Source organism: Epinephelus fuscoguttatus, linkage group LG12 (genome assembly GCF_011397635.1).
Source record: "Epinephelus fuscoguttatus linkage group LG12, E.fuscoguttatus.final_Chr_v1".
In the NCBI taxonomy this organism is placed as follows: Eukaryota; Metazoa; Chordata; class Actinopteri; order Perciformes; family Serranidae; genus Epinephelus; species Epinephelus fuscoguttatus.
In genome coordinates, this window is record NC_064763.1 from 17803342 (window position 1) to 17945882 (window position 142541).

Here is a 142541-nt window from a genome sequence, read left to right on the forward strand (position 1 = left end):
CATATTCAGTGAGGAATTACATCTCACAGGTGTTAGTCGTTGTGTTTTTTCTTTCTTTCTTTTTTAAGAGCAGGGGTTCCATTTTCCTCTCAAGGATCATCAATTTTCATATTGTACAGTGAAGGCAGGTGTGATATTAAAGGCTGGAGGTGACAGGGATGTAACATGAGCACAGCACAGGCTGCAGCAGGTTTGGACTTCTGCACTAGCATGAACCCCCCCCCCATCACTCCTTAACCATTTCTCTCTGATGTTAGAGGCATGGACAGGTTAGGAGACAATGGGCCCCTGCATGCAGATATGCAAAATGTTATTTGGAGCAAGACATGCAGACTGTGGTGGTTTTGCGTCCGTTTATAGAGATTATGCATCTATTTATGTCTCTTTGTGGTAATTTTGTGTCTCGTTGTGGTTGTTCTGTGTTTGTTTGTGGTCATTTGGGTCTCTTTGAGATAAATTTGTGTCTTTTTCGGTCATTTTGTGTCGCTCTATAGTCATTTTGTGTCTCCTTGTGGTTCTTTTGTGTCTCTTTGTAGTCATTTTGGCCTCTTAAAGGTATATTTGTGTCTAACTGAGGTAAATTTGTGTCTCTTTGAGGTAATTTCTTGTCTTTTTCGGTTGTTTTGTGTCAATCTCTTGTCATTTGTGTCTCCTTATGATTGGTTTGTGTCTGTTTGTAGTAGTTTAGGTCTCTTTGAGATAATTTTGTGTCATACTGAGGTAAGTTTGTGTCCCTTTGATGTAATTTCATGCCTTATTTGTCATTTTGTGTCTTCTTGTGGTTGTTTTGTGTCTTTTTGTGGTTGTTTTGTGTCTGTTCCTAATAGTTTAGGTCTCTCTGACGTGATTTTATGTCTTACTGAGGTAAATTTGTGTCCCTTTGATGTAATGTTGTGCCTTTTTGTCGTTTTGTATTTCTTTGTTGTCATTTTGTGTTTCCTTGTGGTTGTTTTGTGTCTTTTTGTAGATGTCTGGGTCTCTTTGAGGTAATTTAGTCTCTTACTGAGGCAATGTTGTGTCTCTTTGAAGTATCTTTGTGTCTTTTTTAGTCATTTCATGTTGCTATGTTGAAATTGTGTGTCTCCTTGTGTTTGTTTTGTGTCTGTTTGTATTAGTTTAGGCCTCTGTGAGGTAATTTTGTGCCTTATTCAGGCAAATGTGTGTCTTATTTAGGTAAATTTGTGTCTCTGATGTAATTTTATGCCTGTTTTGTCATTTTGTGTCTCTACTTGTGATTATTTTGTGTCACTTTGTTGTCGTTTTGGCATCTTGCAGGTGATTTAATGTCTTCTTGAGGTAAATTTGTGTCTCTTTGAGATACTTTAGTGTCTTTCTTGTTTGTTTTGTGTCTTTTTGTAGTTGCTCAGGTCTCCTTGAGGTAACTTTGTGTCTTATATAGGTCATTTTGTGCTTTATTGAGGTTAATTTGTGTCTCTTTGAGGTAGTTCTGTGTCTCCTTCTTGTTTTGTGTCTCCTTAGGATTGTTTTGTATTTTTCTGTGGTAGTTTTGCATCTATTTGCAGTTCCTTTGCATCTCTTTTTGTCTGTCTGTGGTCATTTTGAGTCTCTTCCTGGTCAGTAGCCTACTTGTTAGTTTAAGTGACATTTTGCAAGTGAAGGCTAGGGGAGCCCACTTACACTTTAGGCCCCTGAGCTTGTGCTTGGTAGGCCAGTTCAGTAATCCATCCATGGTTGGAGGATCTCCTCATAAATAAAAACTGACACTGATGCCTCCTATAGTTTGTCTGAGCAATGTGTTACTATGTTAAACCAACCATATCAGTGTCTACCTCTGACACTCCGTTTGAGTGTTTACCTTTGATATTTGCTGAACCCGAAACTGTGAGTGTAAGTCTGTGCCCTCTGCTGAGTTCATGGAACATGATAGGTGCTAACATTCATCATCTGAAGCTTGGCTGCTCTTGTCAAAGACAAGTACAGAACAGACAAACAGGACATATTTACATACCCCAGTGTGACAGCCACTTGTCACTCAATTTCTAAACTCTCCATGGTGCTGCTGCAGAGGCGTCTGACGTCCCTGAACAGCTGCATGTCATTGAGTTTCCCCATTGTTTTGTACTGGAGTAAACCATGCAGGCAGGTCACAGGGTCATTGCCCTTCTCTCCCTCAGGCACAAGGTCATTCAGTAATTGGGCTGCATTGTCATGATGTTAGTGGTTACTTTCAAGAGTACAAAGGGACACCTTGGCTGAGACGTGTAAGAGAATTTATTTGCTGATTTATGACCCTTCTGGCCACATATCAAATATTTCCTGTTAAAGCGTCAAAACCGAACTTGACATTTACAGATGGATGAAAGCTGTGGTTCAAGGCCGCTGAGCCATTGTTCAAGGTTTCATTGCTTTATTGTGGAATTCGCTGGAATTTCCTTTTGTTTTCCCACATTTCAGCCGTGATTTTCCAGAAGTTATGTGATTACTCAGTATGCTGAGGGAATAGATGGCACAGCAGGACATGTATGTGGAATTACAAGCGAAAACACACACGCACACCGAAAGGTATGTGGCAAACATTTTGGAGGTAACAGTTCAACCTGCAATTAAAACACAATAGGTATTGTGCACTGTGTTTCTGAGCACTTTATCTGCATACCTCTCCGTTTCCCCTGTCGACCCTGGCTGTACAGGAAACTGTCACAATGGCTAATAAATTGTCCAGGCCGATCAATGAGGGAGCCAGGAGCCAGGGGGAGAGCGGATACGCTCAGTGTTTACTCAGAGATGGGGAGCACTTTAGTCACGAAAAACAGCCGTGCTTCAGACGCAGTCACACGAAACAAACATGCTGACACATACAACTTGGGAGCAATCAAAATGCTGTCATGATATCAATAATAACAAGAAAAATGTCTTGTGTGCGTCATACATATTTACAGTAACAGAAGAGACAGCCTATCTTCTCCATGTTTGTGTTATTCTCACCCTTCCACATATCAGTCGCAGCACAATGATAAGACACGTCAAACCACATTTGTGGATGTGAAGTTGCACTCTTTCCCTTATCACCAGCAAACTGCTGCAGTGACATGACATCATATAGAGGAAGAGCCCTCTCCACCCTGTGTACTGCCCCTTATTTGGACACTTACATCATATGGGCTTTCCTGTCTTTACACCACAGCTTGCCGGCACAAATGTGTATATCCTATTTTATTTTACCGTAAAGTGTTTGGACAAAAACAAGAGCAGTGTTAGTCACACAAACAAGACAATGAAATTGTAGGATTATTCTTTGAATGCTGATACTGGGGTGTTAGTGTTACTTCTATAAAAATGTACAGCTGTGTGTGTGTGTGCGTGATGGGTGATAAAAGAACAAATGAAATGTGTTGATTGGACTGTTGGGGCTGATAATTTACACAGGCGTACACACATGCAAGATTTTTAATTCATACAATTTGGTGATTGGTCTTTTCAGTTTGATGAGAAAAATGTGTGTGATATTTTTATGTAATATTCAAAGAGCAGCTTCATTATTTTATTCTATTTCATTTTATTATTGATTTTTTTTTTTTAATTTTAATTTAATTTTTTTGTTAGGTTTTTGTATCATGTAGCTTCCCAGTCGTGTTCCTCCATATAACCATATAACCCATATAACGTGACAAAGGTTTCTGCTCGATATTACATAAAAACCCACATTCTCCCATGGACACCATGTTAATTTGGTTTTAAAAGGCACACAACAATCCCTATGTGCTGCCAGATAAAACTACTGTTTCTGTCACTGGAGTCTGGTGGCTTTGAAGAGATCAGTTCCAGTAAAGTGGTAAAATAATCTTAATATAGTGTACACCCATCTGATGTTGATTTTATGAGGTGGTCCTTTTATTAGGAAGCTAAAATACATTTTGCTACTGCTCCTGTCCACTGCCACCAGAGTCCTTTTGACTGAAACAGTCATTTTACGTAGCAGAACACAAGTTTCTAGTTACCACCACCTCTGGATGATTAGTTTGTGTTAGTGTGTGACTTTTGGAACTGAGCTAATGTGGCGTCCTTCTGCGCTTCTCCAGACTGGGAGCATGCCAACTTGCATCTAATTGACTGCGGATCTATTCATTTTTTAGGTGCAAATGCAGCATCATGTTGAATCTCAATAGGCCTCATTCATTAACACTGTGTATGCACATATCTGTGCTTCTAAACTGTGCATACAAACGTTTCACTAGAAATCTCAGATGCATCAACATTTTCTTACCTGAATTTGTTCAAGCTGCCTCAGACCTTACCTATGCACAAATAATGAAGATCCAGCTGTCTTAGAAAATAGAAACACACACCTTTAACTAAATGCATAATGTATTAAAACAGTATTCATTTAAAGAGGCAATATTCAAAATCATTAATATACTAATGCACTGGTCAAATGTATTAATAACTATAAAACTGACACCCTTTAATCCTCACCAATCATAAATGAAAACAATAATCTATGAAAACAGAGTGTTCCACTTTTTATTTTATAGAAATTGTGCATATGTTCATTTGATTTAATTGGTAGCCTACTAATAAGTATGAATAATCTCTGGTTTAACTTGGATGGGGTTTAAATGATTTAATTATGCAGCTCTTCTAGACTGTCTGAATGTGCTACATTCTGGATTTTGTTATGATATTTCCTGTTTTATTTTTAAGTACTAACCTCTTCTGCCATTGCAGTTTCCTGCGTTTTCCCATCTTTCATCAACCACACCTGCTGCCACTTACTCACCTGCCCCTGATTCTCCTCTTAGCCATCCCTGTGTGTATATATGTACTGACCAGCTCCTCATGCCTCTGCCAGATTGTCTTTGTTCCTTTGCGTCATAGCTTTCTAGCAATCACTGTGGTTTTTTTTGTTTTTTTTTTTAACTTTATCTGTTTTGGATTTAAGGATTTTTTGCCTACTTCCTGTCTGCCTGTTTGTTTTGTTGGCATTTTTTTGGACTCTTAACTTTTTGAACTGAACTAAAGACTGTGCTTTTTCTTTTAAACCCTACTCTACCTCCTGTGTGTTCTGCATTTGATTCTGAGTTTTCACCAGAGTTATTACAGAATCGATCAGATCCTGATACGAGTCATTTCATGGGGGTTGTGACACTCAAAAAAATGTATCCACTGATTTACAGATGTTTCTTTCCCAATGTAAGTCTATGGGAAAAAGTCTTTTTGAGCTCAGTGGCATCATATAACAGACCCTGGAAAGTGTAGTACCACTATTTGGCCACTACAAAAATAGCTTCAAAGCTTGGGGCACTTCCTGATAGCCTGGAGAGAGCATATCAGAAACCGATGTTTAAACATTTCTGAAAAGAAATCAGCTGTATGGGGACGCGGCAGTATGCTGATTGCAAATAGCGGGCAAATGCCTGTCAGTTTAGAATAATTCTAATTCACCAGCATGCACACAGTGGTAAGAACAATATCAGCAGGTGCACGTGTCATGAATCTAATGGTGATTTTGCCTTTGCACTTATTTTATATGCCGAGTAAGAACATTTCTACACACATATTAGTAAATGAGTCCCAATGTGTCTCCACCTGGTTAAATGACGGTTTAATAGCACCATCTTTAATACCACCTCCAAGCTCAAATCTTCAAACACTTCTCGCATGCCGTGCACTGTCAGAACAGCATGTGGAGACGGTTGTAAGTAGGGGGATCAGCGCTGTAACCCATGATTTTGATAACAGTTGAGTGGGAGTTTCCATTTGAAAAACATGGAAAAGAATGCAGATGGACACGCCCTTTAAACAATGCTAATTATTATTCCTTTTTGTAGCAGGGTTTTCTTTTTCTGCATAGCAGATCAATCAAGCCTTTTTATCATTGTTATGCAAATGACTTAGTCTGGAGCAGGGAGTACAAATGTGGACTACAACGAAAATGCAGCCAGATCTGAGGTTTGCCCTATAATGGCATATGCACATTCTGGTCCTATGTATTTAGCATTCCTGTTTCAGAGGCTTACCGGCCGCTGGGCTGAAGAAAGCTGATTCACAGACACAGCCATGGCAATGGGGTAATTACAAAGACCCGTGCAGTCTATAAATATGAACTGCATTACCACACAGATCTGGTCTCGCTGCAAGTCAGCCACATTGCAGCTCAAATTTCTCCAATTAGGCAGAGCTTGATGAAAGTGTTTCAGTTGCATTAAGAATGCAGTCAGAGGAAAATGTTTCAAAGGAGATCAACATGATGAAATCGAGGTAGACAGTGGAGTCGGGGCTGATTTTTACCTCCCAGACAGATCGACTGATGACCCACGACGAGGAGTCCAGCTTGGATGGAGCTGTCGAATAAATAATTAAATGAGCAGATAAAAGACGCCGTCTCGGCCCCTGAATACTATATTTAGTCACTGCTGTCTCTCTGCCTCCTGCTGCTGCGCTGTACAGTATAGCCCCCAGATCAGACTTCCAAGGAGCGGAGACATCATCCCAGATCTATTCAAATCCTCAGCTGCTCTGCCTCCAGACACTCTATTGAGTGTGTGGCAGGAAGGGGGGGGGGGGGGGGATGCAGGAGAAGCCACTGTCAGGCACAGACAGCCAGGAGGTCGGGAGGTCAGAGCGGATAAGAAAAGGTCAGAGTGGCAGAGCCCACACCTCAAGACCGACCAAAGCCTCGACGGCTCCGGCTCCAACAACAATGTGAGGAGGGCAGCAGTGGGGTGGTCCAGACATCATGTGTAGATGATAACATCTCCCTTTTAACATGGACTGTCTTGTTGAATGTCCCTTTAGTTCTCTCTTGGGCATATTAAAATATTCTGGCATTGGTGTAGATTTCTAGGAGGACACAGAGGGGACATCCCACTTAATATTCAGAACATGTTCATTTGTCGCCCCCAATTCTGACATTTACACCATCAGTTTATGAAGAAAAGCTAAACGTTGGTGCATAAAATTTCACCAGAATCCAGGAAATTAAGTGTTTGATGCTCAAAACTTTCGGGAAGAGGACCCCCGACAACCCCCAGTGTTGAAACCTGTGCCCTTGTATTCTGCCATCATTAAGGCATCAGTCTATTAAAGTTGGCCTGTGTGAAGGCCATGAGTTTGACCTCTTATGAATGACTGGAGTAAGATCTGCCCCAGTCCCTTCTGCTCACTGGCCTGTGTGAAATAAGTCCAGTTAGATGCTTCATTGACTGATCACTGAGTCATCCATTTCTAATTATTGTATGAAGTGACGACATGCTTCACATATAAATGGAGCAAGTTAATTTCTCTTCCAAGAACAGACCAGTTATTCAATTGAATAGAGAAATAGTGATTTAATAGATAACTTGGTATACTGTATGATTTAACATAATGAATTACAAACTACACCAAAGGATATGATCCTTTATTTAATTTTTATACCTCTGTGCTGACGACAGCTGTAGTCAGAGGCTTTATTTATTTCAGGTTGTCCGTCCAATCCATCCCATTCTCGTGAACGCATTATCTCAAAAATGTCTGGAGGGAATTTACTCTAAACTGGCATCCACCTGTACTTAATGGTGAACTAATAAGAGTTTGGTGGTCAAGGTCATTGTGACCTAATCATGACAAAATGTTACAAATAGGATAAAATAACAAAGTAGTGACATTTTATATCCAAAAGGTCAAAGGTTAACGTCCCTGTGACATCATAACGTTCTGCAAAAACTCTTTTTCTCATTATTCAACGCCATATCGCAGTTGATGACACTAATCATGAAACTGTGCTGATTGCATTGATCTTCTGTTCTGCCAGGTTGAAGATGTGTGTGAGAATCTACGTTTTAAGATTTGTAGCCTCTTTGCAGCAACATCCATAGTTGAAGCATTGTCAACTGTCATGGCTACATATGAAGCTGGACAGACATGTATGTCAACCGTAGCCCTTTTCAGAAATTGTGCTATAGGGCTGCTATGAAGTCCCTTTTACATGCCGCCTTTGCATTTTTACACAGAACCAAATGATGGCTGCATTATGCCGCCCCAATGTATGATTTAGAACAGCATCGCACAGCATGGACCTTGAGTATAAAATGTAACATATGTGTCAACAGCACTTAATATAAACTATAACAATGGCATAACAAAGCAATAACAATGGTTTGCAGTTCCAGTGATATGGCGGCTGATCTCGTCCTCTGCCCACTGGGTAAGAAGATCCCGCACCTCATGGCTTTCCCAATTTCCGGATATTTTTGGCCACTGTTTTTCTTCTTTGAGATAGCTGCTAACTGCTATCAGCTACTTTTTAAACATCCCACAGTTATAAAGTCACACCCATGCCACCCATGATCTCGTCCTGCCGGCTGTCTTGTCCACACAGACATCGCTTTGATGCGGTTACTACCTCCAATACTGGCTTAAAGACAACTCTGTCCCCTAATTCTGCAATGGAACCTTTTATACAGAACAGCGAGGTCGCATAACAGCGTGAATTCCCCACCTTGAAGAGGCAGTGTAAAAGGGGGATGTAACTCCAAGTTGAGGCTGTAATTTCAGTCTGTTTATTAATGTAAACTATTCAATCTATTCAATCAGGAGAATATTGAGAACCTAAAGTATTGTCCAACACTTTTCTGCATTATAAAGACACACAGGTAGTATAGGAGCAGTCAGGAATTGCCTTTTATATTATAGTGTATCATTGACAGAGCCTACGGGAGGCCAGAGCAGGCCGTTCTACCTGAGATTATAACTCTCAGTGAGCCAGAGCTTTACAGTCAGCAATGAACCTCAGGGAATCGTGGTGTGATTAAAAAGATACTTCAAAGTTAAAGCTGTACATTTCCTTGCAAAGGATGTGTGATGTCGAAATGTTTTCCATTAAAACTTCTCATCTCCTCTAAAAACAACGTTTGCACAACACAGATGTACAACTGGTTGTTTTGTCCTTAGCTGAGCCAAACACTGAAGCCTGCTCATTCTCTCCATCCGGATCTTTGACGTACATAGTGTACTCGGGGAAACTGAGACACTTGCTTCTTGGTCCAGGAAGAGGAAATGTGCATACTTAAGTGGACATAAACCGCTCTGATCGAGAAAACAATGGGAGAGTCACAAACTGTTGTGCGCGTAAAAAAATCCTTGATTGCTTTAATTGCTTAGAATTTTGTTTATTTACTTCAATCTGCATTTATTTTCAGAGTCACAGTTCACAGAAGGAAAAGCTAAAAGATAGAGAATAAAACAGATATTTACATACATAAAGACAACAGCAATCAGATGAAAACTTCGTCACTATCAATTATGCATTCCTAAATTGTACACAGACAGACTCAGGGTGCAGCTTTCAGGGGGGATTATTTATAACAACAAATAAAAGCTGAGCACGGAGAATAATGTTGGACATAATTTGTGTAAAAAGCAAAGATCTCTGTGTGCTCAGCTGAGATCTGGTATTTTACCCTTGCTATTGAAAGAGGACAGTGTGTTAACCCAGAAGAAGAACTGCCCAGTGCGCTGTATATTTATGTAATATTTTATTATTACTACCAGTTCTAGTATTATAGTATACTGCATTTGTGCATGTTTATTTATTGCATATTGTATAATGTACTGTAGGGATGAGTTAGTGCACCACTGTTAAACTGCATCTGTGAAACCAATTCAATTATCTGTGTGTGTATATGTACTTGAAGTGGGTGTGGCTTAAATAGGAAGTGGGTGGGACATAAACCAGATATGGGTGGGGCCTAACCAGAAGTTACAAGTTATTTCAAGCCTGGGTTGATCAGAAGTTTCTGTATTTTTATTTGCTGGATAAACTATTTACAGAACAGCCTCAAGATTGTGCTTCAGATCATTTGTGACCACAAGAGTATGAGCTTAAATATAGCTACTCAGATGAGTATGTTCCTTCATCACAAGTACAAATACTGAAACATTTTACTTGGATAATACTCGTACTTCTATACATGTAGTAATGCAGTGGTCCCAACTGTTGGATCAAGTACATAAGTACAGTGAAGTGCCGTTTCCTGCTGTAGAGTGAGCGAATGCCAAACAACTTCTTAACAGAGACAGCAAACTAGCTTGAGACATGGCCCAACATAGGTCTCCCACAAGGCTATGCCTTATAATCACATGTGGGACGGGCCAAAGAAGGCATGACACTTAAATAAGAATGAATAAATGAATGGATGAAAGAATAGTCAAGTCATCTGTGATAAGACAACAAAAAACACAACCAGTTTTTCTGACATTAAACTGACTGGAAATGTCATCCATATACAAGTTAAACAAGTTAAAATCTTTCCTAATCCCCTTACTGCTCTGAGAAGAGTCAGCTACAGCACTATATCAAACCTTATTAGTTTAAAATAACTACTTGATTACTTTATTAGCTTGGTTGCAGTAAGAACATGAGAAATATCCTTGCTGAAGACACTGCATGTTCTTGTGAACTTCATGAGTTTAAAGAGGAGGAGACATGCTTACAAGAAGCCCAGCTGATAGACACACAGCTGATAGACACGTGTCACTGGGACATTTAAACTTTCTTAGCAGCCACATGTTAGAATGCAGAAAGAGTCGGCCCTTATCGTACTGCAGGCGCTTCGACCAGCGATTAGCAGGTTATCTCCCATCCTGCACTGGAGGCTCTGCCCTAGCTGAGACAGGAAGGAAGGCCGGTGCAGTGACTCAGTGGCTCCGAGCCACATTGCAGAACAACGCGAGAGATAGGTCCAGGTCCACCGAGCCATTCTGCACGATGGAAAAACACACAGGATCCCACAGACATGACCAGCATATCAAACACATCCCAAAGAATGAGGAGGGGAGGTGGGGGCTGCAGAGAGGGATACAGGAACAACTGTTTACTGGGGCTCCCTCCGAAGCCCTCCGCGTGAGGCCACTGGTTGGTTTGGCCCCTCTTCTCTTTTCCTGCATCCTCTTATTCTGGATGTCAGTGTGCAGCGCTACAAAAGCAACTCTTGTCAGTATCACTTGATCATTTTCTGCCGAGCCTGCCAGGCTGCACTGTTTGCATCATACTTTCCAGATTCAAACAGAGGGGATTTTCAGACATCAAACGTTATTGGGAAGCAAGTGGATGATTGCTTTGAAACTAGCTCTGCAAAGCAAACGCCATCAGGGGCTTTAGGTTTTGCTGGCGTAACTCTAGCATATCAATCTAAATAAAACAATACAGGTCAACTCAGTGCATGCAGATTCCTTCAGACCTCAACTCTGATACCCTTGCAGTGCCAAATGCCTGAGCAGAGCCAGGCAAGCACCCAGCCTTCTTCCAAACAGATGCCAGGACTCAGCCTTACATATTTTCCTCCCTTCCAGATTTTTTTAGCCTTTCACTGGTTAAAGGTCCTGTGTGTAGGATTTAGAGGAATATATTTGCAAAAATGGACAACCTGGTCGCTCCCAACTCCTCAAATACAAACACACACCACACAGAGGCAACCTTTAGCGGTGAGACAACCCGGGTAGCAGCATTTTTTGATACTCCATGCAACTGCTGCCGTATAAAGAGAAAGAGTCTGCACTGTGCAGCTGGGAGTTGAGGTGAAAGGGTCAAATAAACTCCTGACTTTCAAACTGGAGCCCACTGTCCAGCGTGAAACCAATAGTCAGTAGAGTTGTTTTAATGACGATGAAGTGTGCTAGTATGTTTAGCATGCTATGCTAGTGACTTATGTCACATGTCACGTATTTATTTGGTTTTTTTTCTAAACCTAACCACATGCAATGTTGCCTATAACCAAGGAAGTAAGCCTAAAAACAATAGTTTTTACTTGTCTTTTATTTTTAATTTAAAGATTATTTTGGGGGGCTTTTTATATATTCATTAAATAGGACAGACCAAGTGTGAGAGGGGGAGAGAGAGAGGGGAAGACATGCAGCAGGGGGCTGAAGGCTGGAATAGAGCCTGTGGCCGCTGTGGCAAGGACAGTGCCTTTGTACACGGGTGCCTCCTGTACCCACTGAGCTACTGGGTGCCCTAGTTTTTACCTATGTCCTAGGTATATTTTTTAAAAAAGACTATATGCATTTAACGAGCAGAAACTGTGAATTTCCTGTGAAAACAGAAGCTGTTTTTTGAAAAGAGATGATGCACATGAGGAGTGTAAATTGACACGTTGTCCCTGAGCATCTTAAATTGATGCAGAGGGGTACCCAGCGCATCATAGTTTGACATGACAGGCCATGATAGTATATAATCACCTGGAAAAAAAGGAATGTGTTTTTGTTACCTCAGAATGAACCGTTTATATCTACATAGGAAGCAGCGGGTCCTCTTCCAAGGAGATGGCTATGTTGCACTGCTATGTTTTTACAGTAGCTCAGAAGAGACAAACCAAACAATGGCTCCAGATAAGGCCATACGTGCTCTCACGTCCACCCCTACAGTTAAAAGCCACCCTGCGACAAGTAGCATCAGAAAAACACTGATTTTTTTTAACATGAAACTGCTATATGCACTGTTTTTACCAGTTTCAAGCAATGATCCCATTTGTTTTAGAGAAGAAGAGACCTCTGTGGATAATTCGGTACCTGGTAAAAACCTCCCAAAAAATGAACACTGAGGAAGATTTTACTGGGGAAAGTTTCAGCTGGTTGCAATCTGCAATCCTCACTGCTAGATTTCACTAACTCCCCATAAATTTTACACACTGCTCCTTAAAAAGCTTGCTCTTATTAACTTTGAAGTTATTAGCATTTGGCTGTATGCTTTAGTGTCTGCAGTGGAGTATATGACAGAATAAAACTCACACAGTCATTCGCAGGCTGCAGTTCATCAGGAATAAGAGCCAGTGTCCCCTCTGGCTTTCAGCAAAATCAAACTGCACTTGTCAGCAATGCCCCCTCAGCACGCCCACCCTCTACTTATTCACTGAACTCTGTACTCGTGCTAAACCAACAACATCTCAGCTTTTCTTGCTCTGCCTCACACCTTTCTGTTCAAATTTCTTCAGTGCATCTTGGTTCAGAATTACAACATAAACTCAGCTTTCTGTGATATATATACTAGCTGATCATGCCGGGGATAATTTAAGATTCCTGTCTTGGCAAAGTCAGTATAGCTCTGTGCACACAATGGGATAGTCGAACAATTAGCTGGAGATGTTTTGGCTCCTTTCAGGCAGAACACAGATGGCCCAGGAACCCTCATCTGCATGCAGGATTGGACCTGTCCCAGCCATTCAGAGCAAGCTCGTCTTACTCTGGTGCCACTATCAACACAGATGTCTGTAGTTCAGGAAAAGTCATCCCACTTAAAAGTCACTGAGGTGTGAATGCTTAGCAATATTTGACATCAGACGACAACATAATGTGTAACGCTACAGGGGATTGTCACCCTCTTCAGTGGGATTTAAACCGTATTATTGTAATTAGTTAAAAACTCGGCTGGTTTATATCCAAACTTTGTAAAGAAGAACAAAGTCTCTGGAGTCATTTAAGGCTTTCTATATCTTAGCTTGCTGCAACCCAATCACCAGAATAAATGTTGACATCATAAGTTTCTGCAAACCACAGATATGTAACATTTGTTTGTTGGTATGTAGTGGATATGCTGAAACCTTATGTCTTTTACATTTCAACGACGCTGTGGTTAACATGTGGTTAGGTTTAAGCTGAAAATCTGCTTGATTGTGGTTAGGAAAAGATCACGTTTGGGCTTGAAATAGCCAATTTTGGTGGCAAAATAATAACTGGAAATGCTTCCGATGTCTTACCAAAAAACACCTATTTTGTTTTTTACTGGTCTCAAGCAGTGGTCTGCAGCTTGGCAGCTGTAGATGTCACGCCATCCGTTATCTCCTCAAACTTCCGATGGCAAAGTCAGCTCATGTGCATGTAATCAGAACTACATCACTTTAGGAACATTGATATGATAGGAAATGTATAAATGTATCTGTGGTTTGCAGAAGCGTACAATGCCAACATTTTCATTTGGCTGCTGAGCTATTCTCTGCCATTGGTTGTTATGAAGTTGAGGGCAGTGGTGGTTCAGATGAGTACAGAAACCACTGACATTGTCAGAACTGAGTCAGTTCCATTGCGTTCCTCTTTTCTTAACCGAACCAGATGAGTTTCTGCCTAGATTTATTCTGTAACCACCAGGAATGCCACAGACAAACATGTCCAATCTTAGGATCCATCCAGCGTCACTGCTTCATTCTCCCTTGACCGCTGTGCCCAGAACAGCTTGTTGTGATGAAGATGTTTTTGTGAAAAATGATTTACAAGTAAATATGACCAACTTCATTGTTTGCAGACAAGACCAGACAAGGTGACATTTGGGTCAGAATGAAAAATTAGCGCTCTAATGGGTCTGCTATGCTGGTGAAAAATAATTCATGTAAATTTTAGTGCTGCAATTACAATAATCAGCTCTTTTCAGCCTCCTCCAGGGAGTGTTTAAACCACTGCTGTTGTCTTTTGTGTAAACATCTCCTAAATGTGTGCAGTGCACAATGCAGCAGACAACCAGGAGATTGAGATTGATTAGCACCTCGGGCTCAGACCGATGTCGCGACAGCAAATCATTTGCCCCGACTTGTACTGATAGGTAGGATCCTCTTAAATAACATTCTCCCCAATGTGGAGTCAGTGTTTGCTGTGGGCTCCGAATCTTAGTAGTTATTCTCCAGCAGCTTTTGGCCTATTGCTCAGCACATTAACAAGGATGATGCGAACCCTTTTTTTATCATTAAAAAATGTCAACATAGTGTCATACAGGATGGCATTATTCAATTGTCAATAGATAATTATAAAGGGTTTGTGCATCTGTGAATTATTTTGGAATCAGTGTGTCACAGTATAATATTTTTTCAACATGTTATGTCACTGCATACTAAAAATCACTGGCCTGGGTCAATACTGGGTTAAATTTACAAAGTACAAATGGATTGTTTTCATCCTGTGATAGTGGATTTTTTGGGGCATTTATCTATTCAAACCAAAATTCACTTATTTTGACTGATGTTAGATACAACAAGCTCAAGTCTGACCTTAAACGTGTCACAAATGTCTTGTTATCTGTACAAAATGATGGGCATGCAAAGGATACACATTTCCATGGAGAACAAGGAAATAGTGTGCTGGAGGACTGTCTTTATCATATGAGACTCAAGAAAATACGCAGGCACTCTTGAAGAAAAGAGTCAGCACATGGGAAGAAAAAATGAACTTCAGGCACTCGTGTGAGGAGCCTTTATTAAAAAAAAGAAACATGGCCATTTTGAGGTTGACACACCTTCACAAGTGTTCAGCAAAGGAGATAAAAACAAAAAGGCCCCCAATTGTAATCCACTGTTATCACCCACCTGTATTCACTTAGTAATCAGGATGGGTGACATCCCTTACCAAGCTTTTAAAATGTGTTGCTTGACTCCTGTCAACCCTTTTGCACCTTGACGAAGACCTTGGGGTTGAAACCGGTCTGTGTTTTAATGGAAGCAGCCATGTTTTTTGGATGAAAACTTAATTCAAATGCATTTGTTCCTGCTCCACGCATGAGTGTCTGAAGTTCATTTTTTCTTCCCAGATCCACATTTCCATATTAGTAAACAATCTGTAAAAAATAAATAAATAAATAAATAAATACTGACCATAGATTGCAAAAATAATGGATGTTGCTCAAGTGATGTCACCCATTGGTTTGTGGTCTCCTGTTTTGAAATCTCAAGCTTGGCATTTTGGCCATCAACATCTTGGATTTTGGAGGCAGAAGTGACCATATTTGGGTGAGAGGTGGAGGCTTTAAATGTGCGGGAGGTGGATCTGTCTGAGAAGCTGAGGGCACTATCAGCAGACGGCCTGTCCCTCAAAGTAGTCCTCCATTAATTATGCAAAAACTTTAAGTCTTTATAAAAATGTACATAGGTGAGTCGAAATTAGGTATAGAGACCAAAACCAGACTGTAAACATGTTTATTTCTGTTGTAAAGTTGGACATTTTAACATGGCTGTCTATGAGGACTGACCGGCTTCTGGAGCCAGCCTTAAGTGCCCGTTAAGTTTTTGGCACCACCATGTTGGCTTCATTTTTCAGCCCTGGAGGTTGCTGCCTGACACTGACATGTGAGTTTTAAAAGAGAGTTGATTATAAAAGTTTGCAACCATAACAGTCATGTGAAGAAAAAATAACAATCAAATTGGGTCAAAACAACCCACTGTCTTAGGTACTGGGTAAATGAATCCAGTATTGTGTTGGTGTTTTACTGGCCCAGTGGTTTTTAGTGTGTGAGATTATTTTGGTTAGAATTATGGAGTTCGCAAATGGTTATTCAGAATGCTTCTAACTTTTGAGATGATATGTCAACGATATTTGATTATACCTGCCCTCATGTGACAGCTTCATGGGAGTTTAAGGTGCAGAGTTACTCTCCACTGAAACTCTCATTTCTCCTTTCTGTTTTATTGAACAATGGAGTGACATGTGTTCGGACAAATTATAATTTCCACGTATACAGTGTGTGATTACGACATCTTTAAGAGGTTGTGTCATGGCCACTGTTATGTTTATTGGAATTCCAACTGGCGCTACTCTTCCTGTGGCCGTTATTCAGAGAAAATGCAATCACCATGTAGTGCACTTACACCACTGTACACACAGTAAATGTATTATTTTTCCCTCATCAGCACAACGGACCAATTAGAGCACTGACTTCTCACTCTGACCCAAATGTCACCTTGTCTAGGAAGAAGCTTACAACATGACTGTTCATCCGACAATACGCGAAAGCTCCAGTGGTCGGTTACTGTTGAAGGTCAGTTGCACTTCTGTCGGAGCTCATTGTGTGTAGTGGGAAAGCCCAGTAACCATGTGGGCTTTTTAAAAATTTCAGTGCTGCACATCTTGACAGACGTTCCTGTACACCTGACCACACCAGGTTATTCATTAAAGCAATCTGACTGTTTCCTAAAACTGTATATGCAAGGACGTTTGTAGCCTAATACTTATCAAATCAAATCAAGTTTATCTATATAGCACATTTAAAAACAAGTGCAGCTGACCAAAGTCATGTACAAATTCAAAGAATGACACACAAATATATAGCAATATAACATGTACACAAATATAAAACAGAATAAGAATGATTACATACGTGAAAAAATTATAAAATACTCAAATATTAAAACCACTAACAGCAACCAAAGGGCATTGAAAACATGTCTTATAAGTGTCAATGGAGGGGAAGCATTTGATTGACAGCTGAAGGCTATTCTAAAGTTTTGGAGCAGCTACTGCAAAGGCACGATCTCCCTTACCCTCTAGCCTCGATTGTGGTACAGTTAAAAGACACTGTGAACACATTATGAACACGCAAAATAATTCGCTCCACAATATAAGTAAATCAGTTGGACTTCAGAGACACCAAAAATATTGTGTCAGTGGTGAAACATTTGCCCTTAAAAACTGCCACAAAAACTGGAATCAATCAGAAATGAAGGACAAGAGCGGAGCTTTAATGATCATAATGTGCCAATAAACATGACACACTTCTTCTTCAATTTCACCTAAAGTAGGCCATATAACAAAGTGTCTCCTCTTCAGGGAGGCCAGTAAACCTGCCTGTTTCTGTGGTGATGGAGCTGAACATATCTGTGAACAGAAAAACATTTCACTTTCAGTCAAAAGGAATACCTCAACCACAGAACTACCATTTATATATCAGTTACTCACCACGTGTCATGATTTCATGGAGAAAACTTTTTCTCACATGCCTCCACGGTGAAGAAGGAATCCAAAAAAGGTGAACATTCTTCACAAGTCAAGGTAATGGGGTCCAAAACTCCAGCAGAGTTTGCATCCATTTACAAACTCTTACACAACTCGTGCAGTGTAATCCAAGTCTCATTTATCCAGTCATATGCTCAGTACTTCCCAAACACATATGCTAAAGGCTCTGCACTGTAGTTCATGAATATGTTGTAAGCTACACCCAGTATTAAATCAATCTCTACACAAACACCACAATCAACACTCTCAGGCCTCTGTCATTGAATGTAAACTCCCGTGCAAGAAGTCTTGTTGTTATCTTGATTCTGGTTTAGAATTTTGTAAACAAATCAACTCTGCCGTCAGCACGAGATTAGATCACTTGCCGAATTGAAATCATTCCTGCTCTGCTGAGAATTTGGAGAACATAGTTCTTCTTATCTCATCTACTTGCAAATCAGACAGTCTTATCTCACCTGCAGCTGGTTCAGAATGCAAGAGAGAGAAGAGTGACCATATCTCTGCTGTACTGACCTGTGAAGTAGGGAAGAAGAGGAGTTTGAGATTATTTTATTTGTCTTTAAAGCCCTGCATGGACTTCCACCAGGTTAAATCTCTGAACTCCTCATTGTCTACTCCACCTCCAGACCTCTAGTTTGCAACTCACTATTAGAGCTCCCCCTCCTGATATCTTTAAAACCCATCTGAGGACCCATTTCTTTTCTTTAGTCTTTTTAAATTGGTCATGACGAAGACATAACTGGTCTCACACTTTCTATGTGTTTGTTTTTATGTGCAATGCTGTGTGTTTTCATGATTGTATCCAGAATCATGTATTCTACATCTTTATTGATGTTTTTTTAATCCTTATAATTCTGCCAATGTGTTTTTATTTGAATGTAATCATCATATCAAAATCTCATCTCTCTGTAACACACTTGGGTCAACATTTGTTGCTATTTTCACTTCAACAAATGACTGTCAGTGTGACAAGGTGAGGACCTAAACTAAATCAGTTCAGTTTTGACATTTCAGATTTGTGGAGAGAAAAAAAAGCAGCAAATATAAATAAACAAACGAGGGCGCCACAGTGAGGGGAAAACTGGGACTGATAACCCAGTGTACCAATGGGAGGGGGGCCCTCGAAAAGCCTGGGATGAAAAGTTCGGTTTTGTTTGCATTTTGTTATTGTTTGTTAATGGGGTCTCATTTATAATTATATATATCTAGGATCCATACTGTATGTATGTAGGTATACGGATAAAAGCAAAAAATGTGAGAAAAAATATTTGACAATTTCTACACTCAGGCTTCCACCTCACCGTCTGCGTCCTCATCCCGTCTCTAAAATGTTCGTAAGGACGGGTCAAAGTTTCTCCCATCAAGTCTGTTTTTATAGATTGCAACTTTGGCGTGGGAAGTGGTGTACGCGTCTTTCAGGCCTCATTTTGTGCGTACACAGTGTTTATAAATGAGACCCCGGTCCACTTGTGTTGGAGAGGAAGAGACCTTTGTGGATAATTCAGCTTATGGTAAAAAAAAAAAAAACCCTCCTGAATAATTAACACTGAAGGAATGCTAACTGAGGGAAGTTTCAGCTGGTTGCAATGTACAGTCCTCACCACTAGATGCCACTAAATCTGCCAAATCTTACACACCAGACCTTTAAACTGCTCTTTTCACGTGCTTTAAAATGGATTTTGAGTATCTGTTTCACTCTTGTAATGCAGTGTGCTCAAATCAAGATTTGAGAAAGGGAAATGAGGGTTCCAAAAAAGAAAAAAAGAGACAGCAAACTGAGTTCATTTCAAAACTTGTGTGAGAGAGATATGGATCAAGACAGGAGGGGCAGGGGGCCCAGGCAGAATTTGGTGCTACGCCCCTGCAAATAAATCCAGAGATGTATTTGGGACCCTTTACTAAAAATATGAGCAGCCCAGGGGCGGTGCAGCAGCTTCATTTCATCTCTAAATGTGTCTGTGCAACATACTTCAGTGACCTATTTCTATTCACCAGTAATGTTTTCTCAGTCAGCAGTCGTTGCTCCCTGATAAATGCGATGAAGATTAATAAATATATAGATAAATGAAGTCACACCCACCCACCCATTTCCCACCACTCTCAGCTTCCTCAAATAACTGAGAGGTTTTTCCAGCCGCACTACACTACGATTGCAATTCCCCGGCATCTGCACCACAGTATCAGGTGCGGCTCATTCGCTGCGGGGCTTCATGGGAGGAGTTTTTTACAGCCAGGTCACACCCCCTGCACTATAGCTCTCTGTACTTAGAAAAAAAATACTAAGGAGCGCAAAGCCCGGCCGTCACACTGCTAGAAAAACATGATCCAGAGAAGAGCGACTCCTGCGCTTCAACACTTGAGACAACAACAATTTCACTGCGAATAATTTCAAACCCCACAGACCATCGCTGAGTCTGCTCCGTGCTCAACTATTCTCCTCTCCATTCTCTCTTTCAATTTTTTTTTTTTTTTTTTTTTTTTATCTTTCCTGCGCTGGATCTTTCGTGCCAGAAAATGTGCGTGGAGAGCGATGGATGCGAGATTGAAGGCTGCAGCAGTTCGGATGAGGTGCGCACGCTCTCGGGCAGCATGAGCCCAGCGCTGAAATCCAATCCGGACCTTCACCCGTGCAAACCGGGGCAGAAATTCCGCGCGGCGCTGCTCAGATGCCGCTCACCGGCTGCTGCCGCCGGGATCCTCAGTTTTGGGAACGTCCTCAATTACATGGATAGATACACTGTAGCCGGTAAGAGACCTGACTTCTCCCTTTCTATTAGAGCTGTGTTAGAATAATGTTATTTTGTCTGAGGGGCTCCAGCAAACACAGCAGAACAGATTTCTCTCTTTGCTGGAGTGATTGCGCTAATTGCCTGTGAGCTGGTGTAGAGCAGCCTGCACACCTCAGCTGAGACGGGCGGAACAATGGGGCTTGCCGGAGCGCAGTGGACAATCTGCTGAAACCACAAGGCTGGTGTGTGTTTGCATGGGTTCAGACTGAGTGTGTTGTGGTCAAATCAGATAGATGTCTTCGCTGTCACTCGAGGAAAATGCTTGACAGTAATGATTTTAACCCGGAGCTGGCAGATAATTGCAGATCGATCAATTAAGGCGATCAACTCTCCATCCGCGAACCTGGCTGCATGCTTTCGCAGTGTGTGTGTGTGTGTGTGTGTGTGTGTGCGTGTGCTACTGCAAAATGAGGGAGAGGAAGAGGGAGTGTATCAGTGTGAAGAATCAGTCATTAGTTCTTCGCCTCTTTCTGGGAGCCATGTAGTCCAACAGCATCTCACAGGCTGTATTTTGTGCGGGCAGGCAGCTCACTGTGTGATGCTGTGTGTGATGAAGCCATGTGGTGTTCATCCCCCTCAAGTTTCCGCATTTTTCTCACTATAGCTCCAGATCCAGGGCATCATTATTAAAGCTGAACACTGTGTGCACCTGGGAATTAAGCTTGTGTCTTAGAGTGTGTTCTGCATTTGTTGTGCAATTATGGAACTGATGATGATGATAATGATGATGATGATGATGATGCAAAGTTTAGTAGGATAAATTGCAGATTTTGAAGAGAAAAATGTAGGCAGAATCAAATTATTAAAATTGTCCAGTGTCTCCTCTCACACCTTGTTTCTATCCAGGTATCAAGAAGCTGCTTTTTTCACAATCATTTTGTAAATTATTAAGGATTCCTTATTAATGATTCTGTGCACATTAAAGTGTTAAACCAGACCAAGTTGACATTTTATCCTCAGCTTGGTTTTTTCAATACTTACTGGATTTACTTATCAAGCCTTTGACTGTGGCACTGAATGAGTTAAAATTATTGCTGCAGCATGGAGAATGGAGGGAAGCGTGTTCATGGGGAGACTGTACAAAGAGATGCTTCCTGGTTAAAGTGCAAGTTTCTATTGATACTCTGACATACTTAAAGTCACACAACATGGGCTGCCACTGACAATTATTTCTCAATTAATCAATTACTTGGGTTTATAAGATGCTGATCGGTGTTTCCAAAAGCCTACACATGTCTTGGTTTTGTCCACAGCCACAAATATATTCAGTTTATCATCATAGAGGAGCAAAGAAACAGGAAGATATTTACATTTAAGACACTGAAATCAGAGAATTTTGACTTTTTTTTTTTTCCTTAAAAAATTGCTCACACCAATCAATCAAAATCATATTAGTTGCCGATTAATTCAACACACAACAAAAGTCCACTGGCAAATATTGTATTTTGTTTTTTTCTGTCTTCACACATAATTTGCAACATAATTATCTGCTATTAAGATTCTGTAATTGATAAATCAGGGGGAAAATGGTGGGCTTCACTCCCTGGTAGATAGAAGGAGTGGCATATTCAAGCAGAACAATGTGTACACTTAATAGCCACATGCCTACGGCTCATCACCCTGAGGGCTTCAGGTCCGGTCTGTTAAGAGTCAAGCTACAAACCCTCAGGCACCTGAATGATCATCACGGCGGGATGGCTTTAGCCGCTCGACCTGCAACCAAGAATGTGTTGATGTGACATATCTAATCTCAGCATCTTTAAGCACCACTCAGTCACAGCAGATAGCTTTAAAAGCCTCATCCCCAGTCGAGGATGCTTCGGTCTCCCTCTACGATGGCAATTTGTACTCCTGTGTCCTCACACCTCCTTGTGCTTTGATCAGAGGAAACCCCTCATTAAGGGGCTCAAAAACAACTCAATCATCTCCATCATGATCCCGCCACTATTGTCTCTATCTCGTCTCTATCTCGTATTGCAAAGCAGAAAATCCTCTGCAAAGCCGTTAACTTCACCGGACCTACGAGGGCTTGCTGTGCTGTGACAGGAGGAAGAGAGATGGGGAGAAAGTGGGGGAAAAGGGAGGAGGAAGGGAGTGCAGGATGATGGGGTTGGGGAGGGGAGGGTGGTTGCAGCAGCCTGGGTGAACCCTCGTGGGGAGAGGCTGTGCTCGGTGCATGTGGCGCAGAGAGAGGGGTCCCTTCCCTTCTCCTCCGTGGCACCTAAACGCTGCTTTTGCATTATGCATGGGCAGCATGTGCGTCGGACCCTCGCGCAGACTGAGGACTGGCGACCATGTGCATCAGACACAACTAATACATACAGCATGAGCTGATCTGCTGTTCTCCCTCCTGCTTCCCTCAAGCCATTCTGTCCTATTCTGCTGTGTGAGCTGTGTTGCAGTAATAGATGGTGGAAGCAGTGCATCTGTGTTGAAAGCACAGAGGGTGTTGTGTGTGTAGAGCTGTATTATGTGCTGTTTAATTAGATATAATGGGGGATTTTGGTTATTGTAAAACTGTAAACAACACATTTAGCTTAAATGTTGTGTTTTCCTGATGCAATTTCTGATCTTATTACATTGTTCTAAGAAAAATTAAGTATTGATTTCCATTTCCACCTCCTTCTTCCGTCTGCACCATCAGGACTCAATCTCCCATTAGCTCTCTGTCTCTTCTTCTTCTTCACTCTAATCACTCTTTGCTTTCAGCCTCTCCGGCTTTCTTGTTCTCTTTCTTCAGCAGCAGGTACCCAAAGCGCATCTCAACTCATAGCTCTTAATGTCAATTAAACAAGCATGAGCGCACACACACACATTCGAAAAGACTCTCCCCACCATTTCAAGAGGGGGCTGAATGAGAGAGGGGAGTTGCGAGGTGAGGGGAGGGGCCGGCTGCTGCAGTGGAAGGCAGTGGAAGGGAAGTGGACGCAGAATGCAGGCTGAGCCCAAGCGATGCCATTCCCCCTCCGACGTCAAAAGGTCTTTGTACCAACAGCCGTGACTGTAGTGTGTGTGGATCACTAAAGCATTGTCACAGAGACAGAGGGTGACCATTCCAGACACCAGGGCTATTCTGCTCCACAACAATGATGGGAAAATTGCACCCACCAATGCAAAGACTCAGATCTTTCTGTTAATCCCCAGTGTCAGAGGTGAAGCCACACACACGCACATAAAAAAAACATCCCACATACAAACTGCTTTTTATGATTTCCAACACTTGACTTTTCCAAGATGATGGTGAGAACCACAGAAGAAGGAAGAAGCCACAATGTCTTTTCGTTTTTACGAGAGGTTGTTTTGTTCTGGATTTGATAGATGCACCGCCAATATGTGTTTTACAAGACTTGAATTTTTAATGCCAGCAGTATGCGAAGAGGGACAGCTTCAAAACAAAGTAATTACATGAGACTTAAGCTGCTGTATATTGGAGAGAATGTTTGGGCTCTAGAATGAGTGGAAAACAAACTCAGTATTGATTGTGTCGTCCTTTAGATTTCAATAGTGTGTGTGGGAATGAAATTTAGTGTAATGTAAGCAAATGAGTACATTTCTATTTTTCCATCCCTTAAAGGTTCAGTGTGTGGGATTTTGGGGGATATATTGGCAGGAATGGATAATAATAGAATGTTTTATTTAGTGTATAATCAAATGAAATCAAGAACTGTTCTGTTTTAGTTACCTTGGAATGAGCCGCTCATATCCACATGGGGTGCAGGCTCTCATTCAGGAAGTCCACCAAGTTGCACCACCATGTTTATACATTTGCATTTTCACGTTTTCATGTTTTCACGCCAGCCACCGCAGTTAGCAGCCCCTCATTCAGTGTTTTTAAGGGTCTAAATCACCTGATCCATTTATGTTGGAGAGGAGGAGACCTCTGGGGATAATGTGGTCGACGGTAAAAATCTCCCGGGCATTTCACACTGAAGGATTTCTAACCAGGAGAAATTTCAGCTGGTTGCAATATGCATTTCTCACCACTAGATGCCACTAAATCCCCCTAAACCTTACACACTGGACCTTTAAACTGCTCTTTACACCCCCTTTAAAACACATTTTGAGTATCTGTTTCACTCTTGTAATGTGGTGTGTTCAACTCGGGATCATCACAGGACGACAGACAGATTAAATTTCTGCAATTTCCATGTTTCTATGATGTGGAACTGGCAAAAGAGACAGCGATCTGTTTTTTGTCAAGCACACTTATGGGCCAAAACCAAGTGTGAACAGGCCACTATTAAGTTTCAAGGGTGCTGAAGAGAAGGAGGGTGTGAGAGACAGCACAGCAGTCAGCTACAAACCGTGTGCAGTAAATTGGACTTCAGACTCAGCTGTTCAGTCGGTAGGTCATCCCTGACCTGGAGTGCTCCTTTAGAAGCCTGTGCTTGTTTTACGACTGTCTGTGATGCAGACAAATGGGGAGCGTCTGGGACATTTCAGGGTGTCCCTGTGACTGCTTGTTGCATTTCAGGAAAGCAGCTTGCAGGGAATTGAGATGAAGACCTTCCAAGATTGGAGTGGAGGCCTGATGACTTACAATGCACCGGTTGGGTCACTTGTGTCTGGCCTTTTGGAAGTAGCCATTTAAACCACAGACACTTATATTCCATTTGCTTTTTAGAGTGCATAAGAGCTCTGAGATTTAGAGGGCCACCATGTTTAATTTAATTTAAGGTGGCTTTGGAACCTTAAATCCCGGTGTCGGTCTCCCTGTAGTCCCACAGCAGACAGTCCAAGCTCCTCGACAGCTTATCATAAAGAGGGGATTAAGCGTTTTTTCAGAGAATATGAGGATATGTGAGGCAGACACTCAGCACTTTAAGTTATTTGCTTGGTTAAGTAAGTAAACCCTGGTGTGTGTGTTAAATCTAGCCAACCCCCCTGTGTGCACCCAGGGTCACCCCCTTCTCAGCCAGCAATGGGGAGATTTGGGGAGTGGTAACTAACTGACTGCAGCCTAATCTGTGGTGTACGGAAATGTTGGGGAGCTGCAGATTAGCGCTTCTTCCAGGCACTTTAAACTGAGTTGTCTCAGTCAAGCTGCCATTCCAGGAATACTAGAAAAACATGGTCACATCCAACCCAATCGCCACAGTAAATGTTGGCATTGTGCATTCTGCAAACCGTGGATATGTCATATTTGTACATTATTATATGGCATTTTAACAGTGCTGGAGATAAGGTGTAATTAGATTTAAGCACAACAACAACTTGGTTATGGCTAGAAAAAGATCAAGTATTGGCCTTAAATACCCAGTTTGGGTGGCACCATCCCAGCTGGAAAGGCAGGGTTGTCTCAGTAAAAAACAACTGCTTTTTATGCCAATATCCCATCAGGAAACCAAGCGATGTCTCAGTAAAACCTTGTATTTTTTTTTAGCACTATCCTGGCAAGTAATGCAGAGATGTCTTGTTAAGAAACACTGATTTTCTCTCCCAGCTGGAAATGCAGCAACGTCTTCGTATAAAACAACCGCTTTTTAAGCACTATCTAGGCAGGAAATGCAGTGATGCAGTGACTTGGCAAAAAACAGCCGCTTTTTGTGGCACTATCCCTGTTGGAAAACAACGATGGGTTGCTAAAAAAAAACAACCACGTTTGGTGGCTAAAATGCGGTTGAAAAGGCGGTGTTAAAAAACAACAGATTTTGTTATTTGTTGGTATCGAACAGTGGTCTGCAGATTGGCACCACCACCATCCCCTCCACCTCCCAATAATAAAGTCAGCTCATATATAAGATCACCTTAAAAACATTGATATGATACATATGTACAAATGAAGTGCTTTGAAGAAATAAACAATGCCAGTATTTTATTCTGTTGTCTGGGCTGTCATATCCCAGTGGACGAGTTCAGAACCCTTGCATGTGAACTTTTGGCATCTTGCATATAGACACAGATGACCGTGTGGGAATAATCCTCTTAAAGACAAGCTCTTTGTCGCACTAGCAATCTATCCAGTCTGACAGGCTATGCAGATTAATTCCTGACAGCATTGTGTCCAGTTACTTTGTGGCTACTCATTATCACCGTCCACATAAGCCTGGGGCATCCCTTTCCTCATGAAGCAATCAAAGGGTAAATGCTGAGCTTATCTTCCGTCTTCTACATGTGTTCCTGTCTGCTGTCAAGACCCAAAGCGCTCTTTCTGGAGTGTAAGTGCTCAAAATTGAAGAAAGGGCACCACTTTCAGTTCCACAGAGGCTGGAAAAGAAGAGAAGTGAAGACTGTGTAGGTGTCTGTTGGGACATTGGGGAATAAATCAAATTCACGCAAATCCAAAAGTAGAAAACGGAATAAAACAACCCGGAGTGTAGAATGACATTTTTTTTAGCTGCTGGTAGAAACATGTCATCACAGATCTTCCTCAGTAACATGAAGTGTTGCAGCAGAATATGTCAGGATTAGACACACAAGAAGTGTCTCTTCACTAATAAACTGTGTGTGAGAGGCTGTACGCTCGAGCTGCTTTGGGGTTTAGCTGTGGGTTGTTTCACCCTTCACACTTCTCCCTATTTCACCCTCTCTCGTTTTATAGCATTGACATTAAAGGTCCCCAAACAACAGCAGAGGCATTAAAAAGATGGAAGGGCCTCTTGTAATTTATTTTATAGGGTTGCTGCGTCTTTCTTACCAAGCTTTTTCCATCTGATGTTGAGCTGTTTCGAATTAGGCTGTACAGCATGAAACGTCTCTTTGAATTTGAACGTCGCTTCTGCGCTTCTTTAAGACAATCTATTTCAGCGTCTTTCAGAATCTTTTATTTCACTGTTGACAGCAAAATATTGACACTATTCAACAGATGTTACACAGAGGCATTAACAATTACATGATATCCTACCAAGTGGACTTTTCCAGACTGGTTTCCCACAGATATCCCACTAATCTCTTTATGTCTATATCCTGGCGTGCCGTTCCCACTGCTGTGAGAAAACAGTCTGTGTGTTCTTTAGGCTCCGATTTAGCCGACGTCTGTAATAGTAACCAGTGGAATTAGACGCAGCCTTTTCCTCTGCCAGCGCAGACTCTTTCATGTGGCTACTCCAGATTTCACCATCGTGCAGACGCACTTCCCTCGCAGCAGCTTTCACCTCCGTGGCCCCCCGGCTATGAACGCGCCACTTCACGGCTCTGCTGATGGTCACTTTGTTGTGACTCTTTGACTCTTTTTCTCCATACAGCTGTTATTTTGGCATCGCCCCAACCTTGCATCTGACATCACTCATCACAGCTATGAGGCCATTACATATGTTGCATTCTAGAGAGGATATTTTTACATACTGTGCTGCCCATTCAGGAGAGCAGAGGTTAAACTGTGGACTAAAGAGAGATGTGACTTAAGGATACTGTGTGAGGTGAGAGGGACAGGTGGATGCCAGAGGAAACAACAGGAGATTAGTTATTGTAGTTTGGTCTGTTGATTTGGGCTGTTCACCAGCGTGGTTAGCAGCTGGAGCTGCAGCAGTGACTAGTGCTGCAAGGTGTACTAATACTATAAAGGTATTGCAATACCCTGACGACTATAGTGCTATATCCCATTTTATTAGTACTTAAAGAATGACAGTGTTTTAATAAGAGCCGCATTTCCTATGAGTTGTGTTGATGTGCAACAGCAGCCCACTGCAACAGTGTGTGTCTCTACAGACATTGTGGGAGAGGCATGGCTGTAAGTACAAGTGTTCATGCCTACCGTCACTCCGGCCAGACTCACAACGCGCCAAACACGCATCATGGCACCCTGTAGTGGGAGTATGGGACGCACTGGGTGATGTAATTTTTTGGCTTGCTGGGCAACTACCTTAAAGAGCAAGTATGTGTGTGTGTAGGGTAGGTGGGAGCGGAGGTGGGCCAATAACCTTCAGACTTCGGTGGTTCGATCCCCAGCTTTTCCAGTCTACATGTCAAAGTATCCCTGGCCAAGATACCAATCCCCAAATTGCTTCCTGTGGCTGTTCCATTGGTGTTTGAGAGCTTGTGAATGGTAACTGAGTAGCAGGTGGCACCATGCATGTGTGAATGGGTGAAAGTGACGTAGTGTAAAAGCATCTTGAGTGGTCGGAAGACTAGAAAATTGCTATACAGTTTACCATTTACCATTTACTTTCACCCAGGAGCTTGCTGTTAGTGTCCCTTGTAAACCAAAAGTCAGTGGAGATATTGTAATAACAATGTAGTGTTCTATTATTGTGTAACGTGCTGTGTTGTTGACAGATGTCAGATGATGTATGTCACACGATGTAACATGACGTTAGTAACAAACATACTTATTTTAAGCCAAACATGATGTGTTTTTTGTAAACCTAACCACATACTTTTGTTGCTTAAACCTCAGGAAGTAAACCTTGGAGCAGGAACTCCACATTTTCTTTTGAAAACGAAAGTTCATTTTGACAAGACACAAAGACTATAACTAGCATAAATTGACACACCGTCCCTGAGCATCCAAAACTGATACACAAGGCGTACCAGGGTGTCATAGTTTAACTAGAGCGCCACTTATACACAGACCAAGGGAGTCAACACATCCAGCCTGACAAAGAATTCAAAGAGCGACAGGTTGCTAATGTGATAGATAACACAATTACATCATGCCCATGCCCTCAGGTCAAATGAGTGTGATATATTTTGTGATAAGTCAACTTTTTTCAAGTTTGATAAGGCGGTAAAGGACAATGAAAACTGTTTGGCTTTATCTTTTTAGCTTACTTACCATTGCAGCAAACATCTCTAACGTTCGCACTGGTAATATTAACTTTACCATGACTTGCAAGCTGCCAAAACTAAAAGTATGCAAATTGCATCCAGTCAAATTACTTCCTCTGTAGGTTTTTGCCGTGGTATCATTTCAGTATCCGCATTGTGATATTTAGGCAGGTATCGTATTGATTGGTCACAGCTCATGGCAATTTGGTTACTTTAACCCGAGTGCCTGATTACCGCAATTTGCATCTAACATCTCACATTCTTCCTCTCTGAGTCATAACTCAGCTTTTGGCAGTTGTCTCTATTCTGTGTGTGTCAAACTCTGCCACATCAAAGCCACACATCCTGTTTTTAACAAAATCCAACATTAGGATAGAATCTGAGTGGTTCTCTCAACACACAGTGCCTTTGCTTATCATTCAATGTCTTAAATGGTTCTTATCTTTAAACTTCCAGTAGCTTGACGAGTCCACTTGTAAACAGCAGCAGTGCTTGCTCAAGCTGCCTGTTGATCTTTGACACGTGAAGGTGAGTGGTAGTCTGATAATCGCTGACCTCCCCTCTGTCATCAGAGGAGTGTGTGTGGACATAAGGACGGGGCGGTGGTGTTTTCTTTGGTGTTGTGTCCTCCGCCTACAAGTTTGCTCAAGGATTAAAGCCCTGAGATAAACACAGTGTCCGTTAACTTCAGTCCAGATTTTAAGACATGATAGAGTGACAGCGAGATGAGTCATGAGCAGAGGGATTCTCCCGGTCGCCATCCGGCCCTTTCATACACCCATTCGCAATTTGCCCCCATGTTAAAAAGACGCCCCTCCCTTCCTGTCTCATTATCCGAGAAGACTGGGGTGTTTATGTGAAGAAAGAGCTGAAATCCATCTCTTCAGGCAGACAGCAAGATGGCAGGAAGGAAGGAGGAGAGATTTGGGATGTGTCGAGCACTTTGCTGTGTTTGACATGCTGTCAAATTGCAGCTCATCCCCGCTTATAAAAGGTGATAGGACAAAAATTTGCTTTTCTCACTCCCTGCATTCCCTGTGATTATCTCTGCAAACTTTAACAAGGAAATGTTGGAGCTGCGATGTTGTTGAAATGAAAATATGTAGGACTGTATCACTAATGTGTTGTATGGGAACACACTAAGGAAATAGCACAAGCAGTGGTTGTTAATTTGAGTTGTCAGAATCACATAAACCTGTTGTTTTTTTTGTGTTCTTTCTTGTAAGACGACTTTTTCATTCACATCCATTTCAAGGAGCGATGTCAACAGTTAATCATTAATCAATTCACCAACGGCAATATTTTTGACTGGTTACATATGTCGGCCTCGAGGTTATTTTGTTACATTCCAGTTGAATGCACCATGCACCAGCCAGGTCTAGTGGGAGCTAATGGTATCGCTCATTCGGCAGTGAGGCCCCAATCACACAGAGAGCGTTTCACAGGTTGCAAAACATGAGGTGCACCACACTGCCTTTTTTTATTTTGATATGAATGCCACCAGTAAAAAACATTTGCTGTGCCTTTTTAGTGTTGCCAGACAACCACCCCATCACCTACTTACCCTAATGTCCCCGTGTAATCAATCTACCGTTTATTCCGGCCAGCTGAAATTACCTACTTAGACCCTGAGACCCTAAAAAAGGAGGGTGGATCACAGGAAGTACCACCAGTTTCTCCTCCATTTTTTACCAAGTGTTAACTTGTTGTCGTGGCCACCACAGAAGGCCCACCTCTCAAATCCTCCAATTAGACAACACAATAATAGTGGAGATGACGTTGGGCACTTTTCCGCTTGAGTTATGGGGTCCGCAGAGCAAGCGCACTAGAGACTTACAGCAGCCAAACATGCCTGAGTGTGGGCGAGCATCTTACCTCTGCCGGCTGAATGGCTAACTCAGTTTAGCGCTTTGCTAACTTGAATGGTAATAAAGTATTTTAATCTCGTGGCTCTAGATTCTCTAAAATCTATGGAAAAAGTCTTTCTGGGCCCCATGACATCATGTGATGGATCAGGACGGTGCAGTTCCACTTTTGCCTACTATGTAAAATTAGCTTTAAAGCTTGTCGCTCTTCCTGAGAGCCTGGTTTCTGCATGTCAACGCAGCTAGCTAGTCTGTCAGCAAAGTCACCAGGAAATAAAATGAAAGGAAAGAGATTTACATTGCAAAACATTAAAATTTCAAAACCTCTGAATGAATAGTTCTCTGTAATGTGGTGCTAAAGCTCACTGAGTCAATGTGGCTCCGGACTAAAAGCAAAGGCCTCTTGTATTTCACCTCGTTTTGAATTTCAGCACACACAACAAAGCAACACAAACAAGTGAAATTTCTGTGTTGTCATATTCTAATGTTCCCGTGAGTCCAGCGCTCTGGGTGAGACTGCTGATACATGTGATGGAAAAAATGCAAATAGACGACAATGCAATCCATTTATTTTTGCGAAACACACAGACACTGAATATTGATCAACAGAGCAGCAGCTTGAAATTTGTTACAAGTGATGAAACTGTAATATCCTGAGACACACTGAAATTGGATTTTTCTCTGACACATTAACAAGTTGTTCCTGAGAGGATTGGAATCTAATATTGACCTGCACAAGCTGCAACCAGCGGTTGTGAGAGCAGACCTGCAGCTAGCACTGATATTAGCTCTCGGCTCCTGGAAGCTCTCACAGCTGCTAGAAAAATATTTGGAGTGCTTATTTACAGCAGCCCTATATTTGAAAAGGCCCTCCCAGTTGAGGAAAAATGTAATCTTTTTCCCCCCATTTACATGTGATGGAGTAAATACTGGAGCCTGGCACAGGGATTACGTAATCTTTTATATCCACTGATCAGGCCCAGGATAAGGTCCTGTGTGTGTTTCCTCACATGTTTCATCCGCTCTTGTTTTGATTTCATTTGCGGATATCTGTCATGTTGTCAGAGCGAGATGAGATTGCAGGATTTTCATTACTGTGTTTGGTGTATGCATTACTGAGTTAGTGGGAAGAGGTGGGGTTGAATGAGGGCGCTGACCTCTGTCAAAGACTTAGATCTTTCTGTTAATGCCCCGGGTCAGAGGTGGACACACACATGCACACACGCACACACAGCCCTTAGTGTGTTTTTCTGCTGTTAAAGGTTCACACTTAGGATTGAATTCCTATGAGAATGTATCGTTGGTTTTGTGTTTCCAAGACGTCATTGCCATGGGTGGATAATGAGACAATGAGCCCCTGGGCAGAGACATGCAGAAGCCCCCCCCCCACCTCTCCTCCACAGACGCAACACACACATTTTATATTTGTTTAGCCTATTTTTGTTGTTGTTTTGCACCTTTTTAATAGTTGTTACACATCTCTCTGTGGGTTTGTGTGTACTTTTTAGCCCCTTTTAGTAGCCATTTTGTGTCTCTTTGTAGTTGCTTTCCATCTCTCTGGAGTCATTTTGCATCTCTGTGTTCATTTTGGGTCTCTTAGTAGTTCCTTTTTCTCCAGCTGTAGTTGCTCTGCATCTCTTTGTAGTCGTTTTGTGTCTCTTTGTGGTTGTTCTTTTTTATAGTCTTTGTGAGTCTCTTTGCAGCTGTTTTGCATCTCTCTGTAGTCGTTTAATGTCTCTTTACTCTTAATTGTTTGCATCTCTTTGGGCAATTTTGAGTCTCCTAGTAGTTGCTTTGTCTCTCTTTGTCATCATTTTGTACATTTTTTGGTTTCTCTGCCCCTTTTTTGTAGTCTTTGTGCATCGTTTGTGTCTCTTTGTAGCAGTTTTGTGTCTCTTTGTAGTTTTTGTGCCACTTTTTGTAGTCTTTGTGGGTCTGTTTGTAGTCTTTTTGTATCTCTGAGGTCGTTTTGAGTCTCTTTGTAGTTGCTTTTCATGTCTTTGTGCTCTTTTTTGTCTCTCTGTGGTTGCTTTGTGTCTCTTTGTAGTTGTTCTTCCTCTATTTTTAGTCTTTGTGAGTCTCTTTGTGTCTCTTTGTGAGTCTCTTTGTGGTCTTTTTTGTCTCTTTTTGGATGTTTTACATCTCTATGTAGTCATTTTAAGTCTCTTCTTGGTAAATACGTGTTAATTTGAGTGACATTTTGCAGGTGAAAGCCAGGAGGGCCCCTGACAGTTTGGAGCCCTGGGTTTGTGCCTGGGAGGCCCGTTCAGTAATCCATCCACGGTCATTGCTGTCACAGGGGCGACATATATTAAACTAAATGTTGGGCTGGCAGCAACACATTATCTTATCCAATCAGTCGAGCCCCTCATTTAAATTCTGGCTAATTCTGCACTGCACAGCTTGATTAGCAGGCAGGCAGACTTTTGTATCTGTGTTTATTCTCGGCTGCACTGTGAGAGAATAGCTTATGAGACAATGACAGGCTGAGTTTAGGTGTTTGTTTCTGCAGTGCAGTCATACACCAGAATGGTTGGTTACGCCTCACTGCCCAGGGAGGGTTATTACAGCGTTCTTTTGATTCTTTAGCACCATAAATGTTTACTGGTCCATGTTTAACTACATAAATCTGCTCAATCCTGTCAACACACCACTACAAAACATTTTGATTGCATGTATTTATAACACTGAATATATAACACTATACTTTATGCTGAAGCTGCGGCTGAATGACTTACATGTTCAGTGATGTTTAGGACAAACCCACAGCCTGCTGCGGCGGATCATGTCGTCATTCAGGTTGTTGATGTAAGTATCTGGGCAGCGCACCAGTCTAAATCCTCATGTGCATTTTTCTTATTATAGTTAAATGAATGACTGATAAGTGCATGAGGCCTGAGGCCATGTACTGTGCTGTAGGTATGTGGGCCATTCTTTAATGAAACATGCCTGGTATGTGGAGGAAGTCATAGGAACAAAAAAGGATGCCTTGGTGTGTTTTCCCACGCTAAGAAGAGTTCACATCACACCTCACTGTTGAGAAGTCTGATTGAAAAATTGTAGAGTTCAGTTTTGGAAATGGGTTCACAGCTTTTTTTTATCACGTAAAATGACTTCAGAAATCAAACATTCAATAATAATTTCCCTTTGAGGAGATTCAAACAGGCCTCTGAGGTCATTTTTTTACAAGTTTGTGCAAAAAGACATATTTGGGTTTCTCAGAGTGTTTGATGAAATAGCCGAGGAAGTAATGAGATGCATATCTAATTCATGAGACAGTGAAAGATGAACCCAACGGCCTTAACTAAACTGTCCGCCCCATAACCGGCATGAAATTGACTTGGAAATTAGTGTTTTTTCTCCTAAAACGAAGACACAGTGTGAGAGAGGCATCGGTAGGATTGCTTTTGAGTAACGTTGAGAGGTCACCTTGACAGCATCTAAGAATGAAAATGCTTTTGTATGTGTGATTGGCCTTCCCTCTGGTTGGAGTAGTGATGGGAATACAGGAGGAAGCCTAAAGATAGAAAAAACAGACTTTCATATTTACGCACCTCTAAACTCCCAGGAGCCGTTATTAAAGTAGCTGTTACAAACACTGCAGTACACACACAGTATGTTGCCAATTGTATTGGAGAGCAGCGACAGATATCCCATTAGCTATGGTCCAAATGGAGTAGTTGTGGCTGCTGTGGAGAATCGTGATCGATGCGTGGGAGGAGAGACAAACTCATTTGTGACAGATGTTATCACTGCGCACATAAAAACTAAATATGGCAGAGGGACCTTCCCTGTTTCATCAGTCATACTTCGGTATGATGCAGTCAAGCAGCAGCCTTGTAACAAAATGGACGCTTAATTGCAGCAAGATGTGGTGACATCCCAAGGTCACATTTAGTTCTGAATGGCTGACTGGTTATGGGAGCCTGGTGGTCCATGCCATGGAAGCACTGGAATACAGTATATGCAAGACTTGTAGTTTATTGTTTTTATGTAACCAGTAAGTCTCTTGAGATGGAAATTTCTTTTCTGAGGAAGACCTGGCCAAGACAACATACCAGTTAGTTACAGTTTAAAATAGAGATAAGACACAACAACTGGGTTGGGAGAGATTTACTGCCTCAAGTGTAGGAGTTCAAGTATCTTGGGGCTTGTTTATGAGTGAGGATAAAATGGAGCCTTAGATGGACAGGTGATTTGGTGCAGCATCTGCAGTGATGCAGGCGTTGAGCAGGAAGAAGCTCTTGATTTACCAGTCCATCTACATTCTGAAGCTCACCAATAATCATGAGCTTTGGGATGTGACCGAAAGAATGAGTTTGCAGATACAAGCAGCCAAAATGAGTTTTGCCTGTAGGGTGGCTTGGCTCTGCCACAAGAGATAGGGTGTGGAAGAAAGACATCCAGAGGGAGCTTGGAGTAGAGGGGTCAGTTAAGGTGGTTTGGGCATCTGATCAGGATGCCTCCCGGCCAAAGAGGTTTTTCGGGCACGTCCAACTGGTAAGAGGCCCTGGAGCAGACCCAGAACACAGTGGAGGGATTATATATCTCATCTGGCCCAGGGATGCCTCAGGATTCCCCAGGAGGAGCTGGAAAACGTTGCTGGATAGAGGGATGCCTGGAGCACCTTGCTCATCCTGCTGCCCCCACAACCTGGCCCCGGAAATGGGTGGTAATGGATTTTTAAAAAGAAAGTGAGAGAGAGGGCAGGAAATGCAATCATCAAACACACAAGGAAGAGACTAAAAAACAGTTGCATTTATTAGTTATATGGTCTTTTAACATGGCTTTAAATTTCCCAAAGGGACTAGATTATTAAGATGTAGTATGCTCTGCAGATTATTCCAAGCCTGAGGACGAAAGTAGGAGAAGTGTTTTTTCCCCAGCTCAGTGCAAAGCCTTGGTGAGAAAGCCACATGGTGGAACGAAGCTGAAAACTGCTGGTCTGTGTCATGAGTGGATTTTACCCAGAACAGCCTTGTCAACAAAAATGTACAAATGAAGTTGTCTATGTAGACTTAGCAACGGCCAGTCTAGTAGTGTACAATGATGAGTATGGGAGCTGGTCTCATAAAGCACTGAATTTAAGAGGTCGCATGCATGTAGACATCAACATAGTCCAAAAACAATTCGAAAGGTAGCTTGCATTAGATTTTGTCCTGGCTAACATGTTTAAAAAAAGACTTATTTTTATGATTAAAACATCTTACAACGGATCGGTTTAAACCCAATTCTGCCTATTTTCTATGTCCTTACACACTGGTGGTGGTTTTAATGGGGTATTTAATGGTATGTGACAGATTTATTCATTATTGATTTTCCCAGTTTTACGCAATTTCAACCCTTTTTGAGAAATAGAAACTCAAAATAAACAAACTCCTGGATGTTCTCTCTTGAAAAACAGAAATAAAATATAATGTGCCATATAGATTACCCATATAGAACCAGCTCAGCCCCTATTTGCCCCTTAATTCTCCATTTTGTGGCGCCTGAGCACGGTGATTATCCAGAGAAGATAGCTGGGCTGTAGCCATTTGATGCTAAATTGAGCTGAAAATACAAATCTTCACCAATTTTCTTGTGTTTTCATCATGGCTCAGGGTCACTTTCCACCCTCTATTTTTGTGAAACAGCGCTGCGGTCTAGACAGTCAGTTTGACAGCCTGTGGACATCTTATGCTTTCCAGCTCGCACTGCGAGCGCATCAAGGGGGAGTCAGATGAAGTGGATGAGTCAGGTGTCAAGGCAAGAGCACATAAATATATTCTTTTTAAAGTACATCAAGTATCAGGTATTTAAAGTGAATATACCAGCAGCATTTTAGAGCTACTTTATCTTTGAATAATTAAAGATACTGCGTCTAAATGAGTGTCATTAAGCAAGACAAGAAAAAGGATTGTCTCGATTGTACGTACACTTTATGGTAATTATGCAGCAAGATGTTTAGTGTTCCCCACAGTGGATTCTCCTCATAAAACCGAAAAAAAAGAGGGAGAGAGGAGAAATGAAATCTCATTAAAAAACACTACATAATGACTTTAATCCTCCACACTGTTATGTAAAAATAGTGCTGGGATTACTGACAGGATTTTTTCAAATTCACATGTGCTGACACTGGCACATACACACACACACACACACACAGAGTAATGTACTGTGAGTGAACTCGTAGGCTGTTTTAACGAACAAATTGTCCCTACCCTGACATAACCCTGCGTGTCCATGTATCACCACTTTGGTCCTCACTGAAAAATATCAACAACTTTTGGAGGGATTGCAATGAAATTTTGCACCGACATTCATGATCCAGAGAGGAAAGATCCTATTAAGTTTGGGGATCTTTGGACTTTTAATTTAGTGCTACCAGCAGATCAAATTCTATACGTATCCAGTGAAATGTCTATAGATTGGCACATATTTTGGTTCAGACATTCATGTTCCCCAGGGGATGAATTGTAGTACCGTATTCTGTAATTTTTCCTCTTGCAGCATCATCAAGTCAACATTTCACTTTGTTCAATACTTTGGATTATGATCAAAAAAATCTGATGACATTTCCATCAAGTTTATGTATACTTTGAGGGTGCCATGCTGTTGTTCTGATAGCTCATTATTCATAAGCCTTAATGGTCCAAAGAATGTCCCATTGCACAGAATTCCATATGTCCAGCATCCCGTTATCCCAAAAACAAATTCTCATTGCTCTATAGAGTTGTTTCTAAGAAAATACTCTACATGCTGTCTCAAACATATGCACATGGCTAATTATGATGCAGATTGACACTGCTACTGCAAAGGCATGACTCGCTCTACTCCACGTCTGATTGACTTATCACGATATTCTTACCTTAACCCTAACCAATCTCTCTCCTCATGCCCAGACCTAACCAACCCAACCAAGGTGTACTAGACAATCAGAGGCAGATTACAGTGGGTGATGTCTTCGTCATAGTAGGAGGCTCTTATGACAGCTTTTGGTACTTTCTTTGAACTATTGGGGCTTCAGAAAAATGAGTTGTCGGAACAAAGGGCTGAAATGAATGTGCTGATTATTTTTTGGACTAATCAACGAATCGTTTGGTCTCTAAATGTCAGAAAATCTCTATCCCAGTTTCCAAAAGTCTAAGGTGGTGTTGTTAATGATTTTTTCAGCTTTTGCCTTTTTTGGACAGGACAGATAGATATGAAAGGGAGAAGACAGATGACAAATGAGTCGAAATGAAGCAAAGGGCCACACATTTGACTCAAACCCGGTCACTGTGATGTCCTTAAAGTCTTGTTTTGTCAGATCAAAACCCCAAAATATTCAGTTCAATATGATATAAATCAGAGAAAAGCAGGGCATCAACACATCTGAGAGGCTGTAAGCTGCATTTTCTGCCATGAAAATGATCAAAGTAGTTGATGATTATTTTTCTGTTGATTGACTAACATCCCTACTTTGTTTAGTGTTAATTAGCAAAAGCTAGCATGCTAACATCCTCAACTAAGATAGTGACCACTGTCAATGTTATCTGCTCAACATCAGCACATTTGCATTGTCATTGTGAGAATTCTGACGTTAGCATTTAGTTCAGAGCATGAGATCAAATGCCATTGTGGTTAGTTCTTTTTGGATTGATATGTTTAAATGATCCAGGAGGACTCAGCCAAATTGAATCTAAACCTTAAGGCATTTTGTGAAAGGGACAATGTCCATATCACTTCTGCAGTAAATTAAACCAGACACCGTTTCTCTTAGTGATTCTCTGCCAGTTAACATGGCTCCTTTTCAAAATTCCACATAAATAACACTCCTCCGAGTCCACATTCAAGGTTGAGTTCAACTGCTGTTCAGTATTCCTGAGAGACGCTGGTGTGAACGGGTGCAGCTCACGGAGATCCCCTGGCAGTCAGACAGTCTCATCTCATCTCAAATACCTTTGCTCCGCTTCGCTGCATCTCTTTCCAATACATCTAATGCATTATCTCATACGAACAAGTGGGCTAGCCCTGGATGTATTATGGATGAGCTATAGGTTTAGTCTGCTCTCCCGATGCTTTACTATGCGTCCTCTCCACTACCATCAAATATTTAGCACGTACTGGCTGGGACTAATGCACCGCAGCCCTTGAGCTGAATTCAAGCTTTTGATTAGTGAAAGAAAATTAGGTTGGAAAAAAAGCCCTATTAATCAAAGTGGTAAGGCTGGCAAACCTACAGGCCTTTAATTTGATTTCGCCCCAGTTTGGCTGTCACAAATTTAGAAGATTAGAGTGAAAGCTGTCTCAAATGTCATAGTGGTTATACTGCTGAAATAACAGCATATTCATTCTCACACACTGGCAGGAGTTCTGATTTCTTATATTATAGTGATGTAAACTGTCATCTTATGCAAGCATTTCACTGCTGAAAAGATGGTCTTTAACAAAGTGGGCTGCCTTTATTGTAGAAACATACCATTACTTTTGAAGTTGGTGCTACATGACCAGAGTAAACAGAAGGAAAAGGCTATAACATTCACTTTTACTCAAGAGGAAAACCTACAACTACCAGAATGCACTGCGCCGCACCAGACCAGTGAACACTCCCACTGGTGGGTGATGTAATGCAGCTTGGCCGTTTGGTCTTGAATTACAGTTAAACAATAAGCTAGTATATGTTTCTAAAACATTTGAGGCAAGAAATAGGCAATATAGAACAGAATATTTGTTTATATTTGATCAGCGCTGCTTAGTTTTACCATCTCATCTCAGTTTTTTCAGCCTCCATTGTTCACAATACAGGAAAGAATGTTGGAATGCCCACTTCCTGTTCTCGTATTACAGCCAAACAGTGCACTGAAATATGTTTCTGAAGACATTTTAGGTGAGAAATAGGCAACACAGGGACAGAATCTTGGTTTATATTTGAAATATATTTGTTTCTATTGTCCATTCATTGTCTTAACAATTTATTGTTTATAATCTGTGAAATAAAAGTAAATAAAAGCTTAGTTTCTAATGAGGGAAATGGTTTCAGCTAACAAAAATACACAGAAGGTCTACATAGCTGTGATGTGTACTTACATTTCTGGGGAGGTCAGGCTACAGCAGAGGGTACGGCGTTGATTCAATGCAGAAGTATAAGTCCTGCTGTACAGCCCAATCTACGTCGTAGCCTGACGTGCACCTCCCCATAACCTCCTGGCTTTTTGTTGTCAGCTGAAAACCATTTCCCTCAGTGGAAACAAAGCTTTAATTTACTTTAATTTCACAGATAAAAAACATTAAATTGTGAAGACAATAAAGCCTCCATAAAATAGCATTCATAGCATAGTCTTGTGTGTCATTTATCCTGGCTTCATATGGGTTGAGGAGATCAAGTCGCAATGCTAAGGGGCAGGTTTCTCTCTCGATCTGCTTCTATACTCTTTGCGTCCATGGTGTAAGGCATACGAAAATGCCTTAGTAGCTCAAGAAATAGCCCTACAGCAAGTGAAAGTTTGAGCTGAGAGATGAGCAGGGAGATCTGGGTACTGGGAAGATGGAGGGAAGTTTACCACAGTTCATTTACACACATAACGTACTTTGTCACGAGACAAGGCTGATTGAAAATCTGCACAGTGTGCCTTTTTAGTACTTTCACTTGCATGATATGAAACCCACACATCAAAGTCAGAAAAATCAAAAAAGGAACATGAACTGAAACCAGTAGTCTAATTTATTCACTTTTACTTTTACTTGCAGTAGACCCACTGTATTGTGCATACCTGTGTTTGAATATTCGTGATTTGTGGGTTTCACAAACAGTTTTTATCTTGGCATGATGGGAAATTGTCTGAAATAGGATTTGCGCTGTTGTGGGTGTGTTGCTACAGATAAGAAGATGAAAACGATCCAGGAAGTGCAGTCTGAGTTACACATCCGTGAGTTAGGATTGCAAACTGAAAATATTATTAGGTGTAATAACCTGACTGGGACAACCTTACTTTAATTTATACAATCCACATCATGCAGGTATTTAGATGGGTTTCTCTCTTCTACATCAGTAGTGTCAAAAGTAAAAGTGAATTTAAATCTCACCAAAATGAATTGTGTGCATATTTGAGATCTAACAGATATGCTGGTCATATTGACTTCCTCATAAAACATCTGCAAAGTGTGCCAGCACGTGTCTGTGCATCCCCCTTCATGTGCATAAACAAACCAAGAACTCATAAAAACATTGCGCCACAGTGGTCAAAACATTCCACAGGGTACTTTTACTTAACATGACTCAGCTCTCAGATTGATAATATGTTATTTCTGGCTTCAAAACAGTAGCCTCTAAGCTTGTCAATAGAAAGTCTTGCTGTATTTTTCATGCAGTGTAAAGTACAAGTGGTTTTTGGTGAAGCAGGACTTGAACTTTTTAGCGCTCACTCACACACTCCACATCTCTTGCTGATTTTATCCTCTTGTACAAGTTATCCCGTGCAGGCAGCTCGACACTGTTTCCCAGACATTTGAAGCACGTTTTCCTTTCTGTGTGGCAGGGAAAGGAAGTGGAATGGAAAAAGCACTCCCCCGCCCACTGCGGCCACATGGCAAGGGAGGAGAGCAGTCGGTCAGGAGCCCGCCGGCCACAGTCGGGCATATTTGTGGTCGGCTTTCTCCTCGCTGCAGTCTGAGACGCTCTGCAGCGCGGCCTGCCTCTGCACTCTGTTGCTCTCTCCCCGCACTGTTTCTTACCATCTCCCACACGCTTAAATCCAAAAATTGGTCACGAGAACAACCAGAAAAGATGCACTTTCTCCTCACTCATTATGCCCCCCCCCCCCTTCTTCCTTTCCCAGACTATTTATACTGATGGGGGTTGACACATGAAAAGGGATCACCCCTTTGCAGGAATGAAGGGGAAGGATCTGGCCACATCAGCAGAGTGGTTCACCGCTGCCCGTCACACTCTGGCCAGAATGAATGACTTCCATCCATTGGCTCCTTCTCACTCAGACACACACACACAGTAAAACCAGGGGAAAGGGGAACACACACACACACACACACACACACACACACACACACACACAGATATATATATATATATATATATAAACAATGGAAAAATATCACTTTACAAAACGGATCCAGCCCAAACTGACCCGCTTGTAGCCACCACCTATTTCTTTGCTCCTCATGACTCCTCTCCTCTCTCTGCATGTGTCTCTCCAACACTCGTTACCATTAAATTGGACCGCTATTCTCTCCTTCCTCTTAGCCTAGTTTCTATGAGCAGAAATAGAACCAAGGGGGGCCGGAGATCCACGCGCCTCTGTTGGGGATTTGATATGAAATCTGTCCTCTCTAAGCTGATGGAGTTCTGCGTGTGCATATCTGTGTATGGCTGTATGGGGTGTGTGGGCGTGTGTGTGTTCACTTATGGTGTATTTGTGAGTGTATGGCAGTCCCAGAGGAGTAATGCTGGCAGCGTGCGTCACTGCACGAAAGCTGGCCTTGCAAAAACAGCATGCTGTATCCTCATTTAAATGTTTCCTCTGGATCACGCCATCATGTTGACTGACTTCGGACGCTGGGTAATTTAACCTCCAAAAACGTGTTGTGTTCTTTTTGCAAACATGATGCCAAAGAAAAAAGTATGTTATTCTGAGCTGCATTAATTTATCCACAAACCCTTGCCTGTACAGTTAGTGAGCAGCCTACTAGTCGTCCTATAATGGAAAAAGCAAAGACTGAAAGAAAGTACTATTCATATCGAAGATCATTCACCATTCACTGCTCTAAATGCAGCATTTGTGGCGTGTTCACCAATTTGAGTCATTTCTTCTTAAGCTGAACTGTGGTCATAAAGGCGGACTTTATGAGAGGGTGGAATAAGTGTCAGCTCCACACTGGCCCCCCGACTCTGTGTCAACTCTGTGTTTTGACTGCGTGGAACAACTGTCTGCAGCCGCATACTGTGTACAGTTTAGCATCACAATAAATTCATGAAACGGTCCTTAAGTGCCAAAGAAAACATAAACGCAGCTCTGGAGTGTGTTGTTACACATCGCAGGACAAGTTGGTTATAATCTGCACAAACCGGAAACAAACAGACCAAAGTGCAGCTGTGTGTTCAACGTCAGAACATTCTGAACATCATGTTCATCATGTTTCCAGTGGTATAAAGGTAAACTAAGGCTTTGTTCGGTGCGCTGTGTGTGTCAGAGGGAGTGGCCTGCAAAGTAGCTGTGACTGTGCTTTCCTGTGTGAATGCTGTCACCTTAAATGAAGATGGAAGTAGCTGGTGTTACTGTTGTGAGCTGTCAGGAAGATCCACATTCCTGCCATGTTTCTTGCTTGGCATCATGTTCAGATGCGCGTATAACCCTCGGAGGCCCGAGACTTGAGAAGCTCATTAACGTTGTACAGTTAAACAGCCCAGTCAACAGAGGAAAATATTGACATTGTTCATTCATTCATTCAAAAAAAAAATGGATACCTTACATTTTGTAAGTTTCACATCAATGTTTCTATGGAGACAAAGTATATGAACTGACTTTGTCACTGGGAGGTGGAGGAGACAGTAAGGGTGAGACACCTGCCAAGCTTCACATCACTGTTTGAGCACAACAAACAACAAAACCGGTTATATTTTAGCGAGTCATCGCAGTTTTTCCAGCAGCTTTTTAGCCACCACCCATGGGTGTTTGTGGTGACCTGTTGCTGTTTTTCCACCACTGTTTTTTACAGAGAGACCGCTGCATTTAATGCCAGGAAAGTGCAATGTAAAGCAATTATTTTTTAATGAGACATCACTGCGTTTCCAGGTGGGCTAATGCCACAAAAAGCATGTTTTTTAATGAGAAATCACTGATCCTGCCAGGATTACACCATGGTTGTTTTTTACTGGGACATTGCTGTTTCCTGCCGGGATAGTGCCATGAAAAGCAGTTGTTCTTCAAAATATGATCTTTTCCTAACTATAACCAAGCGCTTTTTGTGCCTAAACATACCCATAATATTGGTGAAACATTAACTTGTAAGATATTCCCTACATTATTACACACAAATATGTATCCATAGTTTTCAGAAACATGCAATGCCAACATTTTTATTTTTGTAACTGCATTGAATTAAATGCATCTGTGAGGTTGTCTTTGCAATGTTGTCCCAGCCGCAGTGGTGTCCCGATATGTAGCTATAATATAAAATACCCCTTTTTCCAGTGTAAGTTGGTGGTATTTCTGTGTATCTTAGGAACATGTGAGCAGATGCTGCATTGTGAGATGCAGCTGTAGTGAGGATCTTGGTATTACAAAAAAGGCAGCTTGGAGATTTGGAAAGCTGAGCTCCTTTGTGGTCTCTTGACCTTTATCTCGCACAGTATTGCCATGGCAACCAAACTGGGTGCCGCCAGCTTGGGTTGTGGTACCTCATCATCGAATACATTGCTAAATCTCTCTATCGTAGAGAGACATGGTGGTTACATCTCCTTAAAAACATGAATCTCAGGCTGACTAAAGGAATTTAAAAAAAAAAAAAAAAAGGAAAGAGGAGACACAGCTTAAAGGCTGAGGAAGGAGAAATGTAGGAGAGAAGGAGAAAAGACAGAGTTTAATTGCCAAGCATTAAAAGCCCTCATTGAGAGTAGAGATGATAGTTGTGATAGACTGCGACACAAACACAGTGCTGCTGACTCTCTGTAATCCCTTAAAGATTAACACAGTTCATTACACAGCTCATTGCACTTGAATCTAGCGCAATATACAGTGTTGCTTTGATCTGACATCCACCTCTTATTTAAATGCACGATTAGCTGCTGGAATAACAAATAAATATCATAATAACTTCTCACACAATATTTTTTATATGTTTCTAATAGATCTAATCTTATGGGAGGACTTTATTGCACTAGTTTATCTGACATCCGCAGCTGTTCATCTAACATCGTGCCAACTCTACCTTTATTAATTCCCTGTTAATTGTGCGGTAGGTGTAGACGGGTGTGGCTCAGACAAATGCAGACTCTGTCCAGGAGGGACGCTCCACCATCTGGTGTAGGAATCCCCCTCCCAGCAGGCTGTATGGGTGTGTGTGTGTGTGTATATGTGTGTGTGTGTGTGTGTATGAACTTCTTCCAGGCTAATTAGAGTACAGCCGCAGTTGTACACTACACTGTTAAACACTGTTGTCGCTGTTTGACAGGCTTGACAGGGAGGGGGGCCGAGTCGCTGTCTGCCAAGGCCATGTAGGGATGACAACGTGATGTGTTTCAAGATTACATGTGGTTTCAAGTCTGTGTGTGAGTAGAGGGTGGCAGATCAGATCAGCAATCCCCTACCTGCTTTCTTATCTTGAGTCTGTCAAGATATCTGTGGCAGGCAAGTTTGTTTTGTCGACTTATAACATTCAGATCCTTTAGACATCATTGATCGTGAAAGAATGCTGCCATTCAGTGTTCGATATATTTGCACAAAAATATGCACAGTAAATTCACAGTTTTGAATAACACTGTGGCTTTCAGGGAGCCTTATTTTTCGGGGTTGCGTGAATGCGCCCATATACGTTGGTAAGCAAGACACGGGAACTTTACCTGGGTCTTGAGGAGCTGTAGTGTTTATTCATGGACAAGCTGTTTAATTTCTTTTCTCTTTCCATTGCCAAGACGCTTGCTATGATCCACCGTCTCTCAAGCAAACAGTCGCTACGTGCTGGGCTATTCCTCTACACGAAACTGATGCATGAGGTAGCTGCTGAAGTTGAAACATTAATCTATGCGTGGATGTATTGGTTAGAATTTGGTAAACTTCAACTGTAAATCAGATTGAATAATGTTTTATTGAGCAGTTCCAAGCGACCTTCAGACGTGTAGCTCTGTCAAATCATACGCTAACTTTGCTAAACATGTCTTTTCCTTGTCCCTACAATTTTAGCTGCCTCTGACAACAGTTTAATTTGGCAGCTGGCGGTTGCTATTTTCAGACTCTACCTGAGATGCATAAAGATATGATCTGAATTCTTCTGTTATTCACCCTATCTTGGACTGGATGTGATCTGAGATTGCTAGAAATATAAATTGAGCCTTACCTGCCTTGAGGCTGTTGCTGCATAATTGCCACATTGTGCACTCCGACTGCTGTGAGAGCTGCTAACGAGAAACACCACATAGTGATGCAGAGGTGATAAAGCAAATCCAAGTGTGTGATTTTGGGGAATGCCAATTTAAGAAATTAAGGTTCTCCTCTTTTTTGACAGTGTAGGTGAGTGACCTGTTGGTTTTGCTGAAACGGGCTGATAAAACACACCTTTAAGTCTGAAACCAGGCAAAGACTTGTAGCGTTTAAACTGGAATGCCGCCTGCAGTGTGAGAATGTGAGCAGGTGGTTTGACTCACATGACAGGAATCTGACATATGTCTCAAAGTTCAATCTGCACCTGCCTCTGCATCGCACCGCCTTTAAAGCATTCTGCGTCTCCCCTGTTGACAAATAGACAAGTGATGCCAATGCCAAGGACAGAAGAATCAACATCTATTACAGTATGTTGAGTACAGTTATTTGCCTGCCTGACTGTCATGTTTCTCATCATCCTCCAAGGCAAACTGACAAGGGCGTGATGCATGAGTTATTTCTGAAAGTTTCTCAGGTGCACTAGTCTAGAGGTCAGGTTAAGTGAGGTCATACTGGTCTACTGGGCTCAGAGGAGACGAGCAGACAGCCAGCTTTTTAAAATGTTAGTCATGCTGCTGTTCCATTTTCATGAGCTGTGTTGCAATCCCCAGGACCAGCCTGCCAGTTTTGCAGAGATTCGGCTAGCACTACCAAGCACACCACGTTGCATCTGGACTGCAGCTTATTCCCTTTCTCTTTTCTTTTCACTTAGAAAATAAGACTTTGAACCTTTCCAAGCTGGTGGTGTCAAGAGGAGCAGAATTCATTTGATGAGACTTGTTGCTTCTTGTTTAAAATTGTATGGTAGTCATAAAGGGATTTCTTTAACCCTAATTAATCACCGTCTGATCTTCTTCATCTTGATCGTCTGATGTTTATGATGTTTTAAAAAGTTTATGAGATTTCATCTGCATGCTTCACAAGCTGGCATCATCAAACACACAACATTCAGCCGCTCCCTCTGCTACCTTTGGCCACGCACCAGGTGCCATTCACTTCATTAAGGCATTTGAGACATGAACAGCAAGTGAATTTCCTCCATTCCTGCATAACTGCTCTTGAGTTGCAGTAACAGGATTAACTTCAAAGACCTTGCAGTTTCTCACAGTGAAGCGATGTTACGGTGCTGCTGTGTGTCTGTGTGACTGATGACAGTCACCAGAAATATTGACCTCACACAGTTGGTTGCGGTGTCATCTGGTAAAGCCAAAATCAACTCCAGTATCTGAACTGGAGCTGCACCCCAGAGCTGTTTACATGAGCCAGTGGGGAGCTAATGGTGGAGAAAGTGTGTGTGTGTGTGTGTGTGTGTGTGTGTGTGTGTGTGTGTGTGTGTGTGTGTTAGGGAAGTGTTTTTGTACATTTTATGGAAGGTTTGTTTAGCGACTTAACATTGTTGATATATAACACCCTGCAGTGAAATCTTTGCAATCATTTACTTAAAGTTATCCACTGTGTAGCAGCCAAGAGAGCACTTATCAGGGATATTGTATTGCTCTTCAGGGATGTAAAGTGAATGATAGGCTTTGAGTACTGTCTATCCATCATATCCAACAATATCACGAGCCACAAAAGACGACCATAAAGCCAAAATCAATTTAGCTATAAATCAAACAGAGCTCAGTGCTTCACCTGTGATTATGATTATTATTATGTCTTGAAACCACGTTTATGTTTCCCTCTCCTCCTGTTTACAGGTGTTGTGCAAGACATCCAGCGGCATTACGGAGTGACAGACAGTGGAATCGGCTTGTTGCAAACAGGTAAGTCTCTTTTAATCCTGTAATTGCAGTTGTGAAAAAATGTAGCTCAAACCCGGAACACATTTTCCATGTGTTGAAGGCAGGCTCGGACTGGCCATTAGGCAATTCTGGCAAATGCCAGAAGGGCCAGACCATCTTGCGGGCTGCAAGGCTACTACCAGTAATGCTGAAAAACCTACCTATACTGCAAGGCAGGTGCAGTGGTACTGGTCGTCATCACCTCTCCCGACACCTTCAGTTGGATCGGTCTGTCATGTAATGTCAGAGGTCAAGTGGGAAAAAGATTAAATCAAGACAGAACGAGTGAAGTATGTGAATGAAGACATAAATGAAATAGATAAAGGAGCTAAATAACAAAAAGGAGGAGCAGAAAAGGTCAGAGACAAAAAGAAAAAGTCCTCAGAGCTGATGATGCAGAGTAGCTGGTAGAGGGGGCCGGTCCAGAGGAAAATACCCAGGGCTGAATTTTGTTCCCAGTCCGACTCTGGATGAGAATAATTATTGTGTAACTCTGATATTTTGGTGTTAGCTAAACTGGGTGGAGCAATGGAAGGCAGAGGCTCTGACCCCGAGTCCCAGTTAACAGCAATAATCCTCTTGTCACACATAAACAATAAAAGGGGTTTTACTTTGGTAGATATATTGGCAGCCCAATTTACAGGAAGTAATGGTAAACATTGTGAAGTTGATTTACACAATCAACCCACTAATGATTCACTTATACCTCTAATCTTTCTCCAGAAGGTGCTCTTATCATAGGATTTAAATATAAACCAATAAAAACTGGCTCAACTTTGCACCTTGCCTCATGTCCAGATTGTATCTTGATATGTTTTGACCTGATTATATTTACACTTGGTATTAATATGTGTCTCCAGTGTGCACATTGAGATCCATCCAGCTCAAACAATCAAATGGTTGTAGTCGTTTGCCACTATTTGCGTAGCCATTGACTCATAAATATCTTGGCTGCAAAATGAACTGCCAAGATTCACTGGTATATTTTTGTTGGACCAAATTAAAAGCAGACACTTGGTCTTGACTCTGGCTCATAACCCCTGCAGCCCTCGCAGTCCAAACAGGCCCTCTGCCTGTCAGCAACTATTACTTTAAGAAAAAGAAAAAAGGTTTTATTAATCTTATATATAATAATATAATTGCTCTTGGTGCACATCGTGATATTGTCTGCATTTTCAGAGACAATATGCACATAAAATATCTTTGCAATACGCATCAGAGTACAGTGTTACCATGCTCCCTGACAACTTTAGCATCGGATGAGGGTGAGCACGATTACACATTTCCCATATTGTCGTTGTATGTGGGATAAAAGCACAATTCCATTTACACTTGTGTTTAATGTGGTCACAATGTGTCCCGGGCAACTTACAGGGGTTTGTCCAATCCAATCACAACCCAACCGCTGTGCATTTTGGGTGCATTTACAGCTGTAGTTTCATGTGGTCAACCACTTTCTGACTGCAAACCCAAAATGTATAATAATGCAAGGTGTAAAGGGGGTCTAATATTCATTGATCTTTTTTACATTTTACATTTACTATAATATCTGTATGATGTGTTTGCAAAGCCAAAACAGACACAGATTCTTGTTGGTCACACTCTTTTAAATTACAAGATATAACACTACCTCATTTTAAACAGAAAAGGTGTAGAATTTATTTGCATGTGCATTGATTGAAGAGTATCTGAATGTTAATTACCCCAATTTTTCAAGTGTCCGCACATTTTTTCATTCTAAATGTTTATAAATTAAAGCTGGTTATCTTTACTCAGCAGCGCTGTATCACAGGCTTAATTGAGGGAGTGATATTTCCTCACAGCAGCAGCAGCAGAAAGGAAAACATCGTCAGGAGCCAGGCAGGCTGTTCTCCTGAGAGCCTGCGTGTATGCACCCAGTGCGTCTGAGGACTCTGGCCTAGGGCAGGGTTTCCTGTTCCACTCTAGACCCCAATGAATTCACCTTTTAGGGAGATACCTTGTGCGGCCCTCTCATTGGAGGACAGGACCCAGTCTTGTCTCCGTGTGCCCTCAAACTCATTCAAACACCAACAAACTAGCACACAAAGTGCCATTGAGGGCAAGCAGGCAGGTTTTGAGTTTGAGAGGGGGGAATAATACAGCCCAGTGTTTTCCTCCCGTGCTTGATGTTCTTAGACTAACTTTAGGTGAGCTGAATGGCGTGGTGAGGACAGAAATATCCAGCGGGAAAAAAGAAATCAGTGTTCTGTTGGCGTTTTTAGTGAATAAGCCATTTCATCAATTCCAGATCTCATTTCCACCCAGTTTGACTGTAGCATGAGGAATCCATATTTCACTTTTCCTATTAGAAACTCCTTCTTCTTTACACTTTTCTCTCTCCTTCATCTCCTTCTTCATGTTTTTGTCGATTTTTTTTTTTTTAAGCAAAGATGAAATAGTCTGGTGTTTCAAAGCAACTTTTTCATATGATGCCTGTGCAGACTGCTAATGGTGCTGATGTGCAGAATCAAACACGCTTCATTAGTTTTTCACCATGAGATTTGTATGAAATCTTAAAACAGGAAACTGTGAAGGGTGTTTGACTCGTAATTTTGTTTGCATTGGCTCATTATTTGGGTTATGCACACTACCGCACCGGCACAGACTCACACACACTTAAACACACACACAGTATGTTAGTAAAGGAGCACGTGTAGCACGCAGCTGGCCAGGCTAAAAGCAGGGCTGCTGTGTGTTTGGTTTGCCTGGCCTGTCCCAGCCTGTTATGGTTCAGACTCCACTTGGCCCCTGATCCCCAGGCGACCTCTTTCTCACACTGGCCTGAGGAATGCTGGGTGTCCGGGCCTCGAGCTGTGAGAGCGGGTAGGCCCAGACAGCGAGCCTAGGTGTGAAGAAGAGGTTAAGAGGTTGACGTAATCAGGGAGCTGAAAGGCAGAGTCACAGTGTGTGCGTGTATTTGTTTACAGTATGCACATACCTTCCGGTTTCACCCACCCCCCACTTCCGTGTCCAGAGGGAACAATCCCTGCCTCTGTGAGCACCTGCAGGCCAGGCCGACTCTGCCTTCCCCGCTCCCTCTGTCCTGGCAGCTCATGTCCACCTGGGAAAGCAAACTGCCAACGTAGGTGTTTTACAGGCGGTGGGTGTTGCGTGTGCTGAGGCTTTCTCTCTTTCTCTGCTGCCAGGTCACCCTCACACTGTTAAAAAACACTAACCACACACTGCAGGATCCAAGTCGTAGAACAAACACACGGCTGAGTCAGAACCACTTTATGAACTCTGTTCTGGTTCAGACTGAGCAAAGGATAGCTTTGACCCTTTTCTTTGGCTCCTGATCAGAACTACTGGAATGAAAAATTTCCCATATCTAGAAGTTACTGACAAGCTGTTTGCTTCTGGGAAACACTAGCCTGGCCGTGCACTAGAGAAGCAACTTAGACCTGCAGCAGTGTTTCCATTTTGATTGTTGCACTCCCAAAAATGTCTGTATTTTGTCTCTTTTTCGACACTTATTGTTATTTTCCAAGAGCAAGCCCACAATCTGTGAGTGGCATTAGATAATTGTAGTGGTTTCCAGTGAAGTGAAGTAATGAAGTGTTATTTTTCACTTTGCTATTATCCACAAAAGAAATATGCCTCTCCCTAGCTTGTTTGAAGATACTGATATTCATTTAAAGGTCCAGCGGTTTAGGGGGAGGTGAAACGACATCTGGTTAGAATTCCTTCTGTGTTCATTGTTCAGGAAGTTTTTACTGGTAGCCGAATTACCCGCAGAGGTGTCTTCCTCCAAAACAAACAAACCAGGTGATTAAAACCAGTAAAAACACCGACTAAAGAAGTTTCACATTAGAAATCAGCGTTTCTCAAATGCATGTCGGAGGTGCTAGCCCAACACCTGCTAATGTGTGCTCAGCTTTTTTCTCTGGTGACTTCCAGACGTTCAGAAGGTTTCTGCTTTTTAATTCAGGAGCTGAATTATCTGCAGAGATCTCTTCCCTTCCAAGAAAATAAAAAGTAGAAAGATCACACCTCCATTCTCAGGAAAGAAACATAGGTCTTGAGACTGAATGTCCTGGTAAGATGAATACTTTCTACAGTGTGGTGGGTGTGAACTGGTGTTTTCATGCTAAAGGACAACGCACGGAAAATACCCTGTGGTGAGCTCAGGCTCTGCAACACCAGCTATTTCTGTTATTTGGCAACTCCAACCCTTTCAAAAGCAGCTTACACAACACAAATTGACATAAGGTATGTGCTCACTTCTATTGTGCATGTGTGTGTGTGCACGTGTGTCATCATTGCCTGAGGAGGCGAGGTCTCAGCTCTCTGTGTAAGAGGATGAGGTGTTATAGCTGTCAGTCAGGTTGGGGGTTAAAGGCGTTGAGCCTGGAGCTCTCCGGCCCGTCCGTCAGCATGCTGACATGGTTCTCACCTGAGCTCAGTAGACCTGTCAGAGCACCAGAGTTCTGCTCTCCCGCTGGAAATGACAGGCCTTCGTGCTAATGGCCCCCGAGCAGCAGCTAAGTGAGTGACGCTCACACACAGCTGTGAACAAGACCAGTCCCAAGGGTACAGAGGGCACCAAGGTTAATGGAAGAGAGTAAGAGGAGAGGGGGTTCACCTGGATGGTATTACCTTTGGTTGGGGGGAGTTTTGAGCACTTTTGTTAACCAGAAGGAGAAATCTGAGAGATGGCTTTCTCCTCCTGTTAACGTGCTATCATTATTGGTCTGAAGTGCTCTGAGGCAAGTCAGAAAAAAAACTCTTAATGGGTTGAATTATCCCTTACAATGGGAGCTTGCGTAGTAATTATCTGCTGCTGGTTCAGCATGGAAGCAGAGTTATTGGGGTCAGTCCAGCTGGATGTACAGTGGGGCGGCAGCTTAATAAGGAGCCGGCGCTCAAAACAGCTCGCAGACTGTCTGTGCCCTGTTCTGTGTGTGGCTGCCCACCTTGTCTGAAACATGACACCAGCACACACACCAACTGACACTGCCCCAGCCTTAACATGGTGTCAGTCTGCCATTCAGCCAGTGTGTGAGCTGTCAGGAATGAGGCCACAGGTGCTGTGTAGGACTTCAGGCTTGAGCTCTGCTAACACATCAGACTTAGGCCCAATCCCATTTCAGATTTTTACCCCAATCCCTTGTTTTAAGTGCCACCTTGCCTCTCAGAACAGAGTTACAGTGGTTGAAATCGTCGCCGCACTTCGTCCTCTATCCCAATAAGAGTCGGGACACCCTATCCCCAGACGTAACCGTGCAAAACAGCAGGGTAAGGGCTAAGTGGTAGGGGCAAAGGGTGCATTGGGGTTGGGCCTTATACTGCATGTAAGAGGCCTCATGCCTAAACCGCAAGAAGTCAACACTGTACTTAGTGGCAGTCAGGTTATTCATCCTGTGCTGTAGCTGTGGCAACTTGTTATTTACTGGGTCTGAGGTGTGTGGCTAGTTGTGTAGGTTATGGTCAGTGTCAATAAAAATGTCTACTGTTGAATGAAGGCATCTGATTTCCTCTTACACAGAGGGAAGTTGTGCTATCAGTGCTTGATCAGCTGTTTTGGCCACTCACAGCTGCTCCTATTTTGTCTCTTGCCCTCGTTGGTATCCCTCGGTACCTCCTCTCTCTCTCTCTCTCTCTCTCTCTCTCTCTCTCTCTCTCTCTCTCTATCAGCACTTTGGCAGCTGTTGTTGCCTTGTTGTCACTCCCACTGGCACCTTATAGGAGTTAGCGGAGATGGAGGGATGAAGGGAAATGCAGGGAGAAGAAAGAGCCACCTGTGACTTCCTCTCTCTGGTCATGCATGGTGGCGAGGTTTAATCTTCTCCACTATTGATTCCCAAATCCAAATAATTGCACTGCGATGGTGTTCGGCGGCCTCTCTCCTGCTGAGACCAGAATAGAACGATGACCTGATGTTGCGTCGACATCACAGCAAGCGCGTGTGTGTATGTGTGTGTCTCCATCTCAGGCTGTTTTTATAGGCCATGTCTCGGAGGAGGGCAGCTGTTGGGCGATGATTGGCACCCCGCTCCCCGTCTCCTTCCCCCTCGCTTCCTGTCAGCGAACCGACAGCACTGCCCATGAGTGACTGCCAATCCAATCAGGATTTTAAGGCCAATTTAACAAGCACGCTGTCAGCCCTGCTTCATGTAAATGTCCTGTCAGATCTCTGATCCCCTTATTTTTAAGCACCACAGAAACTGCACAAACAGTGGGGAGGTGGGGGTGTTGTTGTAGAGTCACAGATTTGAAAATAGGCCTGTTATTTCTTCATCTTTTTTGGTCATCATGGGAGTGTAGGAGTGTTTCTCCTGACAAGATTTTAGGTGATATTTTCTCCAGCTTCTCAAAAAACAAGGCTGAACACCAATCAATTTCCTGACGCCACAGGAGACTGCTCCACTCTTTCTGCTCCGACTGACATCAACAGATCAATTAGAAACACACACACACACACACAGACACACACGCACACACGCACACACACACACACACACACACACACCTCCTACTCAAACATACATGCCCTAGTAAGTCAAGGTCAAAGATAGGTCTGCTTCTTGCTCATCTGGTCTGTTTTTATGCCTCTGCACAGCTGTGACCTGAGGCATGTTTTCAGGTTGTCCTTCCGTCTGTCCCATTCTCATGAACGAAATATCTCAAGAACGCCTTGAGAGAATTTCTTCAAATTTTGCAAAAACATCCACCTGAACACAACAATGAACTGAAAAGATTTTGGTGGTCAAAAGTCAAGGTCATTGTGACCTCGTCTGTCTGTTATTTTTGTGAATACCTTGAAGAATTTTTTCTCATTTGGTGCAAACGTCCATTTTGAGTCAAGGATGAACTGATTAGAATTTCATGGTCGAAGGTCAAAGTCACTATGACCTCATCCATGTCATTCTCATGAATGCAATATCTCGAGCGCTCTGAGAGAATTTCCCCAGATTTAGCCCAAACATCCACTTGGACTCAAAGATGAACTAATTACAATTTAGCGATCAAAGGTCAAGGTCACCGTGACCTTGTGATCATCTCATTCTTGTGAATGCAATTTCTCAAAAATGCCTTAAGGGAATTTTCTCGATTCTGGCACAAACATCCACTTGAACTCAAGAAGGAACCAAACAGAATTTGGTGATCAAAGGTCAAGGTCACTGTGACCACACAAAAGATGTTTTTGGCCATAACGCAAGAACTCAGTTCTGACAAAATTTCAATTGGTGATCAAAGGTCAAAGTCACTATGACCTCATCCATGTTATTCTCATGAAAGCAATATCTCAATAAGGCTAAGAGAATTTCCTCAAATTTGGCACAAACATCCACTTGAACTTAAAGATGAATTAACTACAATTTAGTGATCAAAGGTCAAGTTCACCTTGCATTTTTTTGGCAGTCACTCAAGAATTCACACACTAATTATGCAACATTTCACACAAATGTCTGATATGATAAAATGATGAAGTGATGTCATTATATATCCAACACGTCAAAGGTCAATTTCACTGTGACGACATAATGTTCTGCAAAAACGCTTTCCTGCCATTATTTAACGTCATATCTCAGGAACAGCAGGGGAGACATTTGGTCACATGAATTGTTGACACTAATCTTGGGTGTCCATCTTGAAACTGCGCTGATTGTAGAGATCCTCTGTGCTACAGGAGGGATGGATGTGTGTGAAGCATCCATATTTTCACAGACATGGATGTGAACTGTAAGAGAAACTCGACTGGTTCACAGAGGCACACAACAGCAAGACAGTAATTCTAGGTTCATCATTAGAGGAGCGTGTGGATATGTAAGTAAACTGTTCCTGTATGTGTGTGTCAGCCTTAGTTTTCATATCCCATTAGTCCCAGTAACAAGCGTAGCACACAAGAACACAAACACAGACAAGCAGGGTCCTCTGTCATTTCAGCTGAAGCTTGTCATTAAGCTGGCTGCTCCTGTAGTTACAGCAGGAAAGAAAAACTCCTCACCCTCTCCGCTGGATCTCAGCTCGGTGCCATGTCACCAGCCGCAGGAAAGTATCCCTGGGAAAAAATAACTACATGTTTTTATTAATGCTGCAGCCTGGATCGCAGTCTGGAACTTAACTTAATTTAAATCTCACTACTAGTTCTTGTTTTGAGTACAGAAGCAAGCACCTCCCTCCTTTATTCTTACCATATGTGTTTGCTTACAATACACGCTGGTAATGTGCAAAAGATGATGTTCCAGTGCACATTTGCCAGCCAGCCTGGTATTTGTAGCAGCGTGTAATTCTCCCCAGCTGCAGCTCTCACACTGAGCAGGTAGCGCAGCTGCAGTGACAAGCTATCAGCTCTCAAAGTAGCTGCAAGATTGAATTAAAGAAAAGGGGTTTAAGTTGGCATTAGGTAGCACTCGATGGCAGCTTCTGCAGGAATTAGCTGCTGAGTTTGACAGAAGAGTGCTGCACGGGTATTTCCCAAGCTGCATGTGGCATTTATCAAACAGTGTTGGTAATCCAACACGGGTGAAGTCTGAACGGAGAGGAGAATTAGCGGTGATCAGAAATGTGAGGAATGCAGCAATGTTCGGGGCGCTACGTGAAGGGGAATCCAGGAGGCAGAGATGTAATGTATGAGAATGTCTAAGTTAAGACGTGTTGGTCGGCTTTGGTGTCCAAGTCAGACTAAAGTTATGTGTCACACCCTCCACAGGCAGCCTCATTAATCATTAGAGGAAGAAGAAACAAAGGGGCCACTCCCACCGGTACTGAACACCTGATAGAAAACACAACACACGGTTGCCACAGTGCACTGGTCACTGTTGACTGGTTGGGATTAAAGGGCGATAACTGTTTCCCTATTCTGCACTCTGTTTCTTCTCTTTGCAACTTTTTTCATCAGTAGCAAGATAATAAAATATATGTAACTACCCAACCTTTGTAGTGATGAATATTGATTTTCTCTCATTCTCATTCCATGTGAATATCACAGCGAGCAGGCAGAGACAAGAGTAAATTACTCTGCTCCATATGGATACACACTGGCCTTTTATGAGACCCAGAACTCCAGTAAACAGTATTAGATTTAGAGCCGTGTTAAACAGAATACACCAGAGACAGCGAAAAAACCTCCAGGCTGCACTCTCTTAAACAAATACATGCTGTTAAGCGTCCACAGCAGCTTACCATCCAATTTCAACCTCTTTATTATCAGAATTGGCCTTTTGCATTATAGCAATTGTCAAATGTAATACCATACTGAATGTGAGTTATCAAAAATAGCAGAGGTGGGACCAAGTCATTGTTTTGGAAGTCACAAGTGAGTCTCAAATCGAGTCCAAAACAAATAATAATGGGCTCTTAACCAAATGTAATGCCATTTTAACAACACAGTAATACTTAATTAATTAGCTTAATTATAAAAAAGAGTCGTTTCGTAGCATATAGCACAATTAATCTGTATTACAACAGAATAAATTGTATGTGTTTCTGTCCTGTCTTGCTGTATCTATCTCATCCAGTATTGGAAAAATGTCAGTAGTTATTTGTCCTTTAGCTGTGAGACATCTGGTGATGCTGCTGGGTTGAAGCGTGGGGGAACGTGTTTCATCTTCCCTTCCCAAAATGGCTTGGGGGAAGGTATCAAGTATTTTTAAGTCAAAAGGCTCAAGTCGAAGTGAAGTCACTGGTGGTGTTAGAGTCCAAGTCAAGTTGTGAGTCTTCATTGATTTTGTCAAGTCGAGTCAAAAGACATCAAATTTGTGACTCATGTGACTCGAGTAAACACCTCTGCTAAACAGAATTGTAAGGATCTAAAACATTACATAAATTGCACATGAAATAAGTTTCTATTTACGGGGTTTAGGGAGTATTTTAAGTGTCTCTTCCTTCCCAGAAACAATGAGGATTCCTCTACCTGTTCATCAGAAATTCATAAAGTGTTGCCTCACATGTCTCAGAGGAAAACCTCAGGTACTTTTCCATGTGTGCAAAAACGTGCACCATCAGCTGAGGAATCAAAACACTTGTGGCTGTTTCATCTTCTCACCTGTTTCATCTTCTCTTCCCACATTGGCTTGGGAGAAGGTATCAAGCATTTTCAAGTCAAATTGCTCAAGTGAAAGTGAAGTCTCAAGTTACCGGTGTTAACGTCCAAGTCAAGTCGTGAGCCTTTTTTGACTTGTCAAGTCGAGTCAAAAGTCATCAAATTTGTGACTCGAGTCTGACCTGAATCCTAGTCATGTGACTCGGGCCAACACCTCTGCTAAATAGAATTTTAGGATCTAAAAACATTATATAAATTGCACATGAAATAAGTTTCCATTCAGGGAGTTTAGGGAGTTTTTTTAACTGTCTCTTCCTTCCTAGAAATAATGAGGATTCCTCTGCCTGTTCATCAGAAATTCATAAAATGTTTCCTCACATGTCCCAGAGGAGAACTTTCCATGTGTACCATCAGCTGAGGAATCCCAACACTTGTGGCTTCTGTAGAGACAGCAGGCTTTATTACCACAAGTGCTTAAAAGTTTCTCATTTAGAATTAACGCTTTCATTATGAAACGTTCACCCTGTTGAGAAGAAGCTCAAACAGAATCTTGTTTTGCCACAGATTTAGTGGGCGGTGTTGTCAGAGATGTGTCAGCCAGCAGCTCATGCCAAATACACAGTAGTGGCAATCCAATATTACAGACACGTTCATTCATTCGGTGTCTCCTGATCAGTCGTCTCTATAGCCATGCCCCTGCATCTCTGCTGTCTGCCACAGAGTGGAAATTTTATGTAACAGACTATATGGTATTATGTTCCTTTACTGAGAAGGGTTACATATGGCTGGAGTGCCTGACATTCTGTGTGCGATGAGAGCCTTGACAGTTGTGTATAGGGTTACCTGTTGTATTTTACACAACACTGACAGTGCCTTTTACACAGTGTTTGAACTGTTAACATTAAGGGTAATAATAAGTGTGGTTCTCACATTGTATTTAAACTACAAATGTATTTTATTATTGTATCACCAGCAGAAAAATCTCATCTATATTTGGACTGAATGGCTCTCCCCTTCGGCACGCTGTATTGTTTACAATTAATATCAAGCTGTTTGAGGCAATAACTTGTGCAATTGACTTTTTTGTTGCAAAGTAATATCAATAACAGTCCTCTCACACAAAGCAATATAAAATTGATGATTTAATCTGTATGATAATAGAGATAATATTGGCCCAGACTTTCTTGGACAGAGCCATTATGAAAGTGAAGACAGAGTTACAAAGCTGTTTTTACTGACTATCACTCATGACACCTCCAGTTGCACTGAGCAGATAACTCTGTAATGACAAAAGAGGCAGAGTCACAAAAGACCCAAGAGGGAAATTGTATTTATGCAAGCGGTGTGTTTGCGAAGTGCTGAACACTGACACCTAGACACACACCTCGTCCACAGTGCACAGGTCAAAGTGACACTTGGCGGGGCTGTAAATGGCACCGAATGACAACGCCTAGCCTGCAGACATGTGCAGACCTGCCGATAGGATGTGCTTCTCCTGTTCCTCTAATTCTGTCTCTGGCAGCTGAAGGATGTTGAGATTCCTTGAACTGCTGTCCCTCTGTTAAACTGTCTGTCCTGGCTGTCAGGTTTCACAGTGGCAGGGATGAAAGAGCCTTCAGCAACGGTGGGAAATACCCAAATCACAAACCAAAACAAAAACAATTTAAGATGACAGGAAAGCAGGAATTGACAGGGATTCCCAATTGATTCGATCTGCCTGTAGGGAGGTAGAAAGTCATACACAGTAGGAAAACAGTGGAGGTTGCCACCGTGATGTCACTCATTAATTTGTGGTCTACATGTTGAAGCTTCAAGATTGTATTTTGGCCATTGCCATTTTGGACTTTGGAGCCAGAAGTGACCATATTTAGTTGAGAGGGTTGCGCTAACCGTAACGCTAGCTTCTAGCTTGATTAGCATGGTGAAATTACAGCAGGCCCCTGGGAACACCACTTAGCTTTGCTTTCCATTTTTTCCAGTGGGCACTCGCGGTATTGCAGCAAGAAAATCCCTTGTGGCCCAAAGAGCAATTTTCCCTGTAAACCACATTATAAAAGAGTAATCTGTAAAACTGTTGACAGGACACCTCGAACTGCAAACAAGGTCAATTATGACACTGCTATGAATTTTTGAGCCACGTTGGTTTTATGTTTGTAAAACTTTCCTCAAGCTGAGAAAAGTGAGTTAAAAATCTTTCAAGTCATCATAATGTAAAGTCTATGAGCTGAGGGGGAGCATGTGGGCGGGGCCCGCAGGAGAAACACTAATGTACATATTTAGTGGGCCGCATACCGCTGAAGTAAAACCAGAAGTTCGAGACAATTTTTGATGTTAGCGCCAGGCAAGCACCTACCTGTATCTAGCTATTATTATACATCTGTGAATCACTGTCTGTGATAATGCAAATGGGAATTTTCGTCAGCATAAACAGGCTTAAAAGCATTAAAACAAAATTTACCTACCGTAAAGAACTAAACATTCAACTTCTTAGAGGGTCTTTTAGTTAAATCCAACACTGAACCAGACTTTTTTTTAGGGGACCAAGACGTTACAATTAATTTTCATGAACTGAAAACAATTAAATGAACTGTACTCTATGAATCTGGGGCTATGTCATGGTTACACCAGGCTACCTTACCAACATTGTTGCCGTGGTAGCTAGCAACTTGTTAACAGATAGCACCCAACTGTAACTCAAAACAGTCATGTCTTGTAATTATGCATAACTTTAAGCCTTAATCTAATTTAAACAGGTGAGTTATAAAAATTTCACCATCCTACAGTTATAATGAATGTTAGAATTAGCTATAGAGTCCAACACCGTTTTTTGTATTAGGCTGTTAACATGTTTATTTCTGCTGTAAAGTTGTGCATATTAACATGGGGGTTTAAGGGGATTGACTCACTCTTGGAGCCAGCCTCAAGTGGCCATTAGAGGAACTGTAGTTTTTGGCACTCTTGCGCTTCATTTTTCAGCCACGGAGGTTGCCACTTGTATAGAGCACAATAATGATGTCATTTATTACTAGATGTTATTACCTTGCATCCAGTGCTGGTAATAAATAGTCTAGAATGTTAAATTTTTTCCCCTCTGTTGAACCTCTAGTGGTTTTTCATTTTCATTTGTCCCTGAAATCCTCTGTTTTGCATTCTGCCACTGCAGCACCAAGTATCTCTGTGCCATTGGATTTCTATATTAAATATAAAAGGATTTTATTTTCTAGCAGGAGCACTTGAATCTGTGACAAATTATATTTACTTCAAAAGTCTAATCTCAGAGGTAGCAGCTTAAAGGGAGCAGCAGAATACTTTCTGAGTCTATCTGCAAGGGGATTAAGGTGCCTTTCATTTTCAGTTTTTCAATCACTGTCAGTCACCTTAATGTGAATTATTCCATATACAAGTCTCTCAATACCTTTTTTGTTTAAAAAAAAAAAAAAAAAAAGGATCAAATGAGCTGCTGGTAGCCCACGGCCGGATGTAGAGCCTCACAGGTGCTCTCTTCAGGGGGAACTCGTGTTTCATAGGGAAATGTATCTGTACAGGCTCCGTGAATATCAATCACACACACACACACGCATGCACACACTAAATATACGTGCATCTCCTCCTGAGGCTCTATTCACAGAGGCATTGATTCATAGGGTGGTGAGTCATCCCAGGAGGTATTGTTCTGCTGGCCAATCAAAGCGAGAGCTGGACGTCCGGTGTTTCTCGTCTACCTCTGTGTGTGGCAGGAGGAAAGTGTGTGTGTGTTTAGGGGGGTCTGCCAGTGGGGGTGCCGCTTGCTCTGTTGTATTCAGCTTTTGAGTTACATTCAGTGTCATTACCTGCTTCTGGGAGGCTCCACTGCACCATATTTATGTGCTCTGTTGCTGTGTCTTAATACTTGCGAGTTATTTTCCTGTAAAATGTCTCATAAAAAGAAAATGAAACAAAATGCAACATCAGACTGAACTGAACCATGAAGACGAAGCATAATTAGACCAATTTAAATCACTTTTAGAGTATAATGCTTCAGTGATGAAAGGTTTTGGTACCAGTGCACCATGAGACTAATGATGAAAGGTAATGAATGATGATGGTGGTGATAATAAAGGATGATAAATGATTAAGCCAGGATTCAGTGACATTTACTGATCATAACTTAAAAGTAGCAGTGAGAGTGCCTTCAGTTTTTATGCCCCTGTACTGTAAAACTCACCAGCCCTTTTTACATTGAGATCTCGCAACACGGCCACAATGAAGACCCTTCATTATGGCGCCTTTTCCTTGTCACACGCAAACAAACAATGCAGGCATAATGCCGCCCTGGTTTGTGATTTTAGACAGCATGCCAGCGTTCTGAAAGCCAAAGAGGCCTGGTGGGTGTGACTTGTAACAACGTCGGCCTCTAGTGTGACATATAACATAAGCATTGAGCAGCACCTGATGAACAATAACAATGGTATAACATGGCAACATCTCGCCCTCTGCTTGGAGGGTAAGGAGCTCCCGGACCTCATTGTCAGACTGTTGCTAGCTGCTTTTATCATCCAACGGTGGGTCGCACACATTACACACCTGTCTCGTCCATGGTCTCGGTTACCTCCACTGCCGCCTTAAAGGCGAGACGACTGTCCCCCCGTTCTGGGATCATGCCTTTCATACAGAACCGCGCGACGGAATAACCATGCAACACTCCCTCTTTTAACGGGCTGTCTGACAGAGTCTTATGATGGTGGTGTTTCTAAAGAAAAATTGGCGTGTAACACAACAGCTTTTGGCGCCTTTCAAAATATCCAAGGTCACAGTACAAAGCAATGGCATAACATCTTAATAACAACAATTTACTGTCCCTGTTATACGGTAGTTGATCTCCTCCTCAAGATGCTACTGGACCTTATTGTCTCCTCTATTTGTGGACATTTTCAGCTGCTGTTCTTCTTTGAGTTAGCTGCTAACTGCTTTTAGCTGCCTTTTAAATCTCCCAGTGGTGGGTCACACATATGACACACCATCAAAACATGACACCCATCCCTTTCTGCTCGCTGTCCCTTTTACACAGAGGTCAAAAGACCTGTTACTACCTCCGCTGTTGGCTTGAAGGCAACTTTTTTAAATTTATTTTTACTTTTATGATGTTTCAATGTTGTTACAGTATCGACTGCATGTTTTTCTAAAAGGTTGTTGTTTATCCTCATGAGAAAGAGGTAACCAGCAGACACATACAGCATGATTCACCTGTGTCTGACATCCCACTGACATCTCAGTAATGCCAAACTTATGACTCCACAATACCTGTAATTGTGTCTGCTTTTAGACTTCTCGCACGGTCATTGTCCTCTCGTGGAATGTACTAAGACGATGGTAATTGATGTAATTTGCTCACTGAGAGACTGTGAGAAATATGCACAGCATCTTATGTGGAATTTGAAGAACATCAGAACCGGTTTTGACTCTCACGCCTGATGCACATAGAAGACCAACATTAGAATTCATCGTATTCTTTGTGGCAATTTTTGAGTTTTTTCAGTGGATTGCTTTTATATATTCTGTCAGAAGTACACAGAGAGTTCAGGAGACTTTTTTGCTCTGGCTACAAAGAGAATGAAATAGTTAGGATGGAATAATGATTAATTCATCTCTTCTATGGATGCTTTAAAATACAAAACCACCTCCACCAGGCCGGCCTCAAAGGGGTCCCTGCAGTCAGATGAGGCGACATTAATAAATGACCTTACTTGTTCAAACAGCTCAGTAAGGTTACCGGGAATAGTCTCCATATTCACTGCATGGCTTTGTGCAGCATTGTAATGAGTAGACATAATAATGAAGTCACAATGTCCTTGCCATTAATTAACCGCACAACTTGTTTTCTTAACTTGTGCTGATAGTGTGGAATTGACAATTCCTCACAGCACTAGGAGGAGGGAGTTATGAGATAAACAATGGTTTTAAAAGAAAAGAATGTGTTACATAAGCCCAAAAATAAAGGCACGATGCCAGGCAGAGCTGACACTGTGGGGCTTGTTTAAATTCCAGTCTACAGTTGAGTCACTTCCCTCAGAAAAAGATCACTTTCATGATTACAGCAGTGAAAACTGTAATTATCAGAATTAATGCCGTCAGGAATATGTTCTTCCGTATTATAAAAAAAGGTTTGTTTTATCTGCAGCACTGAAAAATCACATTAGCAGTGCATTTATTGTGTTGTGTTCTCCACTTTCACAAATGGATCTCATCTAATTTGTGTCAAATGTTAAATTCTTAGATGCAAACAGAGGTGTTTTACATAATTTGGAGCTCAGTAATAAAAGGAAATTCTGCCTCCACTACATTGAAAATGCAGCTTGAGTCAGCCACTGTCTGGAAAAGTAGTCAAGGCTGACCATTGTTCTATAAAAGATGTTACGACAACTTTTCCTCCCCTTTGACTTTCAGTGTAAACATCCACAGAGTATGTCTGCTCCTCACTGTAAGGGCTTTCCTGCTGCGTATTTGTTACATATGCACTTTATTTATGAGAGATTGCCATCTGTGGCTGTTAGCCAGGGCTTATCTCTGATGGCACTGTGGAGATCACACAGACATGTGGACTTGTGGTGTTCCATTGCATAAACAAGAATAAACAAAAAGACAATGGTGGTCAGCGGAGGAATGTGACTTGTTAGCACGGGCAACATTTTATGCATGTTTCATATTGAGGAGCTGTTTACTGTATGTCAATCAAACCTTTCTTTTCATTTCACTTCTAGGGAACTGCGTGTTAAACAAAGATGTGTCAGACTGCAGAATTAGAAGTATCCTCTCCAGAATGAGTTAGGAATGATTAAGCTTTACCTATCCTATGTGAACTGAGAGTTTTGGGTATGACCTGGCATCTGTAAAGAATTATTGTTAGTCATGGTTTGTTTGTCCTTTCTACAGTGTGTTGAAACAGACTGAACACTCGTATGTTCTTTTCACTGAGTCTATTCTTTCTATTGAAGCCAAACATATCTTCTGCACTGCCCAACCTTTTGCACGCACAGCCCAGTCACCAGAGTAAATGTTGGCATTGCAAGAATACATATCATATTAACATCTCTAACGTGATCTAATATATGAGCTGACTTTGTCGTCTGGAGGTGGAGGGGATAGTGTGACACATAGGCGAATCGCCTGCCAAGCTGCAGACCATTCCTTGAAAACCAACAAACACCAAAACTGGATGTTTTATAGCTAGTCATCGTTGTGTTTTCAGCAACTTTTCAGCTACCAAATGTGGATGGTTTTTAGCAACTGTGATTGTGTTTCCAGCAAGGATGGTGCAATTAGAAGTGATTGGTTTTTTATTGAGAGATTGCTGCATTTCCTGCCAGGATTGTGACATTAAAAGCAATTCTTTTTTTTTTTTTTTTACAAATGAAGTGGCTATTTGTTATATATAATGCAACAGTTTTTTACTCATAAAGTAGTCGTTTCCAGCTGGGATTCTGCCTCAAAAAGCAGCTGTTTTCTTACAAAAAAAGCAGTTGCTTTTTAACTGGGATATCAGTGCATTTCCAGCCAGAACTGTGCCAAGAAAGACGATTGCTTTTTACCAATAATGCTGTTATTTTTACCCGATAAAGCAGTTTTATTTAATGAGACAGCCCTGCATTTTCAGCTTGGATTGTGCCATGGAAAGCTGTTGTTTTTTACTGATAATGCTTTTTTTTTTTTAACAGAGACATTGCTGCGTTTCCAGCCAGAATTGTGCCACCAAAAGCAGATGTTTTAAGACAAACGTGATCCTTTCCTAACCATAACCAAGTGGATTTTGTGCCGAAACCTAACCACACCTTAATCACAGTGTTGTTCAAACAATTTCAATGTATCTGCCAAATACTAACGTACAAATGTAACATATCTATAGTTTGCAGAAACGTACAATGCCAACATTTATTCTGCCAGTTGGATTGTACATCCGTAACATTCAATAAACACGATGCCTCTTTAAACTCCTTAAATAAATCATCACGATATATTATGTGATGCGGTTTCCTTGACAAGTTTTTTGTGCATTACATACCGGATCCCTCAAAATGAGTTGCACACAGAGGAGGAAATCATTGTTTCCGAGCATGACAGATTTCTTCATTTGGGCCTTTGAGCGTTTGCAGCTTTCACAGAAGACTGACAGGAGAACAGTGGGGTCGTTTTATAGACAGTCTTTGTAGTGACAGGGCATTTCCTGGGAGCAGATGAGCCCACATAAAGGTTGCATGTAATATCAGTGTGCATCCGCTCTCTGTGACAGCATGTGTGCACAATCTGCTAAAATATACAGTTAGATTCATTACATCAAAATGACACCATGAAAGATTCCTTTTGATTTGTGTTGAGTGAAAAGAACCAGGTGTCTCCTTTGTGAATCCATATTTTACTGTATCATTCATTGCAATAACAGGTTTAATTGACAGTCAGGCAACACTTTTACGATGTGTCCTATTATCATTCTAAACAAATACCTATTTAAAATATATTATTCTCTTGTGGATCTATGAATAAGGTCAAAGCGAATGAGACACCGTCTCTCGAACCAGATCTGCAGAGCACAGCAGGGATGTCAGTGCCGACTCTGATTAGAAAGAATTTGATTAGAGAGAATGCAGCAACGCAAACTGTTTCTATGGAAGGGTGTACCTGTTTTGTTTGAAATAAACAACCTGACAACATTCCTCTATGATACTTGTCAAGTAAAGAAATTTGTTTGTGACAGCAATTCATCATCTTCTCATTCTGTCACTTAAAAGCAGCGCCTTGACAAAATGTTTATCTGACGTGTGCCCTGTCAGGTCGCACTGTTGACATTACACCTGCGCTTTTAAAGCTAAAAATGGTTTCATAGACATTTGTTTTGTTTTTGCCAAGTTCTGCACCAAGGAGATGCAGCAGCGTTATCTCCTTCTGCTTAGTGTTGCTTACTGAAGCCGAACTCACACCAATCATGCAGGATATTAAAGCAATATAAACACACAGCTCCCCTCCCTTGTTCAGAAAGCAGCAAGGTTAAAAACACAGCAAGGTTAATGCTAAATAAGTGCAAGCACACTGTCAGGACCTGACTTCATTCCCATGTGCTGACACTGCAAAGAGGTGATAATGAGTCCTAAGAAAATGGCAACAAATCAGAAAATTACACGGAAAAGGGCACAGGGAGGTATGCTGCTGTGTGGTCCTTCTAATGACTTCAAATAGGCCGGTTAATGATGTGTAGATATGCATTTTTGACAAGCTGCTAAAAAGTGAGAGCAGTGAACCCTGGCTTTTAAAACCCACGTGGAAGCAGCTGGTAGTGAGTGATTGTGGACCTCTCCCTCATCTTATCTCCAGTTTGCACTGCAGAACACCCCGCTCTGTGTGTGTGTGTGTGTGTGTGTGTGTGTGTGTGTGTGTGTGTGTGTGTGTGTGTGTGTGTGTGTTTACTGTATGTGTGCATGGTTTCCCCAGTAGCGCAGTGGCTGCAGGGTGAGCTGGTAAAGCTCTTTAGAGAACCGGACCTGCACTGAGCAGTCATCAGTGTCATTTAGCATTACACAACAGACCTGCAGCACTTAGCCACATAAATGCTCACGATGTAGGCTGCAGAGAAGGAGAGAAGAGGAGGGATGGAAACAAACACAGGCAACAAGAGGGAGAGAAAGAACAGGAGAGTGGTGAGGCTGAGAGTTAAAGAGGGAGAACTGTACTGAGGTGGGAGAGACTCATTAGCTGTAATGAGCAGATAAAGTCATTCCAGCACCTGTGAAAACCCAAACTGTAATTGATTCATTCATTAATGATAATTTAAATGAGATTTTAGATTACATTTTATTTTCTGAAATGAGATTTTCTTTCTCAAAATGAGACAGTGGGCCCACGCGGAGGATACGTGTATTTTACCAGTGTGGTTGTTGCATGAATATGATATTACTTTATAAATTATTAATTACAATATTTTATTTTTTTAAGAAATAAACATAAAATAAATATCTGATTATACAATTAACATTTCAGTATACTATTGATTTACATGGGCGGCACGGTGGTGTGGTGGTTAGCACTCTCGCCTCACAGCAAGAGGGTTGCCGATCCCGGGCGTGGGAGCCCTTCTGTGCGGAGTTTGCATGTTCTCCCCGTGTCAGCGTGGGTTCTCTCCGGGCACTCCGGCTTCCTCCCACAGTCCAAAGACATGCAGATTGGGGGCTAGGTTAATTGATAACTCTAAATTGTCCGTAGGTGTGAATGTGAGCGTGAATGGTTGTCTGTCTCTATGTGTCAGCCCTGTGATAGTCTGGCGACCTGTCCAGGGTGTACCCTGCCTCTCGCCTGATGTCAGCTGGGATAGGCTCCAGCCCCCCCACGACCCTCAAGAGGATGAAACGGTTAGAAGATGAATGAAGTGATTTACATTTTAAGACTAGGGTTGGGAATTGATAAAAATGTTATGATACCAATGCCATTATGGCACGGTGGAGCAGTGGTTAGCATTGTCATCTCACAGCAAGAGAGTTCCTGGTTCGAACCTGGGGTGAGGGGTTCACACCCTGGGGTGGGAGTGCCCTTACGTGCGGAGCTAACCCCCGCGTCATCGTGGGTTAACTACCAGTGGGTAACTGGAGAAAACCCATGCTGACACGGGGAGAACATGCAAACTCCGCACAGATGGGCTCCCTCCTGGGTACGAACTAGGAACCCTCTTGTTGTGAGGTGACAGTGCTAACCACAACACATCGTGCTGCTGCATCATACACTATTTATTTGTTTGTTTAGCATCTTATGCTATGTCTGCATGTATCTGCTGCTTTTGTAGGTTTTGCTCCTTTTTGTTTCAGTGTAAGATGCTTTTCCTTTTTGTATGTAAACAGAAAGATTGCAAAACATTAAAGCAGCAGTATCAAAGACCGCACTGCAAATAGCACTAACAACAAAATTAATTAAAGGTAGAAGTGAAAGAAATAAAGGCAGAGAAGACAAAAATAAATGAAAACATGAGTGATGTTACCACTGCATAGTCCTAAAAGAGAAATTAGAGCTGAGACAATAAATCAATCAAATAAAATGTGTACTGATGGGTAAATGTGCTCCAGTGCATAACTGACTGAAATAACTGCAGCACAGTAATGTAACATGATTGCTTTTGCACTGTTTTAGGTAACTCATCTGCAAAGTATGATTACAAAAGGACATCTTTTCCTTTTTTATCATGCCATAATATCACATGTTCAAAACTACAGTTATGGCATAATCTGATTATTGTCCCTTATCCGTTTGGTTGGCCACAGCAGCTGTCTTATATAACACCCCCCTCCACTCTTTGCTCTCTCATCTCCTCTCCTCCCTTCCTCTTCTGTATGTTTATGCTGATGATGTGTCAAAACACTCCAGCCTGCCTCCCTCGCTCCCCTTGCTGCTGCTGCTGCTGATGCTGCTGTCAAGAGTAACATCTCTGCCCTTTCCCCTCTGCAAAGACGCAAAACTCGGTTTGAGAGCATTAAAAATTCAGGTCTGTTTGTGTCGGTCCTCCTCATAAATATTGACTAAAAGCCCTGAGACCGAAGCGTAGCTGTCCAGTCAGCAGTGGGGCAATTAGGAGCACACTTTAAAGCACTTGAGCTCCTTTCACTGGGACACAAGTTTGGTTGTAGAAATTAAGATGGAGGAATTATTTATGGCCACACCACGGTCCTCTGGTGCCAGTGTGAGACATACTGCTATGAATCTCCTTGTATCTGGTCAGCTCAATTGTAATTCCAGCTGTGACATGTTTTTGTTGTTTCTTTTCCTCTGCCATCTTTTTGATTTGTTTGATCCCAACAAACTGACAACATGCTATCTCTATCTTACCCTCTTTTCTCTCACTCTGTCTCTCTTAAGAGCTACTGTATTTGGCCACTTTCCAGACTGGAGCTTTTCCTACAATCCCTGCACTACATTTGTTCAACTCCTCCCCTCTCTTCTCACAAATTAAATCCTTCACGACCCACATCACCTTTCTCCGTGACATTTCCCGGTGCTGTATCATCTGTATTTAATATTCCTTTGCCAGGTTTCTTGTAGTAAGTGTAGGTGAAGTTTAATGGAATCCTAATTGGTTGGAGTTGAATGGAGGTGTCCTCTGGCAGTCCTTCACTGTATCTCTGGCCGACTGGTATCACACAGTCAATCTGGACAGGTCTTGACTTTATAATAAGTAGACCTGAGAGCTGAAATACTTCGCAGTCCAATTGGAACGCTGTAAATAGCTAAATCCAGGCTGTAATACATATGTCCACATCAGTAACAGTCATTTTGATGCCTCCGCGCTGTGGCCATGGCCAGAGGCATTATGTTTGTGGGTTGTCGATCTGTCCCATCCCCATGAACACAATATATCAAGACCTCTGTGAGGGATTTTTTTCAAATTTAGCACAAACATACACGTGGACTCAACGATGAACTGATAACATATTGGTGGTCAAAGGTCAAAAGTGAAGGTCACTGTGATCTCGACTATCTCATTATTGTGATTGCAATATCTCAAGAACACCTAAAAGGAATTTCTTCAAATTTGGCACAAACGTTAACTTGACTTTATAATGAAGTTATTGTCACTGCAACCTTATGTCTGTCCCATTCTCATGAAAGTGAGATCTCAATAAGGCCTTGAGGGCATTTCCTCAAACTTGGCACCAATGTCCACTTGGACTCAAGAATGAACTGATTTAAATTTGGTGGTCAAAGGTCACCGTCACTGTGACCTCACCAAACATGAATTTGGCCATAACTCAGGAAATCAGTTATGTCAAAATTTTAATTGGTGGTTGAAGGTCAAAGTTACTATCCATGTCATTCTCATGAAAGCAGTGTCTTAATAACGCTCTGAGAGAATTTCCTCAAATGTGGCACAAACACCCACTTGGACTCAAAGATGAACTAACTACAATTTAGTGATCAAAGGTCAAGTTCACCTTGCATTCATCTCATTCTCATGAACATGATATCTCAAGAAAACCTCAAGGGAATGTTCTCAATTCTGGACTCAAGAGTGAAGTCATTAGAATTTGGTGGTCAAAGGTCAAGGTCAGTGTGACCTTGCAAAACATGTTTGGCCATAATTCAAGAATTCATATGCTAAGTATGACAAATATTTTACACAAATGTCTGATAGGATGCCATTTTATATCCCACAGGTCCAAGGTCAGCTTCACTTTGACATCATGATATTCGGCAAAAACAGTTTTCTGCCATTATTCGACGTCATATCTCAGGAACAGAAGGGGAGACATTAGGTCAGATACTAAATTGGGACACTAATCTTGGGTGTCCATCTTGAAATTGCGCTGATCATATAGCTCCTCTGTTGTGCTGGGTGCTCTGTGTGTGTGAAGCATCCATGTTTTTACAAACACGGATGTAAATTATAAGTGCAATTTGACTGGTTTGCAGAGGGCATACAACCATGAGTTGGTAATTCCTGTCTGTCACTATATCCAAAGTAACATTTTCTCCTCTCCTTTTTTCCCTCCGCAGTCTTCATCTGCAGCTTCATGGTGGCAGCTCCCATCTTCGGTTACCTGGGCGACCGATTCAACAGAAAGGTCATCCTGAGCTGTGGCATTTTCTTCTGGTCCATTGTTACTCTGCTGAGCTCCTTCATCAGCAAAGAGGTACGACATCGTTCTGACGGAGCAGCGCAGCCACTCCAGCGTTACTCTATTAGGCTGCCGTCCCTGTGATGCGGCCCACGCTGACGAGCTAATTATTCTGTTATGATGTGGATATGCTTGATGTTAAGGCTGGTGAAATAAAATGACACGCTCGTTAAGTCAGACACCCTCTTTGCCTTTGTAGACATTCTTTATGTCTCCCTCCCTCTCGCTCTCTCACTCACTGGCCACCAGCCAATCAACTAATGAAGGTCCATGCCTCAGACTTGTCTCAATTACAATGCCTTAGAAGATAAGACCTTGTTGTTTCACTGCCCCTTGACAAGTGGATTTAGATTTGATATCTCTAAAAGCCCCTGCATACTGGGCGGAGTTGAATGCATTAAACAATAACATTATTCCTGGGGGCTGTGATGTGGGAGAGGGGTGTCCCGCTGAGAGGAGCCATCATATTACAGTAAAAGGCTGCACATGTGGAGGTGTAGACGGACCCCATTATACAGTCTTGATGGACAGTCGTAATAAAAATCTAACAGACTGGCAATTTGAAGTTGCTCGACTTGCAGGGATATGTGGCATTAAAAGCTACATTAGTTAGATTTATGCAGCATGTGGCATGTCTGCAGAGCAACGTCATGGTGTCCCGCAGAGTCGTCTCTCCAGTGACTACGCCGAAGCTCTTCAGCCCAGAGCTGTGGAAGGGAATGACAGCTCAGAGACGTCTCAGGAGGAGGGCGTCCTTTGACTTAAATCCCCTATAGACTCATCTGCTTGGAGACAAGATGGCAGCCATTTGCCTAAGCAGGAAATACATTCATGCTGCTTATGGCTAAATTGAAATTAGAGGCCTCTTCCCCTCTGACAGATGCCACAAAGGCCGCTGATTGCCATTGAGGATATGGGGACTCAGCACCTGCAGTCCTTTGCCCCCAACTTTAACTTTACCCTCTAGACATGTTCCAGTCAAATGAGACAAGAGTAGATGGCTCTTATGTAATAGCTCCACAACGCTGTCACCATGAGAGATGAAAGACATGACGTGTAATGAAATGTTAATGACCACTTACAACTGAGTCCTATCATTACACATTTAAGACACTCTTTTGAAGGGATTTGCAGCAGATACGGAGTTCAGATCTTATGTAATAGAAATCTGCTGTAAAGTGAAATTGCACGCTTTTTTCTGCATGAGCACAGCAGATTATGGTCGTAAAATGATCACTTGTAGGGCATATGAAATTCGGAGCACATTAGTGGCAGTCTATTTATAATTTCATCCAATGGAAAGCATGACTCATTTCATTCACTTTCATCTTGTGAACATAAAGAGGGTGAGACAAGGATAATGACCACTGAATTACCGTTGTAATGCAGCCTGTCTGTGGATTGATGATCCCTTATTCCTATCAGGACAACATATGTTTATTTTCATGACTGTCATTTTTATAGTTGTATTTACCATCAGTGTGAATGTTGAACACACCTTAGATTGTGTCTCTCAACTGTCATGATGTTGGTACAGTCTCCACAAGTTAATAAGTTAAGAAGTTGTTGCAAACCATGAATGCATTTGTACATTTCGTGCGTATCATATCAACATTTCTGAAGTGATGCAGTGTATGAGCTGACGTCGTCATCAGGAGGTGGAGGGAATGATGGATGATGTGATATGTAGGCCAGACACACGCCAAGCTGCAGACCACTGCTCAAGACCAACGGACAACAAAACCAGTTGTTTTTTAGCGAGTCATTAGCCCTTTTTAAACAGGAATTGTGCAAATGTGCAGGGTCGCACGTGCGTTGTCATCAACAGCCCCTCCCATGGCAGAAGGGCGCCTCAGCCTGTTTAAACCAAAAAGGTTCCACCAATATGTCTCGGATCAACTCGCCAATCCGGCTCTGTGTGTGTAAACGCTGGCAGTGTAAAAGGAGCTATTGCTGCTTCTCCAGCAGCTTTTTAGGCTCCAAACGTGGGTTTGTAGCGACTTGTCACTGTACTTCCATGCTCCAAATGTGGCTGTTTTCCCAGCGAGGACTGTGGCCCCCAAACTGGGTATTTTAAGCCAAAATATGATTCTTTCTTGACCATAACCAAGTAGCTTTAGTTCTTAAACCTATTTACACCACAGAGTTGTTGAAATGTAAAGTTTCAAGGTAACCACTACATAATACTGTGCAAATGTAACATCGTGGTGGTTTGCAGTGAAGGACAATGCCAATATTTTCCAGGTTTGATTGGGTTGTGATAGGGGCTTCTCTACCAAATGTAAGTCGTTTTTTTAGTATAAGACAATGATGTCAAAAGAAATACTATTGATATCGATTTAAAATAATGTGAGTCTATAATGAGTCTAGCAGCGGTTACATCCCTCACATCTGACCTGTCAACAAACCATTTCCGCTTCATCTACATGCAAACTGTGAGAAAATGAGTCTGTGTAAGCACTGAAGTAAGAAGTAGGCTGAGGCAAAGTGGCTCTTCCCAGCCTTATTATCATAAGTATCTTCTTCAATGCACTGAAGTGATTATGTCGAGGCTGTAAGGACAGATTATACCTTCTAAAGTCAACGTAGCATAATCAGATGTGTCAAAGCAACACAGTAGCACCGCTGTGTTTATGTACAGCCTCATACAGCCGGTGGCGTAGTACTTTATTCTTAGCTTTGTTGGAAAATAGTTCAAAAGTGTTGTCTTTTATCTCATCATAGTTTTCAATCTGCTTTTACAACCTCATTTTTGTGGCGCTTTCCTGGCATTGCTGCTTTTTGTTGTTGTCACTGTTCCTGGCGTTTCTGTTCCAAGTTCCAAGTGGAGATGATAGTCCGGTGACCACACAAACAAAAAGGACTGCCATCATGATCCCACTAAACGATGGGCCATTAAAAGAAAATAGACTGACTGTAAATCATTTGGAACAACATGACAAACACAAAGATATACGGCAGAGAGAGCTCAGCTGTGATCCATCATGAACAGCAGCTCATATAGCACAAAAGGAAAAGCAAGAAAAAGCAGTTTAAAGGGGACCTGTTGTGCTTTTCCTTATTTTCTGTCAAATACATAATGTTATGTCAGATGGTTGTAGTAGACATTACCAAAGTTTCAGATAATGAGGTACGTGTATGTAAAAGTAATCCCTGTGAGCATAATCCTCTGGCTTCAGACTGCTCTGAATACTCCATTTCCAACATTGTTTTCTACTTTCAAGACAAGTTGACATCAGATCATGACGGATTTCTTTATATTATCATCTGCTCCAGGCACGCTACTGTATGTGTTTACATTACATACACTGCTACATGTAGCTACACGCTAATGTGAAATACAGTAGGCCAAAAATACCGGGATGTTCTACTGCATTTGGTCGCATTTTGCTGAATGGAAGCCACTATGCTTTTCGAGCTATTCTGACCCACAATCCTCTGCGCAGCTGAAGAGTCGTCACATTGACTGAGCCAAAAACAGATGACAGTTTGACAGTTCATTGACAGCAGTCAGAAGCCACAATGATGGATGACAGCACATTCAAGTGACTGATGACCAGTCAAATAATAATAGCCCAATAGGAATATTAATTGTTTAAAAATGCACGTTTAATTTTACTGTTGTATATATATTGTGTTAGGATCTACAATATATGTAGTTTTAACTTTAAAGTTAAAACTATAGATATTGTAAAGTAACAACAGGCAGACCTCTGTCTCTGGCGAGCTTGAGGAAAGGTGCTTTGTTTTACCTCCTTGGTAACGGATATATGAACAAGAGGGTCAAAGTTCAAAGTGCAGTGTTATGACAAAGCAGTATGTCCTGATTGTGTGCCTAGTGCATGCAACCATACGTAATTTATATGGTCATCTGCTCCTTGCACGCTAATGTAAGTGTTTACATTATATAGCCTACACTGCTACGTGTAGCTACATGCTAACATGGTTGGTTGCAGATGTTGTTACTTTCCCTACGATTTTGGATCATATTCCTGCTAGAACATGTTTGGTTGTGTCTAGAAGCTTTTATTGGTGATTTTTAATGGTAGAAAGTGACGTTACTCCATCTCAGTTATTCCCTGGCTACAATGACGGTACAGAGAGCGCATATCATGGATGTATAAAGAGAACTGGATACAGTGTTTTGGAGCAAGGGGATAAAAATGATTTAATCATGCGGCTATTTTAGACTTGAAATGTCATTGGACCGAATGTATTAAATCCCAATAGTGAAATGAGTCATTTTGTGTCAGTTGTGGCGTTTAAACAATGTATCCATTGATTTACAGACATCTCTTTCATAATGTAAGTCTATGGGGAAAGGCTTGTTGGGCCCTATGGCATCACTTGATGTACTTGGACATTGTTATTCTATGTCTGGCCACTATGTAAAATTTGCTTCAAAGTCTGGCGCTGTTCCTGGAGGCTTGGCACAAATGCAGAAGACGAAAACGCTAACGCTGGGCTTTTTTGGGGAGGGAGGCTTAAAAACAGGTGCTAAAACAGAGCATGTCATTAGGTATTCCAGCACAGAACGTATGAGGAAAATAAAGCATGTAAACATGTTCTAGTAGAAACCCAAAATGCAAGTACGAACCTAAACATGAGCATGAAAGCTCCCCTTTGAGGAAGCTGTAAATAATTTGTGTGAGACAGTTTTGTCATCTTAGACCAAGGCATGTGGGTGTGGTGTGGTCTCCAGAGCATATTTGATGACTGTGTGCATGACCTCATGACACAACGTCCCATCAACCAGCATGAAGCCTGTAGTGTCGGCTGAGAGCTCAGGTCAGCAGGGATCACCGTCTCAGCTCTGCCTCTGCTACCTATAGCACCGCCATTAATCTCATTTTCTCTGCTGACAAACCCTACAGAGTGTAACCCCATCACACACACACTCTCACATTGTTAGGACCCACAGTGTGCATGTTTAAGGTGGAAATGTAAAAATATCCCACATAATATAAAGAAATGTTAATGTATAAAAAGCTAATTATTCTCACGCATGGGACCACTGAATGGACAGAGCTCAAATTAGTGGCCAACATTTGCAGTGTGCGCCATTTCAGTGTGTGGGGAGAACCAGATTTCTTTGTAGCTTCACAAGCAGACACGGGAGTCCGTATCTAGTGAGTAGTGGTTGCCATGGAAACAGTTAACAATCCAGCTGCCTGCACAGGTGCCCCCACCACTCGCGTGCATGCTCCTATTAAAGCCTTTTTAAGTATTCATCTTTTCATTTATCAGTTTATTACATCAGATGGGAGATGATACGCAGTGGTAATTTAATATGGCTAAATTGGATTAAGCACATTAAATATGCTGACGTGACACTGCTGTTTCACATTTTCATTAAGGAGAATTTGTTTTGGTCGATGGAGATAACCTCGCCAACTTTCTGGAGCAAGTGTAACAAAATCTTGATGTTAAAGTCAGTGTGATAGCCTTGAATTGTTCATGAAAAATGACGTTGTGACATGCATAGGTGTAAGTGTAGGTGTGTTTCAGGGGGACGCAAGAGACACATCCTCCTCAGTATTTCGAAGATGTGCATTTGTCCCCTGCAATAAAAACATGGAAGTAGCAGAGGACTTTTATGTCATTTTCACCATGCATTGATGCAGAAAGTGGCACTGAAAACATTATATTAAACCATGTTTAACCTGTATATTTTCCAAATGTAGTTCAACATATCGTTCAGTTTGTAATGCGTACCAAAGTGAAAGCCTCGTACCAAATAGTTCAATATGCAGTATTGTTATATCTCTTCAGCTTATGTTAGAATACACACTTGGTGAATCAGCACTGAATCTGTATCAGCAGTATGTGCTTTGTAAGCCTGATTGTAATGACAGTATCGGCATTTACAGACCTGCTGCTGAGGAAGTCATCTCGGGGCTAAAGGAAAAGTTAGAATGTTTTGTGCTGCAATAAAAAGTTGGTGAGGAAAAAGACTTTTGACCAAGAAAAATAGCCATTGGTTTGACATTGTGCTCTTTTCTCTGGAGCTTAATAACAAAACTCCTGCTTCTTCTTTCTTTTGTCTCTCTCCAGTATTACTGGCTGTTTGTACTCTCCAGGGGACTGGTGGGTATCGGAGAGTCCAGCTACTCTTCCATCTCTCCCACCATCATAGGAGACCTGTTCACTAATAACAGCCGCACCATGATGCTCTCTGTCTTCTACTTGGCCATCCCCCTGGGAAGGTAAGACCCAGACAGATCCTGCAGTCTTGAAACAGACACCAGCAAAACAACAAGATCTATTTTGGGAGATGTTCATGCAGGCATTTTTGAAACTATAGCTCGGTAATGATATTAAATCTGTTGAACTTTTCATCCAATCAAGCTAGTTGTTAAATCCAAAGGGGAAAAGAATTCAAGGGAATTAGTATTGATCATTTAAATTAGCCAGACTCGCTCCTGTCTCTTTCTTTTTTTCCCAGAGACAGTCACACAAAGAGCTCGAGCCCTCTGCAGAAAGAAAAGCTGAACTTACAATTGTGAAGCTTAAAGCCGGGCAGGAGGCTTTTTTTGGGGGATGTGGCTTGTGGGGGTGTGAGAGTAGGAGGTATTATTAAGCTTGAATCTCCAGGCTTTTCAGTTCATTCAATCAGAAAAAGGGCCATGGGGAGAAAACAAACAAAGCCAAGTAATAAAAGATGAATGTGCCGTTGGATGCGGCGCAGGAGCCACTTGAGGTTTATCGTTATATACAGCGCTTAACAGCATGTGCCTGAGCTGCCGCATGCTGCGCTGTTTTCCAGCTTCTGCGTGCGGAATCACACACAAGGAAATGCTAAGCAAAGGGGGGACGAGCTGCAGTCTGCACGCTGTAAACATTAGAATTTAATGTGTGTATAACATGTCAGTTAAGTTTGACATTGCAGAGCAAACCACATTGATGAATGCCGTTTTAAGTGTACCAATCATGCACATTTTAATGGCAGATTGGAGACAGTCTGACAAATAAGGAAAGGAAAGTCTAAACTGCCCTCTGACTGGCTGTGTTATGAGCTGCCAAAATGTTTGGGTCACAGTAAACTGCCCAGCAACACAGACAATAGAAGGTGAAAGAGAGGGCCTCAGTAAAGTGCAGTCAAACATCCTATCCAGTCTCCCACTTGTTTGTCTTTACTGAGGTTGTTGTGACCGTTTCCAGGAAATGACCTCAGGAATTAGACCGGATTCACAGGAAATAGATTCCCCTACTCTCCTATTTTCCCCCCTATAATTTAAACCCGGCTGCGGAGACATGTTTCTGTGCGACGCCGGTGTTTGATGTGAGCATGTTTTTCATGCTCGAGTTTTATTGTTGGTGTTGAACTTTCCAAACACTCTGTGGGTGGACTCTGATAAGATTAGCTGTTAGTCACTCACTGGAAATATCATATGCTGTCTGAGCCCGTTTATACTGTGGTGTTATTTTTGGAGAACTAATCATGGAAGCACAAACGTAGACTGTTTCCCCCTTTGTTCTGAGTACGTAGAGGTGTGAGTATGTGTGTGTGTGTGTGTGTGTGGAAACCCAGTTAAACAAGTTTCGGACCTTTGGCAGCCAGTGCTGATAAGCATCCACTGTAAAGTCATCGGCTCCATTTGATCATTATTCTATTGCTGTTCTAATGGAAAACAGAGGCTCCACACATGCAAACAAACAGGTTCTCTGACAAAACAGGAAGTCTGATTGACAATTACTGATGAAGACTATTGAAGAGGCTTAAAAACTGCAGGAAGAATCAAGAGATGGATGACAAATTAAAGAGAAACGTAAAACATAGCATGTCTTACAAAATTATTGGGTGATCTCTGAACTCTTCGGCTATCGGTCTGACGATGATATAGTCTCTGGGGACAACAGCCAGTTTTTCAGGGATTCCAGTGTAGCCAGAGGATATTCAGCCAAGACTTCCTCTTCTGTGAGGGTTCTTCTTGAGACAGGTCCAGACAACCTTTCAGCTTATCTCTATAAACAAATATCTGCAAGTGAAGGCAGCCAAATTCGAAAAAATCGAATAAAAGGCTAAATTTGCATTGGACAATATGGATTCAGAGATTGCATCTGCGCCAGTTTTGCTCTCCACGCAGACTGTTAACCTGCAGGCAGCAAAAGCCAGCTAAAATGTGACTGCCTTCAATTATCTTGTCCTGTTGCCTACAGATTCTGCACACATCTGTAAATATCTGTTTTTAGTGAGCAGGTCTTGGGCCACCTTCAGCATCTTAGATAAAATCAACATTTTTTCAAAAGATACCCCCTTATTTGGTGTTTTGATGATGATGGCGGAGAGCGCTGTCACTCAGAATTGGTCATCGCACATAAATCTCCCATTGCTGTTCAGTTGGGTTGATCAGGTGACTGTTAAAGCCATAACATTATGTTTACACCACTTTCAAACCAGTCCGTGATCCCTTATGTCCTGTATGGAAGCATCTGGAGGATAAATTAGAGCTGTTCTCAAGAATTTTGGGGGGGTTGCAACTAATGATCAGATCTTGAGTAACCGGGTCATGATTTCTGGAGAGAGACATTCCTGTTGATTTTTAAATGTATTTTTTGACACTTTGAGCACCGTAAGCCAAGTACCACCTAGTTCTAATGTATTGGAGAGAAGGCAGACATCTCTACGGCCGATATTTCCTACACTCGGAAATTCACTCCAGAACAATCTAGACTGATAAATAGCACTAGGGGTAAGAGGAAAAATATGTGCTCTTGATTTTGGGGGAACTGTCCCTTTAATGGATGGATGGTTTGGGCTATCAAATGGCAAACATTATAAAAGACAGTTGTCATTAAACTGTCTTTTGTCTGACCAACAGAAACTTAAAATCAAAAAATCTTCAATTTATTATCACATAAGACAAAGAAAAGTGGCAAATCAAAACTGAGAAGCTGGAAACATTGAAAATAAGTCAGGTCATAGTGATCACTAGTAAATATCAAAGACTAATCAGCTCTTTATTTACCGTGTTGAAGATAATGCTCACATACTTACCTATCAGTCCTCTGCAGCTCATACCATCAGCTTTATTTGAATCCTCTTTGTCCTTTAAGTGCTGATGCTATCTAGCCGCAGAGGCTTATCACAGCATAAGGGCCCCTTTATCTGATCTGATGTGATCTAGCAACATTTCCCTCAAAGCATTCCACTGTTATGTCCTTTTATGAAACACAAAACAGTCTTCAGCTCAAGTAAAACGCGATGAAATTCAATTACACCGTGACAACACACTGCCGTTGGCCCTCAGACAACCGTGTTAGTGCTGCGCTCTGTCTGCTCGTGGGCGGTAACTTTGCACCTGCAGTTTGTGGCCATGTGCACAAATCACACTTCCACAAATAGACCAACTGGCCAAGTTGCTACCAGTGCTTTGATCAGTTACACTGTCAAAAGCACTCCATGTCAAGTGCCCAAACACTTGACGCAGCAGACAAACAGGATGTTGTAGTGTAGGTGTATGGACTCAGGACACTGACTCATATACTTAATATATATCATGCACTGATAGACCTCAGTGGAGCGGATACAGAGTAATGCATGTGATGTTTTGTGTTTGTCTGTCTCCTCTGCAGTGGGTTGGGTTACATCCTGGGCTCCAGCGCCAAGGTGGCTGCAGGGGACTGGCACTGGGCACTGAGGGTAAGAGCATCATCATCCTCCAATATTGCACACAAATATGCACACAATGACAGATGAACAGCCCCTCCTACAGGGCCTGGTGATGTCTTAGATCCAGGGTCAGAGGGGTTGTTGGTGGCAGGAGCACCGGGGGAACACAGGCCCTGACAATGTAGGGAAGTGACAGAGCTGAGAGAGCTAAAGGCGGAACAACTCTCACATACATCCACATCAACTCAGCCTGCAGCCTCCTACAGAATGCTAAAAATGTTCCTAAAAATTTTAACATCCAACTCACTCTTCAAATACGTGTTAAAGCTAAAAGGCTGTGTGTGGTAGTGGTTCAGTTCTGATGGCTGCAGCAGGGAAAGTGGATTTTTATTAAAGATCAAGGCTCGCTGTTTCTTTCTCAGCTGCTGTAAACACATTTATCTTTCATTACACTTTGCCCACGGAGGTCGTCTCCAGTGAAGCAGGATCAATGTGTGCCTCAGTGAAATAACAAGGTGTCAGAGCTTCCTCAACCTGTGTGTGGTGTCTTTTTCAGTGCAGGGACTTAATGACACATAGCATCAAGGCTCATTTTTGGCCCTTCTCAGGACGTAGTACTCAGTGCATGTTCCCAGCCTGTGCTCATCCACAGGCCATCGAATACAGAGGCTTTGTCACGCCCCTCAATATGTGATATTAACGCCAAGGGCCCACTTTGGCATCTTTATGAGCTACATCAGACTTTCAACTAACTCCAATATGAACCCATCAGCAGCAATACTTGACACTGAGAGCAACGGATGTAGTAAAAGGAGCAAAATGGTCCACATAGCGTGGGAGGGAGGGGAGGTGCATGGGTCAAACAGAAAAGACTTTTACCCAGGAGACTGCAGTTTGTGTCCTGCGTCAAACCAAAAGTGACCATTGTTTTAAAGGTCCAGTGTGTAGAATTTAGGGGGATATATTAGCAGAAATGGAATATAATATAATAAGTATGTCTTCTCTAGTGTATAATCACCTAAAAATATTAATCCCGGTGTTTTCGTTAACTTAGAATGAGCCGTTTATATGTATAGGAAGCAGGTCCTCATCTACAGAGATTGCCATGTTGCACCGCCATGTTTCTACAGTAGCCCAGAATGAACAAACCACATACTGGCTCTAGATAGGGCCATTTGCATTTTTGCATCAGCCACTGTTGTTAGTAGCCCCTTCCCCATGAGCAGCATCAGAAAAATACTGTTTTGTTTTTTTTCAGTGTTTAAAGCAGTTTCAGTCAGTTTGTTCTGGGGATGGAAGAGACTTCTGCAGATAACATGGCTCCCAGTAAAACCTTGTGAATGTTATCAGAGAAAATAGGTGAGCACAGATGTGTTTCAGCTGTGCTGCACATAGAGATGCTCAACAGTGCTCTATGTGATGCTATAATATTCCTAAGGGCGTGACAAAGTGTCGGTATTTGATGACCTGGGAATGAGAACAGGTTTATGTTTCAGGTACTTTCAGGGCTGCTGGCTGTGCTGTTGATTGTGATTGGTCAACCAAAGTGTGTCATTACAACAGAAAATATAGGTGCAGCCACAAGAGCAATAACCATCAGTTTACTATGGCATCCGCAGCAGCAATAATGTCTTTTTATGAACAGTTGAGAGCAATTGAAAGTGGAAGCAAAAATCACCTGTAAGAAATGTGTGCCAGCGAAGGCAGTAAGCCTCTGTGTGAAGCAGTTTGACCCAGCACTAAGATTTGTTGTTACTACGTACAGGCTCACAAAATGCCCTGAAGGCTCCAAAAGCATTAAGCTGGATCCCTTTTAATTAAAGGCTGATTTCAGCTCTCTAGAGAAATTTATCTGTAGAATTTTGCTGAGATGTCCCACTGTGATAGGGCAAAAAAATCCTTACTGTTACTGTTTTGCAGTAGAACACTTAGAGCGTACTTAGGAGCAGACACAGGTGTTAAATAAGGAGCATAAATCACTGTTGTCATAGCACTTTTTTTACTGGGACTCCAATGAGTACTTGAGACAAAACATTTAGCAGTCAACAGCTCTGTAAGGCATACCAGCAGTAATGAAGAGGACCAATGAAAGGTCTAACAGGACTCCCCAGGAGCTGCTGACTTCAGGGTCAGCTTTTAAAACGCTTGAAACAAATTATGACTCTTCTTATGAACCAGCCGACATTTTAAAGGAAGACATTAAACATCCTCACAGCATGTTGTGGTGGAAGAGATTCCTGGATGTGACAGTTCGCTCGGGTTTGAGGAAACAGGACGTCGATTTTTTTCTTGTCTTGGTGGAGCATTAAAAAACACACAAAGAGCAGGGCAGTTTGTTCCACAGCAGCCACAATGACATTCCAATAAAACAATCTCAAAGCCAATTAATCAGCAGTGTGGCATGCGGAGGAAAACAAATACCAAGACATGAAAAGGGTTCAGTGCAGCCGTATCCTGCTTTAAGGAAAAAAACATCTCGGCGCTTCCGTTTGTTTTCGCCAAACGTGTTCCAGCTACCGTCCTTGTTTAGCAAAAATGTGGATGATAAAAAGGAATGGGGCGGATGCATAGAAATGAGGAGCAGGAGAGGGCAGGAGCTAATTTGTTTGATTGCAAACCATCCATATAGGAAGTGTCTAATGTGCCCTGTGGGAGTCAAGGTCAAAGGTCAGAGACTCCTGGTGTCTTGCTGAATAATGATGAGTGCAGAACAGAGCAAATATTTATTTTCTTCAAGATGAGATATTTTCCATTAAGCCGCCTCTTGCTGAAAGCACATGATAAGATTCTGATGTAGATGTCGAGCCAATTAAGTTGCTCCACACAAGCAGAGGGAGATTGGAGAGAAGACACAATATGGGAGAGAAAATTATGAGTGTTGGTGTAATCCTCACACCTTCGAGACCACTGCGTTGAGCCGCATTATCAGCCGCATTATGAGCCACATCAGACTCAAAATTACTCCTCCATGAAAAACTTGCACACACACACACATACATTTCACAGCACATAAATGGCTTTATAAGCTACAAAATAAAATATGATGAATTTCCCCTGACAGCTGAAATTGGTTTTGCTTTTGTGAGTAATTTGTATTAGTCGAACAAATCCTCTCCCACACATCCCATCCTGCCTTTTGTCTTTGTCTCCCTAAACACAGACGCACACATGCACAAACCTGCTACCTCATAGCCCATAAAAGATGATAGTGAACATAATAGGAGAGGTTTTTTACCTTGGTGCAGCGCTCACAAAGCAGCTCTCAAAAGCTCACATAAACACACACACACACACAGTGGCAACAGAGTAAGCAGAGGGAATGTTTTTACCTCCAGAGGGCTTGTATAGGATGTCAGGCGTATCGGCAAACACAGCAGCCATCCTTTCAGATTGTAAACACACTGTTCTTTGTCCTGCATCTCATGTCCACCGCCCCTCCCACTATGAATATCACGTCAGTGTGATGTGTTAACTCGTGGGTCTTTCTTGCCCTGGTAGGTGTCTCCAGTTTTAGGGATCACCGCTGGAACTCTCATCCTGCTCTTTGTGCCAGAGCCAAAGAGAGGCAGCGCTGACCAGATGGGACGCATCAAGACCCGCACGTCCTGGCTCTGTGACATGAAGGCACTCGCCAAGAAGTAAGGCATCCCATCCGCTTCAGGGAAAACACCAGGTTTTGGGGGGATTTACCCGTTACCTGTGCAGTGATGAGGCCCCAAAATCATCCATTTTTTCCCACAAGAGCCATGCATGCTAACAATTAAGACTACACTTGTTGAATGATAGGGGATGAGCATGGTATTTTGGATCTTTTGCCAGTTTGGACACAAATAAAGCTGCAGCGATTTGCAAATTAAGCAATTAGTTGATCAACGTCAAATGAATCAACTATTTCAGTAAGGTGCTTCAGACAGTTTTCTACTTGGGTATTTTTTAGTTACCCAAGTTTCTTTTCCCAGTCGCTTTCAGCCCCCAAACTTGGGTGTTTTTAGGGACTCCTGGCTGTTTTTCCTGCTGCTTTTTAGCGCCCAGATGTGGGTGTTTTTTAGCGACCCATTTCTGCCTTTCCATAGGGTATTGTGCCCCAAAAAACGGGTATTTTAAGCCAAAACATGAACTTCTCCACACCATAATGAAGCAGTTTTTGTGCCGAAACCTGTTGTGAAACATGAAATTCATAATAACATGCAAATGTATCTTATCCGTGTTTTTCAAAAACATACAACACCAATTTTTTTTCTCGAAAAAATAGTTGGCAGATTGATAGATAAAACTAAAATAACAATAATATAAAAGTTATCCTAGAGCCCTAGAGTCAAACACACACTTATTTGTACACATTCACCCATGGGTAGCCTATAGTAGCCATTAGAGGCATGGAAATGTCAACACAAGACACAGTGAACCAGTATCATTCACGCACCACCACTCTGCAATACTGCGGAACTGTGAAGGGAGCTATGCACCCATGACACTGTGGGCCCTTGTTATTATGTGACCTGTGGGCTACATTTCTTTAAAAAATGTTATACACTCTCTACAGCTACTGTGATACAGCCATGCAGGTTTATGGGAACTATTTTAGGAGAGCAACCACATATTCATCACCTGCACAGTGTGACTTTTAGTTGTACGCATTCACGACCAATGGAACGTGTTGAAGTGTTATTTTTGTTTCCTTCATAAAACTGTCAACTGCATGTCATTTCAGTTTGCTTACCATTTAACACAAGAGCTGCAATAAATTCTCATTTTCTCACCTTTGAGGCAACACTAATCCTCCTAAACTCCTGTCATTTTCCTTTATTATCTGATTACCAAAAGAGACCAAGCAAGATGTTTGAGATTGTGTAACAGAAACAGCAGCTTGTTTATTTTTGCCTTTTGTAAGCCAAGATAATCACCTGTTTGAATGTGTGTTTGTGCGTGTCTTTCTTTGTTCGGCTAGTCGGAGCTATGTGTTCTCCTCCCTGGCGTCCGCGGCAGTGTCTTTTGCCACAGGTGCATTTGGTATGTGGATCCCTCTGTATCTGTTCAGAGCCCAGGTGGTGCAGAAGACGGCGGAGCCCTGCACAAATGGGATCTGCAGCAGCACAGACAGGTAAGAGGTTAATGACTAAACGTAGAGTGCAGGCTTTGAAGTCACTGGTGTAATCTGAAACGTTGTAAAAGGTAAAGATACCAGCAATCTTTGTGTTCAAAGCTGGATGAACTGGACTGAACTGCTATAGCTTTAGTAGTTCAGTCCAGTTCATCTGTTTATATCAGAAGTATTTCAGTGTATAATAACCAATACTATTTATAAATGTAAACCTTTATTTATTTATTGCACAGACTAAAAACTTGCATGATATATATTTATAACAACACCCTTGTCTCTGCTTTCCTGTGTAGCCTAATCTTCGGGGCGATCACCTGTGTGACGGGTCTGTTAGGCGTGGTCATCGGGGCGGCCACCACACGCCTGTGCCGCCAGAAGACAGAGCGAGCCGACCCGCTTGTGTGCGCTGTCAGCATGCTGGGCTCAGCCATCTTCATCTGCCTCATCTTTGTGGTGGCCAAGAAGAGCATCATAGGAGCTTATGTAAGGCCCAGTCCTATTTCTTATTTTTACCCCTACCCCTTGTTCTTGAGTTCACATTGTGTGGACTCACCACTCAACATCACAGCGTAAAATCAACCAAATATCAATGTGTAAAGATATTGGTGACCAGCCGGGAACACCTCGCCCTACTCCTCTATCCCAACAAGAATCGAGACACTCTAACTGTGACATGAACCTGCAAAACAGAGGTGTAAAGGCTAATTCGAAGGGGCAAAGGGTGTATTGGCAATGGGCCTAAGAGTCACTTCCTGTAACTGTTTCTAAGAATCAACAGTGTCCTCAGTGAAAAATGTCCCTCTGACTAAGAGCAATTACTATGTTAATTATGGATTAGCCTCAGGGGCTGAGAATTAAAGGAGAAAGTCTGGTAACCAATCTAACAAGAGAAGGCTTATCGGGTGGGGTTAATGTTTGAATCAGGGATAAAGCAGTGGCAGGACACCTTGCTTGACGCCAGTTCCTTTCAGGCCCAGAGGCAGTGAGTGGGTGTAGCTCCTCATAATGAATAGCCTTAATTGCAAGTTAGATTGAAATGGCCTCAGGAGGTGCTGCAGGTGGCTGAGGCTCATACCTCATCTGGCCAAAAGTTAAAAGTCTCAGGCGAATGCCCAGAAAGCTTGTGTGTCTAATTGCCTTGAGAAGCAGGAAAGGGTGCAACTTAACAATCCTTGCCCTGAAACAATGCACTCTGGGCTGTCGGACTCACCAAGCACAAATTTCTCACTCTTATCAGAGACAAAGGAATAGGAACTGACTCTCAGCAACTTGGGCGGTAATAATGCTGGAAGGCTGGAAAAGATAGGAAATATTTCCCATGCGTGTAAAGGAACATAACAAACAGCCTGCCATATCATAAATATGTGACCTTGGCTGACCTTGGCATGTTTGACCACTGACTTATTTAATGTATATGTGAGGTGTGTTGTTTTTATGTTCAGGGTGATAAGCCACTGCGATAACACGCCCTGTCAATCAACAAAGAATGGAAATATTAAACAATAACCTTCATTAAATGCTCCATGATCCATATACTGAGTAGAGTATTTTCAACAACGGCTAAACAAAGGAGTTACTAAATGATACATAATTACTCGCTCAAGTGGTGATTTTGACTTAATGAATGAATAAACTCCCATGAGGTCGAAGGCACACAGTTATTAGGTGTATCACAGAGGCAAGACTCAGTCAATTAGACCTGAGGTGTCCATATTAATTACATGATTACAGATCTGTCCAACTCAATTTTAGACAAAAGCCTGTGTGACAGAAAGGGCTTTTACCCATGCACTCAAGTGACACCAGTTTTCGAGGTGCATGATGCACTCAAATATTTCATTATCTCAACAAAGAAGAATAAATTCTGAAAACATACAACATCAATAATAGTTCCTTTTAACAAAAATGTTGCTAAACAGTAGCCAAAAGCAGTTCTTTGGCTCATAATCAGTAGGGAACCTGTTTTGGCGCTGGATGGCACCCACTGTAAAATAGTGAATACAACACAGTCCTGTTTGGACAGCACTGGTTTAACTGTGCACCCATGGAATCAGTAACGTTACATGCTTATGAAGTGCATCCACTGTCACTAAAGCACTAGCATTAGGGCATTATGTATGCCCACACTGATATCTAATGTTTGCAACATTTGAATACAGAAATCAACGCCGTGCTAGGCTAACAAACCTTAAACGTGTTAGACATTTAAATTAAAGAAACAATTAGCATACCTTGGAATGAAACGTTCAGCAGCTTGATGTCAGGCTGTAAAACTAAGGTGACTGCGACATCATCAGAGGTGCCATATAGCAATATAGTGTTTTTAAATTTTGGAGCCAGGGGCCCTTGAATATAAAAAAATATGAACAATTTTTAATAATTTATCTCTGGAAATAAACTTTTAGTAGACTGTTGTGGTGTTTTTATTTTTATTCTGTCTGCAGTAAACTAAACTAAACTGAAGAACCAGAGGAGGACCTCTAAAGAACAATACAGGGGCTTAAAAGGTTCTGTACTGGATCTTCAGCTTACATTAGATTAGTTGACTAGGGAAAGAACTAGTAGAGAACCTCTGAAGAACAAACGTATCCTCATATTACGCTTTGTATGATATCTAAAAAAATTAGCATTCAACGAATGGCATCATGATGTTACGTACTTTACGTAAAGTTAAGTAGGTTAGGTTTACGAAAATAAACTAGGTTGGATGTTGTAACGTCACATCCTCAACGTAAATTGTTTCCTACATACCTTAAAATAATACAAAGTTCACTTGTTGTCACACAGGACACAAACGCCGGTCTCTCAGGGGAAAGTCCTGTAATTGTTGGGCCCCCCACCCCCCCCCCCCCCCCCCCCAACGTACCTCATCAGTGCACTAGTCACATGATCGCAGCCTTCCTAATTAAATGGGTTATATGCAAATTCCGATGCATTACTTTCCATAAGTATACATACAAAGAGTGCATGCACCTCAACCCATGCCAAAGAACTGCTGAGGAACCAGTTTTTCTGTGCAAGTATTACAGACCTTAACTTTCAACATGTGACTTCACTTTTTCACAGACTACTCTACTGTACTATATTAAATCATCGTACAGTACAGCAGCAGTTGTTAATGATCAGCTCAGGTTTCACGGCCAAGTGCTGACAGATGTGTCATATTATAAGGCGTGACGTGGCCATAACGATTGACCTCTCGCAGCTGTTGTCTCGTCAACACGCAGCTAATCTGAGGAAAGGCCGGGCTTCTCTCTCCTGAGAGGCAACATGTCGGTCACGGTGTCTGGTTCGCAGCTCTCAGAACAGACTTGTCTACATCTCCTCCGTCAGACTCCTTCTGTAGCTCTCTGTACTGCACTGTAGGTCTGGCACACCGGCAGAAGGGTTATTCCCCAGCAGGAAACACACATCAAGGGGCCGTGTTAAAGTGTGCCAGACGAAACCAGCCAATACAGACACGAGATTCCACTGCAACGAAATCCTTCTGGGTCTGTTTTTAAGAAAGTGGCCAAATAGTAACACCAGCTGGTACCAACCCGTGTACATACAGCAGCCCACATGCACATATAGTAAACTGTATGACAGGTCAGCTATGTTATTTATGTTTTCTGTTCCACCCATTCAAACATAATTTCAAATCTCGCAGCTGGATCTAAACATAGAAAGTGTTAAAATGTTTCCACATTGAATACACGGCTTTGACAAGAATAAACAACCCTTATCATGCTGTGTTGTTTTTCAGCTCGTAGGCTAAATACTCAGCTCAATGGGACCAAAATGAAGGCCTTCATCTCCACGTATAATTGGGCCACGGCATAATAACATGTTTTTAAACCACAGCAACCAAGGCACTTTTATTCAGCAGTAGATTCCCACACACACAGTAGCAATATCTGCAAACCTCCTCTTTTGGCTTCATGTCTGGTTACCAGTCCTTTGTGTAGTGGAAATGGGCTGATCTTAATTAGCACCACTAAATGGACGTTGTTTTTTTTTTCTGCTTTATTTAGGTTTGCATCTTTATTGGAGAGACACTGCTTTTCCTGAACTGGGCCATAACAGCAGACATTTTAATGGTAAGTACTGAGAACCTATACTTATCCACTGGGTCACTGGAAATTCCTGCAACAAACTGTGCCCACTCAATTAGACACAGTTTTGTGAAATGTGTGAGTGGACAACAGTTTGGGTGTAGCTGATAATTACTGTTTCTACCAAGGCTACATCCACCGTAACAAATTTTCATTTTAAAACGCATAACTATTGCTACGTTTACACCTAGTGTCCACACTACTCCAGCATTTTGGAACCCCTTAAACGAAGACCTTTCAAAACCCTGCTGACTTTGTTTCAGATTGAAAACTCACCTTGTGTCGGCCAAAAAGTTGTACCCGAACACACCACAAAGACTACAGTGATCAGCCAACTAGCATGTACTTTCTGCGCTTGTGTGAGAGGTAGTAACTCTCCATACCAGCCAGCAGTGGTAGTCTGTCTTCGTCATTTGAAAAGAGAAACTGAAATACCGATAGGACGGATTCAAGACGCTAGTTAGCCAGTTAGCACATTAACAACAACCCGATATTGAACAAGAACAAATTAAATTTACCATGAGCTAGCAAACAGTAACACAACAATTTCAAACAGTAATTACAAACACGCCCTCTTGACTTTAGGTGGTTGTTGGCTTAACTGCCAATCACAATGATTTCATTCACCGACCGGCTCTGCCGCCAATGTTGATTCAACATGCTGACGAGGACCAACAGTGCGGGACACACCACAAAAACTAGGGAGGCAGATGCTCACTGATGGCACCACGCTAACCATTGGTCAACCGTCAGCCTGGTGTGTTAGGGCCCTTAGTCTGGAAATGCGGAAATTGAGACTTCTTAAACAATGAGGCAGACACCCATGTTCATCCATGCTTCCTGAACGGGTATTACCAGTCATGACATGTCAAGCCAAAACATTATAGCTAGGTCTACATAACTTTTGTGATTTTATCTTTTCTATTGCTACTGCTTCCTTTGGCAATGGATAATTATGTCTGTACCGCTCTGATACCTCGCCATATTTGCCTGTTCTGTTCTGTTACTTTCAGCTAACTAGGTTGTCATCAAGCCAAGCAAAGAAATCTCTGGTTTTTCTTTTCACCATCTGCTTAGTATTTTCTGTAACTAAGCCAGTTTTCAGGCATGTCAGTATGCATGGAGATAAGTTCTGAAACTGCTAAGTATCCCAGGGTGGATGTAGCCCAAGATTCATACACTGCTCGTGGAAACAAATGGAGGGGAGCCCTTTCTCTGATGTATGTTTTGGCGTCTAAAAGTGAAAAGTGAGCCAAATTAAGTTAGACTTTGGGTAAGGTGGGTGCACCGACCAGTGCCTTAATTTATAATCAGGTTGGAGACTGTGGTGAGTATGTAGAGACAGAGATAGGACATTTTAACTGTGACTGACAGGTCTGCCTGGGGTGTTCTGACCCAACGAGGTGGTCCCTGCGTGCATAATTGAAGACTGCAAGAGTTGTTTTAACACAGCTGAGTGAGTCTCCCTACCTCTGTCACTTCATCACCTCAAATCATCTCATATATTTTTCACCCTCTTCTTTCTTTCTCTCTTCGCAGTTTGTCGTTATCCCCACGAGGAGAGCAACAGCGGTCGCCTTTCAGAGCTTCACCTCTCATCTCCTGGGTGACGCAGGAAGTCCGTACCTGATAGGCCTGGTAAGACTCCAAAGAAAAACGATGTGTGAACAGAGGATGTATTTAAGAATTACCCTATGTCGTAAATCCCAGCACATCTTTAGTGAGCACCACATTCATACACGCCATTAGATACCAGTTTAGCTCTTGCTTTAAGTGGGCCAGTGCAAAGTGAGGTACAAGAGGAGCTTTTAGCACACGTCTCAGGAGGGCTGGTGAACGGAGTTGTGATTTCACCACTGCTCTTCAGGCTGTCAGTGGCGTTTTCTAGTAAAGCTGGTGGTTCCCAGGAGGGGCCGGTGTTACTGTATGTGATTGGTCAGGAGATGAGAGAGTGGTTCTTACTGGGAAGCGAGGCCTCTCAAGGTCACTCAACCCCCATCAGCCCCCCCGCACCATCCAAACTGCATGCATACATCCAGGAGGCCGGAATACAAGAGCTGCTTGCTATTCAATGAAGTGTAAAACAGGATCCACCACAGACTGTCAAGCAGCATTCTTCTCATTCCCAGCAGAGTTAAATAGTAACTCCACTGAGGTACACATTCTGTAAGCCTAAATTAAGCATACAGGTATGGGCGCTTTTGCATTGACAACACACAAAAACATGCTGCAGTGACATCACAGCTATACTGCACATCATAATCTTCACATCACATCCTAATGTTTAATTTCTAATATCAGTGCTTATGATGCACTTTGGTGCCGGTAAATTGCTGGAGAAAGAATAGACTGCCTTAGTGTCATGTGTTTACATTTTGTTTTATTGTTGTGCCTCTGGCTCACAGCCTAGGTCATGTTCACAAAGGCAAAGTGGAAGTCTTTGATTAGTGAATCAAACTGATCCTCGAGATCCTCCGCCAGGGCCTGACAGGCTGGCAGCAGACGCAGCTGTCTGTCGGGATGCATTCAAAGTGTCCTGTTATTCTTTTCTTCCTAAAATGGAAATGTTGAACTATTGTCGCAGCCAGATAAAAGGAGCAGTAAGTTATCTCCGAGTACTGACAAGCTCTTCAAAAGACTAAACAAAAGTGGCATTTATGGAAAAAAAAAAAAAAAAAATCCAAATTCCGGGAAGCAGAATTTGGCTCAAAGACTTGCGCTGTATTGTTTCTGCACATCAAATATAACAAATATAACCCAGCGTCATCTTGTATTCTACAAACCTCCCTCTGAAACATTAAGAGATGCAGCACTTTGAAATACAGTGTGACTCAGTCTAATTCAGTTCAGTTCTTCTGATGTAAATATTGCAACCAGCCAATTCTGCCCCGCAGGCTTGTTGTTCAAAATTTACCATATACAGACCACCACACATTATCAGTTAGTTAGGCAAGTTCACTTTACATGATGCAGGACTATCAAACAGTATGTAGACATGCACCAGGCAGGAGCTATGCAGGCGGAACTAATGTGTTGTCATAAATAGATGGTAAATAAGCAAACAAGTAGTTACCTAACAGCAGACATTTCCTGCGAGGCAGCAGACATGGTCACATTAAGGATGTGTGAAGTCGATAGCGAGGGCTGCTGCTCTCAGGAGTGGTGAAAAGTTGAATAAGGACACTTTTTACTAAAATCTGACATTTCACAGATTCAGCAATTAAACAGATTAATGATTAGTTAATGATAAAAATAACCATTAGTTCCACCTTCAGTTTCAACCTCACACCATGATATGTGGAAAAGGGAGACTACCTATATGATTGCCTTTCTCTGTCAGAATAATAACACCCACACACACACATACACACACTGACATGGCCCCACTGTCAGCCAGTCACTCCAGATCTCCATCCAGCCTCCGGGGTCACGACTCTCCTCTGACTGACATACCGAATGTCCGGGGGTTTCTCACCCCTCCACAAACCCCCAACCAACGAGGCTCAGAAAGCTCCAAGTGCGTCACCACTCACTGCCTCAGTTCCTGAACTGAGGTTTAGCACGCGAGTGTGATGGACGTGTCGTGACGCACACAGATATACAGTCACCCATGCAGACTGGCACAAATCCTGTGAGTGAGCAAAGTGGAGAATCTCAAGAAAAACAGACGAGTGGTTATTGCTAAGCAACCACAGGAGAAAGTGAGCGAGTGAGTCAGTGCATTTGGTTCACAACTGGGTTTTGACATGTGTGCCAAACAGACCTGAGGATGATGTGCTCATCCCTGCAAACCAATGTGGTGCTCCCAGTGCACCATAGTTGCTTTTTGTGGGAACGCCTGCAGATATTGGTGCCTGGATGCCACATAACTGCCACTTCCTGTTGTGTCAAAAAGTGCATCTGAAATTCTCTTGAGCTTGAGCCGAGATCCTCCTCCATCAGCACGTAGACCAAAGCAGTTGTCACATAAGAATCCCCCGAGAACCGCTTAATGGACTCCTCCTATACTGTATGAGTAGGACATGGCCGCAGGCAGAGTGGGTGGCAGGGGAACGCCAGGAACAATCTCTCAGCAATCTCCCAAGAAATTGCCTTCTAGCTTGATAATTAGACATGCAGCAGTTCACCATGTATTTTTAGCTAAGCCGCGCTGTGCAGGCAATTTACTGTACCTGATGAAATAGCTCTGCACTGGCCACACACACAGCTGCTGGACCTACACCAGACTTTGTCACACACGTGTATTTTATTAATTTCCTTCCACCGTCCTCTCTTTTTCACAAATTGATCCTTACTAGGGATGCACTTTTAGTTAATTTTGTTTTCAATAGCCTGACACCCAGTTAATTTGAAAAAAACAGATGTGAATACAAGAGGCCTTTCCTTTTTGTCTGAGCTTTAGCGTCACATTTCAATGTGCTATCCATTTAGAGGTGGTGAAACTTTAATGTTTTGTGATGTAAATGTCCTGCCTTTTATTTTATTTTTTGTTGGCTTTGCTGACAGACCAGTGGCTAGCTGCTTTAACGTGGTGCCTACTGCCCAACATCAGGTCTCCACTAGTTAACCTTGGCCGCTTTGCACTGTGCACCACCCGGGTTGGGTGGGAGCTATAGCGGCACCACTCATTCTGCGATTACCGCTGGTAACGCCATCCTGGTGGAGGTATAGCGTTGCTGCAGAAACCTTCTGGTGTCCCCCCGGATAGCCCCTGTGAGTAAGGAGCTTCATTTTGAGCCACAAAACCTCTTTAGCACTGTTGTGTTAGCACCACTAGCCGTGCTAGTCTGGGTTGCCACTGGGGGCTTGGCTACCATGTTTCCGCAACAACGCTGTGGGGTCAAGATGCCACTATTAGCAGCAATGAAGTGCACCTCAAGCTAGCTGGCAACAGAAGTTTAGAGCACAGTGCAGTAAACTGAAGAGTAGCAAATTAAACTTTAACTAAATTTAACTAAAGACTGACATGCATAACTGGCATAGACTGTAAAAAAATTGACGTAGCCACCATAACGTCACCCATTGGTTTGTGGACTCCTGTTTTGAAGCCTGGAGTACAGCATTGCCCATATTTTGGTGAGAAGGTGGTGCTATGGAGGAGTGAGGGATCTGACTGAGAAGCCGAGGATGCTATAGGCAGACAGCCTGTCATTTAAAGCTGTCCACCCTTAATTATGCCTATATGCCCATAGGGATTGACTCACTCCTGTAGTCAGCCTCAAGTGGCCGCTCAAAGGACTACAGTTTTTGGCATATCCATGTTGGCTTCATTTTTCAACCCTGGAGGTTTCCGCTTGGTAACCAGTAAAAAATATTGCTGGCAGTTAACCGATTAACAGTTAACCACTGACATTCCTTTACTCCTCACGATGCATTAGTGCACACATGAACACAAACTGTACACACATGGCCACTCCCTCCGACATCCTCCTGTCAGCAGTTCTCCAGCTCTCTCCGTAGAGAATCCCATTCTGCTGACGCTAACATATAATCAATGTGCTTCAGTCGGAGTGACCTACGACCACTCAGACTCTCACTCACACGTGGACAAGAAGCCCCCTCTTGTTCCTGCTGTGCATACATACACATAATCTGCTAAAAGCTACCATCAGCAGCCTCCTCTCCATCACGATTGTCAGCACAGTGATCTATGTGTGTTTGTGAGCTGCCTTATGAGTGACACCAGGAGGCAGAAATGGTCACTTCACGCCCACCATTCTCCAGCTGTTGTTTTCCTCAGCGCACGCATGACAGACTGAATGTTACTCAAAACTTCAACAGCAATATGAGCTATTAACTGTGAAATCCTGCCTCTCTTAAAACAAAAGCAGGGCGTCTTACATCATGCTGTGTGTCACTTTTCTGTGTTGCTAGGATAGAACATGCAGAATTCCCTCTGCATGTGAGTCAGCGTGAGCGTGAAGTCAGCACAGCATCATGTAATGTGTGAGAGCATGACTGGATATTTTAGGAACTTTCGGTGGATGATTAGTTTGAATAAAATCTCCTCTCTTCTCTCTGTGTTTGTCTGTGTGTGTGGTGGTTTTGGTGATGGTGGCGTGGGATGTGTTTGTCATTGTGTATTGTGGTGGCGTGCCTGTGTGTGCAGATCTCCGACGCCCTTCAGGAGAGCTACGCTACGTCAGCGCTGTGGCGGTTCCTCAGCCTGGGCTATGCCCTCATGCTCTGTCCCTTCATCATCGTCCTGGGGGGCATGTTTTTCCTGGCCACTGCGTTGTTTTTCCTGGATGACCGGGAGAAGGCCGAGAAACAGTAAGTGACTCAGACGTTGTTTGAATAACTCATCATTATTTCATTTGTTATTAAGTCATTCATTCTTTAAATATTTAAGACATGCTTGAGATGTCCTCCACTGACTCTCTGAGTAAGAGCTCCAAAAATCCAAACAATCCACCTCAGAGCAAGAGGCTGAAGAAGGAGCAATGATCTTGGTGTTATTCTGAGCATAGATAAAGAAACATAGATGCCTCATAAAATGTTTGGCTAATGATTTTTTTTTTTTTTTGGACCAATGCGGAAGTTAGCGTCACCCAGTTCCCTTGTCAAAAAGCCTATTGGATTTTGTGTTCTTGCCGAAAATAAGCTCTGTGGCAAATAAAAGTTTGATACTTACACGTTTTGTTAAGCAAGATAATTTTCATTTAGGATAAAAAGCACTATAACATTTGTATTTCTCAACCAACTGCAATGATTCATTTTTATATTCATGAGTTTATGATCTAGTAGGAAAAAAGTTTTGCCTCCAGTTAATTAGAAGCTTTATTTTAATGCTATAATTGCTGCTTGATGCTCAAAAGAGGAGTGTGTGTTAGGGTTACATGAACTAAATAACCAAGGTGGTGGAAAATAATTTATTGTAATTAGGAATTATAAAAGCTCATGTTTGTAAATCATGGATTTGGCTTGTTTTCCTGCAAGTCTTGCTCTCTGTAATATGGCGGTGATGTTGACGTATCACTGCAGCCGACTGACACAGTCAGTGTCTACATATATATGATTCTGAGTCATACAAACACAAAGGTGTCAGAAATCTGGAGAATGCTATACTCTTTACCCAAGTGTTGGAGTTTGACGTGTCTGGGTCAAGTAGCCCAGTGGTGCCAACAACGGTGCCAACCCTGCTAGACTCAGAAATGCCCGAGAGCCAATAGAAAGTCCCAGTCAGCTAAAAGTTCTCTGGAGCTGACACAAGCTGTTCTGGCCATGAATTTCTTTAAGTGTGCTTACTTAGACTTTTACCAGCTACCGCCCCGTCTTATTCATGCATTCATAGTTTCCTCTTTGAAGCACAAAAAACGTGAAACCCAGAGGGCACGGTAGCTGGTCATGGCCTTAAAAGGCTAAAACAAACACACTCATCCTCTTTGAGATGGTGAGACATGACTTCTTGTTTCTTTCTGACTATTTTTTCCCACTTTTTTATCACATTGACTTACTCCCCTGGTACCAGCGCCCTCAGAAATGACTTCCTTCCTGTTGAAGATGAGGGACATTTTTAGACAGGATGGCAGTCTGATGTCTGACGTCTGTCTGCAGTCGCCTTGTCTTCACCCTGTGGAGTTGGTCGCTTGTTGTTCCCACGCCAGTACCCCTCAGAAAGAAGAGAATTTAGTGCACATTAAGCCCATTTGTAGTCACATGTACTGTGATTTTTAGAAAGATTTACAAAAGAAATGTGGAAACTGAACTTCAAGTTTCAGTTTATAATCCTGGGTACAAGCTACTATTCAGGCTGTTAATATGTCCTCTGTGTAATGTTAATAGCTTTAAAGAGGTGTCTGCAAAGGCACCACTAAGCCGTGCTGTGGCCCCTGTTGGGTTTGCTCCAGGAAAAAAAGGGAAGAAATGCGAAACAATGACTAAAAGAAAAGTCACACTCTTGCCGCCGTGCCAGTAATAGATACTAGTTTGTGGTCCAATGTGTGGCGCAAGCTATCTCACCACATTATTGCACAGTGTGGGCAGATGGCACATGTTCACTCAAACTATATGTAACCGCAGCCCTTTGACTTTCACACTGCATGCTCTAGGGCAAAGCTAATAGAGCAACAGATGGAGTGAAAAAAAAAGTCTCAGATATGAAACAGAGACACTTGGAGGCATTGATGTTATTCCTGTACGTGCTTTTTCAAAAAATCCTTAACATACATGTGTGAGGGCTGGCTTCATTTCAAAGCCAATACACCATCTTAACTTTTGGTGTTTTACTGTATTATCCACAGAAGTCTCCTCCTCTCCAAAACAAACAGACCAGATTATTTAAACTGGTACAAAAATTGAATAAAGTTGTTTCACGTTAGAAAATTTGTGTGTCCCCAGTGCTGTTTGACTTGCCACAGAGGAGCTGCTAGCCCAGTTCCTGCAGATTTGTGCTCACCTTTTTTCCCTGATAACTTAACATCCAGATGTTCAGAAGGTTTTTAGCAGAGGTTTCTTTCTCTCCAGACCAGGTGCTTTAAATTGATAAAAACCCTAAATAAAGCAGTTTCATGTTAAAAATCCGTGTTTCTCTGATGCTGTTCAGCATGCTAACGTTTGCTCAGCTTGTTTGTCTCGTAATTTAAGATCCAGCCATTCAGTAAGTTTTTACCAGAAGCCAAATTATCTGTAGATCATGTGATGTGGTCCATGGTCAGGATGGTTTGTGCAATTGTATGTCCAATGTGTGGGTTTCGTGAGTGGAAATGAATCGCATCGTATCGTATCGTATCGTATCGTATCATATCTTCCTCTCCAAAACAGACTGGTATAAAAACTGAATAAAGCAGTTTCACATCACAAATCAGTGTCTGGTTGGCATGAACTGGACATTTGCTCAGCTTGTTTCTCTGGTCATTTAAGATCCAGACATACAGTGACTAAAATCTTTAATCTGGTTAAAGCATATAGATAAAAACCACCAAGATCTAAAAAGTGTATCTTAAAAATGTGACTTAAAACTGGATAGAAAATCAATTAATGACAGCTCCTGGCAGACAACCACAACCCTGACTTAAACACAAATGGGATATGACACCACTGCAACGCTACAGTGAGCAGATGACACAAACTATGTCCTCGTTGAAAATTACAGTTTACTCTGGGGTTGAGTATTGTAGGCATTGTCTGAGATAATGTAAGTACACAGCTCAACAAAATATATGACTTTGGTCGAGTCTTTTTGTAGACATTTTAATGCAGAAAAGTTAGTGTACACAGCTGTCAGGATGCAGACCACTCTTTGAGACCAACAAACAACAACACTGCTTGTTTTTTAGCAGGACATCGCAGCATTTCCAGCTGCAATTGTGGCACCAAACTCGGGTGTGTCAACAACCAAGTGGTTTTTGGGCTTACGCATGTCAAACATGCCTGTGGTTAATGCCACATGTTAACCACAGCGTTGTTGAAATGTAAAGAAAAGTAAGGTTTCGACATATCCGCCTCACAATAACATGCAAATGTTACATATCTGTGGTTTGCAGAAATGTACAATGCCAACATCTGGTCTGGCGATTCAGTTCATTCATGCATCCAGTGCAAGTGCATGTTTAAATTTGATGTCAGGACTTTATGCAGAGAATACACTCAAAAACGTATGAAATACTTATTCTCCTGTTTTACTTAAATACATTTCTGTATCTACCAAAGATCTGCCCGATAACAGAGTCCATGTTCACCTCTACTTTGTGTGTGTGCCTGACCTATAGATGAGTTAATCATACACAGGCTTGTCAGATTACATCCAGGTGTACATATGTAAAGTAAACATAGCATTGCATTCCTCACATAGTATACCAAAGGCCTCTACAGAACTGTACAGATATGTACTTCACATCCCGAGGAAGAAAAATCTCAAACTTAAACAGCAGCAGCTGTTATGTAACAAGCTGCAAACAGCACCTCAGGGACCAAGAAAGATGACAACATCCACAACTTTGTACAATTAGGGTTGCCTCATGTCTGTGATATTTATAGATTCCATTCACGCTATAAAACCCCCAATTTATAAATTCCCTGTGACTTTACAGAGCGCTTTGTGACTTTTTTTCCCCCCCTCTGAGTGTGTCCTCAGATACTCAGCACTATTTTTAAAATGCGCGGAGCCGAATGAGTTACTCACTGGAGCGCGCCTTTCTATTTCCAGCCTTAAAGAGTGCTTTATTATTTCTAGGTTGTTAGCTTTTTTGGGCTGCAGGGTTGCCATTAATAGCTCAGGTTCAGTGCGTGTGTCCCCCCCCCTCCCACGCATTCACCCAGTCCACATTTACACTTAGTGATGTGTGAGAGCAGAACTGTCTCATCTGCAATGCCAGTGCGCCTTGACAATACTGATTCAGTGTGGGTCAAGGCAGGCTGAGCACTGCAGCCTGGAGGACCAGCACATTTGACAGACCGAGGAAGACAGTTAGCATGTGATGAGTGAAATTAGAGGAAACTGCTGGAAAAAGAGAGTAATAAAGGTTGAGTGTGGTTTAAGAAGACCTGTCTGAAAGTATCTGTGCATGTCTAATCCCTGAAACCATTCCTCTCTCCTCAGGTTGAGCCAGCTGACACGGCCACCCTCTTCAGTCAAGGTATGACCAGGTAAATTGCCTTTTCTCCTAAAGACGCTTTTACACTTAAGTGCTTTTCACAGCAGCAGTTTAAGTGGTTATTAACAAAGAGATGGTCTTGGAACATTAACATTTATAGGGCTCTCTTCTCATTACCTGGGAAGCATCATGTTGAGCTCCTCTCATTAGAAGGAACAACGATAAGATAAAAGAAGTTTTGTTAGGACTTAAAAGACACTTTGACCTGAGACTATCCAGAGCTTTAAGGGTAATTTCAGTATTTTTTTAAACTGGTCCAGTATTGAGTGAGAGCACTGCAGCCAGCAGCTGCAAAACAGGCTGCAATATAACCACTCAGGCCATCTGCACCGTCATTTTTCACTAAGAGTGCTTGATTTTGCCACTGATAGGCTCAGATTGTTATTACAAGTTTCTGACTACAGATAGACTTTTTGTCAAAGAGTCAGATCTTGTTTGTTTCACCAGAACAGCCCCAAAATCATCATTGTCAAACTCACCAGACTCCATTTAAAAAAAACTTTAATTTAAGCATGTATAGAGCCATCATAATTTAACATTTAACTGGGTCAATTAGGGGTTTATTTTAACAAAACCAGAGTTGGTTATTGTTGAAACAGTCAAAAGATGAAGCAAGATGTTGTTTGTGAGTTTTAATTTGTTTCTGTCGACTTCGAATGAAGTGTTTTTTTACAATGATAAAATTATTGTTTATTTAAATGGAGTCTGATGTGTTTGGCAGTAGTGATTTAGGGGCTGTTTCTCATTAAACAAGAAGGATCTTACTCTTTAATGTTCTATCTCTGTGGAGATCCTTTTCATAATGTTGTCAGACATTTGTAATAAAAATATGAGCCTGTCAGTGGCAAAAACAAGAAATTGACGGTGCGCAATTGCCAATTAAGGTTACATTGCAGCCTGTTTGGCTGCTGTTGACTGCAACCCTCTCACTCAATACTTGACAAATTCCAGTAGTTGTTGTGTCTGTTAGTCACTTAGACACAAAAACATGGGAAAACAAGGTCCAGGTTAAAAAATACGGAAGTCACCCTTTAATGACAGCCTAAATTCTGGATGTGATAAATGCTAACATACCCAAATGATTGATCTATGATCCATTTCCCGTCCCATTGTGCTCGGGGGAGTGTTATGGCATTCTTGGAGTGGTGGTTATTTGACCAGCTATCTGGCATCTTATCAAGACCTGAGCTGCCTTCCCTCCTTCCTGCCTTTATCAGACTCACACACAGTACAAAACCTCTCTAATTATTAACTGAGGAAAGAAAAGACAATTCTTGGCAGCACACCAGCCGACTTTGCACTGTAGGACAATGGGGGGCTACTGTAGTTGCCGGTAAAGAATAACAAGATTAAACTCTGATTCACTGATTAGAGGGACAAGGAATCTGTTGTGACTTATTTGTAAAGGTTATCATGTTTAGCAGAAAGGTCAAGGTTTTACCCCTTCCTAATCACTGCTTTATAACCCTGTCTGCGTTTATTTGTCCTACAAACATTCATCAAAATACTGTATGTACACAGAGTGGAAAAAAATAGGTCATGCATGCGTGTGTACTGCTGAGTTTAGTATCACCACATCCTGATAATGCTCTGCGTGCGTCTTCAGTGGGAAATGTAGAAGGTCGGAGTGATAACTGTACGACAAACTAATTACTCAGTCGCTTTTCTAAAAATAGTTTACTCAGTTTATTTCTCGGTTTCCAAGGAATAAAATATGTCAACAAAGGTTTGATCATGAGCTCACTACTCGGGTTTTTCATGATAAAATTGCACCAACTTGCGAAAACCAGGAAATTGAGGTGTGTGGGATTTCTGTTAGATTTCAGTTCAGGAAGCGGAGTGTTCTGCCAGTTGCAGCTCCCTGCAGTATTTGAAGGTAACACTCGACTTGGCCGAAAAACTGTGCGAAGGTGCAAATTCCTGCAGGCAGAAGACAGGATGATCCCATGAACTACAAAAAACACTTTATATCATTGCTGACTATTTTCTCAAGGGTTGATTTGCATTTTTAGATCCTTCTTGCCAATCATTTTTGGTTCATATGGTCATGAAAAACCTGGAAAAGTCATGGAATTTGTAAATAGGAATTTGCAGGTCTAGAATACATCCAGAAAGTTTTAAAAAAGTAATAGAAATGTGTTTTACAGACACCTGCATAAGACAGTATGTGTGGCTCAGTTAAGGTTGACTGAGACATCACGTTATGCCATTCCCTGCATGGGTAACGTCAGACTTCAACCTGAGTTGCGCCATGTTCTTTGACGAGATGTAAGTTCATGCAACACCAAGAAAATATCGATTAAATAATGTCTGGCTTTACTTGAACAAGTATAAGGCATGGCTTGAGAAAGACCAGGACCCAGGAAGGCAGAGTTTGTAGCAAAATTTTTGACATTTTTAACATGGGAGAGGAAGCGCTAGCTAGCCATGCTAAGCATTTCAGTTCCCATCACCAGCTTTTTTACCCTGGTGAGCAACATGACGACCGCTGCCAGCTGCGCGGCTTCCCTCTGGTCCACTGGCAGACAAGGGACCATTTCGGATACTGTGTCCAGAAACGAAGCCCTAAATGCAGATGTATTGTCGGCACTAAAGGTGGCTAATTCTCGTTATTCTCTCCCAAAACACAAGCCAGCCTTTTTTAGGTCATGTTCACCGAGAACCAGATAGCTGCCAATGAGCAATGCTCATTTACATTTACTTTTTCACATCCTCCATATTTTAAGAAGCAGACTGGTAAATTTCAACATGGGTTTTTATTCACATTTTCCATGCATGCACAGAGGTTTCAGAGAATGTATGGTCATTAAAGTCATAGAAAAGTCATGGAAATTTCTTGGTAAAAATGGGTATGAACCCTAAACGTTAGCTTCCACTGATTTCACTTTGGAATAAAACAACTATTTTTAGGGGCATCCTGATGTTCTATTTATTGATCAAAAGTCAGTCATGACCACTGTAAAGAACATTTTCCTTTTTGCATTCAAGGACTCTGATATCTGACATTTTAGCATCGGCTGATGAAAAGCATTCAGGGTTCAAGGTCCAGCTTTATTGTCTCATTGTGCAGAGCTGTATTGAATAACAATATGGAATTGGACACAGTGGTGGGAAGGGTACTGAAAGTCTACACTCAAGTAAATTACTCCCATAAAAAATGGCTCTAGTAAAAGTGAAAAAAAGTACCTGGTTAATAAATTACTCAAAGTGCAAGTAACTCTTCATTTTAGTATTTTTTTGGGGTGTGCAAAATTCTAGCAGTAGCTTATTCCTTGGTTCTGGCTGTCATTTTTCTTTTTCCAATTCATTTTAACTGAGTGCCACAGGAGTTGATTGGAGGGTGATTGAGAACACCTGCTGCACAGGGTGTGGGGACTGATTCCAAAGTAAGAATTGAGAGCAGCTTGGTGCATTTCTCCTCTGGGCCAATCAGGGTGTGATGACGCCCTTTCCCAGGGCTTAACAGAGGTGGAGAAATGCACACTCAGGGCATTCTGATCCTTCCTCAATCTAATGCAGACCTCATGTTGCAGATACTGTCAGCCAGAAACTCTGGAAACTCTTTGCCCTTTTGAGGCTTCTTTACTGTTGCTGCTCTGTTTGAAGTTGACTTTGTGCATTCTTAAACTGAGGTGGAGTAGGTCACCTGCATCAGGGCCGTCCTTAGTGTTTTCCTAGTGCTGGTTTAATATTGAAGCAGCGTTTATTTGTCATTATTATTATTAAGGAGGCATTTTTTCATTATGAAGGCTCTTGTGAGATTTGTTTCTCCAGTTGAAACCTTTTATATTATGTGGTTGGGACAGTTGGGCATTTTAACATGGGTGAGAACTGACTCGATCTTGAAAGCAGCCTCAAGTAGCAGTTTTTGGCACTTTCACATTAGCTTTCTTTTTCAGCCTCAGTGGTTGCCACTTGATTATTACCCACTTCTGATTAGACAATGAAATGCAAAGACCAAAAACGAATCTGTAAGATTGAGAAAGAAGCTAATAATTCACAAGTTCTATTACTGGAAATACAAATAATAAGCAAATAATGTGATAAAGGATCAAGTGAATTTAGTAGTTTCTTGTGTTGTTAAATATCTGAAGTTAGACAATTCTGCCAACACATTCTTACTCCGACCTCGTCACATATCAACGTTTGGTCATGTACTTTCCACGTCAAAATATGATGCGCAAGGTACTCTTGGTGCCTTGGTTGTTGATGTTCTGGGATGCTGCATCAACTTCTGCCTCTTACAGTACATGCATTGTTTGAGTTAAAAAATACACTTCCGTTTTCACAGGAAATGTACCGTTTGCATACAGACTTAGACAAAGAGTTTCAAAATAAATGCACTATGTCAGTACAACACTGCAAATTGATTTATTTTTTTCCTTCAACTACAAACGCATGTAGTTACATTTTGCAAGTCGTGGATGGGTTTAGGAAAAAAAAAGGACAGGGTTTGGGTTTACAATCTTATGGGAAGCAAACACCGGCCTCATGGGTGAAAGTCATTGGTTGTTGGACCTATCCACCACCCCTCCTGCCCGCCCTGATTGGACTTTTACATGTTTTCCCCTGACACTGTTAGGCGCCATTAATCAGTAACGGCAACTGGCTACATATCATGCAGACGTGAAAGGACGGCTTTTTTAGTTGGTGTCCAGCAACAGAAGTCACTGACCATGTCAGCAACTTCAGAGAGAGAGACTGGGTTGAATCTGCATTGCCTATAATGTGACAACAATGAGCCTGTTTCCAACACTTTGTGCTTGTCGCTGCACCACCACATAATATAGCCTAACTTTGCCCCAAAAAAGTAATAGTCTGATGGATCACCCATCACAAGCAACTTAGAAAGCTCTGCAAGTTGATTTGCATTGTGCACTGATGAATGAGAGGCAAAGGCTGTCTTGAAGGCGGGAAATCAATCAAAAAAAAAAAAAAAGTTGTGCCATGCTTTAAAAAATAGTCTGGAGAAATATCAAGGATACAAGATTTGTAGTTAATGGGCCACAATATGCAAAACCAACAGTGTGGTCTTCTCCTGCAAGTGCTGCAGTGTCATTACCACTGGCAGGGCGACATTAGCATGCACAGCTAATGACAGGTGACATGAAAGGCTCCCACACGGCTGCCACACATATTAGGTTTCAGTGGCAGTTTGTGCTCTCAGCCTGAGGGTTTCGTCAGCTCTCTGTCGCACACAGCAGCTAAAGCATTTTCTCCCTGCTGTCAAACAGGGCTAATTATAGAGAACAGTGATTACAGCTACATGAGGTCAGAGTTGAGTATGCCTGTGAACTGATCATTTCTATTCCAAAGCGAACCACCCCGATGCTTTGTGGTGATTGATTCTCAGCAAATTTGTTTTGGAGGATAATCCAATCAGTGACAGACGATATTTCCTCCCCCGAGTCTGACTCACAGATCGATACAGTTCACAGTTCATCCGCTCTCTGATGACAAGTGTTCAGTCTTCACACTAACTTTGACTACTGCTCCCAGGGGTACAACACACTGCTCTGAGATACAATTAAGAAAGAAACGTGGGTATATAGCATTGTGAAGTGCAGTGGTAGATTAAGAGGACTACATGCATTGCAGAAAAGTGTTTGGCTCTGACAAAGAGTGGAAGTGAGGGAGAGGAATTTAAAGGAGGAGAGAAGAGACACACGACTGCTGTATAAATGAGGATGAAGACAAGCAGTAATCGCCTAAGCTGTTATACATCGCAAGCTATTAATCTCCGCTGATGCAATCCCAGACGGAGATCAGATACACTGAGATCCAATTAACTTCCTCTGCAGGAGGAGCCGGCCTCCGCTGACCAGATTCACCCAACACCGCATGATAACCAGACGACATCCCCGAGCTGGGGGCTGTCAAAAGATCAGCGTGAGATCTGACAGTGGAGCTTCACACTCATTTATTCAGTATCCACAACCCCACACTACTCGAGGTGGAAGCTCTCATCACGAGGCAAAACTCTGATTTAGTCGCCGTTGTTAAAAAAACTTATATATATATATATATATATATATATATATATATATATATATATATAGTTATGATAAATCAGCATACACATGCATTCACACACACACACACACACACACACACACACACACACACAAAAGCTCTGAGTCCTCAGTCAGCAGAGTGGGTTCATGGTGACGGGGAGGGCAGGGACCACAGGCTGTGTTCACATTACAAGCAAATGTGGCCCTCATGTTTTACAAATCAGATTTTTCCAGAGCAGTGTGGACACAGAAATACGATTTTTTCCAATCAGATCTGGGCTACTTACATAGGTGGTCATAAATCTGATACTGTGAGAACAGTTATATCAGAATTCATGTGTGTTATTCCCAAACATCCATGCTTGCCTATTTGCTGTGACAGCGTTGTCGTGAGGTTGTTTCTCCATGAAACATTACATACATTACATCGCGGCCCCTCCAGTTCTTATTCCCCTCCCAGCCGCACCTACACCTCTCTCCGCAGAGGGAGCAGTAAGATTAGAGCAGATAGATAATAGAATTAGTAGGCCCAAAAGCCTGTTCCAGAGGAAAGGAACATTCAGTATAAGATCTCTTCTTCATCCATCCTACTTATCCTAAACATAACTGAACTCAAAACTGACCATTTTCTCGTACTTCTTAAATTGAGCTGCCAAAAAGTAGCCTTCCCTTGTCTCTGCCCGATCTGAATTCAAAATCTTAAAATGTTCTTTTTTCTCTCTCTCTAATCTGTATTTGTCAGAAATAATCAGCTCTTGAGATAACAGTAAGATACAAAAGAGAACTTGATTGGCTTATAAATAAGTCTGCACAGTTTCAGAAATTTGTCTCAGTCATCAAATTCAAGTCTCGTCATCGAATAGCGCTGCTTTGTCAATGATTTCAGCGTCGGACACCTGACACCAAAAGCCACCTTTCTCCGCAGTATGATACTTGGCCGGGCGGTGTTAGTTTGCATTGTAATGATATATACCCGGTCGGCAAGGACGGCACCTGTTGCATTGGTATGATACACCACTGGATGGCGTCTGGTTGAAACTCTGCTTGTCACAACTAATATAAGGAGCTGGAAAGTCCCTTTAGTGTGAGTGGGAGGGGTGGTAGATGGATCCAACAAACCGGGATCAAAATGAAGGCTTCTATGACGAGAGACAGAAATGCATATTTTTATGATTTTCTCAAGATCAATAACTTATTGTCTGAGAAATATAGTCTGCTTATCAGCTGAGCAGCATCTGACTTCTCAACATAGAATGAAACACAAAAACATGTTATGTCAGAAGAGCATATGATGGCAACTTGTTTTCCCATCTTCAGCAAACAATCATGTAACTTCAGTATCACCTGATTCAGCAGCTTTAACATGAACATAGTGCACAGAGTTTACAGTGATCAATATTAAAAATGATGAGTTAGTGTTATACAAAAAACAAGTAATTTCCCATTAAAATGACAATCTTTAGTTCACTTTTACAAAATATTCTGGCAATGAAGCTTGCTCCGCTGTGTCATTATTGTTTTTTACTAAATGCCTGTTTTGCAGATGTGTCCCAGTGCACATGTGTGCAACATTATTTGTTGCATGTGTGGCGTTCAAGTGCATAGATCCGTTCACAGTGATGTCAGATATGGATCGCTTTAAACATGAACATGAACTATCTAGGCAGCTCAGATTTGGGAGAAAAACATGGAATTAAGCAATAAGCCTTGTGCTAGGAATAGATAAAAAAAGGAGGAATGCAGTGCTGTCTTTCCAGTTGGACTGGCACAAGATCAGATTTCAAGTACAGGATTATTGTAGCCAAAACAGTTCTCGATTACTATATTATCACTATGTTTATAGACAATTTGAAGGAAAAAATCCTGCTATAGTCAAACTTATCTTTAACTTTGTTTATTGTGCATTTTGTGTTTTGTTTGGCAAATGAATTATACTCCAAATACAAATGTAGGGAGGTGGGAGTCTGTTACTACAAATGTGCAAAAGCGTGCACAAAGAGCAATTACACTTAATGGATAGTGAAAAGGCAACCAGATGGTGTTGGGGGAGAGACAAAAAGTGAAAACAGAAATAAATGATTTTAGGAGGCGCTGGATTATTTATATAATATCACCATATGTGTATAATTAATATGATATCAATATTGTGGTTATCGTCAATACCAGTATATCACAACACCCCTACTTTACAGCAAAGCATGTTTGGTCTCGTGTAGCGGACCATTCACTGGTTTCTCCATCCGCCCTCGAGTGAAACAAGTCAGATCTACAGCAATGTCAGGCCTCACGATTTGCATCATCCCAGCCAAAAACCACTACAAGTCAGTTTGATTAGAGTTTATTCTCTTGCCAGACTAGTCAGTCCTCCCCTTTGCTTCAGAAGCCAACACTCTCCACAGCACAGCAATAGTGAAGCTGCTGAGGAGGAGGGCGGCCAATCTCGCACATATCAAAGCATTCACAGCTTTAATTATCTCTATGTCACGCTGGCATTTGAGCAATTTAATTCTGAGTTTGGCTCATAAACAATTCACAGTTTACGGCAACAACTGACACTAATAATTGAGCGAAATGGTTTGTCCCAGAGAGGATTGGATCTGCAGCTACAGAAGCAAAACACATTGTTTTTGGGAATCCTCTAATCCTCCTGTTTTAAGCTATTACCCTCATTTGTATGATGTGTGGCTGTTGTTTTTTGGGAACACAGTAGTGTGTCTGCATGCATATATATGCAAGTGTGTACGTAGATGTCTATGTGTGCACACTGTGGGTCTGTGGGTGTGTGTGTGAATGTGTTTTTGGGAGTGTGAGGCATTAGCTCCGCCGTGCTCCCTGCACTAATCCCATTGTAGCAGCAGTAGTAGCTTGTGTACTGGAGCATCCAGGGCACCGTAATGACAGACTCCAAACAAACAACAGGACACACTGCCACCTCTCTCATCCAATCTCAGCGATCACAAGTGTGGCTCTGTGAACGCTTTATGGTCTAATCTCCAACTGGAGTGTCATCTTCCCCTCTGGTGTTGCATTTTCCCCTCACATGAGCTTTGCTTATGTGTATTGCAGCAGCTGGAGGCAGTTCAAAACAAACAACAAATAATAATACAGTTTTATTCTGTATATATTAGTCCATGTTAAGATTTTTGTACTCACATACATTAACTAGAGAGGCACTTGGTGCACACACACCTTCACTACGGCCAACAATCTGACCTTTTATGATATGATGTTAAAATATGGTTGTGCCTAGCCAAAGTCTCATCATCTAAGCTGTGTGTTTATTATATTTCACATATTTAAAATCCATTTGTGAAAGCCAGAAAACACTATGATGTACATGCGTAACCTGTGTACTCTAGTATTGTCTATGTTGTGTTGATGTGAAGAGGCCCAGACTGTGGATATCTTTGGAGGCGATCTCCATTAATTCCAAACAACTCTGACTGCAAGAGGGAAAAACAAATTCCTCCGTCAATTACGACCACGTAACTCGAGCCCCTCTCCCATGGAGTACAACAGCAAAAACTGTGGCCATGTTACATTCAGTTCAGTACAATAAAACACAGAAAACATACCTGACAGCAAGAGGTAAAAACAAACACGAGAGCAATGTCACTTACCTCTCCCATGGAGTACAACAGCCAAAGGGGAGAGGTAAGGCGGGAGGCACCCCTTTATAGGTGGGGTACCCCCAAAGGTGAACGTAGGGGTACAGAAACCGAGTATCAGATGTTCCACATATTGACTATGGAGGCCTGAGCGTGTCTGGTAATAACTGAAACAAATTTTGTGTCATTATAATGATATTACAAATGTTCATTTGACTTTGTTACAGATATTACTCTTGTATAACTGACCCTGTTACACATGTGTACAAATATCAAATGCTTAGACTGAAATAACACAATATGGCAGCAGTTTACAAGGAGGACATTCTTACTTTAGTCAAATTTAAATAAATGTCTGTGGTGGAGTTTATTGCAGACATGATATGTGTGTATTTACGTCTCCATAGCTATACCATAGTTCGAGGAAAAAACGTTACAGTTGTACTAGTTCTCCAGTGAAGACACCAATGCATATAATGACTGCTTTCCATATGAAGTTCGACCAACTGCATCTGGATCAGGATCAGAATCCAGTTTATTGTCATGTGGGTTTTCACATACAAGGAATTTGTTTGATGTATTGTTGCATAACATAAACATAGTAAGAGAAAATTAAATAAAAACTCTTGTCCAATGAGAACTGATCAGTTTGTTAGATGAGAGGAGCAGCTGCTGCAGAGGCGAGCAAAAGCAAAATTTTAGATTAGCACAATGAACAATTAAGTTTCACTTTCACTGCGCCTGATGTTCTGCTGCTCCATCTGTGCACAGAGTATGCTCTGCTTTCCGAGAGTGCGGTGCAGTGAATAACCAAACGGTATAAATATTCCAATAACTCTCTTAATTAATGAACAAAATCAATAAAGATTAATAAACAGTCCAGCTCCAAACTTAAAATCAATACGTGGCGCCAGCTGATGACATTGTAGCGGGCCACCACAAATAACTCCACGTGTGGGGAAACCCTGTAAGTATAGACTATAAAAGAATTATGATAAAAACAGGAAATGTTAAAACATTGTCTTTACAATATAAAACACAATATATCTGAATTATAATTAAAGAGCAGTTCAGTTTCTAGTGGTAATTTGTGCAGAAATGAGCAAAATGAATTAGAGGTTCACAGTACAAAGTATAAAATGACTGTGCAAGGATTAGTTTATGTAGTCTCTATTCTTGCAAAAATCTGCATATCTGGAGAGACAGCATCTGTGTGTTACTGTGGCTTATAGCATGCTGTACAGATCGGGGGTGTCTGCATTATACAAACTGTTATGTGTTGGTATGCTGTGTACAGGGAAATATGTAGGTCACAGGCTGGTCCTGGTGTGCAGGCGTTATCAGGAAGGTCCTAACAGATGGCTCAGGAGCTTTCGACCTCAACATTAATTACACGAGAATATCCTGTGGTGAGGCCGGACTCTAACTGCACCATTTCCTCCCCTCTCTGTCCCGCTCCCTCTTTCAGGTGACAGCCACATGAGGAGCCATATGAAGGAGCAACCAAACCCAATAAGGATGGAGATTGAAAAGTGAGGGCAGCTGATCCACTTCTTTAAAACCACATCCATGTTCTCTTCACCGCTGTCACCGCTACGATCATCCTCCTCTTGGCTCCTGCTGCTCTTCCTTTCTACACTCTGGTGGAGGCTGCTCAGAACTGGAACGAGGGAGCGTCTTGCCCCTCCTTGAAACGCCTCCAAATCACAGGTCGGTGAGAAGGCGCACAGCAGTGTGCTGAACCCGGCCGGCTGACAGCTGGTGTCCTCTTCACCTCTGTCTGCCAGGATCCACTGAACCTTCCAGGGAGGAGGTGGGGTGGCAAAATCCCCCGTGACCCCTCCAACTCCTGATGTCATACTACTGAATGCTGACCATGAACCTGCCCTGTCTGTCTGCTTGTCTGTCCAACAGTCTATCTCTATCTGTCTGTCTGTCTGTCTGTTACATCGGCTGTCAGTCTGCACCAAGTGCCATAGCGTCATTACATTCCTTCAGACTTTGCACTGACCACCGACAACCCTCATGACTTCATCACTGACTATGTTTACATGCACACTATAATTCAAATGACTTTGATTAAGCAGTTTGCATATCTCTGCCAGACAACAGAAGCAGCTGCATTTATGAACTGCAGTTTGGTGTCTCTGTTGCTCTGATGCAAATCTTCCCCAATTCATTCTGCCCTGTAAACAGACAGAAGCTGTAAATTGGAGCCAATGATGCAACTTGTTTAAATTTGCTGCAGGAATATAATTCACAAGTGGTGTTCATCTGTTTAAACAAGCCTCCAATGATAGGACTAACATCAGATTACTCTGCTAATCTGAAAGGAATACTTCGCCTGCAAAAATACCATTTGTATATCAATAATTCACCCCATGTTACAATGAATTTAGGGAAAAAAAAAACTTTGTATTTTGCACCACCCTTCACAGTGAATGGAGAATCCAAAAACGAAGAAACGTGTTTACAAACTCTCACACAACTGGTGCATCATCAAGTCTCATTTATCCAGTCACATGTTCACTATTTCCTAAATACATGCATTTTCTGTGGGGGTTCTGCAAGGACAAAGTCACGTGGTGAGTGACGCTAGCCATTGATTTACCACGTTTCATTTCGCATTGACCCCACACACTTTGTGACAGAATGCAATGTAAGTTTTTGATTGACCTTCACTGTCCACCGTCACTGTCCCAGAGGGTTCTGTGAGCTGAACGGACTAGAAATATCAGCTGTTGCTAAGTTGTTTCTAAGGTTTATCCTATTAACTGGAGATGTAACTCACATTTCCACCGCATAAGAACCTCATGGGGAACAGATTGTTCCAGGTATTAGGTATTAGGTAAACCCTCAGGTGTAAAGAGGTAAACCAAGTTATAGCTTCTGAAAAACTTCAGATTTTGATTGCAAAAAGCATAAAAATATTAGTGAATATTATTAGTTAATTCCACCACAAGTAAAAGTCCTGCGTTCAAAACCTTACATAAAAGTATGTAAGTATTATCAGCGATACTAAAAGAACTTAATGTAAAAGTACTCAAGTTTTATGGCTCGCTAAAAAGAAAATCCTAGAAGTGTATTTTCCTGCAGAGACTCTGCCCTCTGCTTGTATTTTCTTATTTTCTGTGTTTGGGACATTGATATGTATGTGTGTGTGTGTGTGTGTGTGTGTGTGTGTGTGTGTGTGTGTGTGTGTGTGTGTACCCCTGAAGCGCTCACGTGATGTCAGGGCTTTATAAAAAGGTGGCGACCAGGTGTCAGACTGTAAGCAGCAGGCATCCAAGACACACAACGACCAAAAAATACAAATATAGCGAGGCAAAACGCTAAATGAGAATGAAACTGGTGTTGGCTCTTACTTTCTTTTTCGCTGGCAAATGTGTTGACAAACAGTAACCGACAATCCTGCGTCGTACACCCTTAAACGCAAATTTCGTCCACCTTGGAGACATGCGAGAAAAACAAAGCTTTCTTCACTAATTCAACATAACACAGGGCAATTAATTGAAATCGAATGGTAATTTAGCAGGTGAAGTTTTCCTTAAATCACAGTATTAACAAGATGTACTTCAAATGTAAATACAGTGTTTACATGATGAATGCAGTATTCTCATATAACCAATGGAAGTTTGTGCTGTGCATGTAAACATAGCCGTCAAACCAAGAGCCAAAAGTGTTACTGTCTAGAGGTCAGTGAATCAGCCTTAATAATTGGAGCTTTCACATCAACAGCTGTTTCTTTTGACCCCCACATGTTGTTTTTATTTTTAGCTTTTAGCACTTAACATCAGCAAAGACAGTGCCAGATAACATGACAGAGATGAGAGATTTCTGCACATTATTTTTCACAAGATTTCTTGTAATTTTTTTTTATTTTTTATTATTATATTTTTTTGTTCTGTGTGATGTTGGATTTGAAACTGGAGGTTTCTGCCTATGATTGTTTCAGAAGGACGTTGATGCAATCCGGGCAATTTAAAGTGGACACTGGACTATATATGTTTTATAATTTATAATGCTTTTCCCAAAAGTAAATGAAATGCTACTCTTTTGACTTTTTAAGGAGTAGCACTTGTGTTTTTGTGTACACGAGAAGCAATACAAACATTTTTGAGGAAACCAACCTTTTTATCCACACTGCCTTATCAGTGAGCTAGTTTTCTCTTTAAAGGGGCAGCTTTCTGATGGTTGGTTTTGAATTTCCGGACACGACACCCACACAGTCGCTTTTAATGATGGATTCCAGTCCAATCCACACTGGTTACAATACCAGGCATTGTGAAAAGAGACCTTTCCCCCTCGCAATTGTAGATATCCCATTCCACGATTAGAAGAAAGGACCTTTGAGAAGAGCTGGAGTCACAGTCATCAGTTTATTACTGAGGGGAATCAAAATCCCAGACAGGAACAGGAAATCCTTTCGCCCCAGGTTAGACTGATGGCGAGGAATCCCCCTTTGAAACCAGACCAGCGTGTCCTCAGATGTCACAGCAGGAGCTGAAAAACTGAGTCCTCTTCAATAAATGCACCAGAGAATAACATGGAGGTTTACACACAGGGTTCCCACGGTCATGAAATTCCTGAAAAAGTTATGGAATTAGAAAAACTGTTTTCCAGGCCTGGAAATGGTCCCAAAAAATGTCGAATATTATGCAAAATACGCTCCTTGTATTACTAACTTTAAATCTAGTACTGCGCTGTCTGACTGTTGAATTGTCACAAGTGTCATATGTTACATAAAAACAAGACCAGAATTACGTCATCGCCAAGGCTATACTCCTTTTGGGGGAAAGAAACACACAGCTGTCGCATCAGGAGAGAAACAGAAAAATGTTGAAATGCTGTTGTATAGGAAGGTAACCGAGGTTTTCGCACTGAGATTTGAGCCACATAAGATACGTGAATATTCACCGTCAGTGCCATAAATCACAAATTGATGCTGGCAACAGTTTCTACTGATGGATAGCTAATGTTAGCTTGAGTGGAAGGTTGCTGCAGTCACTTTACAGTCACACAGCACAACAACGTCAGACTGTTGTCAGTTATTTTCAGACAACATTGAGTCTAATAATACCTGATGGTTCAATCAAATGTACAACAACACAGTTTATTGGGTCATTCATTCCCTTGGGTAGAAGAAGCCCGGGGGGACATGATGACAATCTACCTAAATTTCTAAAAATCAATGAATAGACATGTCCATAAAACAACTGTAACAAGAAATAACCCAGCTGGCTCCACATTTTAATATGACATCACAAAGACGTTGGACTCTTATGTTGGACAGACATTAAATGTCTAACAACACTAGAATTTCACCTTGTGTGGATGTTAATATTTTGACATTTTGCTGACGTTAGGTTTTGGCCTCCATACCTTACAACTAAATTACGTTCCTCTACATCAAAATAATGTTAGTATGAGATGTTAGCTAATGTCAAATTAAAACCAACAAAATATCAACCTCATCTGTTGTCAGTATTCTACGTTACATTGATATTGGCATTAAACGTCACCCAACCTAAATTCAACCAGATGTTACTGTCTAACAAGCTGGGAAATACAAACTTGTCAAAATTATCATCATCTAAACATACGTCAAATTGGCATCTATATGACCTTTGGTTTTCTATCCCCAAAAAGGGGCGTGGCATTGATGTTTTGTGAAGTACCCGTATGTGAAGATCTGGTCTATTGGCATATGCACCTAGTTGATGGCGGGAATGTAGAATGAGCAAGTAAAGTCACCTCGTGCTAGCAGTTTCTTTGTCTTCAAATGCCTGGGAAGTGTTATACTGCTATATAGGCTTATCCATTAATACTAAACTACTATAATAAAAAGTAAATTAAAGTTACAATAATATGGAAAAGGTCTGAAAATGTATTGGTAAAAATGTGTGGGAACCCTGTACATAAAAATAGAAGTACACAATTGATAAAACCTGGATTTGATGTCATCACTCTTTTAATCTTTAATTTAGAATCCCAGAAACAAAGCTTTAGCTAGGTGCTTGTACATACAGAGATTTACGCAAACGCTTCATTTACTTAGAAGCTACCCTGAAGGATTTTGTTGTTTATTACCTGGTGGATACAATTTTACTGAAACCTTGGAGCCACTAATGGAGTCAAAGGTTTTAAAACTGGTGCATAAAAGGGAAAAAAAGCACTTTGCAGACCTCCAAGAAAACACAGGAGGAGGAGGAGGAGGAGGATGGAGTGACCTTAGCGGAGGAATAAAGGGAAGCGTTGAGGTGGTTCTTGTAGCATCGATGTGTGAGCATGACTCACTGGCTGTGTGTGGGGTGCTGTGTGGGCTGTGTCCTTGCTGCCAGATCATTAGCTTTAGCTTCTCTCCAACTGCGTGGAGCTCTCTGAATGTGATTCTGTCCAACCTGACGTGTTTACACACCTACATCTTCTTAATGAACTAAGCTTCTTACCTTCCTTTTGTTGATTTTCTTAATGTTACCAAATGAGGTTTTTTTGTAATAACTACAATAGAGAGAGATATATATATATAGCTATATCACGCAGCAACTTTAATATATTGTAAATGATGGCTTGGATGCAATGTATTTATTTGTTTGTTACCATAATGAAGAATAATCTATAAAGGGAAGTTTAAAGTTTGAGTATACCACACTTTGTTGTATGTCGTTGGGTTAGAAAATGCCTGTTCATCCTTTTGTATCACAATGAAACAACACAATACCTTTTTACATCACAAGGATTCATCCTGTTTACTGTGATCACCGATTGGACATCTCACACATATTACACACAAAAGGAACTGCAATGTGATGGATTCAAGACAACTTATTGGTCTCATGTTTAGGGTGCAATATTTTTGCATTCATTTTTGTAGCTCTTGTAAATGTTGTGGGTTTTTTTTTTTTTAAACTGATCAAACCATTTTGCACACTTATTGTTCAGGGATTTATTTGAACCACAGCATCAACTTCGTGCTCACAGTACAGTACACATGCTGACATGCTGTCATCTGTCGTGAGAAGGGACGTTGGCTCTGGTCAGATGGGTCATGAATTGAGTTTCACTTTGCCAAATTTAGTTGATTTAGCAGCAATCCTTTAGAAGTATATAAGTCCATTGTATCGAGTAATTCTATGTTAATAATCACTGAAGTGATGTATTGAGAATGTGCTATTTCTTGTCATACAAGAATCATGTATAAAGAAACCTATTTCTGATGTTGAGCAGAAAACAGAGGTTATTTTTTATTTTTAGAGCAAGTCAATACAAGAGAAGTGTAGAGAAATCAAAGGATATTATTGTAGAACTGAACTGTGATGCTCCCTCAGGGGGTTGATAGAAAATGTACATGTCTGTAAATCAAATAAACCTATTTAATCACTTCATATCGCTGTGTTGTGTCTCTTCGTTCTGTCAGACGTTCATCACATCCAAACAAATCAACTTCCAGCAGTGTCTCCAATAAGAAATTATTATTTGCTTAATTACACTGAACCACGAATTTAAACACAACACTTTCGTTTTTGCTCCTGGCATCTGTGGCATCCTCCAAGGATGAAAAATGAAGCCAATGCGGAAGTGTTAAAAACTACAGTTCATCGAATGACCACTGTAGGCTGGCTCCAAAACAGAGTAGATCCCCATAGACGCCATAGACTTTGGTTTGGTGTATAGTGATTATGCAGGCCATGTAAGAACTGGGATGTTTTCAGCTTCCAGGAATTGTGTACAGATGGAACATGGGGCCGTGCATTGTCATGCTGCAACATGAGGTCATGGCAGCGGATGAAGGCATGACGATGGGTCTCAGGATCACGACACGGTGTCTCTATGCATTCAAACTGCCATCAATAGAATGCACCTGTGTTCATTGTCGATAGCATATGCCAGCCCATACCATCACCTTACTCTCTCATAACGTTGGCATTAGCAAACCGTTTGCTGTCACAATGCCACACTGTAAAAAAAAAAGTAGGGCAAAAACAAAAGTGTCAGAGTGTTTAAGTGTTTGTTCAGTGTACGTTCCCTTGATCTGTTTCACAAGATTTTCATCTAGAGCTTGATTTGCTCCGTAACAAAGACAAGTCTAGCCAGTAACAGTTTAAAAATGTTAGTTTTCACAGTACAAACTGTCTTCAGTGTTACATAACTGAGCCTTAGACTAGTTCTATGCTATTATGTACCACATGTATTACATACTCTGACTATGCCTTCGTGACTTCTCTGACTTCAAACCAGAGATATTTGTTATTGACAAATATGAAGTCGATACCTCCAACACTTTAACTCCAAACACCAATACAATCTAGACTGATAAATAGCACACTGTACAAGTTACGATAATAATAATGACGTCATGAGAGGAAACACAAGGAGGTCAGAGGTCATGATATTGTCAGGTCAAAGTTATCAATGCATAGACTGTTTTATTTTAAAATAAACACCACATTTGAGATCTGGATGCCATTTTCCTCCTCTCCTCATCTCGGCAGAGGCTCTCAAAGGCCTGATTTTTATCATGGTGAGAGAAAGCCCGAGTTGAATGAACTGCTGTATTGTTCAGGTGCACTCAAGCAGGTCTCTGTAAGGCTCAGTTTGTAAAGCAATCTCACAGTCCCCCAGAGTGGTTTGCAGACGCACTGACACATCACAGACATGACACATTCGTGCTGTGGATGCAGCGAAAAACACATAATATTTACCTTCACAGGAAGTGAGGAAGTCCGCAGTTAAAGGCCTTCTGTGTGCTGGCATTCATTAGAAAGGGCAGAGTTACCTAACATGGCAGCTAATAGCACTAATGGACTTGTCTATGACAGGGCTGCACAAACACAAAGAGTAAGTATACACTGCATCTGTGACAAAAGAAAACTTGAGAAGTTGACTGTGCGGCCTTTAATTAGCCAGAGCTACATTTTAAACAGATCAGTTTGAAGAGGGTAAGATTATATAGGAGCCAGAGGAAGCTCAAAGTGGAGAATTAATGTTCCGTCCGTGAACGACCAGGAGAAACCAACACCCTTTCCCACAGTCAGACCGATCCGTACCCCAAAGTCAGACACTCCAATCTCAAAGTCAACACACCTAGTCATGCAGTAGGCAGGAAACACTGGGGCGTACACAGGAAAAGGGGAGCCATTCTAGCGAGCACTGGAATTTCCATTTGCACTTTGCCACTTAAACTCACAGAGGACAAACTTTGTACAGCGGGGTAAATTTAGGTTGAAAAATAGCCGCTGGTGGATGTGAAGCTTCAAAATGTCAGCCCGTTCTGGGGTTTAAAAGCAGCATTGTTTAGGGGTCATCCATTTTTTAAATGTCACAGTGGCCTGTTGTTTTGGAATTTACCCATGAAAAATAAAGTCAGCTTTCAATTGAAGTAAACATAATACATTAGGTTTGTATTGCTTTCAGATAAAAAGCAAGCTATATGCACTCACAGTAAAAAAAATACTTTACTTTGAATGTGGTCATGTGTTGAATGAAATGGACAAAATAAATGCAACCAAAATTCTTGAGCTATGGCCAAAAACATGTTTTGTGAAGTCACAGTGACCTTTGACCTTCGACCACCAAGATCGAATCTGTTCTTTTGAGTCCATGTGAACGTTTGTGCCAAATTTGAAGAAATCACCTGAAAGTGTTCTTGAGATAGAACATTTACGAGAATGAGAAAGACTAGGTCACAGTGACCTTAACGTTTGACTGCTGATGACCAAAATCTAATTTCAATCAAGAGAGACAGAAGAATGAAGTAAAGATCATATTTAATACAGAATATGAGTGTACAGATTAACCGAAGATTTGTGCTGAGAAGTCTTTGACGCTTGGACACCAGAGGGAGATATTTTGTGATCGAGGACATCTGAGCAGCAGATAAATCTCCCCATGGAGTCCAGACACTGGTGGAGGTGGTGGCTGCTGACTCTGAGACTGCTGACTGCCGAGGCAGATGAGGCTGATGAATCCGTAAAGACTGGGTGGTGATGATGGGGAGGTGGAGGGCGCGCACGACTGCAGCAAGAAAAAACTATGCCTTAGAAAGAACGATATTCAAAATGAGGAGCTGTAAGATGCTAAGTTGATGGAGGTATGTCACTGTGCTATTGGTTGATTGTGAATCAGCTGATGACTCAATTGACAGCCCTGGACAATGATGCCTAGAGATGGTCAGTGAGCATGTGTGCAAAGACTGAATGGCAAGGTGTGAAAGAAAACTTACAGCCAAGTGAAGGTGCCAAATTTGAAATAAAAACATCACATAAATGTTACCCCTGCCAAAAAGTTGGTGACTTTCAGATGTTTCAATTTAGAAGACGAGTGCAGGTAAAGAAAGCAAACATTTTTGGGTTACTTTTTTGCTTCTGCGACCTTCAAAGGACCAGAAAATACTAGACTTCTAGTACTATTAAAACTTGAGTAAAAACATGTAAAATACTGTATGTATCAAAAATAGAAACTGCCATCTTTTCATTCATAGTTTTCATTCTCAGAGAGAACAATCCAGAATAGAATAATCCAGTAATAGGTCTGTGGATATTCTCATTTATCCAGGTCAATTCCATTTTGGCAACAATTAAATCGTAGGCAACTGGACTTTGATTTTGTCTAGAAGACGTTTCGCCTCTTATCCAAGCGGCTTCATCAGTTCTCAACGCATCGGTCTGACTAGTCCTCACTAGTCTGCCGATCGGCAACTTTGACAACTTTGTGTTCTACTTCATCCCAAGTGATCAGAAATAGTTTCATTTTAGGATGAGTGTCTCTAGTTGGAGTTAAAACATCTAAAGGTCGAAATAAAAACGCCCTCAAATGGTTATTATCGTAAATCAAACCTGAAACCGGCTCATCTCGGCAGACAGCATATCATTATAAAGTTAGAACACAATAGGCTTATGTTGCAGGGTGACAGCCACAGTCATATTTAATTACTCTGTGACTTTAAAATAACAGTCTGCCGAGAAACATACGTCATATCAACATTTCTTGGGTGACGTAATATACGAGCTGACTTCATCTGGAGGTGGAGGAGATGGTGGATGGTGTGTCATCTAGGCAAGATGCCTGCCAAACTGCAGACCACTGTTTGAGACAAACAAACAACAAAACCATTTGTTTTTTAGCAAGTAATGTTTCTAGTGGGTTTTTAGCCACTTGTTGCTGTTTTTCCACCAGGGATAGTACCACGAAATGTGGTTGCATTTTACGGAGACATTGCTGCACTTCCAGCCAGTATAGTGCCACAAAAAGTGTTTCTTTTTTACTAAGACATTGCTGTGTTTTCTGTTGGGACAGTGCCACAAAAAGTTGGGTTTTTTATTGAGACATTGCTGCATTTCTAGGCAGGTTAGTGTTTTTAGCCTTTTTCACTTTACTCATGCCTTATCGCGATGATTATTTTATGATATTGAATTATGTATTGCTGCCTTTTATGCACCTTATACTTCTTTAATCGTGTAAACCTGTGTTGGTGCAGATCCTAACCCATCTGCCTTGACTGGAAAGCACTTTGGTTCAACTGCTGTTGTTTTTAAATATGCTATTTAAATAAAGGTGATCTGACTTGACATTTTTATGGAGACACTTCTTTTCTTTTGCAGGCAGGATTGAGCCTGCCTGCCTGAGCCTTTCCTAATCATAGCCAAGTGGTTTTTGTGCCTAAAACATAACATATCTGTAGTTTGCAGAAATATAAAATGCCAATGTTTTTTCTGGTGATTGGGTTGTTGATTTATGTGTTTCCCCTGATAATGTGCCCCCCTCCTGAGCTGTAGTAATGGATTTCAGACGGACGTAATCGCTGCCTTGCTCTCCTTGTCTAAGTACCTCACAAAAGGTTTGGTTGCAGGCAAAGACATTCATGTAATTAGAATGACCTGCTGGTTAATGCAGAGGTACCAGCTCAGCACAAATAGAGGTCGGTGTGAGAAAAGGAGACTTGATAATTCATCTGTCTCTAGAAAAACCCATGAATAAGAAGTATCTGCGGTATCACATCTCCACTGTGAATCTCTCACCTTCTCTCTGCTAACACCCACCGACTTTTTCAACCTACTTCACACTGTGGAAGCCTTCACTGAAGCAAGTGTGGCAGAAACATGACAGAAGTCTTTCACTGCAGCTGGTGAGAGGTTTGTCATGTCCCAAGACTCATATGATGTGAATAGTTTTATCTGTATGTGAAGGTGAGATTCAGGAAGTATTTTCCAGTGGCAGATCTATTACACCAGGAGTTCTGATACCATTTTAAGGTGGATTTATTTGGGGTTTTTTAGCTCACAGCGCTTCATATTTGTACTCTGCAGAATTAAAACATGGATGAAACACTGATGAAATGAGCAGAGACTTTGGTACAGGCTGTATCGTGTGAAGACAAAGATGCAAACCGACAAACGAAGTCATCCACTGGCCCATGTAAGCACATATTTCTCGCTACCAACACAACTGAACATGAGGGATTAAAAGGAGAAACAGAGAACAGAGAACAACAAATGACTCCCCAGGCTGTCAGTGCAATTGAGGAGAAAGGGCAAAAATAGCTCTTTGCTTCATTAGAGGTTCACTTGAGGCGGGGACGTGCTCAAGTTTTCAACCATTGTCATTACAAGAAGAGACGATGGAGCGAACAACTGAGTGACCTTCACATCACACTGATGGCAATAAAACACTACCTCTGAAAATTTGGGAGACCAGGAAGGTGTGGTTAGAAGATGCGGAAAGAAATACATTTCATACTTATACATAGCTCTATAATTAATGTGTGTTTCCTGTGTCTGACGATGCCTCTGGTGTTTGGGGTTTCTGTGAACATACAAGTTCACACAAGTAACATCACAGAGCTGTTTGATGAGTTGCAATCCTTATTTTATTTGATCAATTTGTCATTCGTCGTCCAGAACAGGTTACTTTGTGATATTCAGGACATCAGAGATAAAATGTTTCTCATGTGTAAAGAAAAATGGTCTATAGATATGTGGTATAAACCAAGATTACAAACTTATTGTCCCATAAAGAATAGTGTAGGGCCTTATGTGAAGTATCAAACAAAAGACAGAAATCCCTTTGTGCTGTTTGCTCAGGAACGTTACCATTAGCCTTGGAGACTGGAAGGTTTAACACCACCCCAGAGGACGACAGAATTTCATTGTTGTGTAAGATAGTTGAAATTCAGCCTGAGGTTCATTTTTTTTTTTGTTTTACTGTCCTTCCTACAAGGATATAAGGTCAGTACTTTTTAGGAAAATGATTTTTTTTGGTTAGATAACCATGAAACATTTGAGTTGTGTTTTAGAAAGGGAACCTTTCTGAGGCAGACTTTGGATGTTTTTGGGGCCTGGGATAGAGGTATTTCGTTTGGAACTAAGCGGTAAGATAAGACGTATTTGAACTAATTACTGCAAAAGTATTGGGGGTTAGGCACACGTGTTTGTGTGTATGACACAAAAATAAAGAAATAAATCTATCAGTAATGACAAGAGATGGCCTACCATGAGTTACAATAAGAACATCCTGGTAACAGGAGTAAAACAGCAAAAATCTTGACAGAAAGGAAGGAATAATAAATTATTAAGAATAAATAAATAACTTATATCAGCAAAAATATACTAGTTAAAGAAGACGCTTGGACCAACTTATTTTAAGCATAGTATTTTGTAGTGAATTTGGGGCCAGTAAGTAAATCTTCCATTTAATCGCAGTTTAGCTTTACTGGGAAAAGGCCATATTTTCACATTTGAACAACTACATAATAAGGCCACCTTACTGAATTAATGGGCTTTAATTTAAAGGTGTAATAATAGAAATCACATGATCAATTCAATTCAATCAATCAATCAATTTTATTTATAAAGCCCTTCTGGCTACTGTGGTATAATATGTTGGAAGTATATATTAGTATCTGGCAGTATACATGTGTGATAATAATCATATGTGTATAATAACAGTAGAAGAATGACTAATGATGGCAGCAGCAGCAGCAGCAGGAGGCGTCTGGCAGGACCACGGCAGCAGCACAACCACACACGTCATGCTGTCCAGGCTCCGCTGCGATATGAGTTAATCTGAGAGACAGTGGAGCACAAAGGCTCTGGAGAAGAAGCTGAGTTAGTGACATCCAGAATGGCCGAGTTAGCAAGATGCAGTCAGTCAGTCGGTCGGTCGGTCGGTCGGTCGGTCGGTGAGTGAGTGAGTGAGTGAGTGAGTGAGTGAGTTCGGTGTTCCGTGTTCCTGATCGACTTTAGGGACCACAAGTAACCCTGCATTCTCAGAGCGCAGTGTTCTGGTGGGATAATAAGGCACTATGAGCTCTCTAAGATATGACGGAGCTTGACCATTTAGAGCTTTATAAGTTAACAGTAGGATTTTAAATTCAATTCTGGATTTTACAGTGAGCCAGTGCAGAGAAGCTAAAACAGGAGAAATATGATCTTGTTTCTTAGTTCCTGTTAGTACACGTGCTGCTGCATTCTGAATTAGCTGGAGAGTTTTTAAGGACTTACTAGAGCTACCTGATAATAGAGAGTTATAGTAATCCAGCCTTGAGGTAACAAAAGCGTGGACCAATTTTTCTGCATCTTTTTGGGTCAGGATAGGCCTAATTTTCGCAATATTACGCAGATGAAAAAAAGCAGTCCGTGAGCTTTGTTTTAAATGAGAATTAAAAGACAAATCTTGATCAAATGTTACTCTGAGGTTTCTTACAGTAGTGGTAGAGGCCAGAGCAATGCCATCTAGAGAAACTATGTCATCAGATAAAGAGTCTCTGAGTTGTTTGGGGCCAAGAACCAGGAAATTGGTGCTCATCCAGGTTTTTATGTCTTTAAGGCAGTTATGGAGTTTAGTTAATTGATTACTTTCTTCTGGCTTCATCGATAAATACAACTGTGTATCATCCGCATAACAATGAAAATTTATAGTGTGATTTCTAGTGATGTTGCCTAAAGGAAGCATATATAGAATAAATAGGATTGGCCCGAGCGCAGAACCTTGCGGAACTCCAAAACAAACTTTAGTACCTAAGGATGATTCATTATGAACGTGAACAAACTGAAAATGATCAGATAAATAAGATTTAAACCAACTTAGTGCAGAACCTTTTAGGCCAACTAAGTGTTCCAGTCTCTGTAGCAGAATTTGATGGTCAATAGTGTCAAACGCCGCACTAAGATCTAATAAAACAAGTACAGAGATGAGTCCTTTGTCTGAAGCAATCAGAAGGTCATTTGTAATTTTAACTAAATTATTATCATGGAGAAAATCACACAGCTGGTCTGCGACTACTTTCTCAAGGATCTTTGACATAAAGGGAAGATTAGATATTGGTCTATAGTTGGCTAACACCTCTGGATCCAGGGTGGGCTTTTTTAGTAGAGGTTTAATTACAGCTACCTTAAAAGACTGCTGTACATAGCCTGTTAATAAGGATATATTGATCATATCTAATATATGAGTGTTAACTAAAGGTAAAACCTCCTTAAGTAGCCTAGTTGGGATGGGGTCTAAGAGACACGTTGATGATTTAGATGAAGAAATCACTGTGGTCAATCATGAAGAGAATGAGACATGATGACATATAATTACTCCTAAAGGTAATATGTAGACAGTAGAGTGAGAACAGAAGTGGTTCAAGAACTAATCCTTGAGGAACACCACATATTATCTTTGTAACACCCATAGACTCTATAATAAAGATGGACGACATGACAGCTCCCAAAAAGTGCCAAAACATCTTGATCGCCCCCTGGTGGTTGTTTTTCTGATAGTTCTGGTTTTAATTAGTTATTTAATGCTATAAAAGGGGGTTGACATCATGATTGACAGCTGTGTGTGCCAATCTGTGTGCTTGGGATCAATGGCGCTACTCACAATAGGTCAGGTGGCTGTAATCCTATACCGCAGAGATTACTACTGTTCACACTTGGGCTCCAAATGTAGTCACCAGTGCAAGATGGCAGCGCTATATCCGGGATATTTTGGCTTCATTTTTGTAGAGTGGGAGCAAGTGGAGACACGCAAGGCAGTCTCATTCCAAGGTCCTCAAAATCCAGCACGTGGGCAGTGACTTGCAGTGTCAGACACAGATGAAAATAGCAGTCCTTTAACGCTGGCATGATACGCAGCCAGTCGCCGTTACAGGTTAATGGCACCTGGTGGCGTTAGGGAGAAATACAGCGGTACAAGAGCGAAAGTTAAGGCGGCCAACGTCCATGTGGGGTGGTGGGGAGGGGTGGTGGATAAGTCCAACAACCACAGATTTTCACCTGAGAGAGTAGTGTTTGTATCCTGTAAGATTATTAAGCCAAACACTGTTTTTTTCCCTAGCTAACCACGTACTTTTGTCGCCTAAACCCAACCACAAGTTTTTGTTGCCTAAACCCAACCACGTGCATCACTGAGGGGGAAAAAATACATTAATTTGTGGTGTTGTACTGACGTGGTGCGTTCATTTTTAAATAGACTATGTTAGCTGTAAATTTCCTGTGAAAACAGAAGTCTATTTTGAAAGACAACAATGCATGTAACAGGCAGAACTTGACACGGCGTCCCAGAACGTCAAGCACCCAGGGTACTTTTTACATTTAATGTGGATGTGGAAAGTCCATGACCAAACACTGATATGTGACGAGGTTGGAGTAAGTGTCTTGAGACCAGAGTTGGGTATAACGCGTTCGATTACGTTTTGCAGTAACGAGTAACCTAAGTAATCAAATACTTAAGTACATTTTCAAACAAGATATCACTTACTTCCGTTACTTTTAGGTCCTTCAGCTCCGAAACAGCAACAACAACAACTGTCGTTTGGTTCTAATAACGGAGATAACGTTAAACCTATCGGTCTGAAAGAAGCCACGGAGCTTGTGGCTCGCTATGTGGTTGGAGGAATGCTGCCGTTGTCTACAGTGGAGTCTAAATAGGTGGAGTAGGACTCACTGACAGACATATTTCAGACTCAGGACTTGCATTATGCCTGGTACTTCCGTTACTTATAGAACGCTGGTCCTTCAGCTCTGAAACAGCAACGACTGTCGTTTGGTTCTAATAACGGAGATTACGTTAAACCTATTGGTCTGAAAGAAGCCACGGAGCTTGTGGCTCGCTATGTGGTCGGAGGAATGCTGCCATTGTCTAAATAGGTGGAGTAGGACTCGCTGACAGACATATTTCAGACTCAGGACTTGCATTATGCCTGGTACACGCTACACGCTGGTACTCGCCAATCATCCCCGGTCGTCTTTCACGGCGTGTGTGATGTCATCGGGTTATTCTTGTCCTGTTTTTATTAATTTGACTATTATTTGAGTCACTGCCAGAACTGTCTGTTCCACAAATTGTATAAAAATATGTGCCAGCCGACATGTTGTTGTAGTCACCTAAAAGCGTCAGCAGATGGCAGGAACTACATTTGAAGCGCCATAATGTAAACTGTCAAGCTACTGTTGATGCTTGATGCTAATGGCAGTAACGTTAACTCAGCGGGTTGACAAAGTGCCTCTGCTGTTTCACACCATCATTTCCCCCTTTTACTCTGTGTGGTAACATCCCTAGAGGAAATATTAAAAACGCTGGGGTGTTGTTGTCATACAGTTGTCTACGGCAGCAGATCGTTGTGTGTTTCTACTGGTCAAAGTGACGGCTGTGATGGGAGAACTGGATCTCAGTGAAGGGCAAGTGGTCCATAACTTTAATTTTGGAGACAAAAAAATGTAGGCTTAGCGCCCTGTGGTCCATTGCCCAATAGGAAATATAGAATACTCAAAAGTACTTTAAAAGTGCTTGAGTTACTTTTCTCAGGGAGTAACGTTGGAAGTACTTTTAAAGTAACTGAGTTACTTTACTCTGGGAGTAACACAGTAAAGTAACTGGTTACTTTTTTAGAAAGTAATGCAGTAACGTACTTTGATTACTTTTAAAGTAACCCTTACCCAACACTGATTGAGACGTGTTGTCCATCTTTATATTCAGTCAAAATAAACAAAAGATGTTCTTATTGGTAGATTAAATAGTATTGCTGATAAAAGACATGGTGTTCATTATTTAATGTAACTGGTACATTAATAAGAAAGCCATCAGCAGCTGTTTTAGGAGAAAATGGACAAAGATAAATTGACATCAGCAAATTTATTGAACAGACGAGGTGCCAGATTTGTTGCCTTGTAGCTGAAATATTTTCCTCCTCTTCTCCCTTTCCCTTTGTTGAGCAGCTCTTCTTGAAGCATCACTTCTTTCATGTGTGAATGGCCAGCCATGCCCGAGGAGCCAACTAACCCTCAGCTGTCAGAGTCTGCATTAATGCATGGCTCTGCATGCGTTACTGTGTCATTAAAGAAGCCGACACATGTTCCAAGGGAAGCGTGAGATGTCCTCCTCCTCTTTACTGTCTGACCATGTGGAATAAATAAGAGATGTGCTTTATGGTGGGTTGAGCAATGTCAATGAAGGGACCAACGCCAACGATTCAAGAAGACATGAATGGCAAGTAATGGTCATGCCTGCTGTCATTGGAGCCACGGTAGCAGAAGACGTCATTACCCCACAGCCAGTTCTAATGATCACTCCTTGCCTCCCATCAGGCCTCGAAGCAGCGGCTTCACTTCAAACTGTGCCAGTGAGGTCCCCAATGCGATAAGGGATTAATTTAATTTGCATGCTTACTAACAAGGATGTGATGTAAACTGACAGTGGAATAGTGTTACCGCAACTGAGCTTGTTATGTGCCGCAGTGGGTTCAGTGTCCCGGGTGCAGCAAGTGTGAGTTATGAATACCAGAGTTTTCTGAATTAAACATGAGCTTACGCTTGACTTGGCAAAGAGTGAATGATGTTGGTTGGCTTTAGTTGCTGTTTTTAGTTCGCATGATTCTATATTTAGAACTACTGTTTCCACTGCAGCAAAAGATGATTCAGAAATACCACCAAAGGCTATTTATGCATGTGCCTGTGTGTGCACAGCAGCATCTGCATCCATGTGTTCCACACGTGAGGCAGAGGCAGGGAAGGAGCTTTGTGAATGACTTGCGTGTATGGCGCAGGCTGAGGCGATGAATGGCAACAGCTCTATGTGAATGGAAGCAGAAGAGCATGTATGTAAGTGCCCGCTCAATGAATAATGTTACACAGGTGTGTGCAGCCCACATATACGCTGGTTCACACGGATAGATCAAACAGAGCACACCCACAAGAACACACAACTGCAGATGCACACAGGAAACCACTCTTCTACAAGAGGTCAACAAGTCAAGTGGGTTAATTTCAGAGCTCGTCGTCATTAAATACATTATTTTGTGCTGTGTAATTAAAAGTACTTCAATAGGGGAATGTATTACACATACAGATAATATTAGATCTCCCTGGTAATTAAGTGCTCTCCAACTGGGCTGAATCAGTTATGCTCTAATACTTTGCTGCAGTTGATCTGAATTCCTACAGTGCACAAAGTCCCATTCTTCAAACCAGCAAATAATTACAGTGAAACCTCTTGGTGCTTAAACTGACCAGTCAGACAAGCATCAGGCCCATATGTGCCACCCTTCAGTAAAACTAATTTTTCATGCTTACACTAGCAGCACTTTTGTTCAGACTGAATTTTCATGGTCCCCAGAAGATGAATCCTGAGTCTCATTTCCACTAAGCGGTCCGGTTTTTCATCACCCCTCTTTCAAGGACTTAGTTCACTGATCCGACACTAAAAGATGAAGCTAGAGATACTGTAATCCATCAATGGGTCAATGGAGAATTGACACTCTTGCTCAACTACAGTGGAATGCAGCCACTGCTCCCACAGTGAGAAGTTTACACACATTGGTCAACTGGAACTATAAAATAAAAGAATGTTTTGCTGCTTTTTCATCTTCATAGTGCATATCCTTACAGGTTATGTATGGTTCTACGGGGACTGGGCAATGTCATACTTTAGCAACCCAATCACCAGAATAAGTGTCAGCATGTTTCTGCAAAATTTAATGTTTCTGCATGTTTCAACGACTCTGTGGTTAACGTGGTAAGGTCTAGAGACAAAAAACACTAGATTATGATTAGGGAAACATCAAGTTTGGGTTCAAAATACCTGGTTTTAATGGCAAAATCCCCTCTGGAAACACAGCGGCATCTTGGTATGCTTTGGTTGCACTATCCCGGCTGGAAACCAGTGACGGTTTGGTTAAAAACACCCACATATGGTGGCTAAAAAGTCGTGGACATGCAGCTATGACTCACCAAAAAACAACCGGGTTTGTTTGTTTGTCTCAAACTGTGGTCTACTAGCCTGGTTCCAGACCATAGATCCCGCCCACTCAACTGAGTAGGCTTGCATCTCTGGTCTGGCATACTGCAATGAATTTGCGATTTATCTCGTCCAAATGATGGACGGACCAATGAACGCTGGGGGTGGGGGCGGGTCTAGCGATTAGCCAATCAACGCCATGCTGATGTTAAGCTGTACGCTGGTGGGTAACTGGTGAGGATAGCAACAATGGCGACCGCTACAGATCCTACAGACCACATTAATGATGCTGTCAAGGTATTTCACCACTACTCGCGTTAATGGAGGACCAAATTAAGGAAGCTGCTAAACTGGATTTAACGGCGATGCAGCTGGGCGTGCACAACGACGGAGACATTTTAAACAGGCAATGCTCGCTTGTTTTCGGCACCCCCGAGGCATGGATACTAATGACGTCAGATTCTGGGTGAGTTGTTGATCTCTACTGATTGGTTAGGGAAAAATCAAATTCTCTCCCCCTTGTAAATTGCCTTCAGTGGAGGCGATGTCAGACTGAAGGTTCTGGGAGCTTCAGACTGACACTCAGGCTAGTGGTCTACAGCTTAGGCATAGGTGTCACACCATCCACCATCCCCTCCACCTCCTGAAGATAAAGTCAGCTCATACTTCACTTAAGAAACATTCATATGATACATATGAAATGAACAAATGTAACATATCTTTGGTTTGCTGAAAAGTACAATGCCAACGTTTTCCTCTAGCAACTGAGCTGACTTAAGTCATAGAATTGGCCCAAGTAATTTCCATACATAGGTGGCACGAGGATGCAGTGGTTAGCATTGTCACCTCACAGCAAGAGGGTTCCTGGTTTGAACCTGGGATGAGAAGTTCGAACCCAGGGTGGGGGAGCCCCCCTGTGTGGAGTTTGCATGTTCTCCCCTCCTCCCCGTTGCATGTTCTCTCTAGGTTTCTCCAGGTTCCTCCCACAATCCAAAGACATGCACGTCAGGTTAATTGGTGACTCTGAATCAGCCATAGGTGTGCATGTGCGCATGTTAGCCCTGCCATAGTCTGGCAGCCTGTCTAGGTTGTACCCCACCTCTTGCCCAATGTCAGCTGGGATTGGCTCCAGACTGGTGATTAATTCATCACTGATTTGCCAAATTAGTCAAATTACATTTCAATAAGATGAATGAAGGCCTCTGTTGTTTACTACTTTGCTGCTCTATAAATTTGCCTGCCTTGTAAAGCTCAAGCATCAAAATAAATCCTGGAGAATTGTTTTGTTCTCATATTTTTTTTGCTCCTCTGTCATTAAACGCACACACTGTCTCTGTCTTTTAATATTCATTTAAATCAGAGGCTCTTGCCAAACCAATATCATCCATATTATTCACTTCACTTTCCAAACCCTTACTAAATTAAGACGATTTGCTTCCCTCTGACTTCTTTTCATGCTTTGCTCTCTTCTCTCACTTTCCTCACGTCTTACACAACCCGAGGAATGAGAGCAGAGAGCTGTTAACCGCAAATGAATGAATGTCATTGAGGAAGCGCTGTGAAATGAGTGATAAATGGGGTTGATAGATTATTCATGATGGTAGGTGACCTACCGGGCCCTGCATTCTGTCAGCGGTGTTGAAACTGACTGCATGTTGCCCCTCAACCATCAGTCCACCCAGGAAAATTGTGCACTTTCATTTGAGCTGCAAAACAATCTAAACCTTTCGGATCAAACTGGACTGACATGTGAACTCAGGACTTCAGCTGGTCGCCGCCCACTAATATTTTCGTTTTAAATAATTCCTGAATCGACAACGTATCACATCTGATGTAGCATGATTGAGGAACTTAACCCTGTTTTTCCAGCATCAAAGAACAGACACATTCACCACCATATGTGAAAGTACGTACAGTATATGCACTTCCATTGACCTCATTCTCTAATTTTACCACAGGAATCACATGCTCAGCCCTTTCCCATATGGCAAAGAGAGGGAGGATGAAGATTTATTTTTTCTTGGGAACCTCAGGAAACGGACTCGAATTCTATCCATTCAGGAGAACCACATTCCAAATGGTGCTTGAATCCTAAAATCCTATTTAAGGAATATGAAATTGAAAAAGAAAATGTGGGACATCAGACAAAATAATAAATATAGAAAGGAGTGCAGAAAACATGCTAAAGGATATAGCATGGATATATGCTGTTCTTTGTCATTCCGTTTGCACTGAAAGCTCACCCGACTGTCTGCTCTTGACGTCATTTTGACACAAAAGCCATTTCTGCTTTGAGAAGTCAACCTTGGCATAAACACATATCTAGGGGGTGCCTGAGTCATGTGTAAATGACAACCCCTGTGGTGATGTCTCCTGTGCTGTGCGAGTCACCTGTTTGTAAGTTCGTTTCCATTCATGCCACTGGGCTCACAAAGACTTTTTCCTCGTAGACTTACATTGTGAAAGAAACATTTCTAAATCAGTGGATACATTTTTTGAGTGTCACAACCCTTGTTTCACTGTCAGAGTTTGAACCATTCAGTCTGATAACATTTCTAAAGTCTAGAAGAGCCACAGGATTTACATCATTTTATCCTAATTGAAGTTCCTCGAGTGCTAAACCAGAAGTTAGCCGCTTGGCTCACAAAAGTCTCTAGTGCACTTGCTCTGTGGGCCCAGTGATGTGGAAGTAAAGTAATTTTAAACCCAGGAAGTTGACCATTTTTTGCTCTGTGCACCACTTAGAAACTTGCACAGGAATGAACGGGGGCCTTCCTCTAATGCTGTATCCAGTTCTTTTCATTGATCCATGGTGGCACTTGACTAGAGAATTAGCACCACCCACTACTTATCCAACATGTTGTCATCCCAACTCATCAAACATTGATTTATCAGTGGACCTAAACATTAAAAAATGGCACGCTAGGTACCCTGCGTCTGTTTTGGATATTCACAGACAGCGTGACCGTTTATGCTCGTAACATGCTTGTTACGGAAATGTTCAGTCTCTTTTCAAAATAAACTTACGATGTATGCCAAACACTTTGTTTTTAAGCTTACTTCCTTAAGTTCAGGCAATGTAATTCCGAGGTATGGTTAGTTAGACATACTAGCACACTACGTTGCTATTAAAATAACTCGATTGACTTTTGGCTTCACACGGGACACAAACAGCGACTTCCCAGGTGAAAGTCCGGAGTTTGTTTGACCCATCCACCTCGCCTCCCACCCACCCTGTGGACTTCCTTGCTCTTTACAGCTGTTGCCGGCTGCATCAAAAACACCCGCAATCCAATGCATATACTGCTGTGAAGGGAGCCTCTGTGCATTGGAGTCTAACGCTGTGGTCCACTGACGAAGCATTGATGACCTAACTTCCAAAATTTGCATAACAGCAGTGGATGAAAAAGCACATAACGTTGCATTTTGTTTTGCTGATTTTCTGAAAATTCAGTTAAAATTTGCTCTGCATTTGGATGTAAACCCAACTTCTGCTCTCTGTCTGTAGGAAAGAGATCGTTAAAGTAACTCGAAACACCTGATGGTATCGCCAAATTATTTAAGACTCGGGGCAGCTGGCAGTCTTCTCTCTGGCTGGCTCTCCACACTGTTGTTGCTGCAGCTTCATTCCCCTCCCTTTTGGTTTGGTTATGTTGGACTATTTCGGACTGTATCAGACAACAATTAGTAATGCAAAAGCCCAACATCATTACTTACATTGCTACTTGTGTTTTTGCTTCAGCACCCTGCTTATATGAACACAAGCAGCATCATGAGATGATGACAAAAATAATGATATTGGTAACATCTTTGACTCTGGTGTAGTGAAAATAGGAATTGCAAAAGGACTCTCATTGATGCATGTGTTAATCCTTGCTGACATTTTCTCAAATCAATTAAATTGATCAGCAAGTCGATTCATTGCATGAGTGATGGAATTGATTTTGATACGGATACATTAAGCTAATGACATTCATACTGAAGGTCTTGTTAGACTATGAGAATGTCCAGTGACCCCTGAAACAGTCAATAGATTGGAGAGCTTTCCTGCCCATCAGTGAGACCCAGGTGAAAACCATCAGTGTTTGAAACGTCCCTCGCTAATTTCCATTTCCTGTAAATTGTTTGATTAAAACACAACATTGGTATTTTTTTAACCAGAACCCTATTTTGTCTATGCTTTTGAGTGTGACTAATGGGAGCAACAATTTTTTAAACTGGTCCAGTCCTGCAGCCGCAAAACAGGCTGCAATTAAACCAACTGAGGCATGTTCACGTCCTCAGGTTATGTCTACTAAAATGTTGTGTTTGCCATCGACAGGCTCATATTGTTACAACATTATGGAAAGGATCCCTACAGAGCCAGACTTTTTTTTTAAAGAGTAAGACCATTTTTGTTTAACTAAATTCATTCTCGAAATTGCCATTGCCAAACCCACCAGATTCCATTTAAAAAAAACAGTCATTTTAGCGTGAACAGGGCCAGCATGATTAAGGGTTTATTTCAATCAAACCAGAGTTGGTAGTTGTTGGGACACTGGAGAAATTTACCAAGACAGGTTTTAATGAGTTTTATTCTGTTTCTGTTGACCTTTTAATGAAGTGTCTTTTGCAATGATAAAATTACTGTTTATTTAAAGGGGCAATAAGCGAAATCGTTTCACGGCTAGGTTTGCTGTTGTGCACTGCCTGTAGAGCAAAACAAAGTGTGTCATGAGCCACTCCTCCCTCTACCTCTGCTCTCCCCCGACTCGCCTCGTCTGTGCCGGCGAGACGAGTACCGCAGCAATATATACCCGATATACCCGCTGCTTCTTCCCACATTAACCTGAATAACAAATGAGGAGGCTAACTGGTTGTGTTGCCCTCCGGTCATGCTGCAGCTAACGCTCCGCTAGCTGCTACCAGCTAGCTTCTGTTTGTTATTCAGGTTAAAGTGAGAAGAAGCAGCGGGTCTGTCAGGCAGCTGAGTGAAGTGGAGCCTGAGGAGGAAGCACCGGTTAGCCCCTGCTTTCAATGCAGGCAGATTCACTCGCCACAGGGGCGAGGAAATAAAACAGTTTTAGTTTAGCAGTTAGCAATGTCTTTCACTCACTCTTGGTCTCTGCTGTGTTTAGCTATTTCCCTGCTTTCCTGTTAGCGTTAGCACTACTCGGCTACCACGCTAACGCTCCAACTCCAACTGAGCCGGGCTCACGGTCTCACGGAGAAGAGTTGGAACGTTAGCATGGCAGCCCATTAGTGCTAACGTCCCCACGCTTCTCCGCCAGGCTCAGTGAGTCCGAGCCGAGAAGTGTGGGGGAATTAGCTTCTCGGCTCCAGCAAGCTCTAGCGTGGAGCCTGGCGGGCTCACGAGAAGAGAGGAATGTTAGCATTAGCTCCCAGAGTTAGCACTAGAGCTACTACGGCTATTGGAGTAGCTTGCAGCTATGGAGCGCTTCTACCAGCTCTTCTAGTCACTGAGCCTCGCCTTCATTTCAGCAAATATATTGCATTTATTACAGGCACCATCATCATTGAAGTAGGCAGGGGAATACCTAAACACAGCCGCCAGACTGCCCGCCGGGCTACATTTCACAATGCTAATTGCAAATGTTAGCTGGGCTGCCGGGCTACTCACCTAATACAACCGAAACGCCTGACCCATTGCTGGGACAGAGTCGCTCAGACATTAACCCATGCTACGATGCCTAATGTTACTGTAACACTAATTAAAACAGACATTTGACTTTATGTTGTACCTGTCCAGGAGAAGAAGAGCTAGCTCCGAGTCAGATTGTAGCCCCTTAAGCTCTTGCAGTGCTCTCCACCTTGGAAATGCAAGGCCAGTGTTAATCCGAGTTCTGTCCCTTTCTTTATCCGACAACTTCTTCGCCATCAACCGTTGTTTCTTTAGAGGTAATGTCAGATCCTGGTCGTCTTCAGGTGGACGTTCTGCTCCCTGCCATTTAATTTCAAAAATACGTGCTGAACGTACATGAACGCGCAGCCGGACCGGCTTGTAAACAATGGGCTGGAGATCAACACAGAGAGAGGGTGTGTGAGGTCATGCTATACTCCAGATGAAATTACACCTCTAGTTCTTCACATAGCAATTTTTTAATTCCTTCAGTCTAGAAATGATGAATTTCGCTTATTGCTCCTTTAAATGTAGTCTGGTGGGTTTGGGATATCAACTTTGGGGCTGTTTCTGGTTAAACAAAGAGGATTTTTCCTTTCACAAAAAGTTCTCTCTATGTAGGAATCATTTTGATAATGTTGTTAGACACATAACAATAGCTTGACCCTGTCAGTGACAAAAACAAGCACTTTTGGTGGATGTAAAGGGTGCACACATGCCCTGATTACATTACAGCCTGTTTTGCTCCTGCTGGCTGCATTCCCCTTATTCGATGCTGGCCCAGTTTCAAAAATTGTTGCTCCCATTAGTCAGACACATAAACATGGGAAAATAGGGTCCAGGTTGAAAAACACCAAAGGTACCCTTTAAGAGATGGGAGGGTGGGGTTCTGTGATGGAGACATTTGCAGAACGGTAGCATGGCCTGACTGTGGTGGAGAAAGGGCACCTGAATCTGTGCAGCAGGCAAAATGCCACAACATGTTAGCATGCTGTGCAGCCTTGTAGCCTGTGGATAGTGATGTGTGGACAAAGAGTTGGAACCGATCCAAGAAACCCTGCTCACACCCAGAGGGCCTGATCTGAATATGATCTGTAAACAATGCTTCACAGTGACTCTGGAGAAACAGACGTGTCTTCAGGTCATAATCAAACAGAGACAAACACAGACTGGTGTGAATGTGCTTGGAGGTACTAGGGGTTCTGCATCTGCTCTCTAAATTCTGATTAAGATTTAACATCAGTGTGCATGACATTCACCGTCAGAAAATGGCCCGAGTGAGAGGTAGTGCTCACACCCTGTTTTACATACAAACCCTCATGAAGTTCATCCCAGCTTTAATCCAACCAGTGAATCCATCAGACGTGGTGATGGTACGCAGCATCCAACAGCAGACTCGTGGGACTGAGGGGGATTTATGGGATGTAGGCAGCAGGGTAATCCACGCAGAACTCTCTCCCACCAGCACTGAACATTAAATATTCATTTCTACGTAGGAGACAGTCTGCGCCGTACTCACAATTGATTAATCTGCTCTAATTAGTCAAGAAAGAAATGCAGCTTCTTGGTGGAGGACTGTAGGTGATATTCATGACTGACATTACAGCTGTGGTTTTATAGAGCTCAAACAAATGTAATACAGAGATGTGACTGCTTTTCTAGTGTGGAAAAACTGTAATTTGTTGTAATACAGTGATGTGGTCGCTTTTGTGGAGCTTATTCTTTGCGGCTTTTTGCCTTTAGTGACAGGACAGCTTGAAGTGTGAAAGGGGGAGAAAAACTGTAATTTGTTGAAATACAATGATGTGATCACTTTTTTTTTTTTAAATAATATTTTGGCGCTTTATGCCTTTAATGACAGGACAGTTTGAGGTGTGAAAGGTGGGACATGGGCTGGAATCGAGGGCATGGCTGCTGTGGCAAGGACACCGCCTTTGCACATGGGGTGCCCACTCCACCCACTGACCTCACCATCACTTTTATAAAGTGAAAAACTGTACTGTGTTTTAACACAGAGATTCAACCACTTTTATAATGTAAAAAACTGTAATTTCTAGTAATACAGTGATGTGACCACTTATTTTAAAGATTATTTTGGGGGGCTTTTTGCCTTTAATGGCTGGACAATTTGAGGGGTGAGGGGCGACAAAATGCAGCTATGGGCCAGAATCGACCCATGGCCGCAGCAGCAAGGACACCACCTTTAAAAAACTGTAAAAACTGTAATTTGTTGTAATACAGTGATGTGACCGCCTTTATGATCTAAAAACCTGTCATTTGTTTTAAGGCAGTGAGATGGCCACTGTTTTAATATGGAGAAAATGTAATTTGTTGTAATACAGTGATGTGACTGCTTTTATAGTGTAAAAGACTGTAATTTGCTGTAGTAGTGATTCAGTTGCTTTTATAATGTAAAAAAAACTGTAATGTGTTGTAGTACAGTGATGTGACCATTTTTATAATGCAAAAGAAGCCTGTTGCTTGTTGTAATACTGTGTGATGACTGCTTTTACAACATGGAAGAACTGTAATTTGTCGTAATATAGGAATGTGACGCTTTAATCATATAAAAAAACAAATTTGTTTTAACAGTGATTTGACCACATTCTGTAATTTGTTTTAATTGTGATTGAAAGAGCAACCATTTTGGTGAATTAAACATAGGCTATAACAAACCCATGTTGGAATAACACCAGGAACAGGATTGGGATTTGAAGTACAACATATCTGATTATCTAAATACAGAAGACTCTAGGTGTGAGGATGTCTGATCTGCAGTGTGTGTGTGTTTATCAGAGCAGGGTAGCACCTACAGTGCAGCAGACTGGGTGTGAGTGTGAGGTGTGGACTAGCTGCAGTCATTTACAGTTCATGCTCACACCCATCATACAGTGAGGCGTCTTCAATAAACTAAATGATGCAAACGGGAGATATTTTTAGGATGTCAGCAATGCTGTTTGACTTGCTCAATGAAAAACATGTTCAGGGCCTCCATTTATCTCAGTTTGCACAGTGCATGTTTGTAAGAGAGATCTTTGGACTCCACCTTGTGGCAACAATTTGAAACTATCACAACCTTGTGTTACAGGCTGACTGAAACTACATCAATAACTTGAACTACATGGGGGGGAACAACATACGAGCTGACGGAAATAAAAACTAGACTTTAGAAAAAAAGTAACTGCAACGATATTGTGTACTTACAAAACTAACTAAAATGACATAATAATACACAGGAAATGTTAATGTAAAATGTTCATCTTTGTTCCAATCAGTGTTTTCCCATCAATAAATACTGAGTGACAAATAAGGAGACAAATTATCACAGTGTGCTTAGAAAAGCCTGTTTAATTATTTTCATAAAAATAAACCATGTAAAGACAAGTCGACAAAAAAAACAAAGAAAAAAACTGAAGGAATGGGCGTTCCTGCCATAAGGCCTCGATGAAGAACAGAAATGTGATAAATTCAGAATTAGGCTGATTTTCAGTGAATAAATTTGAATTCAAAAGGGGAACAGAGATTTTAAGGAAAATTCACTCAGTCTAATACATTTGAAATTCCATCTTCAATGTAATTCAATGCTGAATTCAAATTTAAGTAAGATCCAGTTCTGAATTGACTCCGACTGCAAAGGCGATCGACAACGTAAAAGCTTCAGAGCAAGAAAACAGGTGAATCATCTTCATTAAGAGGTGTCCATTGAAGACGATTCTGAAATTTAAGAACAGAAACATGTTGCTTATTCACCATGTCATGCAGAATTTGTATATACTAAGAATTTTAAATTACTTGACGGGAGAGCTGAGCCTATGAGTGCAACACTGAGCTGCATTGTCATACAGTATTTTTCCATCTATCTCTCTTTTCTCTTCTTTGCTTCGCCCAAGCGAGCAGTTTCTGTAAACATGTTAAAACTGAAAACTTAAACGACTGCAGCAGATTACAGCAGGTGCCCCTGGCTAACAGTCAGTTTCAGCATTTTGATGCATCGTGACTTATATTTAATACCTTCTGAGACCCACAGGGCTGCTGCTGATCCCAGACGATATTTGTGTCTTCAGGAGGCTGCTGCAGGCTAAGTTTTAAGGCTACAGTTATAATGCTGGGATCATCAGGAAGTGGGCTAAATAACGCTCCAAAGAAAATGGGTTCTATGGGTACCCACAAGTCTCCCCTTTACAGACACGCCCACTTTATGCTAGTCTCATACAGTTTGGGGCAAAAACCACGCTGTTATTCTCACGCAGTGCAAATGTGTTATTTTCACCTATTGTATTTTAATATTTCCGCACACTGGGGTCTCTAAACAGTCTTGGAATCCCATAAATTGAGTATAAGTGGAAAGCTGAGACTCTTGTGGATTCAACGAGCCCAATTTTATTAATGTGTGATGATGCGAGTCCCCATAGTAGCCATTACATTTCACTGCAGTAAGACCATTCTTTTAAAATTGACCTCACTGTGTAAAATGACCTCTTGTGACCTCTAGGATAATCACAGCCCTATCAAACTGTACAACCACAAACTAGAGACCTCAGGCATTCAGATGACATGTGGCTTTCATAAGTATACTGACAATAAGGAGGTTTCTCAGCAGTTTCCAGAACAGCACTGCTTGCCATTCAATTGCTGAAAAATCCAAATGTCAAAAGGTTTTGGTACCAAATCACAGCATGGGTTTTTCTAAGGAGCTCTTGGTGTCTAAATGTGGTGTTTGAGGGATTTTTTTGACCATTTTTAACAATTCTCAGGTGGTAAAAATGTTTAAAATTAGCACCAAATCTTTGGAACAAATGGTATCAACCCTAAAATTGCTGCAACTTGAGACATAATTAAACATGAGAATAACCATCATATACTTCCATCATAATGTTCTAAGCACTTATACATTCTAAACTTTTGAGTTTAATGTTTGAGTCTGTGGTGGGTCTCAGAGGGTTGACCCACATCAGCAGCATCAATGTGTACTGTTGCTATGTGCATATGTCGACAGCCGAGGAATTCAGCCACTACCAGGCAGAGAGGGTGGACAGCAAACTCACGTGTTTCATTAAAGAGGAAGGAATCCTGATACTCCTTCATGTACTGAGAGGATCTGGCCTCATCCAGGAACAGAGAGTAAACCCTTTTGATGTCCTCCACCTGGACTTCTGTCCCCTGAAGAAGCCAAAACCCAGAGATGATAATCAACACGAACACTACAGCAATTCATGACCACACAACTGAAACATAATCTGTCGAGTAATTTAAAACAAGTTGCTTCTAGATTTTGCAGCGATAAAATCTGCCTGCTCAGACTGAGCTTACCTTGCGTTTGCGACACACAAGTCCAGCGGTGCTGATCAGCTGGATGGCGTAACGCAGCGACGTCTCCATGCCAATGCGAGTCAGGACAGTGTGAGCCTCCTCGCTCAGCTCCACGTCCTCCTCCTCACACCTGAAATGAAACCACGCAAGTTGGTTTCCATTTTATTTGAAACGCTGGGAAGAAGCAAACATAGCTTGCTGACAGATGATGAACGCATATATTCACCGGATCTTGAGGATCTGCCTCGTCTCTTTTTCGGTGTAAGGGGAGGTGGCGATGATGAGCAGGCGATCCAGCAGGTCGATGGGGATGCCATGAGGGCTCTGATAGTTTGTGCCGCGGATACTAAGAGAGATAAGAGTGGATATTTGAAAAGAAATGACACAGATTCAAAGTTCCCCACAAAAAAAGGCAAGACATAAAACTTTTCCACAACTCTAATGATCAGATAGGAGGAAAATGTAGACGTAATAGTACCGAGTGATGCCTCTGTTGGTGGCCATAATGAGAACTGGGGACAGGTCACTCTCCAGGGCACGGTTCAGGAAAGAAAAGCACTCCATGTCCAGCATATGGACCTCGTCAATAAATAACACCTGGAACCACAAACGCAGAAAGTTAGTAAAGTACAATCACAGACAAAGCAAAATATAAACACACATAGTTGCACCTACCCCAGGAATGATCTCTGCCTTGCCCTCTTCCCTCCACTCACACACTTTGGCATTAATCTGCTCACGGACTTCGGACTTTATCTCTCCGGTGTCTCCGGAGAAGAGAGCCAGGAAT

General features: G+C 41.8%; 2 protein-coding genes across 3 annotated transcripts in view; one reads left to right on the top strand and one right to left on the bottom strand.

The window, feature by feature from the left end:
- The first annotated feature begins 19907 nt into the window (after nucleotides 1-19907).
- On the top strand, nucleotides 19908-117509 carry spns2 (spinster homolog 2 (Drosophila)). 2 transcript variants are annotated; one of them, XM_049591879.1, is made up of 13 exons: nucleotides 19908-20449; nucleotides 47871-47936; nucleotides 71458-71594; nucleotides 77634-77785; nucleotides 81156-81222; nucleotides 84691-84830; nucleotides 86141-86293; nucleotides 86587-86776; nucleotides 90307-90372; nucleotides 91927-92025; nucleotides 96497-96660; nucleotides 100928-100964; nucleotides 112073-117509. In XM_049591879.1, the coding sequence occupies exons 1-13, from the start codon at nucleotides 20218-20220 to the stop codon at nucleotides 112085-112087; spliced, it is 1518 nt and encodes a 505-aa protein (XP_049447836.1). In that variant the 5' UTR covers nucleotides 19908-20217; the 3' UTR covers nucleotides 112088-117509. The 2 variants fall into 2 exon arrangements, with proteins under 2 accessions (XP_049447836.1, XP_049447837.1); XM_049591880.1 differs by having other exon boundaries at nucleotides 19910-20449; nucleotides 100928-100974.
- A 22266-nt stretch (nucleotides 117510-139775) lies between these two features.
- The window catches only part of ruvbl2 (RuvB-like AAA ATPase 2), a 7300-nt gene continuing 4534 nt past the window's right edge, over nucleotides 139776-142541 (bottom strand). Inside the window, exons 9-14 of the mRNA XM_049591436.1 lie at nucleotides 142427-142541; nucleotides 142230-142348; nucleotides 141978-142097; nucleotides 141752-141881; nucleotides 141487-141601; nucleotides 139776-140155 (exon numbers count right to left, since the gene is read on the bottom strand). The exon at nucleotides 142427-142541 is cut by the window's right edge and continues 104 nt beyond it. Of these exons, the coding sequence (XP_049447393.1) occupies nucleotides 140130-140155; nucleotides 141487-141601; nucleotides 141752-141881; nucleotides 141978-142097; nucleotides 142230-142348; nucleotides 142427-142541 (625 nt within the window). The 3' untranslated portion in view covers nucleotides 139776-140129. The remainder of the gene's footprint in view (nucleotides 140156-141486; nucleotides 141602-141751; nucleotides 141882-141977; nucleotides 142098-142229; nucleotides 142349-142426) is intronic.

Bases quoted from the DNA above. Each gene is read 5' to 3' on its own strand.
- spns2 (XM_049591879.1), top strand. From the start codon at position 20,218: ATGTGCGTGGAGAGCGATGGATGCGAGATTGAAGGCTGCAGCAGTTCG. The intron at 84,831-86,140 runs GTAAGGCATCCC...TTGTTCGGCTAG, and splicing joins ATGAAGGCACTCGCCAAGAA to TCGGAGCTATGTGTTCTCCT. The intron at 86,294-86,586 runs GTAAGAGGTTAA...TTTCCTGTGTAG, and splicing joins ATCTGCAGCAGCACAGACAG to CCTAATCTTCGGGGCGATCA.